Source organism: Ruditapes philippinarum, unplaced genomic scaffold, assembly GCF_026571515.1.
Source record: "Ruditapes philippinarum isolate M1 unplaced genomic scaffold, ASM2657151v2 ctg1505_1_1_1_1, whole genome shotgun sequence".
NCBI lineage: Eukaryota > Metazoa > Mollusca > Bivalvia > Venerida > Veneridae > Ruditapes > Ruditapes philippinarum.
The window spans coordinates 3,691-117,622 of record NW_026856412.1 but is presented as its reverse complement, the minus strand read 5'-3'; the positions used below and the strand labels follow the sequence as shown (position 1 = coordinate 117,622).

The following is a 113,932-nucleotide window of genomic DNA, read 5'->3' as shown; positions in this document are numbered from 1 at the left end:
CCCTTAAAACATAGTTTTCAAGTGCTATCAAGGTCGTAAAATGTATAAAGAAAAATGCAATATAAATCAATTCGCCCACATAAAACGGAAAAATTGAATAAAGATAACAAGAAAATAATATTTTCGGAATCAAATTGAAAATTTTCGCAATATTTAGCCGGATTTGAGGTGAAAGCATTCATGTTTTTTAGGATTATTTTGCAAAATAGAATTTTTTATTTTTTAAGAAAAATTGAGTCAGTGAATTATTGAAAAAAAATGGTAAAAACAGATATTGTCCTTACAAGTAATAAATAAAAAATATCGGAAATAAATTATCGTCCCGCCATGTTAAACAACAGTTGTGAAGCCCCTTTAAAATAAAAGCTCATTGTTTTGTCAATATCGTTTTGCAATCATAAAAAAGATACCTAAGCAATCAATAAGAATAGAATTATTAACAATATATTGTTATTATTGTCTTTTTAGACGTAACAGCTCTACTGTTCTAGTGTTTTACTGAAATGTTTCGTCAGTTAGGAAATAGAAAGTTTTTCTACACATCATAGATAACGTGCTTTTATCATGTAACAATTACTTAACTTATTTACTGATTAGATGTAAAACTCTCCACGCAAAATTCTGAAATAATTAATTTTATGTAACAGTATTGATTTGTTTATTTAAAAAAAAAATATAGGACAGAAACAAAAATCTGCCGAAAAATGGTTGTATATTTTGACAGCGTTCTAAGAAGTTAAAGAAATTTGTGGTAATTTCCCCATCTCTTTCCCTATAGTTCGGCTATTATTTTAATAAAGGTTGGAAATCATCAATTGTATATGTATAAGAATCCTTCAATCAGCAATGAGATACGAATGCTGCATTTTTTACCATTTGATTTGGATATTTTACTCAAGGCGTTTCATCTTTTATTCTATCTTTAGTATTTAATTTCTGTACAGTGGTGTATCAAATATTCTGTATGTGAATAGCTATCAATTGCTTGTATTTTCGATCATTACTTGTATACGTGAAATAATATCAAGCGTTATGATAAATAAGGACACACTTAAAAGTAATAAATAACAGAATAAAATATTAAGTGAATATTTGTTTAAACATTCACGTGTAATCAAACAATTTTAAAGTTTCCCTTTAAGATAACTGCGTAAAATAAATGTAATTTATTGTTTGAAACCAACACGTACCAGGTAAAGTATAATAAAAAGTTTTAAACTGTAAATCGTATAGTTTCACTTACGTATTCATTAAATCCACCTAAGGGTGGTTTAAGGCTGAATGTAAGGATAATACATAGCGGTAATCTCAATCGATTATACATATTTTAACACAAAACTTAACAACATGATTGACTTGGTAATAATTGGACAAAAGAAAGATCAAATATGATTCATTTCATCCTTCATCCCAGCACTTCCTGTGAGGGACAAGGAGTATTGAAAAAATAAATGGTACAATAAACATTTAATATCTTGACATTAAAGGAGTTCGAGCTACACTTACTGCGATATGCATTATTAAATGTACTGTTATGTCAAGCTACCTACATATAATTAACTGATAAAACACATATTGTCGAATTTCAAATAAAATCAGTGGTCAAAATTATATGGTGGTACTGTTCATAGCCGTTTTCCAGTCAGACGTCTTTTATGCTGACTTCTTTTCAAAAGTCGTTTATTAGATATGATTTAAACCTTTTGTCTTTTTCGTATTTCAGTTGATGAAACAAATGATATTAAGTGTAATGCAGTACGATATTCGAACATGTAAATATTGTTCATATATGTACTGTAACAATTGTTCTATGATATAAAATATGTATGTACACTGTATTGGATGCTTTTCAATCCGTACTTGTAGACATTTTCTTCATTTTAAAAGTTGCATTCTTATAATAGAATAAAATAGATAAATACAGAATCCCTAAAGAAAGCCCAACACGGCAAACTTGAAAATGTTGCAGGGTCAGTTTGATTGAGCCTGTTCATGGACGTAACTGGAAACTGCAAGTTGCCGTCCACGCCCCCTAGCACCGGCTTAAGCAGAATTCAATATTTAAACATGAAATAGTAAAATTTTGAATATAGAAACATCCGCAGATGTGTTCACACGGCGGTTATCATGGATCCTTCAATGTGGCACGTTAGTGCCATTCCATGGAAAGCGGCGTATGGTCCCCAAGTAATAAAAAGCGTGTGCCCTAAACGAGAAAACAATGGGCGGAACTAAATAAAATGGAATTTTGAAAGGGGATCTGAGGTTATGAAGCCTGCGTATCACAGATAATACGTCAAAAGACAAACTTAAAAAGCAGGCAACATATCTATCCTAAGGGTGAATCAACATTATTCAAGTAGGAATATTGGAACACCCAACTAGAAAATGCCGAAAAGTTGAAACTAAAAATACCACAAGCACAACAATATTGTCGTGCTGAACGATCTTCAAGGATCGAAAATATAACATCATTGATTAAATGTACGGGGAGACTTTTTACAGCCGCCACACGGCACAAATAACACAGATGTGATCATAAAATAGATAAATACAGAATCCCTAAAGAAAGCCTAACACGGCAAAATTGAAAATGTTGCAGGCTCGGTTTGATTGAGCCTGTTCATGGACGGTACTGGAAAGTGCACGTTACCGTCCACGCCCCCTAGCACCGGCTTAAGCAGAATTCAACACTTAAACATGAAATAGTAAAATTTTGAATTAAGAAACATCCGCAGATGTGTTCACACGGTGGTTCACAAGACTTACTTCTAGCAATATACTAATACCAAAGAACATCAATCTGATTTATGAAGACATACTCTTTTAATTGTACCTTCCATTCTGTTTCCGATTGTAAATATTTTTTGTAAATTTCGGACGGCAGGGCTTTTTAAGTTAGAGACGATTTATTCGTAAGATATTTTCTTTTCTAGATTTCTAAATAAGTAATACTCAAACTTTCAAAGGTTGTTTGTAATCATATTTCGCTGCATAAAGTCGAAATTATTGTTTGATCATTATGGTCCTTTATTCATGCATACATGCACGATAGTTTTGTGTAATTTCTTGAATTATTTTAGTATTTGTTCGTTTTCAACAAAAACACATAGTTTTATGATGTTTTCTCTCTATATATATGGATGAGTGCGTTTTTCTAATAAAACTTGAAAGCATGTCTTTTTCAGACATGATTTTCAATAGCAAATATTTAACTATTTCCCACTTATCTTTATGTTGACATTTTTACTGCTTTTACATATACAGAATACTAGACAAAAATATTAAACATGCGTGACAAAGTATTTCTTAAATTCATCTTCTTTAAAATGTGAAATTTCCAAGTGTGAACATACAATTTTCAGTTGCAATACCCAATAAATTTCATCGAATATGTTCAAGATATTTTTCCGAAAGACAGCTACGGTTATATAGATTATGTCAAAAATAGGCTTATTGTGTTAAACCCCGACTAATTGATCTTGTACTTTAAACATAAACTGGTTATTTTAGAGTTCAAAGGTTACAATACAGTCGAAATCAATTATAATTTCATGAATTTAGAGTATTTTACATTAATTCAAAGGCGAGAGTGATAATCCTTAACGTCATTTTACAAATGACGTCAAAAGACGTTAGCGTTGTCATTTATGTTAGAAATATAAAAAAGTGAATTACCCTTGAAATTGTTATACCAACATTAATTGAAAATAACAAAAAGAAAATAATTCCCTTTTTCTAGGCAGGACAAACAATATTCCCGGACATAATTATACTTATTGTGTGACAAGTTAGAATTATAGATGATATTGTAAATTTTCCTTAGTTTTAATCAAACAACGCATTCATATGTGGTTTAGTTCACCAGAACTAATTTATGTTAAGCAAATATATCATTATGGTTAACTTATGGGAAATGATATGTGAATCTCTGTTTCATATTTACTTTTCCTACTAAAGTTCGTTGTATTTCATTAAGCAGAAACTGAGAAACAGCGTGCAAACACATGTTACTCTTTAATTATACAGATTGTAAAACTAATCAGGGGCTATAATTTCTGAATGTTTTGAATGTTTTGATCATAATTTAAAGAGGATATGCGCATTTCTGTTTGGATGTGATGATTTTGATAAATCAATGATAAAACGAATTTTATACTCCCTATACATACAGCATACGTAATCGGGTCTTTTAGTCGAAAAATGTCAAGTCAGATCATGCAAATGATATGCGCATCTCCTGTTAGTATAAAATTTCAGTGCATCAGCAGCTGCTTGGGAAAACCGCTGGAAATGTCAACTTGCTGCAAAACTATTAACTATTAACTATGTGTTGAGCGATATGATAAAATGTATAATATAAGATGGCACATTCAATGTTATCAATTGAAAGGATATTCATTCATCATAACATGGCTCATATAATTATAACGTATTCTATCTGTCCGCTTTTGTCTTAATTATTAAATAAAAATTCATGACATACTAAATGTTAAGCTTGTGTCATGAAAAGCTACTGGTTTAAAATCGCTTAAGACATGTATATGTATCCCATAATGATTGCACTAAATTTCATAGAAAGTTATGGATAAGTTTACGTTTAGACTATTGTATATACCCGTAGACAACTGAATCTTCAGATGACGGAAATTGACTTGTTATGACAATAAACTTACTTAATTTGAAAAATTAAATAACGCAATGAAATGGAGTTCGGTACTCTATAAATAAGTTAATGTATGCATGGACAGTTTGCAATCTGGTTGATGTATAACAATTAATGATTTAATTCTCGTGTTTTCTTTGACCTATAGAAACATATAGAAAGGATACAATTTAACAGAAAATACGCATATAATGGCTTTTGAATGCAGCATTTTCATTGTTCCACGAATTCAAAAACTTTTAATACAGTTAAGAAAACTGTAAATAAAAAGAAATCATAAAACGTATTTTGTGTAAAATATTTTCAATTAAGATTTATGCCTAATGTTATTTGAAAAAAAAAAAGAATAATGCGTTTATCTTATTCCTTAATTCGGAGTAGATCATCGACAAATGAAACCAAAAGTAGATCATTTTGCTTAAATCAGAAAAATCAAAATGATTTAAAAAGGGAGGCAACATTTTCGTTTATTTCTTATGAACTTAAATACCATTACATTCCCTTCATACTAGAGGAATATTTTATAAATACATTGTGAAATGTACAATAAGCCCACAAGTATATTATTGCTCGACTACTTCTACTTCTACTTCTATGTTGATCTCGTCTGTAAATCCGCTGTGCAGACATCAGCGACGAGTGGTGATGTGAAATGTGCTCCATAAAAAACGTGGGCTAAAAACCTGTCCCCCATGTGCGGCACCAGGCGTTCGATTTAAAATAATGTGAAAACGTAGTGTGAAGTAAAATCCAACATGTTTGTACACTATACACGATTTTAATAATTTACACATATACGTATGACTGGACAGCAGTTTTAAAACTGTCCAGATTGTCCACAGTTGTGATGTTAGTTGGTAAGTTGTTCCAATAAGGTACAGTTCTTGGAAAGAATGAATGTTTGTACGCATTAAGTCTGCAGTGATAAGTGACGAACTTTACCGAGTTTGTGTATCTTGTAGATAGTTGTGGGTGGTATTCAACTGGTACAGCCACCAGGTTATTAAACACTTTATACATAAGAATTAAGTCCGCACACTGACGACGTTGTTCAAGTGTTGGCCATTTTAGGTCGTGTAGCATTGAAGTTACGCTAGATGGATTGTTACGATTGAATGGTTTATTCATGACGAATATTGCCGCGTTTCGTTGTATTTGTTCAAGTTTCTTTGATGTATTAAAGTGAGAATTAAAAATGAAAATGCAATATTTGTTTAGTTTAAATGTAAAACAAGCAACGCAGTCAAAAGAGATTAAGTTCATCAGAACTTAAGTATAGTAAAATACTGTATAGTGCAAAAATACAATATAATTCGAATTAAGGTAATTGTTATGTATATTTATTTCCCTTTCATGTTTATTGTTCCCATAAAGTTCGTTGAATTTTAGCAAGATGTAGCCGAGAAATAGCTATAGCGCGGGAACAAATTTTACTCTATATAAAAATTGAAAAAAATAATCAGGGACTATAACATCTGAATGTGTGGAATGGCAATACAAGGATATGAGGAGGATATGCGCATTTTTTTTTTGATTGAATGATTTCTATAGAGACATACCTGTGGTAAAATCAGTCAGTAGTTGCGAAGAAATAGTGCTGAAAATTTTTTTATGTTCTCTATACAACATACCTTATCGGGGGCTTTAACTCAATTAATATGCGCATCTTCTGTTAATAATATTTTTTTTTACAAAGTTTCAGTGCATTAGCAGCTGCTTAGGAAAACCGCGGGAACGGTCAACTTGCTGAAAAACTATTTAGGGTTCATAACTTTCTGTTGAACGATATGGTAAAATGTATAATTTAAGATTCATGTAATCAGTTAAAAGGATATACATTACATCATAACAGACTCAATTAAACCGAATCAGCAATTCTCTTGTTATTTTGTTCTGATTAATGCTTCCGAGGGATCATTTTGTTTCCAGATTTTTATACTTCACAACAGCAGGTGTCAAGTACTGTGCGGCAGCTGTAAAATGTTGCCCGTTCTTCACTTCTTTGTTGTTATATTTTTCTGATCCTTCGGGATCATTGATGCCAGCACTATTGAGTGTTGAGAATTTAGTACCGCTCAAGCCGGTGCTAGGGCTTGTGAGGGATGTTGCACGTATTCATTATCCCTCATGTATAGATTCAATCAAATCGAGTCTGCATTTTTCTTGTAGTTTTGTTGTGATTAATGCTTCCGAGGGATCTCTTTGTTTCCAGATTATCATAATTATAACATATTCTGTTTATCTGCCTTTGTCTTAATTATCAAATCGAAATATATGACAGACTAAATGTTAAGCTTGTTTCTTAAAAAGTACTGGATTTAAATCGTTAAAGAAATGTATATGTATATCCTACAATGATTTCACTTCATTTCATGGAAAAAGTTATGAATAACGATAAAGATAAGACTATGGTATATACCCGTAGACAACTGAAACTTTCGATGACTGAAATTGACTTTTTATGAAATAAACATACTTTTGAACATTATCAGACGCAATGAAACGATTAGAACGTTTACAGCGAAAGGAGATGTCCGTTAGTAAAGGAGTTCGGTATTCTATAAATATGTTTATGTATGTATGGACAGTTTGCTATCTGGTTGATGTATAACAATTGATGATTTTAATTCTCGTATCTTCTTCGATCTATAGAAACATTAAGGATACAATTGAACAGATGAACAGAAACTGCACATATATTAGATTTTGAATGCAGTATTTTTATTGTTCTACGAATTCAAAAACTTTTAATACAGGTTAGAAAACTGTAAATAAGTACAAATCATAAAACCTATATACGTATTTTGTGTAAAATATTTTCAATTAAGATTTATGCCTCATGATATTTGAAGAAAAATTAGAATAATGCGTTTATCTTACTCTTTTTTTCTAAGTACACCATTGACAAATAAAAAAGGAAAGTATGACAATTTGCTTAAATCAGGAAATCAAAATGATTTAAAAAGGAGGCAACGTCCTTATAAACTAAAATACCATTACATTCCATTTATCCTAGAGTGATTTTTTATAAATTTATTGTGAAATGTACAATAAGCCCATGTACACGGATAAATATCTATATAAGCATTTATTATATATAAATGTATCAATTAGAAAGTATGAATTATGTCGGTGTTTAAATACCCGTAGATAATTGATACTTTTCGATTATTTAAATTTATTTGTTATATAAACTAAAACAACTATTAAAGCATTTAATGACGCCACGAAACTGCGAAAAAATGTGCTTGTGAGGGAGAAAATGGAGATTAAATAAGTTAAATGTATTGACATTTACCAGCCTTGTTAAGCAACATTAATAAGCCATTGTATGTGACATTTTCATCGTTTCATAATTCTAGCAAATAATAGCAAAATACTTTAATACATTTTTATAGTCTGATGTTATTGACCTGTCAATAATGAATACATTATAAGGGGCGTCCGTGGCCCAGTGGTTAAGGTTGTTAACTTAAACCACTTGCCCCTCACCTCTGTGGGTTCGAATCTCGACAGGGACTTTGAATTCTTTCATGTGAGGAAGCTATCCAGCTAGCTTACGGAACGTCGGTGGTTCTACTCAGGTGCCCGTTCGTGCCTTAAATAATACACGGAAGGGCATTTGAGGTCTCCCTCAATCAGTTAAGCTGGAACGTCGCGATATGACCTATGCTGTGTCGATGTGACGTAACCCCCCCCCCCCTAAAAAAAAAACAAACAAACAAAAAAAACATTATAACACACATTCGATTCCTCTTCAGTTCTGTCAGTATAGTGTACGATTATTAATACATGTATGTAATATTAACTAACGTTTGAAAATGTCAAAATAGCTTAATGTATAGCTTTTTATAACATCTGCAATAGCACAGTCGGTTAAGCGATTACCTAATATACGAGAGGTCTGTGGTTCGATCTCATCTTTTGCCATTGTTTAAATTCATATTCTTTCTTTATTTTCATGGCCAAACACTTACAAAATTATCCACACGGATATGAAAAACTTCTAGCAGGGAATTGTCTCGTTTTGTATTGTGATTTACGGCACTAAAATGACATTTCTTGATTTTAATCAGAAAGTTAAATTTGAATCTTTGAATAGTAACTCTTAAACAATGTTATTAAAAAAGGATAATATTTACAAAATAAGTGCAAAACATATCAAAAACAAAAAGCACAACCATAGCTTCAAAAATGTTGAAAATAGTTATAAATAAGAGAAAAAATAACTTGACATACGCGGTCTCGATCTTACAACACATTAGGCATTGAGAAATTATATATTCATACACTATAACGGTCAGCGTAACTTTATCATAGAAACAAATTAAATTTAATCATTTCTTACTTCGTACATCTCACGGAATTTGCCGAACGTTTATCGAATATGAATATATTGTGTGCATTGATTGTGTAATCAGTACTGAATTGACAGGTTAATAGAATCAAACAATAGAAAACTGTTTATTTTAACAAATAAACAAAGAAAACGCATTTTTATAACCTATATCGTAAATTTTGTTTCGTTAATTATCGAATAAAATTAAATTCAAAAAATTAAAGTAATGTATCATAACATACGTTATAGACAATTAAGCAATATTGTGTAAAATATACTCTTAACATGATAATCTTAGATTGTATGATATAAAGATTATGTTTGGATTATCCGTTATTATAAATAAAAAGTGTTAAGTAAGGATTTTTGCTCTATTTTATTTTATTTTGTTTACGTCATAGGCGGACAGGACGTGCATTAAAAACTATAAGTAGGAATTTCTGCTAAAACTAGGAAAAAAAAACCAAAATCATTTCTTATTGGATTTGATGTTACAAAACGACTGATTCAAAGGGAGACAACATTTTAGTTAATTCTTTATGTACTTACATTCCATTACTTTCCCGCTATATTACAGATGAATTAAATAAATATATGTTGACAAATGTAAAATGAGCCTAAATACACACACGAAATATCTGTATATAATAATCACCACGGCGTTAATATACCAGTAGACAGCTGATAATTCCGATAACTACAATTTATGTGAAATAAAAAATAAACTTTTGAAAAAGTTAAAGACGCCATGAAACTGCCAAAACAGTTGTTTGTGGACAGGGGAGTGGAAATTCATTAAATGATTAATATGTATTGATATTTTCCAATCTTATTGATGTTTTATTGATTTCAATGCCTTGATTAAAAAAAATAGGATTTACCTTATTGAACTGAAAATAAAAATCATTAAGCAATTGTATGCGTATCTTTCATTTAAAGACGTCACGAAACTGCTAAAAAGTTGTTTGTGGACACGGAGTGGGAAATTTTGATATTTTTACATCTTGTTGATGTTTTAATGATTTCAATTTTTGTGAGACACATATACACATAGATATTACAAATGCCTTGATTCAAAAATGTAGGATATACTTTATTGAACTGAAAATAAAAACAATTAAGCAATTATATGCGTATCTTTCATCGACCAACATTTCAAGTACATTTTGTGTAAAAAATAACAAAATCCTTTGATACATTTGAGATAACTATTTTTAACACATTAAATAAATGCAAGTATTTTTGTACTGTTAAACATGTTTTTTCAAATAAATGATGGAATCAAATTAATTAATAGTGTCACAAATGATTTAAATATAAACATTGTTTTCATACCATTAATTTTGTTAAACAAGAAGAATGACGCTGATTGTTATAACTTTATTGCAAAAAACAACACAAAAAAAACAACACAAAAAAAACAAAACAACAAAAAACAACAACAACAACACATTTTAAACCATATGATAAAGTAGCGATATAACATCGTAATATTTATACAATACACATAATATATACACAACAGGGATATCAAGATATTTAATAATTATGTATGGGATTGTGTATAGTCACAATACGTTTTACTTAATACGTTTATATATGGTTTTGTGTAGTCAAAAATTATGCTCAATACGTTTTTGCTCAGTACATTTATATATGGTATTGTGTAGTAGTCACTCATTATGCTTAATACCGTATAGAGCAATATAATATAAAGTGTTGTATATATCACACTTTATACTCAATACCTTAAAAAACAAGGACATCAATGTATTTAATGCTTTTATGTATGGTATTGTGTAGTCACAATACTTTTATGCTCAAAACGTTATTATAAAGTATGGAAATAACACATTGCATTTTGCTCAACACATTTACTCTATGCACCAAACGTTCATATAATTATAGTATTTTATTATATGCTTTTCGATGGTAAATAGAAATATATGAGTGAAATAAAAACTGATAATTTCACTGTTTTAAACAGTGAAATGATCTATTTGATAATTTCACTGCTTTGAATATTTCAGCCAGTTACAATGTTTCAGTGAAATACAAGCGTTCACAGTACTGGAAACCAACTTAATGACGTGACTTCGTAAATGACGTCACGTTGTTTTATTATTCGGTGCCACTTTCATTTAGTACTTTATTAACATGTCTTTTTAAACGTTTCTATGCATATAATAAAAAAAAAGTTTAGTTTAATGTAAGACCGAAATATATTTCCCCACGTAAACACCAAAAATTCATATTTCACTCGTGGCTGCGCCACTCGTGAAATATACTTTTTGGTGCTCACTCGGTGAAATGTATTCCGATCTAACACTGAACTAACAAATATCCTCTATATGTTGTAACTAATTATGCTCAGTATGTTTATGCTCTATACATTCATTAAACGTATTGTGAAGTCACACATTATGCTTAATATATTTATGCTCAATACGTTTATATATAGTATTAGGTAGTCACTCGTTATGTTCAACCATCAGATGTAAAAATAAATAAACATGTATATTGCAAGCACATTGCAATGTTTCAAAAAAATCTTTAAAAGAATCATGATTTTTGTAAAATTCATGATTAATAAATATGTAATGAGAACTTGAAATTCAAATAAAAGATAAACATCAGAACAAAAACTTCAAACGTTGAGTGTTGTGTCTTTTGTATATATACTTATGATTTATTCGATAGAAATAGTTTATTTAGGATTTAAATAATTCCCTCATCAAATCACATATTATTAAGTTAAAATTAAAATTTTAATTGTGATGATAAGATCACAAATATGACTTTTTGCCAAATTATTCAGTCCTCGCATCTGCAGGGATAGCAAAACATTTTATATCGTTGTTTAAAAGTTACACTGTTTAATAATTTAAAGGGCTCTATCACTATTATGTTCGAAACTTGGTTCGCATTAATGAATCTGATCATTGAACAAGGTAACACTGGTGTATTTTTTTTCTTCAAGACGTCTTCGATTAGTGATGATGCAATTATACAGTTCTTGCAAAGTAAGTAAATACTAGTTATTGATCAATTTGTTTAAAAGCTTACAAATATGGAATTTTGCCGCATTACTTTGTCCTCTAATCTGAAGGGAACGTACATAACATTTGAAAGCATTGCCTAGATCATTCTCTTGTTCCATACACTGTCCTAGAAGATTGAGTGCTGTTTCACTATGTCCGAGATTTGGTTCAACATCAATGGTTCTTGCAATGTTAGAGAGAGCCCTCTGTTTATCATCTTGTCTTCCTAGACGGGAATATACCTTGTACTGCATGAAATAGAGGTAAGGGAGAGAATCTACAATAGCCATGTCCATCCATTTATCAAATCTACTTCTGTAAGCTAGATCTTCCAGTGTTGATCTAAACATTTCATGTTGAAGCTCAATCAGACAACTGTTTATTTCACATCGTATAAAACGGACACATGATGCAGTTATTTGATTAAGCAGTGTGTATTCTTCATTTGATTCATAACATAATCTGTTGAAACTTTCTCTTATTGGAGCCTTATCAAAATTGTAACACCCACACACTGGTTCAACAACACTTAGATCATAACACTCCTCAATATTTTTCAGGATAAGTTCAGTCCTCTCAATATCTCCAGTACAATAGAAAACAGATGCTAGTTTCAGTTTACCAGATGCTACATCGGAGCCAAGTCCTAATGACATGAATGAAAGAGCCTTTTTGTATGTTAAATGGTCTTGTTGGTAATTGTTTGAAGATGCTAGAATAGATCCTAGTGTACTATATAAATATCGTGCTATCAAACGGTAAGCTTTTCTATCTATGTTTGTGTAATTGTCATTAGGGTGATTTGAAATAATTGTTAAAAGTTTTTGCATTGCATGTCTTTGTGATAAATCATTAATGTGTCGTAACAGATATTTGACATTTATACTTATGTGAATGGCTGTAATTTTTAGTAAGATCCCGGCAATGTCCTTGGGAATAGAATGTGCATTTTGTAGTATAAAACCGTTTAAAGTTGACTGTAGATATAAACCATAGTTGTCACATTCAATTTCGAGTAATGCCCGTCCATTACTTTCGAATACATAACGAAGAGTTTCAAGTATTAACGGCTTTGTTTCTGGAGAAAAACGCCCGCTCAACAAGTTATTTTGAATAATGATGAAATGAGGACAGTATTCATTCTGAACACAGTTGTAAAGTGTTGATAAACAAAATGATAGACAGGTCAATAGGGTATTTTCCTTCCATGCATGAGATCTTGTAAATGAAATACAATGTAACAAAACTGTTTTACACATGAAACTTGAAATGCTGTCAGGAAATCTTTGAGTAATGAATGTTTTCAAAATCATTTTCATCAAAACATAACATCTAATTTGTGTTATGTTAAGATTAAACATTAAAAATCTCTCTGCAAATGATGTGGATATTCTCCATTCAAGTATTTCATTTACACTTCCTTTTTTTCCAACGCCTACAACAAAACATTGCGTGTTTCTACAGTACTGTATCATATCACGTGTAGGCCAATGCTCTTCTCTATGCTGATTAAACCAATGCCGTGCTTGAACTGGTCTTACGTAACATGGAAAGGCAGGAACGAAATCATTATCTTCGACGCCAGGACGACCTTTAACAGAATGAGCAGGGCCATTTATTACTGCATCAACGAAATCATTGAAACATGTATTTTTTAACAATATTCTCCCCATTCTGTCCATATATGAATTGTCATCAGTTTCAACTTCGAGCGGTAGTGGAGCATCATCTCTTAATATTTGTAACAAACAATATCCTGGTGAGACATTCTCATCTTGTATCATCAGCAAATTATATTTACCGTATTCCCATTCACCCGAGTCGTGAATCACATTATATTGGTTCATAGATATAAGGCAATCTAAGTCAGAATTTAATCTTAGAGTTGTTGTACCTTCTATTTGACTACCGAAGATGAACGTATTTACATCCTTATCGAGTAGCTGTGGAGATAACGCATGTAGTGATTCGGTCAGAAGCTTTAATCTTCTTCTTTTCATCACTATCTTTTCGTTTACACCAATCTTATCCATCACTTGAGACATTTTAAGTGATAAATTGTGAGCGAAATCTGGTAATTTCGACATGCTAAATTAAAACAGAAATTCATTTGTTTTATAAATTTTTCTGCATTTATAATACAAAAGATTAGATTTCACGATAAATAAACAACACTTTATATTTTGAAATAAATCCCAGAAAAACACGGAAGAGACACATTTAAACAATGTATTTATAAAGTGTAAATTTTATAAGTGCTTTAGCCATTGATAAAAACTTCTAATTTCAAATAGAACAGGGAAATAAAGTTATAACTATTTAACTTAAATTGAAAATTTTACAATATGGAATCGAAAGTTGAAATTTCCAATGCTTTACACCTTAATTGGACATGTTGAATGTTACTTAATAGTGAATGAGTTATGCTTCGGAAACTGTTTTCAGTTTAAAGATAATAGTCATCTTGACCTTTGACCTTGTGACATCAAAATCAATAGGTGTCTTCTACCCAATATGTACACTTATCCTATGAAGTTTGAATATTGTGTGCCAAATGGAACTTAAGTTATACTCCGGAAACTAAATTGCTAACGGACGGGCAGACGAACGTTCTAACGGGACAGTAATAATGTCGCTACTCGATTGTTCTCTCTATTGTTCTTTTTAGCCACTCAAAAGAAAATAGCCACATAAAAGCATTACGGAATGAATGACATCAAAGAGAAAGAACAGTTACCTATTGTCCCTCTAGACACATTATTTCTGTCCCGTGAGAGCGGACAGACGGACGGACGTCAGGGGGTATAACATAATATGCCCGAATTTTTTTCGAACATAAAAAATGATACCTACCCAAACTATTTAAACATATTTTTGACTTTTTTCCTGCTTAGAGTGCCGGTTTAGGGCTTGTTTCAAAGGTTAATCACAATTTTCTTAGATATACGGTTGATTAAAAAATGTATCATTATCTAGTAGTTTTGATCTTATTGACTTTGAAAATATCAATTTCTATGACGTTTAACAATTTTAGTGGTATTTAGGACATAAATACCTGTAATAAAGATTAAAAGTGAACATTTATTTATTATTTATTTAGAGGGTTATGAGTTACATGAATAATTGATAAGGAAAATAAAAGAAAAAATGTACACTACTGCGACCCTTAGTTTTAGTTTAGTTGACAGTACTAGTCTGTTTAAATACACGTCAAAGTGGTACTATTCCGTAAAGAGTGTGATACATTAAAATCTATAATCTGTCAATGTGTTAAATGGCTCTGAAGGATTTAACTTAGCTATTTTAAAGATTTGTTTTTGTTATATGCAGATGAAATAGTGAATATGTCTGAAACAGAGGAGTGCTTACAAAAAGGATTAAGATATGTAAGGAAATATTGAGATTGGTAGAAATTAAGTGTTAACTGTACAAAAACAACGGTTTGGATTTTGTTGCTTAGTGTGAAAAACATAATCTGATATTAAATTATATTACATTATATTATGATATTAAATTAATATATTCTATAACAAAATAGTAAAGTTCATGATAACAATACCATTACTAAATCTCCGAGAACTTGGTCATTTTTTATAATAATATCCAAATGACACATTTCCATTGTTTTGATTAGTATTTGTAATACTTGAAGACAAAACCATTTTCCATGAACATCCCATCCCCCCCCCCAAAAAAAAACAAACAAAAAAACGATTTACATCACATTCTTAATTTTAATTTGAATTGCGTTCCTCCACTTTTCCATTTATTAAAATTTAAAATTACTTACATAAAATAAACTAATTACCTCGCTCTTGTTTAACTCTTGATTCACCGCTGATGTCACGTATTACACATATAAATATATAAAAGATGTAATTTTATTACTGCCAAATTCCGTCATTTTCATTGTTATATTTGTTTACAATTGAAATGATGTTTTGTAGTCGCAACCTTTCACTGTTAAATACTCAATCGGATTAAAACCTATAAAACCTGTAAATCATAAACTATATTATTCAGTGTCTAATATTTTGCAATCCATGTTTTGTATATTGACTTGTGTCAGGCAAATTAATTAATTCAAATTGAAGAAAGCGGCCGTCTATAAGTGAAGTATTTACTTATACCGTTGTTAAATACATATTTGTTTGTTATTCACCAAGGAGACCAAAGTATTGAATCAAATCACTATGCTATTCATAACAGCTACATACAAAAGCCTTAATAAAAGCGGGACTTAAGTCTACATTAAAATACTTTATAGTTCCGTGCTAACATTTATAAATAAAATATCATTACATCTGACTAGTCACTATATTACTTGCAGTGATAGAAAGGGCTTAAAACTTGAAATTATAGATTTATCAATTATGATTGAATCGTTTCTTACAAATATCTGATTGTAATACACAGTTAATCCTTTGATTAAATAACAAAATAGATTTTTATTGCACACTGTTTTGTGCTTGACGATTAATATACTTTTTTATAGCATTTCATCTCCAAAAAAGAAGATAGTTTGTTTGCTGTTGACTACTTAATTAATTTAAGAAAGACAGCGTTATAATTTATTCCTAAATACTGAAATACAACTTATTTTTTCCCTTTACACTACAGTTAATATTCGGTGGCTCTTCGGTACCTCTCTTCACTCGAACTCATCGCCCAGTCTACCTCGGACCGCTTGAACACCGATAGCTCGAACTCTCGAACCTGATTTCTTGTCCCTTCAGTAGAAATATTATGAAAATCACACCTTTTCGGTCGAACAAAAAAGACAACAAAAGTTGCGAGTCAACATGTTCCCGGCGACACATGTTTTTAGCACCACCTCATGATCGTGATAAAGGCAATTAATTTTAATTCATATAAAATTAGAGGTGATTTTTATACTTCGCAACAGCAGGTGTCAAGTGCTGTGTGGTAGCTGTAAAAAGTTGCCCCGTACTTCACTAGTGTTGTTATGTTTTTCTGGTCCTTCGGGATCATTGATGCCAGCACTATTAAGTGTTGAGAATTGATTACCGCTCTTGAATACCGCTCAAACCCGTGCTAGGCGACGTGAGGGATGTTGCACGTATTCATTATTCCTCATATACAGACTCAATCAAACCGAGTCTGCAGTTCTCTTGTAATTTTGTTGTGATTATTGCTTCCTAGGGATCACTTTGTTTCCAGATTTTTATACTTCACAACAGCAGGTGTTGTGATATTTAATAGGTTTATGATATTAAAACAGTACATTCATTTTATATGCAGTCAAAAATAAAAAAAGTGGATTCGTATCACATATAGATGAAATCAGTCATTGATTCCTGCATTTGGTGCAACTTTAAGGTTTACATTAGATTTTTTGTGAAGCATTCAAGTTCAAAACTGAAAACAAAACCACACTAATATTTCATAAAATAAGACATTTGATAACAGTATTGAGACAATAACAATTTACAAAAATTCCATTCGATTATGACACTTTTCTGAACTTCAGGTATTTTTTCCAGAAATATTGATATCTAAATAATTTCGATCATTCTTCTAGAAAGAAAAATATTAACTTAAAATAAAAACTTATGAAGAAATAGATAATTGTATCATAGTTTGGGGACCTTTCTGTTGAAAAAATGTTACAGTTAAATCGTATACATATACATGCACAGTGCGGTAACTGGAGTGCAGGTATCAGTTACCCGCACGCCAGATCATGCCTGTTGATTGGCTCATTTTTGCTGGGGTTTACATATTGTGACGGCAGAGAAAGGGAAAGCGACAGAAATATCATATTCAGATGCTCGTTCATTGGTAACTTTTTCCCGGGGTTTAAAATTGTAACAACAGGGAACGTATATATATAAAGTAAATATGAAAGGGAGATTCACATATCATTTCCCATAAGTTAACCATAATCATTATGATATATTTGCTTAACATAAATTAGTTCTGGTGAACTAAACCACATATGAATACGTTGTTTGATTAAAACTAAAGAAAATTTACGATATCATCTATAATTCTAACTTGTCACACAATAAGTATAATTGTGTCCGGGAATATTGTTTGTCCTGTCTAGAAAAAGGGAATTATTTTCTTTTTGTTTTTTTTCAATTAATCTTGGTATAAAAATTTCAAGGGTAATTCCATTTTTTATATTTCTAACAAAAATGACAGCGTTATCGTCTTTTGACGTCATTTGTAAAATGACATTAAGGATTATCATTCTCGCCTTTGAATTAATGTAAAATATTCTAAATTCATGAAATTATAATTGATTTCGACTGTATTGTAACTTTTGAACTCTAAAATAACCAGTTTATGTTTAAAGTACAAGATCAATTAGTCGGGGTTTATCACAATAAGCCTATGTTTGACATCTATATAACCGTAGCTGTCTTTCGGAAAAAAATCTTGAACATATTCGATGAAATTTATTGGGTATTGCAACTGAAAATTGTATGCACACATTTGGAAATTTCACAAAATTTAAAGAAGATGAATTTATGAAATACTTTGTCACGCATGTTTAATAATTTTTGTCTAGTATTCTGTATATTTAAAAGCAGTAAAAATGTCAACATTAAGATAAGTGGGAAATAGTTCAATATTTGCTATTGAAAATCATGTCTGAAAAAGATATGCTTTCAAGTTTTATTAGAAAAACGCACTCATCCACCTAGGTCATATATAGAGAGAAAACATCATAAAACTATGTGTTTTTGTTGAAAACGAACAAATACTAAAATAATTCAAGAAATTACACAAACCTATCGTGCATGTATGCATGAATAAAGGATCATAATGATCAAACAATAATTTCGACTATATGCAGCGAAATATGATTACAAACAACCTTTGAAAGTTTGAGTATTACTTATTTAGAAATCTAGAAAAGAAAATATCTTACGAATAAATCGTCTCTAACTTAAAAAGCCCTGCCGTCCGAAATTTACAAAAAATATTTACAATCGGAAACAGAATGGAAGGTACAATTAAAAGAGTATGTCTTCATGATAAATCAGATTGATGTTCTTTGGTATTGGAGTATTGCTAGAAGTAAGTCTTGTAAACCACCGTGTGAACACATCTGCGGATGTTTCTAAATTCAAAATTTTACTATTTCATGTTTAAATGTTGAATTCTGCTTAAGCCGGTGCTAGTGGGCGTGGACGGTAACGTGCACTTTCCAGTACCGTCCATGAACAGGCTCAATCAAACCGAGTCTGCAACATTTTCAATTTTGCCGTGTTGGGCTTTCTTTAGGGATTCTGTATTTATCTATTTTATGATCACATCTGTGTTATTTGTGCCGTGTGGTGGCTGTAAAAAGTCTCCTCGTACATTTAATCAATGCTGTTATATTTTCGATCCTTAAAGATCGTTCAGCACGACATTATTGTTGTGCTTGTGGTATTTTTAGTTTCAACTTTTCGGCATTTTCTAGTTGGGTGGTTCCAATATTCCTACTTGAATAATGTTGATTCGCCCTTAGGATATGTTGCCTGCTTTTTAAGTTTGTCTTTTGACGTCTTATCTGTGATACGCAGGCTTCATAACCTCAGATCCCCTTTCAAAATTTCATTTTATTTAGTTCCGCCCATTGTTTTCTCGTTTAGGGCACACGCTTTTTATTACGCCGCTTTCGATGGAATGGCACTAACGTGTCACATTGAATGTTCCATGGTAACCGCCGTGTGAACACATCTGCGGATGTTTCTAAATTCAAAATTTTACTATTTCATGTTTAAATGTTGAATTCTGCTTAAGCCGGTGCTAGGGGGCGTGGACGGTAACTTGCACTTTCCAGTACCGTCCATGAACAGGCTCAATCAAACCGACCCTGCAACATTTTCAATTTTGCCGTGTTGGGCTTTCTTTAGGGATTCTGTATTTATCTATTTTATTCTCTTATAAGAATGCAACTTTTAAAATGAAGAAAATGTCTACGAGTACGGATTGAAAAGCACCCAATACAGTGTACATACATATTTTTTATCATAGAACAATTGATACAGTACATATATATGTTCGAATATCGTACTACATTACACTTAATATCATTTGTTTTATCAACTGAAATACGAAAAAGACAAATGGTTTAAATCATATCTAATAAACGACTTTTGAAAAGAAGTCAGCATAAAAGACGTCTGACTGGAAAAAGGGCTATGAACAGTAGCACCATATAGTTTCGACTACTGATTTTATTTGAAATTCGACAATATGTGTTTTATCAGTAACTTATATGTAGGGAGCTGTACATTACAGTTCAACTAATGTATATCACAATAAGTGTAGCTCAAACTCCTATAATGTCAAGTTATTAAATGTTTATTGTACCATTTTTTTTTCGATACTCCTTGTTCCTCCCATTCACGGGAAGTGCTGGGGATGAAGGATGGAATGAGCCATATTTGGCTTTTCTTTTGTCCAAGTATTACCAAGTCAGTGATATTGTGTCAGTTTTTGTGTCAAAATATATAGGTGCGATTGAGATTACCCCTCAGTATTATCCTTAAATTCAGCCATAAACCACCCTTAGTTGGGTTTAATAAATACGAAAGTAAAATTATGCGATTTACAATTTACAAACTATTTATTATACATTACCTGATACGTGTGGGTTTCAAACAATAAATTACATTTATTTTACGCAGTTATATTACAGGGAACCTTTTAAATCGTTTGATTACACATGTTTGTTTAAACAAATGTACAGTTTACAATTCATTCTGTTATTTATTACTTTTACGTTTGTCGTTATCTATCCTAACACTTGATATTATTTCACGTATACGAGTAGTGATCGAAAAAACAACCAACTGCTGGTTATTCATCACGAAAAATTGCATACAGAAAGTTAATATAACAATGTACAGAAAATGAAATATGAAATATGAAGAAAAGAATTAAAGATGAAATGCCTTTTGAAATCTAATGTGGACAATTTAAGATTTCTTACTGATATAAAATTCACGATTTACAACCTCTATTACAATTATAGTCGATCTACGGGGGAAAACGATAGGGGAAAGGTACTCATTATTAATTTGATCACTTAGAATTCTGTCAAAATGTAACATCACTTTCTGGCATATTTTTGATAAACAAAGAACTATTGTTACATGAAAATAAAATATTTCCAAATTTTACATCAACAAATAAGTTAAAAAATTGTTCCATGATAAAAGCACGTTTTCTATGATGTGCAGAAAGAATCTATTCCCTAACTTAGGAAACATTTCAGTAAAACACTAGAATTGTTACGTCTAAAAAGACAAAATATAACTAGTATATATTACTAATAATTCTATCCTAATTGATTGCTTAGGTATCCAGTTGTTTATGATTGCAAAAAAAAGATATATTCAAAACAATGCATACTTTTGTGTTAGTATTAGTTCTAACGGGACTTTACAACTGTTGTTTAACATGACAGGACGAGACTTTATTCCGATATATCTTTTTTATTTATTACTTGTAAGGGCCAATTGTTTTTCTAAATTTTTGAATAATTCACTGATTCAATTTTTCTTTGCTGATAAATAAATTCTATTGTTCAAAATGACCCTCATAAACGAATGCTTTCACCTCAAATCCCGCTTAATAGTGTGTAAAAAATCCTTTTCAATTTGTAATGCGTTTATCTTACTCTTTTTTTCTAAGTACACCATTGACAAATAAAAAAGGAAAGTATGACAATTTGCTTAAATCAGGAAATCAAAATGATTTAAAAAGGAGGCAACGTCCTTATAAACTAAAATACCATTACATTCCATTTACCCTAGAGGGATTTTTTATAAATTTATTGTGAAATGTACAATAAGCCCATGTACACGGATAAATATCTATATAAGCATTTATTATATATAAATGTATAAATTAGAAAGTATGAATTATGTCGGTGTTTAAATACCCGTAGATAATTGATACTTTCGATTATTAAAATTTATTTGTTATATAAACTAAAACAACTATTAAAACATTTAATGACGCCACGAAACTGCGAAAAAATGTACTTGTGAGGGAGAAAATGGAGATTAAATAAGTTAAATGTATTGACATTTACCAGCCTTGTTAAGCAACATTAATAAGCCATTGTATGTGACATTTTCATCGTTTCATAATTCTAGCAAATAATAGCAAAATACATTTTTATAGTCTGATGTTATTGACCTGTCAATAATGAATACATTATAAGGGGCGTCCGTGGCCCAGTGGTTAAGGTTGTTAACTTAAACCACTTGCCCCTCACCTCTGTGGGTTCGAATCTCGACAGGGACTTTGAATTCTTTCATGTGCGGAAGCTATCCAGCTAGCTTACGGAACGTCGGTGGTTCTACTCAGGTGCCCGTTCGTGCCTTAAATTATACACGGAAGGGCATTTGAGGTCTCCCTCAATCAGTTAAGCTGGAACGTCGCGATATGACCTATGCTGTGTCGATGTGACGTAACCCCCCCCTAAAAAAAAAACAAACAAAAAAAAAAAAAAACATTATAACACACATTCGATTCCTCTTCAGTTCTGTCAGTATAGTGTACGATTATTAATACATGTATGTAATATTAACTAACGTTTGGAAATGTCAAAATAGCTTAATGTATAGCTTTTTATAACATCTGCAATAGCACAGTCGGTTAAGCGATTACCTAATATACGAGAGGTCTGTGGTTCGATCTCATCTTTTGCCATTGTTTAAATTCATATTCTTTCTTTATTTTCATGCCAAACACTTACAAAAATCTATCACACGGATATGAAAAACTTCTAGCAGGGAATTGTCTCGTTTTGTATTGTGATTTACGGCACTAAAATAACATTTTCTTGATTTTAATCAGAAAGTTAAATTTGAATTTTTGAATAGTAACTCTTAAACAATGTTATTAAAAAAGGATAATATTTACAAAATAAGTGCAAAACATATCAAAAACAAAAAAGCACAACCATAGCTTCAAAAATGTTGAAAATAGTTATAAATAAGAAGAAAAAAATAACTTGACATACGCGGTCTCGATCTTACAACACATTAGGCATTGAGAAATTATATATTCATACACTATAACGGTCAGCGTAACTTTATCATAGAAACAAATTAAATTTAATCATTTCTTACTTTCGTACATCTCACGGAATTTGCCGAACGTTTATCGAATATGAATATATTGTGTGCATTGATTGTGTAATCAGTACTGAATTGACAGGTTAATAGAATCAAACAATAGAAAACTGTTTATTTTAACAAATAAACAAAGAAAACGCATTTTTATAACCTATATCGTAATTTTGTTTCGTTAATTATCGAATAAAATTAAATTCAAAAAAATTAAAGTAATGTATCATAACATACGTTTATAGACAATTAAGCAATATTGTGTAAAATATACTCTTAACATGATAATCTTAGATTGTATGATATAAAGATTATGTTTGGATTATCCGTTATTATAAATAAAAAGTGTTAAGTAAGGATTTTTGCTCTATTTTATTTTATTTTGTTTACGTCACAGGCGGACAGGACGTGCATTAAAAACTATAAGTAGGAATTTCTGCTAAAACTAGGAAAAAAAACCCGAAATCATTTCTTATTGGATTTGATGTTACAAAACGACTGATTCAAAGGGAGACAACATTTTAGTTAATTCTTTATGTACTTACATTCCATTACTTTCCCGCTATATTACAGATGAATTAAATAAATATATGTTGACAAATGTAAAATGAGCCTAAATACACACACGAAATATCTGTATATAATAATCACCACGGCGTTAATATACCAGTAGACAGCTGATAATTCCGATAACTACAATTTATGTGAAATAAAAAATAAACTTTTGAAAAAGTTAAAGACGCCATGAAACTGCCAAAACAGTTGTTTGTGGACAGGGGAGTGGAAATTCATTAAATGATTAATATGTATTGATATTTTCCAATCTTATTGATGTTTTATTGATTTCAATGCCTTGATTAAAAAAATTAGGATTTACCTGATTGAACTGAAAATAAAAATCATTAAATAATTGTATGCGTATCTTTCATTTAAAGACGTCACGAAACTGCTAAAAAGTTGTTTGAGGACACGGAGTGGGAAATTCGTTAAATGATTCATATTTTTTATGTTTTTACATCTTGTTGATGTTTTAATGATTTTTGTGAGACACATATACACATAGATATTACAAATGCCTTGATTCAAAAATGTAGGATATACTTTATTGAACTGAAAATAAAAACAATTAAGCAATTATATGCGTGTCTTTCATCGACCAACATTTCAAGTACATTTTGTGTAAATAATAACAAAATCCTTTGATACTTTTGAGATAACTATTTTTAACACATTAAATAAATTCAAGTATTTTTGTACTGTTAAACATGTTCTTTCAAATAAATGATGGGATCAAATTAATTAATAGTGTCACAAATGATTTAAATATAAACATTGTTTTCATACCATTTGTTAAACAAGAAGATTGACGCTGATTGTTATAGTTTCATTGCAAAAAACAACAACAAAAAAAAAACAACAACACATTTTACACCATATGATAAGTAGCGATACAACATCGTAATATTTATACAATACACATAATATATACACAACAGGGATACCAAGATATTTAATAATTATGTATGGAATTGTGTATAGTCACAATACGTTTTACTTAATACGTTTATATATGGTTTTGTTTAATCAAACATTATGCTCAATACGTTTTTGCTCATTACATTTATATATGGTATTGTGTAGTAGTCACTCATTATGCTTAATACCTTATAGAGCAATATAATATATTGTATATATCACACTTTATACTCAATACCTTAAAAAACAAGGACATCAATGTATTTAATGCTTTTATGTATGGTATTGTGTAGTCACAATACTTTTATGCTCAAAACGTCATTATAAAGTATGGAAATAACACATTTTGCTCAACACATTTATGCACCAAACGTTCATATATAGTATTTTATTATATGCTTTTCGGTGGTAAATAGAAATATATGAGTGAGATAAAAACTGATAATTTCACTGTTTTAAACAGTGAAATGATCTATTTGATAATTCAACTGCTTTGAATAGTTCAGTCAGTTACAATGTTTCAGTGAAATACAAGCGTTCACAGTACTAGAAACCAACTTAATGACGTGACTTCGTAAATGACGTCCCGTTTTTTATTATTCGGTGCCCTTTTCATTTAGTACTTTATTAAAATGTATTTTTAAACGTTTCTATGCATATAATAAAAAAAATGTTTAGTTTAATGTAAGATCGAAATATATTTCCCCACGTAAACACCAAAAATTCATATTTCACTCGTGGCTGCGCCACTCGTGAAATATCCATTTTGGTGCTCACTCGGTGAAATGTATTGCGATCTTACACTGAACTAACAAATATCCTCTATATGTTGTAACTAATTATGCCCAGTATGTTTATGCTCTATACATTCATTAAACGTATTGTGAAGTCACACATTATGCTTAATATATTTATGCTCAATACGTTTATATATAGTATTAGGTAGTCACTCGTTATGTTCAACCATCAGATGTAAAAATAAATAAACATGTATATTGCAAGCACATTGCAATGTTTCAAAAAAATCTTTAAAAGAATCATGATTTTTGTAAAATTCATGATTAATAAATACGTAATAAGAAATTCAAATGAAAGATAAACATAGAAAAAATAATTTAAAAAAATATACGTTACGTGTAGTGTCTTTTGTATATATACTTATGATTTATTCGATAGAAATAGTTTATTTAGGATTTAAATAATTCCCTCATCAAATCACATATTATTAAGTTAAAATTAAAATTTTAATTGTGATGATAAGATCACAAATATGACTTTTTGCCAAATTATTCAGTCCTCGCATCTGCAGGGATAGAAAAACATTTTTTATCATTGTTTAAAAGTTACACTGTTTAATAATTTAAAGGGCTCTATCACTTTTATGTGTGAAACTTGGTTCGCATTAATGATTCTGGCCATTGAACAAGGTAACACTGGTGTATTTTTATTCTTCAAGACGTCTTCGATTGGTGATGATGCAATAATGCAGTTCTTGCATATCACGTGAATACTAGTTATTGATCAATTTGTTTCACAGCTTACAGATATGGAATTTTGCCGAATTATTTCGTCGTCTAATCTGAAGGGAACGCGCATAACAGTTGAAAGCATTGCCTAGACTATTCTCTTGTTCCATACACTGGCCTAGAAGATTGAGTGCTGTTTCTCTATGTCCGAGATTTGGTTCAACATCAATGGTTCTGGCAATGTTAGAGAGAGCCCTCTGTTTATCATCGAGTCTTCCTAGACGGGAATATGTCTTGTACTGCAAGAAATAGAGGTAAGGGAGAGAATCCACAACATCCATGTTCATCCATTTATCAGATTTACTTCTGTAAGCAAGATCTTCCTGTGTTGATCTAAACATTTCATGTTGAAGTTCAAATAGACAACAGTTTATTTCACTTCGTTTAAAAGAGACACATGATGCTGTTATATGTTTAAACAGTCTGCATTCTTCATTTGATTCATAGCATAATCTTGTGAAACTTTCTTTTATTGGAGCCTTATTGAAATTGTAACACCCACACACTGGTTCAACAACACTAAGATCATAACACTCCTCAATATTTATCAGGATACGTTTAGTCCTCTCAATATCTCCCATACAATAGAAAACCGATGCTAGTTTCAGTTTACCAGATGCTACATCAGAGTCAAGTCCTAATGACATGAATAAAAGCGGCTTGTTTGATATATGGTCTTGTTGGTCAATGTTCAAAGATGCTAGAACAGATCCAAGTGTACTACATAAATATTGTGTAAACAAACCGTAAGCGTTTCTATCTATGTTTGTGAAATTCGCATTATGATGATGTGACATAAATGTTAAAAGTTTTCGAATTGTAAGTCGTGGTGATAAATCATACATGTCACGTAACATAATTTTGACGTGTAAGCTTATATATTGGGCCGTATCTTTAAGTAATTTTCCAGCAATGAGTGTTGGTACACAATGTGCATCTAGAAGGTAAATACCGTTACAACTTGACTGAAGAAATACACCAAGGTTGTCACATTCAATTTCGAGTAATGCCCTACCATTACTTTCGATTACATAACGAAGAGTTTCAAGTATTAACGGCTTTGTTTCTGGAGTAAATCGCCCGCTCATCAAGTTATTTTGTGTGATGAAGAAATGAGGACAGTATTCATTTTGAACACTTTTGTAAAGTGTTGATAAACAAAATGATAGACAGGTAAAGAGAGTATTTTCTTTCCATAGGCCAGATCTTGTATATGAAATACAATGTAACAAAACAGTTTTACACATGAAACTTGATATGCTGTCGGGAAATCTTTGTGTTATAAATGTTTTCAGTATCATTTTCATCAAAATGTAACATCTGATTCGTGTTATATTGAGATTAAACATTAAACATCTCTCTGCAAATGATGTGGATATTCTCCATTCAAGGATTTCATTTACACTTCCTGTTTTTCCAACGCCTACGACAAAACACAGCGTGTTGCTACAGTACTGTATCATATCATTGGTGGGCCAATGCTCCTCTCTATGCTGATTTGACCAATGCCGTGCTTGAACTGGTCTTAAATGACAGGGAAGTGCAAAAACATAATCATTATCACAGAACCAAGGTACATCTTGTTGTGAATGGGCTGGGCCGTGTCTTATTAATTCATTATTTCCAAAAACATCGAATAATGTATTTTTTAACAATATTCTCCCCATTCTGTATCTATACGAATAGTCATTAACTTCAACTACGTGTGGTAGTGGAGCATCATCTCTTAATATTTGTAACAAACAGTATCCTGGTGAGACATTTTCATCTTGTATCATCAAAATATTATGTTTACCATATTCCCATTGACACCAGTCTTCTATCACATTATAATTGTTCATAGATATAAGGCAATCTACGTCAGATTTTAATCCTACAGCTGTTGTACCTTCTATTTGACTACCGAAAATGAACACATTCCAATCTTTACCGACTAGCTGTTGAGTTAACGTCAATAGTGATTCGTCCAGTAGCTTTGTTCTCCTTCTTCTCATCACTATCTTCTCGTTTACACCAATCATATCCATCACTTGAGACATTTTAAGTGATAAATTGTGAGCGTAATCTGGTATCCTCGACATGCTAAAATCAAACAGAAATTCATTTAAATAAAACAGAAATTCATTTAATTCATTAAACGTTTTGTTTTTCTTAAAACAATACATTAGAACATATGTTTTCACGATAAACAAACATCAATTAGAATCTAATACTTTGAAGTAAATCCCTGTAAAACACGGAAGTGACACATTTAAATAATATATCTATAAAGTGTAAATTTCATTAATCATTTAACTATTTAAAGAAGCTTAAAATTTTAAATAAAACAGGGAAATGGAAAATTGTACAATACGAAAACGAAAGTTGGAATTCCCAATGCTCCACACCTTAATTGGACAGGTTGAATGGTGCTAAATAGTGAACTAAAATAAAATTCCTTCTTTTAAGTAAAATAAAACCTTTCTTGTAAATTGAATCTTACACTGACAATTTAAAAGTATTAATCGCTCTATGGTGGCTATTAATAGAGGATGAAATTATAATTGTCAGACGCTATCATATAAACAAATTTTAAATTATCTCTTACACATATAGTCATGTATTTCATTTCTTATTTATACATGTATTTTATTACAATCGATCAAAGAAACCAGATTGTTAAATTTAAAAATGATTTTTATAATTTTGATAAGGAAGCCAAATCTATAAAGGTTTTCCTAAAAATAATTACTGTACGCTTTATTGGTAGTTTTATATTTTGTCCTATTTGGCAGTGCTCATTCTTGGATTACTTATATTTATGATATTTATGACGAGACCAACGAAGCTTGAAAAAATGGTCTAATAAATCGTTTTGTGGGTCTACCGGAAGTTGCTAGGGGACGTGTACGTTAACTTTTATTTAACAGTAATATCCATGGACAGGCTCAATCAAACCCAGCCTACAACATTTTCAATTTTGCCGAATTAGGCTTTCTTTAGAGATTCTGATTCCGAGGGATCATTTTTCTCTAGATATTGATACATTACAACAGCAGGTGTCAAGTGTTGTGTGGTAGCCGTAACAAGTTGCCCCGTACTTCACTTCTGTGTTGTTGTATTTTTCTTTTCTGGTTCTTAGGGATCAATGAGTCAAAACCTTTTAAGTGTAAAGAATTGAGTACCGCTCAAGCCGGTGCCAGAGGACGTGAGTTCCATTATCCCTCATCTCTAAAGGGTCTGAGATGTTGATGTAAGTTTGTTGTTTTAATGCTCCCGAGTCATCATGACAAGCCTGAACCATATATATTTGACACGTGATACTTACTAGTAAATTACTTCAGTGCGTAGTTATCATTATGTCACCTAACCGCTTTATGCTCATAGGTGAGATATTTTGATGGCAGTCTATCCGCTGTTGTCTACAATTTCTTAATACAACCTAAAAAAACACTCGATGGATTTTGACACAGGAGTGTTACTTTGGTCCTATACAAAAGTTTTATAAATTGTTCTTTATAAAGACTTGTAAATGTCTTCCTCTGTGAAACTGTAATGCAAAGAACTTAGATATTTGTCATGAATCTAAAAGATATAGCAGGCAACTACAGATTTTTAAAACAAAATATTGCCTAAAAAGTGATCTATTGGTCTTGACACGTATGACGACAGATGCAGCACGAGGACTCCGCAAACGTCAAAAACAAGATTGACAAAATGCAGACAAGACAGAGGGTACATGTTTGAATTACCGTGCTTTTGTTTGATATTTTTCTTTCATCGTTTATGAAAGCATTCAATACAATGCATCAAAAACTTAAAAAGCAGTAACGTGTTTGTAACATTCTTACCCCTATTTATCTCGTCAGGCATAGAATGCCTTCTAGGATTTTGAATCATTATATTGAATGCTTTCAGAAAACATAAATTATGCTATATTGAGTCATTTTTTGTTTTTGATAATCTGCTGATCATATTCACAATGATCTTTAGTCAAATATTTAAATCTGGAAACAAAGTTGTCTATCGGAAGCATTAACAAAATTACATGAAAAGTGCAGTCTCGGTTTGATCGAGTCTGTACATGAGGGATAATGAATAATTGCAACATCCCTTAAGTCATTTTAACAAAGCCTCTCGTTTTTAAAGTTTCTCTTAAGATAAAACATTTACACGATAAGAAACGTCAGAAGTCAACGTTTGATTCAGAAACAAACTCTACTACGTTATTTTAAGGTATTAATACGGGGGAGTCAAAGCCAGGGCTTCGGCTTGCCCGGATACAGGCTACACGTGTATATATAAAAGGGGAAAAATATATATAGAATTCAATACCTATCAGCAAAATTTTCAGTGTCATTTCTAGTTGGACGCCCTAACGCAATAATAAACGGAGGTGTATTCCGATCAAAGTCAATCGCAACTTTTCGACTTACAAGATAACGATAAAAACAGAGGAACTCTGATTAAAACGAATGTGTTAAATGGTCTCTGCGCTCTTCTTTTGGGACTATAATAGGACAGGGAACCAAAATAAACGGAAGCAGTGTATAAAATACCGAATGGCACTTTTAAAACAATTTAAAAACTGAAAAATGAACAGCGATCGATTTTTATTCATACAGGCTTTGCCTTCATATTAAATAAAAGTGGAGTAGATTGTTCAAATTTGTAGTGAACTCGAACACACGACATGATAGAAAACATTAGTTTGCAGCGTATTTTTTCTTATTTTAACGTTACTCCTAATGCACAAAGTTAACAAATTTTATACCCGAATGACAGTAAACATTTTTAGCACATTTGTTTTGACAGCCATTATCAAGTGCCGCGTTTTAACTGTAACTTATCGCCACGGCAAGCCGGTATTAAGTTAGGATTTTACTGAGGAAGCAATAGAAAACAACCTAAAACTCCAAACATATCCGAATGTTAACCATGGCTTAGCTTTAAGCTTTTTTATGATTCGCCTGTCTAAACTTGACTCAAAAATTTATTTGACCAATCAAATTAAATCTTACAAAGTGGCTAAAAACCTTCAATTTTAATGTGATTTTTAAAAAGCAGCAAGAATTGGTTTCAGCGCAAAGATATGTTGATATAAAAATGATCATAGTTTTCATGATTACTTTTCATCAATCATATTTACGCTGACATTTAATTTACTCAATTGTACCTGTCTTATCTGTTTTCGTTCGGTTAACATATTATTATTTAAGTTTTTTTTTTAAATACTGTTACCATAGAAATAAGATTTAATATGTGCCAATTGTGTATAATTGTAAATCTGGTAATTTGTTATTGAAACAATTATTCTAAAATTGTTGAACGAGACAATTAATTTATAGAAATTAGTTTGGGGTTATCATTGTTGTTTACGGGTATCTTAGCGTTGAATTTGAAACTTTTCATGCAATGTTTTCTATTATTTCTTTTGTTTATTGTTCAAATTATAGGTATGTTCTGTTTTAAACGCAATCATTAGTCGGTTCAATGCACTTGTATAATTGTAGATTATGAAAAACATGTTAGCGAACAATTATTTTGTCTCAGATCGTTTTACGCAAAGTAACTATCAATTACATTTCAACTATTTAAATAATATAAATAAAGACAAAATATTTAGTTCATTGCTTTCATATTGTTGGCGTCCGCGCCGAAGCGCGGCGCTCTTATGTAATGAAATCAGATTTTGTGAAAGGGCGACAGCAACTTCTCGAGCCTTGTAGTCGGTCATAATAAAAGCCGATCATTCCGATTGGTATGAGGGTGCTTGATTATTAATTAAGATTGAAATGTCGCGATATGTTACAATGAATAGCGAACTGGAGAATTTCGCAATGCAAACATTTTCAAATGAAATAACCTTTTCCGTCAATAAATCGCGTCTTGGTTTTTTTTATTTATCATTTTGTAGTACACAGTGGGTTATCATGGTATGTTATTGTTGTACATGTATCCTAGAAAGATCAGTTGATGACCTAAATATTCCAAAAATCTATTTATAGATATATCTATTTATCATTCGGAACTGCCTCGGCTATTATCTACAATATTAACGTCCTTATCCGAAGACTGACGGAAAGGGCCGAGTAGTTGCGATTGTCTATTTATCACTCCTATCGGTAATTACCGGTCTCGTCCGGTCCATTTTGACCGGGATTTACTAGTGACCGGCGAATAGTACCACACTTTTATTGTCCGATCTCTCCCGGTTTTGGAGTAGATGTTTGATATCGTTACAATTAGAAAAAAAAAAACAATAGCATGTTTCATTTTATCTACATGTGATAAAAACAATAAATATGTACACGGATTTATATGTAATATAAATCCGTGATATGTACAATAATTGAGAAAAAGGTACATTTTTATGGTATTAAAATGACATTATCAACTTTGAAACATTTTATTTAATTTGTTATCCGTGTTTAGTAAAGATGCCGAGGAATTATTCAAAGTTACAAATTAGATTTTATGAATTATTCAATTGATTGATAATTTAAAAAATGATAAAGAAAAATACAAATGTACATGTACATGGATTAAAAATAAACAATATTATATATTAAAAGATAAACCATAATTTACTGACTTTTTCCAGTTAAGCTTTGACTTATAATCGTCGGTCAATATTACAATTGAATTCTTAAAATTTATTTTACAATTTTAATAAAAAAGAGTAGTAAAAACTCAGTATTAAAATAGCACATAAAACACAAAAAAGAAAAGAAAACAATATTCATAAAATTTGTATTTTTTTTATATTAAAATTAATAGATATTACAATTATTGTATAATAAACAATTATGCTCAACATGATCAACATGGTAATATAACCAGTGTCATATTTTTACTAACTAAAAGTGTGAACAAATACCTTAAGAGGGGGTCTTCGCTAATAGCGATAACATAATAAGGGACAATTACAAAGGTGTGGTACGTGTTGATCATGCGTTACACATATGGATTATAAATGGATTATAAATGATTGCATACATGTATATCCGTTGCTATTAATAACCACGATCATAAAAATTAAAGAAATAACAAGTAATATTCTAATATCTAGCATGCCAATCAAAGTCATAATGAACAATGTCTTTCGTCCGCTCATTCATAAGTGATATACATTTCTGGTAGTTTATAAGAATATCTTGTCATCATATGTGTACTAGTTCATCTTCACTTGCTGCTTGGACGCCCTTTGATGCTTTGCATCAATGCTTTTCTTGTATCATATTGAAAAATGAATATAAACCGTTCACTAGTCACATTGTGAGTGTAAATAATTGCGGCGTTATTTGTTATTGAGTACACACAATGGAGAATCTCTATTTTTATGTTTTAAAAGGTTTATAAAAGTAAATCCCACAGAGCCAAGCATATTTAAAAAGTTCAATAATGACGCATAAATGTGTGATATTATCCGCTCTGCATGTACTTTTAATAAATAATTGTGTGCGTAGTTTTTATGTTTTATATAGTTTCGACTTTTTATAAGCACATCACAGTCATATCTTATATAATTGTACTTGGTAAAATAGTTTTGAAAATTTCTTATAATGGTTTGACAAAATGTTACGCAAATTTCTATTGTTTCAAACTTTAAAAGAAGCATTTCGCTTTAAGGTTAGAAGGCTTTTCTGTTTTTGTACTTTCCATGTAGCTGAATTGGTAATGAGAAATCATTTTTTTTTCTTCTAAAGAATTTTCAGTATCTGCTCTTGAACTTAATGACGGGAACACAATATTTAAAGTTGGAAATTCAAGCTTTTTGTATTTCCACCCAACATCAAACGATAGACATAATCAAATAAAAGAATTAAGGTTTGTCAATCTTTTGTATAAGATAAATGTATAAGAATCGAATTCGCGGATAGGCAATTATAAAAGTGTTTCTGTTGACACGTTTATGTTAAGATCAATTCTAAGTTTAAATAAATTCTAATATTCCTAATATTTAGTTTTCAATCTGCAGCATATACCTCGTTAATTAAGAAGTTGAATTTCTAAATACCCTTCATATTATAAATGTATGATTTCATAAGCGAATTTAAATACGACGTCACTTCAGTACTGAACTATTTGCTTGCTAATTTATTCGCGATTGAAAAAAAAGTAAGCTTGATTAAAAACTAGAAAATTGCAAGATTATGAGATTAAATTGCCGAATTTAAAGGTCAACCTTGAATGACTATGATACATTGAAAAAAAAAACAGTTATAAAAGGATGACTGCATTTTTCTTCACATCAGATTATAAGCTTGATATTAATATAGAAAAGTGTAACAGACAGTTGTTATTACTGTTGCATAATTACAATAACTTTGTTAACGTCATAAAAAACATTTTTCTTTCAAATTTCTTTCTATTTGATGCATTTAAATATATTAAACCAACAATTCTCATATTTTTTTTTGTTTTCATGAAATTTTACATGCATATAGAAATTTTAAGTACGAAAATATTATATTATTTGTTCCATATCAAATACTTTCTTTTGTATTGATAATTAAAACCCATAACGCTACCTTTAAAAAATATGAGTAAAATAAAACTCACCTTTTCTTCCTTTAGATGAACATGCACAAAGGTATTACCGTATTTATGATGTCTGTCTGTTTTTTTTTTATATATAAATAATATTATTGTCTTAACATTGGAGAATAATGAAATATTTTTATTTTATGTTTTTTTTTTTTTTTTAATTTTTGGCCAGATCACCAATGAACTATTATGACAAGACAATTTAGTTTTCTATTTCAAAATACAGAGTTCCGATTGGCTGAGCTCTAATGAATAAAGTGTATTTGTATGGCGTATAAATACTTGTAAGCAATCCCTACCCACATTGTTTTGAATTTACTATGTTTTCTGGACAAGGACATTTCATTTATATTGTGAAAACATACCTTAAACATAATTAAAACAGGATATTATCTGAAGTTCTATTAAATAAAGCGTATTGTTAAATTATCTGTTGCAATTAGCAAATGTTTGACAAGTTTTTATTTTATTTATTATAGGCTAACTTGATTTTTAAGGCATGATTTAATAGTGTTTCCGTCAATTGTTTACTAATATTGGAATCGATTGTCACTGTTACAAATCGTTTTTAAAAATCTTTTTAAATTAGGCACAATTTAGATTACCTGTAATGATAAATCATTTTCATTATGAACCACATCGGCGATATAAATTGTCTTGTCATTTAAGAATTATACCACATGTTATTTTGAGAACAATGCGTATCTATCGACCAATAGAATAGGAAACCGAAAGTAGGAAAGTTTGCTTAATCATGAAAAAAACATCCTTTTCAAAGAAAACGAGATTGAATCAAATTATTTAAAGGGAGACAACAGTATCGTTTATTCCTTACGAACGAAAATACCATTACTTTCCCTTTTGCTGCAGGAATTTTAGATAAATTCATTGTGAAATAAACAATAAACCAAAGTTCACAATGAAATATATATATTTGAATAAAATGTATAATAATAGAGATTATGAATAACATCAGCTGAGAGTTAAATGTATGTTTAACATAAATAAATCAAATTTTGAAACATTTAAAAACACCATGATGCTGCGAAAATTGTTGTTTGTGTGGGTAGAAATGGAGAATTCATTAAATAAGTTAAATGCATTAGATGTAATAGCATTTTCCAGTCAGTATGGGTTTTCAATGGTTATAATTCTCTCGCGTGATAAATCGCAGAAATGATGTAACCAAGAATTAAGGATTAATAATTAAAATTGAAAATAAAAAATAAGCCATTGTTTGCGATAATTTCATCATTCTTAAAATGCAAGTAAACAAAAGCAAAACCCTTTATTATATCTAAGAAACCTGTTTATTTTTAACACATAAACAATAACTCATTTTTATGATAAATAAAGTATTCTTTGCATTTTGTTTTGTAAATGATGGAACAAAATGTAATAATTTGTCACAAATGATTTAAGTGTAATTCCTGGAATAAAAGCATTGTTAAACAAAAAGAATGACGCAGTTTTATTCGTTACTTTATTTCTGCAAGAAAGTACACATTTAATATTATTTAACATTAACTTTATTAATCTAATCAAAACTATAGAGAATTACATTTTCAATTATTTACTAGTGACATAAAAATGGTTTGAAATTCTGTCTTTCTTTCAGGCTTAAGTCAATAATATATGAAACCGTAATATTTACACAGTACACAGATAAACACATAAATACATTTATAATATAAAGTAAAACAAAAACAAAAGGAAATTTATACAGGTAAAGTCTAATGTGATACATAGAGACTACAAAAATTATTCCATTAAAATACAAAATATCCAAGTTAAAAGAAGTTATTTATCTCACTTCTAGTTCCGGTGGGTGGAGGAGAGGTAAGGGAAGAAAAAAGAATAAAATATAAGTATTGCCGTATTCAACTACAAACGTTATTCCATTTCAAAGAAAATGGTACTGTATAGAAGTTGTCAATACCGCGCATTTCAAAGAATGAAAGGGTTTTGCGTGATTCATTACAACTTAATCTCCCTTCCCATGTGAAAGTGTACAATTTGCGCACCTCCTGCTGTTATTGTGCAGTCATAAGATCAAAGAAATATACAGTTGTAAATTCCAGACATATGGAACAGATAAATTAACGTTACTGTATAGGCTTGAAATACATATCTTAAAGAAATCGGTGATGGTTACTAATAAAACATAAACGAATTTATATGCGATATAAATTACGATTTTATATTTAATGCGTTTATATATGGAAGTATGAAGTTACTTTCTATGCTCAATACGTTTATGCTCAATACGTTTGTATCTGATATTGTGGGCTACAAAAACATGTATACAGCGTAGAGTTGCAATATTCACAAATCTTTAAAATGCCTGATTTAATATAATGATCAATGAATGCGTTTACATTTTGAAAATAAAACTTTGAAATTGAAATAAAGGATAAATATCAATGAAAACCATATTCAAACTGAGATTTGTAGAGTGCAGTGTCTTTTGTATTGATAAGTATTATTAAGCGATAGAAGTTCGAAAATATTGCCCATTCAATATAAATAATATTAAAAAAATACAATTCATATAGTCCTTTATATATGACAGTCTTGATACTTAACAAAGGTCAAAATAATAAGTGACTTAAAAAATCACAAAAATGGAATTTTGCATAATTATTCCTTTCTCGTAACTGAAGTGATAGCGAACCATTTTTTTTATTCTATTGTTGAAATACATTGATTGAGAATATGTTCTTCGGTTGATAATATTTTATTACCCTTATTGTGTTCAAAACTTGGGTTAAGTTAATGGTTCTTTCCATTGAACTAAGAAAGAATGGTGTAAAAATGTTTAATCTTGAAGACTTCTTTGAATGATGGTGAAACAATAGCACCATTGTTTCGAAATAAGTAACACAATCGTTTTTTCAAAACAAGTAAAATCTAGTTATTAATCAATTTGTTTATCAGCTTACAAATATGGATGTTTGCCGAATTATTTTGTCTTCTAATCTGAAGGGAAAGAGCATAACATTTGAAAGCATTTTCTACATTGTTTTCTTCTTCCATACACTGTCCGAGAAGATTGAGTGCTGTGTCTCTATGTCCGAGATTTGGTTCAACATCAATGGTTCTGGCAATGTTAGAGAGAGCCCTCTGTTTATCATCTTGTCTTCCTAGACGGGAATATGTCTTGTACTGCAAGAAGTAGAGGTATGGGAGAGAATCTACAACAGACATGTCCATCCATTTATCATTGTAACTTCTGTAAGCAAAGTCTTCCTGTGTATATCTAAACATTTCATGTTGAAGTTCTAATGGACAACAGTTTATTTCACATCGTATGAAACAGACACATGATGCTGTTATATGTTTAAGCAGTGTGCTTTCTTCATTTGATTCATAACATAATCTGTTGAATCTTTCTCTTATTGCATATATCCTGAAATTGTTACAGCTGCAAATTGGTTCAACAGCACTAAGATCATAACACTCCTCAATATTTTTCAGGATAAGTTCAGTCCTCTCATTATCTCCAGTACAATAGAAAACAGATGCTAGTTTCAGTTTACAAGATGCTACATCGGTGTCAAGTCCTAATGACATGAATGAAAGTGCCTTCTTGTATGTTAAATGATCTTGTTGGTTAATGTTTAAAGATGCTAGAATAGATCCAAGTGCACTCCATAAATATCGTGTTATCAAATGGTAAGCTCTTCTATCTATGTTTGTGAAACTCTCATTATGGTGATGTGACATAAATGTTAAAAGTTTTTGGATCGCAAGACTTGGTGACAAATCATATATTTCACTTAACAGAAATTTGGAGTGTGAACTTATACCATGGGCATTATTTCTTTGTAATTGCCCAGCAATGAGTGTTGGTATAAAATGTGGATGTATAGGTACAAAACCATTTAAACATGACTGTAGATATTTATCAATGTTGTCATATTTAATTTCCAGCAATGCCCTTCCATCACTTTCGATTACGTATCGAAGAGTTTCAAGTATTAACGGCTTCGATTCCGGAGAAAATCGCCCGCTCATCAAGTTATTTTGTGTGATGATGAAATGAGGACAGTATTCATTTTGAACACAGTTATAAAGTGTTGATAAACAAAATGATAGACAAGTAAAGAGGGTATTTTCCTTCCATGCGTCAGATCTTGTATATGAAATACAATGTATCAAAACGGTTTTACACATGAAACTTGAAATGCTGTTGGGGAACATCTGAGTAATAAAAGTTTTCAGTATCATTTTCATCAAAACATAACATCTGATTTGTGTTATGTTAAGATTAAACATTAAAAATCGCTCTGCAAATGATGTTGATATTCTCCATTCAAGTATTTCATTTACACTTCCTGTTTTTCCAACGCCTACAACAAAGCATCTCGTGTTTCTACAGTACTGTATCATATCATTTGTAGGCCAATGCCCTTCTCTATGTTGACATAACCAATGACTTGCTTGAACTGGGTATAACCGAGAGGGTAAGGCAAGAACAAAATCATTATCATTGACCCCAGGATCGCCTTGTGTAGAATGAGCTGGGCCGTGTCTCAATAATTCATTATTTCCAACAGAATTGAATATTGTATTTTTTAACAATATTCTCCCCATTCTGTCCCTGTATGTATTGTCATCAGTTTCAACTACGAGCGGTAGTGGAGCATCATCTCTTAGAATTTGTAACAAACAATATCCTGGTGAGACATACTCATCTTGTATCATTAACAAATTACGCTTACCATATTCCCATTCACTCCAGTCTTGTATCACATTAAATTTGTTTATAGATATAACACAATCTGCGTCAGATTTTAATCCGAGAGTTGTTGTACCTTCTATTTGACTACCGAAGATGAATATATTCCCATCATTACCGCGTAGCTGTTGAGATAACGAAAGTATTGATTCATTAAGTAGCCATAATCGTCTTCTTTTCATCACTATCTTCTCGTTTACACCAATCCCATCCATCACTCGAGACATTCTAAGTGATAAATTGTGAGCGTAATCTGGTATTCTCGACATTCTGAAGTAAACCAGATATTCATTTTATTCATAAAAAAGTTTTATATTTCTTAAAACAATATATTAGAAATTATGTTTTCACAATAAACAATTGATACTTTGATATGAATCCTTGTAAAATATGAAGTGACATATTCAAATAATTTATTCATTAAGTGTAAATTTTATTAGTTATTTAACTGTTAAGAAAGGCTCATAATTTCAAATATAAAGGGAAATAAAGTTATATATATTTACCTTAAATTGTATACAATACAAAAACGAAAGTTTGAATTTCCAATGTTTCTCACCTTATTTTGAAGGTTGAATGGTACTACATAGTGAAACAACAAAGTCCTAAATGTACATCATTCTTTAAGGTGAAATTAAACTTTACTTGTTACACTTTTAAAGTAATTATTACTCCATGTTGGTTATTTTTAGAGGATGAAATTATAATTGTTGGACGCTTATCATACACATGCAAATAGACTTCAAACTATTTGTTAAACATATAGAGATGTATTTTACTTCGAATTTTGATTAAAGAAACCAGATTATGAAATTTAAGAATGGTTATTATTATTATTTTGACATCTGTAAGTTTTTTATTATAAATAATGTTACAAAAAGCACACTTTATTGGTAAAATAATAAATATGTTGTCCAATTTTTTAATTACTCAAATAAGTTTGATGTTTGATGTGACCAACGAAGCTTAAAAAAATTCAAATAAATCGTTCTGTGGTTTTACAGGTAAAAATGTTATGAGATGTCTAGAAAATATTTAAAAATAAAATGTCTTGTCTATGAACAATGTTTCTTTCATGATGATATTTTTTTGTTTTACAAATTAGCTTACCGTATAAATACTTTTTTCTGCGGGAAATTCTGCTAGAATTTCTACTATTTCTTCGTTTCATAAAGACACCGCAGATTTAAAACCCGCAGAAAATTTAGCCTTTTTCATGTAAATGTCCGAATATTTCAGCTACCGGTTTTGGTATGTTTGGTATTGTAGTTTGACGGTTGTATTGCATTGGCTGTTGTTGAAAGTAACGTTTATATTGTTAATCATTACAATTAGATACTAAAATTGTGTCTGTTTTTTACGCTATTGAAGTTTTTTATTTTAGAATGATTATTTTTAATGATATTAAAAATCAAAGACATGATAAAAACGACCCATGTTTGTGATTTTTATTAAAACCTACAATAAGCATACTGTTTAATTTGTATTTGTACAAAATCTTTTCTATGTGCGATTTTGCCATTGTTTTTTTTTTTCTTCTTTTTTCACTTCATATTTATACACATACAGTAGTAAAATTGATATCAAGTTCTGTTTTTTTTTCTTCTTTTTTAACGTGTATATATCAATATAAATACGATGAAACATATCATCAGTCGTCTGCAACTTTAATTGAAAGTAATGTAGCATCAACAAATCTTGAAATGATGTCTGTTTTTATTGGTAAATTTTGAATGATGACACGGCAGAAAGAAGATACTCAGAAATTTAAACAACCTTATTTTAACAAAAATTGCAGGATATTAAGCCCTCAGAAATAAGTACTTATACGGTATTTCGTCTCTTATTTGTCTGGACGTCAAGAATTCATACCAGCATCATGCATATATTCGACAGTTTTATAAGAATGACATCAACCATTTAATTGATTAAGGTTGCGCCGTTCTTGACCAGTTTTTTGGGCTTGTCCTTCTTTACAAAGGCATCATATTTTTGAAAATATTCATAGATGTTTGCTACTATCAATGATTCATGATAAATATCTAAGATGTAGCATAGCAATTTCACAGAGAAAATAAATGTTCTTTTCTGTACAAGATAATATAAACTAAACGATCCTCGGGATCCTTGGGATCGATCAATTTTGATCTCATACACGTATGACATTCGTTGACATCCTCAAGGTTATGTCTCATGCAAAATATCTTTAAGTGTTGTACTTTCAACGAAAAAATTGTAAATTCGTTTCTTGTTTTACAAAAGAGACTTTAATATATTTTGATATAGAAGTAAGTGACCCCGGGGTGGGGTCATATGAGATTGTTCATGTTTGGACCTTTTCTAGAAAATATTGACGTAATTTAGCATAGCAAGTGCGATGGATTATGAATGTTTCTTTTTAAATAGATAACTGTGTAAAATAAAAGGAATGTACTGCTTTTAACCCACATTAAGTGCATTGGGTTTCTCTGACTTCCTTTATAAATGTTCGAAATAAATCTTAAGCAAACATTCTGTATAATCAAATTCTTTTATCACCAGTCCAGTTTGTAAACTTGTTTTTGGCATGTTTTTCACCGATATCAGTGAAGTTTAAAGTAAACAGACACTTGGCATTTAGCCATAGATAAATTGATTTATTTCGGTATAAATGGCATGGACCTTTAAACAACATGTACGGTACAAATACATGTATTTAACATAATTTGAGAATGAATAACGACATGCACACAAGCAGCAAATATAGCACAAAAAAGACTAAAGAAAATAAGTTAATTTTTTAGATGAGTTAATTAAGAAACATAAAGATAAGCTGTGTAAAGTGTGACAGGTAAGTTTGTAAGTAGGTTAGTACAAAAAAAGAAAGAAAGATAAGTTAAAGAAAATAATATAAAATGGATACCTGTGGTGTATGTTATTTTAGATATATGTTTATATTTAACACTATCCACAAAATCCTTAAACCCTCTAAATAATACATGTTTTTTAAATCCATTTAATTTTAGATACAAATATAATGAAAACGTTTCAGACGTTTCTCAAAATTCATTAATAAACATGGTTATCGTTTTATGATTAATGTTATGAAACTGCTTGACCGTTACAAACGCTTTATAGAATAATAAACGAAAATTGAAAAGTTCGAACATTTTGTACGTGACACAAACAACGTATTCATGAAACGGAACTAAACATTAGGTGTCAAAGGTTGATATTCTAATTCAATTTATTTCACATGTCTATACCATGTTCATGTAAAGACATTATGGACCACTTTTTATCTTAATTGCTGTCACCCAAATAATTTGTGGCATTTACAGATTTATTTACTTTGATAAATAAAGGACCCCCTTTCGATATATTTGATCAGGAATATAGATGAACCTAAACTGCCAGAACATTGTAAACGTTTTATCCTTTCTGATACATTTATCATAAAAAGGAAGAACGGCAAATCAAAATATCTTGCATTATTAAATAATTCAGGTCCCGTGTCAATTTCTTATAGTAACATACATTGAATTACGTTTTTGTCCAAAAAAGAGTTACAATTTATTATTTGATAATGGCCTTACTTTGTACCTCTTATATGTAATATTCTCGAAAGAGCTACTTTTTGTGCAAGTTTCTGACATTCTTTGTCGACATGACTTTCAATAAGCAAACATTTTACCATATCCCTCTTGACTGTAAACTAGAGAAAATAATAATCCCTAAAGAAAGCCCAATACAGTTGTAAGTTGACATTTTAACCGTTTTTTTTAGATATGCAGTATAGACTAATGTATCTATAAAGATAGCAGTTATTCAAAACAATCTACAAACTTTATCTTCTTGAAAGACTATGGTGTATCGAAGTGTGTACATGCACATTTAAGTTGCTATACACCTTTTTGAGTTAATACATAACTTGTGTATGGTTTCGTACCTTATTTTTTAAAATGTATAATCAATGTTTTCAATAATTTGCTTGTGTTGAATGAATAAACTCTATGTTTTACATCACATGAAGTAATCTTTTAATCGTTCACCTTGGTAAAGTCAACAACAAAGCCAGTGCCGACTTAACAAACCTGACGTCCTTTGGAATATAGCGACATACCTGGCATCATTTACAAGGATTCATTGTTTCCACATAATACGGCAGTTACTAAACTTTGATCATACGTCATTCATAGTAAAACACAATTGTTTCCAGGAATCAATCGATGTTGTAATTATGTCAGTTAAAGATGAAGCAAAGCGCAATTATAACGATTGTCTAATAAACACGTGGCTGTTTAAATAGTTTTCGTCAGCGTGTTGATCAGCGCCAATTAGTCTAGCATCGAAAAATAGATGTGAATTTCTTTAAAATGTATAATCGTGACCGATATTTTGCTTCGAAATATAGTAGGTATTTGGATAATGCCTTTCGAATAATACATTCGTTAATATATATAGAGATAAAAATGGGACCGCCAATAACGAGTATACGAAAAAAGGGTCGTCGCATAACTGGGTCGGACTGTATAAAATCTCAACGGGTTCAAGGAGTTGTCATAAAGATATTTTTAGGTTGATTGGGTATGATTTGATAATACGCTTATCAGTGTAAAGATGCGTAATACAACCCGACATGCTTGATGTTGTGCACTGTACTTTAAACCTGCGCTTGTTATTTTTTGAATTCAAAAGTATAAAATGCAGTCAAAATAAATTGTAATTTAATAAACATAACAGAACAGGGCATAATTTTATTTTTGATTTGTAATCAGTATATCATAAGTACATTCAAGATCCATAATAAGTTCGTGAATTTATAATCTTCGACATTGATTTAAAGGCATGACTGACATTTTCATCAAATCTAAAGGCAAGTTTGAGTACACTGTTTTTTTCTTTTATATAGAACTTTCGTTATGAATCCTCATCAAACGTTATGAATCTTAACACTTTTAGGTTATTCTTATCACATGTTAAATGAAATGTTTTATAACATGTTTTTTTCCGTACTTAATTTAGGGTGACAATCAGGCCGTTCAGAAACGTGAACCCGGTCCCATTTTTAACAAGGCATGTTGTATACCAAAATGTTCCCAAACATTTGTAGTGTCCAAAACTGCATGAATTTTGACGTTCAGACAAAATCAAAGATGGTGTCCAAATTGGCCGCCATAAATTTACTTGTGTAAAATTAATTTGGATGGACTGTTGTCTGGCTCAGTCAGGCGGATTTTAACAGTTGAACGATAACAAATAAAAGAGTTTCAAAAATGGGTTTTAATGCAGTTCAATTATGTATGAAATATGGAGCCTTAAGCAGTGACCTAAAAGCAGATTTAATTGTACACACATAGATTTGACTTTGAATACATTGTATTTTCTCTGACTTTCTTCATAAAGTCTCGTTTAATCTTATGAATTCAAAGAATCGCCTCATAAAGGTTTTTATCAAGTAAAGCCAAGCTGCATTAAGTTATGTAGGTTAGTGAGTTGATTAAAGAAAAGTAACTAACTTAAAAGTAAAAATAAGTAAAGGAAATGGCACAAGTAAGTTATTTTTTAAGTCATACATGAATATCTATATCTATCTTAATTACTCTAAAGTCCTTACATTTTAAGTTTATTTAATTTTGCATGCAAAAATGTAAAAAGTCGTTTTCACCATTTTATAAAAATCATGTTCATTGTTTTATGATTACTGATATGAAACTTATTGTTACATACGCATTGTAGGATTTGTAAAATTATATCTTAATGGTATCTATCGCGTTAGAACACTATGTATCAATGCAAATTACAAAATTTGCAAAATTACAAAATTGCTATTTTATTTACGCATTTCATAAAATAAATAAATTTTAGAAAAATGTATGAATGAATGAATGAATGAATAAGCAAAAAATGAGAATTAAAGAACGAAAAAATAAACAAAAAAAGGATAAAATATTGGTAATCAAAATCACGACAGTATTTAAAAGGCAATGAAATTATTTATAAGAAATTAGAAGCAGCATATTGAATACGGATACGCTAGTTTGAAGAACTTTTTCGACTCTGACTACATAATTGTCTCAACAAAGCTTTTGATAATACCTTGAAATTCATGCAAAGTTTAAATGAAAGCAGAAAATAAAGATTTTTTACCTTATGTGCCTTTGTCCTGGCAGATTATGACAAGGTAAAATTGTATTTATTGTATAACTTTTGAAAATATTAAACGACAATTGGAAACTTCGATCATATGTAATACCACACAAAGTATTGATACGTGGTCTAGCTTATTATAACTTATATATCTAAAATTACAGGACAAACACTCAATAATTTAACTTTACAAGAAGCAATAAACTTGATATTTATGACATAAGAAGAGCATTCAGAAGTAAAGTACTCTTTCTACTGTATAATCAATAAAATCATAAATAACATTGCTCAAGTATCTCATTGAAACATAGTTTTAAAGTGCTTTCAATTCTCTGTTATCTTCCAAGGAGGTTGTTAAATGTAAAAGTAAAAATGTTATAAAAATCAATTCGGCCACAAAGAATGGAAAAAAAAAAAATATTACAAAAAAAAATAATATTTTCGGAATCAAATTGAAAATGATTTTTTAAACAATATTTTGCCGGCTTTGAGGTGAAGCATTCATTAAGGTCATTTTGCACAATTCAATCTATTATTTAAAATAAAAATTGAGTCAGTGAATAACTGAAAAATTTAGAAAAAAAAAGAAGATTTTGGTCCTTACAAGTAATAAATATTTAGAATATCGTAAATAAATTATCGTCCCGTCATATTAAACAACAGTTGTGAAGCCCCTTTAAAATAAAAGCTCATTGTTTTGACAATATCGTTTTGCAAAAATAAAAACTGGATACCTAAGCAATCAATAAGAATAGATTAACAATATATGGTTATTTTTGTCTTTTTAGACGTAACAGCTCTACTGTTCTAGTGTTTTACTGGAATATTTCGTCAGTTAAGGAATCGAAAAATTTTCTGCACATCATAGATAACGTGCTTTTATTATGTAACAATTAGTTAACTTATTTACTGATGTAAAACTCTTCACGCAAAAGTCTGAAATAATTTAATTTTATGTAACAGTATTGTTTTGTTTATTTAAAAAAAATAATAAAGGATAGAAACAAAAATCTGCCGGAAAATGGTTGTATATTTTGACAGCATTCTAAGAAGTTAAAGAAATTTGTGTAATTTCCCCATCTCTTTCCCTATAGTTCGGCTATTATTGTAATAAAGGTTGGAAATCATCAATTGTATATGCATAAGAATCCTTCAATCATCAATGAGAAAGGAATGCTGCATTTTTTACTATTTGATTTCAATATTTTACTCAAGGCGTTTCAACTTTTATTCTATCCTTAGTTTTCATTTTCTGTACAGTGTTGTATCAAATATTCTGTATGTCAATTGGTTGTATTTTCGATCATTACTTGTATACGTGAAATATTATCAAGTGTTATGATGAATAAGGACACACTTAAAGTAATAAATAACAGAATAAAATCTTAAGTGAATATTTGTTTAAACAGTCATACATGTCTAATCAAACAATTTTAAAGTTTCCCTTCGGTTTAGGATAACTGCGTAAAATAATTGTAACTTATTGTTTGAAACCCACACGTACCAGGTAAATTATAATAACATGTTTTAAACTGTAAATCGTATAGTTTCACTTTTGTATTTATTAAATCCAACTAAGGGTGGTTTAAGGCTGTATTTAAGGATAATACATGGGGTAATCTCAATCGATTATACATATTTTAACACAAAAACTTAACAACATGATTGACTTGGTAATAATTGGACAAAAGAAAGACCAAATATGGTTCATTTCATCCTTCAGCACTTCCTGTGAGTAGGAGGGACAAGGAGTATCGAAAAAAAAATGGTACAATAAACATTTAATAACTTGACATTATAGGAGTTTGAGCTACACTTATTGTGATATACATTAGTTGTGCTGTAATGTACAGCTCCCTACATATTAGTTACTGATAAAACACATATTGTCGGGTTTCGAATAAAATCAGTGGTTGAAACTATATGGCCTTTTTCAGTCAGACGTCTTTTATGCTGACTTCTTTTCAAAAATCGTTTATTAGATATGATTTAAACCTTTTGTCTTTTTCGTATTTCAGTTGATGAAACAAATGATATTGAGTGTAATGTAGTACGATATTCGAACATGTAAATAATGTTAATACATGTACTGTAAAAATTGTTTTATGATATAAAATATGTATGTACACTGTATTGGGTGCTTTTCAATCCGTACTCGTAGACATTTTCTTCATTTTAAAAGATGCATTCTTATAACAGAATAAGACTTACTTCTAGCAATATACCAATACCAAAGAATATCAATTTGGTTTATAAAAACATACTATTTTAATTGTACATTCCATTCTGTTTCCGACTGTAAATGGTTTTGTAAATTTCGGACGGCAGGGCTTTTTAAGTTAGAGACGATTTATTCGTAAGATATTTTCTTTTCTAGATTTCTAAATAAGTAATACTCAAACCTTCAAAGGTTGTTTGTAATCATATTATGCTACATATATAGCCAAAATTATTGTTTGATCATTATGGCCCTTTACTGATGCACACATGCACGACAGTTTTCTGAAATTTCTTGAATAATTTAAGTATTTTTTCAGAGTGTTCGTTTTCAACAACAGAAAAAAACAAATAGTTTTATGATGTTTTCTCTCTCTAAATATATATGACCTAGGTGGATGAGTGGGTTGATCTAATTAAACTTGAAAGCTTTTCTTTTTCAATAAGCAAATATTTAACCATTTCCCACTTATTTATAATTGACATTTTACTGCTTTGAAATATACAGACTACTAGACAAAAATTATAAAACATGCGTGACAAAGTATTTCATAAATTCATCATATATGATATCATACATACGCTTATTGCGATAAAACCCGATTAATTGATCTTGTACTTTAAACATAAACTTGTTATCTTAGAGTTCAAAGTTTACTATACATTCGAAATCAATTATAATTCATGAATTTAGAGTATTTTACATTAATTAAAAGGCGAGAGTGATCTTTAACATCCGTTTGCAAATGACATCAAAGGAAGTTAACGTTGTCATTGATGTTAGAAATATAAAAACATTAATTAACCTTGAAATGTTAATACACAGATTAAATGAAAATAACAAAAAGGAAATTGTTGCCTTTGTCTAGGCCGGGCAAACAATATTTCGGGACTTATACTTGTTAATTATAATTATATATAATTATTATAATTATACTTGTGTGACAAGTGAGAATTATGGATGATATTATAAATTTTCTCTATTTATAATAGAACAGAACAGATACTTTATTCTTGACTTGTACAATCATACATAGCCATACATATATAAACAATTTTACAATACATACTAACATAAATCACAAGATCGGATCTAAACATGTCTCTTTCATATCAATATAGAGGATGAATTATTAATATATTAAGTTGTATCTACTATATCTAAATTATTTCTATGAGACATCGCATCTCGTACATACAAGGATAAATTTAAAAGTATACTTCCATTGTTTGATTTTAACATATCAGTGAACTTAAGCATACTAGGTGTTATATAATAGTATCTTTTTTATATTTTTTTTCTTATATCAATATAACAAGGACAAATTAAAATGAAATGGTATTAATCTTCGACGTCATGTAGATTACAATATAAACAATATCTTTCATTTCTAACAATTATAATCAAACAACGCATTCATTAGTGGTTTAGTTCACCAGATGTAATTTATTTTAGCAAATATATCATTATGTTCAAAATTATGATAAATGGTATGTGAATCTCTCTTTCATATTTACTTTTCCTACAAAAGTTTTTTGTATTTCATTAAGCAGAAACTTAGAAACAGCGCGCAGTCACATGTTACTCTTTAATTATACAGATGGTAAAACTAATCAGGGGCTATAATTTCTGAATGTTTTGATTGTTTTGATCATGATTTAAAGAGGATATGCGCATTTCTGTTTGGATTTAATGATTTTGATAAATCAATGATAAAACAAATTTTATACTCCCTTTACATACAGCATACGTAATCGGTGCTTTTAATCGAACAATGTCAAGTCAGATCATGCAAATAATACGCGCATCTCCTGTTAGTATAATGTTTCAGTGAATCAGCAGCTGCTTGGGAAACCCGCTGGAAATGTCAACTTGCTGCAAAACTATTAACTATTAACTATATGTTGAGCGATATGATAAAATGTATAATATAAGATGGCACATTCAATGTTATCAGTTGAAAGGATATTCATTCATCATAACATGGCTCATAATTATAACGTATTCTATTTGTCCGCTTTTGTCTTAATCATTAAATGAAAACTTATGACATACTAAATGTTTAGCTTGTGTCATGAAAAGCTACTGGTTTTAAATCGCTTAAGACATGTATATGTATCCCATAATAATTGCACTACATTTCATAGAAAAAAGTTATGGATAAGTTTAAGTTTAGACTAGTGTATATACCCGTAGACAAATGAATGTTCAGACGACTGAAATTGACTTGTTATGAAAATAAACTTACTTAATTTGAAAAATTAAATAACGCAATGAAACGATTTGAACTTTTAAAGCTAAAGAAGATGTCCTTCAGTAAAGGAGCTCGGTATTCAATAAATAAGTTAATGTATGTGTGGACAGTTTGCAATCTGGTTGATGTATAGAAATTTATGATTTTAATTCTCGTATTTTCTTTGACCCTATAAAAACACCATAAACGAAAAATTAAGGATACAATTTAACAGAAAATACGCATATTTTAAAGAAATATTTTTTTCGTTAAGGTTTACTTATTTTTATTTCAAAAAAATAAAAATAGTCGTGATATACATTAATATTACCACAGTGAATAGAATAAACACATAACAAGGACATCAAGATATTGAATTAGTTTAAATATGGTATTGTGCCGTCACATATGCTCAATACTCTTATGTCCAATAGTTTAATGTATTGTATTGTGTAGCAAAACATTAAGCTCAATACATGTATCAATTGTATTGTGTAGTCACGCATTACGCTCAATAATGGTATATATAGTATTGTATAGTCACTCACTATGCTCAATATTCTACTACCAATTGCATAAACAATTTAATTGAATGCCACATAAAAGAATGACAATTCATAAAAAAGGAGCACTATTCAACAAAACATACAGTCACACAAAGTCTGACGTTTGTCCGCGAAAATTACGTCACGTTGCTATGCATCATGTGTAAAATTACCACTGTTAAACTTCCAATTTTGCACGGTTAGCTAACCGTGTGGTTAATTTGTTTATACACATGGAATAATCGAGCGATAAAACTGACCACGATATATGCGCGGTAATGAACTTACTGTGGTATATTTTAACCATCGTTCATACAATAAGCGTTGATGTATAAATAAACAAACATGTGTATGTTAGCAATGTTTCAATTATCATTTAAGGATAAACATCATTAAAATACACATAAAGGAGAGTGACTTGTATTTGTTCTAATGATAAAAGCGAAGTTCGAGGATTTTCCTCACACACAAAGCAATTTAAATAAAATAATAAAATCAAAATTTATAGAGTCCTTCATTTAGGACAATTGTGATCATACACAAAGTTCAAAATAAGCACCCGTGTTAAAAAAGCACGAAACGAAGCGTTGCCAAATCATTCCGTCCCTTAGTTAAAGTGATACCGTCACTGTAAACATGCAGTGGTTGGGCCAACAACGGAAAATTGTCAAAGGAAAATTGTTGTTGGGCCATGGTTGGCCCAACACTAATTAACATGTACTATAAATGCAGTTGTTGGCCCAACGTCGAACCAACCATAAGTTAACGCCAGCGACATTTCTGCATTGGCCCAATATCGATAAATATGTACTTTAAAACAGATGTTGGGCCAACGTTTGACCAACGATACATTTTCGTCAAATATATTACTGCACTTGACCCAAAATTTATTTTTTAAACACATATATGCATGTAGATATTTTACTGTTTATAAACAGTACACTACAATGAGTTAAGACTAAAGTTGAAAAAGTTTTTTTGAAGCCATGTTTCAATATTGTCACATTCAAGAAATACTCATATAAATTAAATCAGAAATGTACGTAAGAAATAATTACTTTGTGAGTCTAGAAATGACCAAAGCCCAGGCTATGCAGTAGTAGGGGATGTATCTATATAGATCTATAGAAATCTTGAAGATCTGATGTATAATCTAAGGCAATTATACATGTGCTGAAATAGATTAACCATCCTAAATGTTTACAATAAACCTCCGGAATCTTTAACTCTAAACTCTAATTAACCTCTGGTTATGTAATCAATGAATGGAAATAGGATCATTTTGGCACTACCCATCCGTTCCCTCCCTTGATTTCGAGCTGCGTGGACGTATTTTCAGATATATTTAAACAAATTTGAATTAGCCTGCACTTTCTCAACACTGAAAAATGTAAGTAGATCTAGAGTTTAGAGGTTTTTTTTTACTTTAATCTTTAAAATAAACCCTTCTTATATATTAATGTATTTAAACCTGCACGTAATTAGTGTTTTAAAACCTGTTATACTATCCACATGACCAGGTCATGTGATTAATACAAAATTGCGGATTGGTAATGGAAAATACTTTGATGTTTTCAGGTAAACAAGCCAGAATGAATTCGATTTTCGTAATGAAATTAAAACCATTTAATTATATCAGTGTTTATCAGTTTAAAATATGATATGTGCATAATTTTACATCTAAATTAATTGTGATAACTGCAAAAAATCTTTGAAAAGTTGCAAGTTAGTACAAACTGACAAACTACAATTAGCACTGTTAAGCTCATACAATTTTGCTCTGAGTAATAAATAGGTAATTTATATTAATATGTTTGGTAGTGGTATACGAAACTTTGTGTAAATTTGATTTAAAGTGTAACTTCGCATTAAACACAAATTACTTTACCCGACTGCAAAATTGTTTATTTATTTCATTTCAGACAGCAAATTTATGTGTAATTTGAGGAGATAGTGTGGAGAGCAATGTTCGCCGTGTTATGTCTCACATTTTGTCTCAGGAAGTTGCCCTAGAATACAAGTGGGTTGGAAAAGGCTCGAAAACAACATTCGAAAAACTTAGACTTAAAACAGTCAAATAAGGTTAGTATTTTTACTTTTCAAAGTTAGTTTCACCGGTGCTAAAAATTTATTTTACACCGTGGGTGTAAGATATGACTCTTGTGTTGTAAATGATCATCATGATTCTGTTTGCATTTTGACAGAATTATGCCTCTTTTTAACTTGAAAATTTTAGGTTAAAATTTTTAATTATGTCAAATATCTCTGTTACTATTTAATCTATTGACTTGTAATTTAAAATATTTCTTTACTATCAAAGTCTTAATCCTTAGCTCTGTTTGCAGTTTTTCAATTTTATTTGCCTTTAAAACTAGTAAATTCTAATTAGTAGTGTATATTTAAATAAAATCAGTAAAATGTATAAATTTCAGATGCTGTAAGAGGAAGTAGACAGGGGTCTACTCATTCATTGTCATTATGAAATCGAGAAGACAATGAAGGAGTGGCTAAGATATGCCAATGATAGGGGAGGCGGGCGGAGGAAGAGACTGACTAAAATGTTGCAACAACAAAGAGAAGAAAATGAAAATGATATGTGAACAACATCTAGAAATAAATTGTAGTAATTAGAATATTTTATGTTCTTTTATTTCACGGTCTCTCTGAATTCTAGAAGACATGCTGTTTTTGGTCTTGTCACCTGAGGGCCAGCGTTAGTAGTAAGAAACAAGTAATTGGGCCAATGGAGGGCCAACAATAAGAGTAGGAAACAAAGTTATAGGCCAACTGAGAGCCAACTTAGATAGTAGAAAATAAGGCATTGGGCCAACGAAGGGCAAATGTTTATTATAGGAAACCAGTCAGTGGGCCAACGGGGGGCCAACAATAAGAAGTGAAATCAGTTGTTGGGCCAACAGTTGGGCCAACTACTGTCTGCTATCTGGGGTAGTCTTCTTTTTTACATTGTATTCCATTCACAGAGCTTTACTTTGTTGGACTGCGTTTGATTAATGATGATACAATTATACAGTTCTTGCACAGTAAGTGAATACTAGTTATTGATCAATTTGTTTAACAGCCTACAAATATGGAGTTTTGCCGAATTATTTCGTCCTCTAATCTGAAGGGAAAGCGCATAACATTTGAAAGCATTTTCTGGATTATTCTCTTCTTCCATACATTGGCCTAGAAGATTGAGTGCTGTTTCCCTATGTCCAAGATTTGGTTCGACGTCGATGGTTCTTGCAATGTTAGAGAGAGCCCTCTGTTTATCATCTTGTCTTCCAAGACGGGAATATGTCTTGAACTGCAAGAAATAAAGGTAAGGGAGAGAATCTACAACAGCCATGTCCATAAATTTATCACTTTCAAGTCGTCTGTCAGCAATTTCTTTCTGCGTTGATCTAAACATTTCATGTTGTAGTTCGGATGGACAACAGTTTATTTCACATCGTATAAAACAGACACATGATGCTGTTATTTGTTTAAGCAGTGTGCATTCTTCGTTTGATTCATAACATAATCTGTTGAATCTATTTCTTCGTGGAGACCTTTCAAAATTGTAACATTTACACACTGGTTCAACAACACTAAGATCATAACACTCCTCGATGTTTTTCAGGATAAGTTCAGTCCTCTCAATATCTCCGGTACAATAGAAGAAAGATGCTAGTTTCAGTTTACCAGATGCTATATCGGAGTCAAGTCCTAATGACATGAATTCAAGTGCCTTCTTGTATGTTAAATAGTGCTGTTGGTTAATGTTTAAAGATGCTAGAATAGATCCAAGTGAACTCCATAATAATCGTGCTATCAAAAGGTAAGCTTCATTTGTGTAATTCTCAATATAGTGATATGACATAAATGTTAGAAGTTTTTGCATCGCAAGTCTTGGTGACAAATCATTCATTTTACTTAACAGAAATTTGGAGGATGGGCTTATTTCTTTTAGTAATCTCCCTGCAATGAGAGTTGGTATAAAATGGGGATGTATTGGTACAAAACCATTTAAACTTGATTGTACAAATAAACCAAATCCGTCGCATTTAATTTCGAGCAATGCCATTCCATTACTTTCGATTACATAGCGGAGAGTTTCAAGCATTAACGGCTTAGTTTCTTGAGAAAATCGCCGTCTCATCAAGTTATTTTGTGTGATGAAGAAATGAGGACAGTATTCATTTTGAACACAGTTGTAAAGTGTCGATATACAAAATGATAGACAAGTTAACAGGGTACTTTCCTTCCATGCGTCAGATCTTGTATATGAAATACAATGTAACAAAACTGTTTTACACATGAAACTTGAAATCCTGTCAGGAAATCTTTGAGTAATGAATGTTTTCAAGATCATTTTCATCAAAACATAACATCGAATTTGTGTTATATTGAGATTAAACATTAAACATCTCTCTGCAATTGATGTGGATATTCTCCATTCAATTTCTTCTTTTGAACTTCCTGTTTCTCCAACGCCTACAACAAAACACCGAGTGTTACTACAGTACTGCATCATATCATTTGTAGGCCAATGCTTTTCTCTATGTTGATTTAACCAATGCCCTGCTTGAACTGGTCTTAAATCACAGGGAAAAGCAAAAACTAAATCACTATCACAGGCTCCAGGAACATCTTGTTTAGAAAATGCCGGACCATGTCTCAAGGCGTTATATCTAGCAGCATTAAAAAATGTATTTTTAAACAGCATTCTCCCCATTCTGTCTCTATATGAATGGTCATTAACCTCAACTTCGAGCGGTAGTGGAACATCATCTCTTAGAATTCGTAACAAACAATATCCTGGTGAGATATTCTCATCTTGTATCACCAAAAAATTATGTTTACCATATTCCCATTCATTCCAGTCTTGAATCACATTATAATTGTTATGAGATAATAGCAAATCTCTGTCAGACCGTAATCCATCAGTTGTTGTACCTTCTATTTGACTACCGAAGATGAACGCATCCGCATCCCTACCGATCATCTGATACTTTAACGTAAATACTGATTCATGCAATAGCATTGCTCTTCTTCTTTTCATCACTATCTTCTCACTAACACCAATCCCATCCAATACTTGAGACATTTTAAGTGATAAATTTTGAGCGTAATCTGGTATCCTCGACATTCTAAAATAAGACATAAAAATGTATTTCTTTATAAAATACATAAGAAAATATGTTTTCACGATAAATACACATCAATTAATACTTTGAATTAAATCCCTGTCAAAACACGGATGTGACACATTTAAACAATGTACATGTAGATCTATTTATTATGTATACATTTTTTAAGTGATTTGACTTTTTATAAAAGCTCATAATTTCAAATAAAAAAAGGAAATAAAGTTATATATTTACCTTAAATTGAAATTGTACAAAACGAAAACGAAAGTTGGAATTTCCAATGCATCACACCTGAATTGGACAGGTTGAATGGTACTAAATAGTAAATCAACAAAGAGCTAAATATAAATCCTTGTTTCCTTATTTGTAAATTGAATCTTACACAGACAATCGAAAAGAAATAATCGCTTTATGGTGGGTTTTTTATAGGATGAAATTATAATTGTTTGACGCTAAAATATATAGAGGCTTCAAAAATATTTCTTATACATATACACAGGTGCTTGAAACAAACTTTTTTAAGTTTTATATGGGCTATATATACTATAATAAGATCTTAATATACATATATAAGCCGATAATGTAAAATATTTGATTATGTGACTAGCGCCTGCCTGTGTACATAGAGACATGTATAGACATTTGATTTCTTACTTATACATAATTATATTTTATTTTGAACTTTTATTAGAGAAATCAGAATAAATTTAAGAATGTTTCTTATCATTTTGACAAGTCTTTAAAGCTTTTATTATAAATAACTTTACTACATGTACACTTAATTGGTAACATAATATTATATTTTGTTCAATTTGGCAGTGATCATTCTTGTATTAAATTACTCAGATAAGTATGATGAGACCAACAAAACTAGAATTTTTTTAAATCATTCTGTGGTTCTACAAGCAAAATGTTATGAGATGCCTGAAAAATATGTAAAAATAAAATATCACGTCCATTTCTTTTATGATGACATTTTTAATGTTACAAAAAATAAGAATTCGTTTTTAATTTGTCAGGACATCATACCAGCATCATAATATTCCTTATTATACATTGATGTGCTTGTTGTTTAGTATTATTGTTTTCGTAGTTATATTGTTTTCTGCAAGCTCGTTTGTAATGATGTAGCTTCCCGGAAACAATATCACTGGACTGAATCGACAATATATCGGTATTATGCAAGAGGTGTACACATAGAACGACAATCACTGAGTGTGCATGTATCTGCTACATTTCTTTTAATTTTGAAACTCCTATTTAGTAAACAGTAGAAAACATTCAAGGGTGCTGACAACCTGCCTATGAGACATGCCTGTCTGAAATAAATTACCCCCTATTTATCTGGTCAGGCATAAGCCGCCTTCTATGATGTTGATTAATTATATTGAATGTAAACGTTGAATTGCAAATTCAAACAAATTTAAACAAAAACACAAAATGCATACGGCCAAAATCTTGATTTTAGAGGCTCACGAAGTCCTTAGGCTTAATCTGTCGCCATACGTGTTCAAATACCCCCTTTCTCTATAATAGCCCTTGTCTGTTTGGTTCGCTACCTCATGTCCACTTCCGGCTTCTGGGTGCCCTGTTGTGGTGGCTTTGGTGTGTCAGGGGCTGCATTTTGTTATCGTAATCCAAAGTGTTAAAAAATAGTGTAAAACACTTATAATAATTGTATAGTTTTGCGCCGGTCTTGACCAATTTAATTTTTTTAAATGCTTACTTACTAAGCAATATCACTAACCTTTACTTAAAAAAAACACTCGTTTTGAATGATTTTCACAATACAATGACAACTCTGGAAAACAGAGGCAGCGAATTATCTGAAATTTTGTAATAAAATGTTTTGCACTAGCCTAAACACATATTACAATATTTTATTTATTTCATAGCAAAAACCACATCAGATGTCATTTAAGCATCTGTAATTCCTGATGATTCTATGTAACAACAAGAGGACCATGATGGCCCTGGATCGCTTACCTTAGCTGCATCTCTAGAAAAAGCCATAATTTGAGTAATGTCACACTGGGTTTGTCATATTTCTACTAAAGCAATATAATTTTTAAAATTTTGTAGATGTTTGCCACCACAAATATCTTATCTAGGCATTGAAAACATAAATGTTCTGTCCTATAATAGTTACATGAGCTTTATCTCTTCGAGTTGTACTTTGAACAAAAAATTTGTTAATTCATTTTTGTTTTACAAAGAGAGTCTTGAATGTATTTTACTATACAAGTCTTTATGAAATAAGTGATCGCCAGGGCGTGGTCAATTTAGACAATAACTTTTGTAAAATATAACAATATCATGCTACATTCCAAATATTTGACCTTAAGACAATTCATTTTTCTGAGGAATCTTTAGAGTTATTTTACAATACTAGTCTTGTATACTATAGTACTCAGTGACCCCGAAGGTATGACTAGTTTTAACTCCAGAGGCATGATATAATTTTTTTGTACAGATTTTGTACACTTTACAATGCAACATGCCAAATATCTAAGCACTGGGCATTGCAGTCTTTAACGCGTTATCCTTTATAATCTTATGTAGACTGAATGACCCCTAGTGTTGCCAAGTTACATGATTTATTTAATTCTTTTAGAGAACCACAGTTATGTTTCATGTCAAATATCTAAGCTCTGACCTGTGCAGTTTCTGAGATTTTCATTTAAAGTTATTTTCATTTACCTGGGACCCACTTATGTATCAGACTGGAAACATTAAATATATAACATATGTAGAGGACCCAAGTATCACTCCTGTGAATTTGGTCAATATCAATCAAGTTGTTTAGGAGATTTAGTTTAAAGAAATTGTTGACAACGGACTACAAACGGCGGACAAACTGCCATCACAAAAGCTCACATTTGAGCACAAAGTGCTCTTGTCAACAAATGAAAACCAAGCACAGTAGTCATTATGATTAAAAAATACTGGTTAGTGCCGGAAGCTAAATATCCACAGTGTAAACTGTTAATTTTTTTTTTTATATTATTGTCCATATAGTTTACGCCAAACTGTATGCCCTTTTGGCCGTTTCAGTGGCCTTAAATTGACATCAGGCCGTTTTTGATACAATAGGTTTGGTTCAAATAAAGTAAAATCAGCTTTATGAATGCCGGAGAAAGTGCGTTGGTTGCTGTACCTTCATTGACCAAAATGTAGGTCATGACTAAAATAGCCAATTTAAAATATACTTCTGATCGTAAGTTCTAAGCAGTATTGTTCAACTTAATTTAAACTCAGGGTGCTATCACACGGACATCAAATTATAGACACACTACACATCACGAACACACAAAAGCCTCTAATTGAAGACAAAAAAATGAGTGTTTATTTTCAAAAAAATATTTGAAATTTTGTTCGAGAGATCGGTAGTTCGAGCCAACCCAGGTTGAAAAATAAGATCGTACATAGAGGCATATACCTGATTGAATGTTACCTTTGTTTTTATCCATCTATATTGTTGTTACATTGTAACAATGATCGATGAATTCAATAAAAATTATACAGTCTTCTTTATCTTATTTGTTATACACAATATAATACAGAGTTTACATTTATCGTGAATCACAATCTAAAAATAGCACAGGCAAGTATCAATCTATTAATAGAGCAAGATTTTATAGCACATGTCAATACACAATTATCGGGAAAAGTCATTTAAAAGTTCTTAATATTTCACAAGCTTTCATATCTTCCCCAGTTCATCATCTTCTTCCGTTTCTGTTGGATTACTTTCGGTTGAGTTCCGTGCCGAAACTAAGTCCTCAATAATGTCTCTATCACATGTTTCACCACATCTCACTCATTTCTTTTAATATCATTAATTACCATTAATATGCGTTTTGTTTGCATCTTAAATAAAAACGGTCGGTAAACAAAACAAACAAATCGATGAGCGAATATCACCTGTCTTTTTGTATAATTCAACCTTAATTGCCTTTATCACAAGGTGTTAAAAACACGAGACGCCGACTGTCACTAATTAGCGGATCGTTCACAGCTTTGAAATTTTTTTGTGTTCGACCGAAAACGTGTGATTTTCACTATATTTCTATTGGAGGGACCGAACAACCTGTTCGAGAGTTCGAGCGATCAGTGTTCGAGCGATCCGAGGTAGAACAATATATGTTATATAGGGAATTCGCCGGGACCGGACGATGAGTTCGAGCGAAGGGAGATGTTCGAGCGATCCGAGTTCGAGCGAACGAAGTTTAACTGTAATACATTATCCAGTATTGTTCTTTATCTCGGCTTTCTGTAACTTATTGGGCGTGTATTTTCTCTTCGGTTTTTCATTCTGCAAATAAACATTATGTATATGTTTCATTTAACAAATTTCTTACAGTCAGTACTATGTCAATTAGTCAATTCTAAAATGGTCTTTCCCTGGAGATAAGTGTTTTGAGCAGGTAAGTGTTGGAAGATTGGATACCCCTTTAACAGATGCTAGTGAGTGTGAGAGATGTTGCATTTTTACATAACTTTTCATGAAGAGAACAATTAAACCAGGTCTGTATATGTGGGTATAAGAGTCTGTAATTTGCATATGTGGATATAAGTGTCTGTAATTTGCATATGTGGGTATAATGTCATTGTTAGAGTTTTTCATGATCGTTTTCCGAGATCAAATAAAGAAATTGTTAATTAACCTTTAACCTGCTGAAGGCGAAAGTGATAAGCCTTTGCCACCAGTATAGAGCCAAGCCAGTATGCACATCCGTTCAGTCTGACCAGGCTCTATACCGTTGGCTGGCCAACTTCAAATTCTTACCTTGATCTACCTTAAATTGATAATGGACTGTTCCAAAATTGAAATTGGAAAAGTCCATTTAGGAAATTCAGCAGGTTTAGGGTTAGCTGATACTGCAGGTACATAAGGCCTGGAATTTGGTATCTACTAGTATTTTGCCGAAAAATGAAGAAAGTACCAATGATTTTATGCACAAGCAGGCACCTCAGTAGATAAACAACCTTTCAGTTACTTACATTATCATGTATATCATTATTAATTATCCTAAAGATATAATAAACATAATTATATTCCTGTACATATGACTGTTTGAGCCTTTAACAACATTCATCTGTCTTAAAGATTAAAGTAATTAATAACATATTGATTTTCAATTAAAAATTGAATTTTTTTGTTTACCTATGCATCCATGCCACATTATTACTTAAATTAGTATTTGTTAAAAAAAACCTTATAAATATTTAAATGCCCATAATGCCTCAGAAATTGTCTCTTTTTAGTTTTTCTTACTGACTAAAGTTACTTACTGACTTATGTTGCTCTGGCATTTAGTGCAGTTATAGTGATGTAGTATTTTTTTATTTTGTATTAAAGTTAAAACATTACTTCATTTAAATAATTACACATTCAGTGCTTTCTTTAGGTCACGTGCATCTAACATGTTTGAAAAAAATATTTAAATGTTATATAAAAAATATATTATAGGCACAAGAAACAAAAACCTTTATAGTATCACTAAACTGTTGTAATGTTTCTTCATATTTCGGTAGTAATGGTTTAACATCTTCTTATGAAATTAGCTTCTCTTACCATATTCTTAAAGTGGAAAAACTGAAAATCGAACAAAATGAAAGTCTTATGAAGTGTATACTATATTGCTTAGTCCTTTTTAGGAATTTGAAAATTGCAGTTTAAGCATTTGTGAAATATAATTATAAATGACTTTTAAAAACTAGAAGTTTGCAAACATTTTAGAGCAACAGATTATATAGCAGCATATTAAATTAGTGTATTACTCCGCTAAAAACGACAACAACACCACCAGCCACAACAACAACAAACAATATTACTATACTGTGTTCAGGCGCGGTGTCATAAATGTTGCCTTAATACACTTCAAGCTCATTTTTCACATAGGTACATATACATAATATTACCAAAACAACTGTACGATTTCTAAATAGTGTTATATGTTCTTGCCGAGGGCCGAGGGAAGTGGGCACCTAGTAGATCTTAGTCTGTACGTGTTAGAGGACAAAACTTTCCATAATTTCTGTGTACTTACTGGCCCTTGAAAGTAAAGTGAACATCATGAAATTATGGAACCAGCCTATATTTTCTTTACAGAACATTGCTTTTTGAAAAGTCGTTTTCGAAAAATTTCATATGAACATATAGGCAAAATTAAAACTGTTCAATAAAATTTCTTAAAATATGATGAACAAGATCAACAAGGAAAGGCGGCATGTTGTAAGAACCTGCCTTAAAACTTGGCATTTTGTTATAATATGATAATAGAAACATTTTAAGCGAAACAAAATAAGGGTTCTCGTCATTGAGTGTTCTGCCTATGAATTTAAGCTTTTTGCGTCATTCAAGGGAAGATAATTCACAATAAAGGTAAACAATATCTTTGTTTTTACTTATTTTCATGTTGTTCACTCCAGAGTAAATGTGCAAAATTTCAAGAACGATAAAAGAGCGGATTGGATTCCTTCCTCTCAAAACCTTTGGCCCTTTTCCATTAAACATGACCTATTTGTATAGAATTCAGACATTCTCAATCCTGAGATCATGGGTTGGAGCGTAACTGGGGTCTCGCTTATATATTTCGTGATATGGTACAGGTAGAACATAGTTCCAGGAAATCGCCTTGAGAGTGGTATAAATAAACTTCAAGTTGTTTTAATAAATGTGTTTCAACTAAGTCAGCTTTCTTCATAAGAAAGCGATACATTTGTATATGTTTATTTCGGAGTAAATATTACACCAGTTTTAGAGAAGGTGGAGACGTATTATGGGAATTAACTCAGATATTGTTGTAATTTATGGATGGGGAGCGTGTGCTATATTCGTTGTTGACTACCCTAAACGGTTAATACATTTTAAAAAATTTCAAAGAGTATTGTATATATAAAATTCAAAAAGAGTATGCATATGAAAACTTTACGGATCATTTGAATAGTGAATACCATTGAATAAGATGACAGAAATAAAATATGTCAGGTGTAAAATGAGGTCACATTCGTCATTTCTATGTTGTTATATTTTCTTGTTCTTCGGAATCATTGATTCTGACACTGCACAAATAGACATGCTATTTAACCTATAACCTACCTAAGCCAAAAGTGATCCCCCTTTGCCATCAGTATAGAGCCAGCCCCGGTTGCTGAAACCGAAAGTAATCAGCCTTTGCCACCAGTTTAGAACCAGGCCAGTTTGCTTAAACTGAAAGTAATCAGCCCTTGCCAAGAACATAGAGCAAACCAGCCTGCTGAAACCGAAAGTGGTCAGCCCTTGCCACCATGTACAGCCAGGCAAGTCAGCTAAAACCAAAAGTGATCAGCCTGTACCGCCAGTGTCTAGCCAGATCAGCCTGCTGAAATCGAAACTGATCAGCCTTTAGTTTATACAGAATATATTGTAGTTCGATTGTGTAGGAAGCTATAAGCTTATAGACACACTTTTGAATCCGTTCCTGGAACCAACCAGTACTGAGCAATGAATGTAAAGTTTCTTGCTCAAGGAAACAACGACTAGCCCTTGGCGGGGTTTGAACCCATGCGGTTAGCGATCATTAGATTACTATTTCGACGCGTTAACCACTCGGCCATGCCGTAACTTGATCAGTCTTTGCCACCAGTAAAGAGAGAATTCTAGCCTTCCAAAACCGAAAATGATCAGTAATTACCGCACATATAAAACCAAGCCAGCCTGCTGGAACCGAAAGTAATCAGCCTTTGCCACGAATATAGAGCCAGACCTGCCTGCACATCCGTAGGGTATGACCAAGCTCTATTCAGTTGGTATTTCATTAAGTTTCAAATGAATTGTTCAATATTTAAAGCAAGGTCAATGCATTAAACAAACACAAATTCAGCAGTTTAAGTGTTATATTTATTGGAGAACCAGAAAAATACATATACAATATTGAAATGAAAAAACGGACAACTTTTGACCGAAGCAAAAGTAACTTTCAAAACATATCTGAAATATCAACACTGTTAAATGTTTACTTTTACCGACAAGTATTGAAATTAATGATTAAATTCTGAAAATCCAAAACATGTTCGGATTATATACTTATTCACAGAGCCACTCATATAATCTTAAACAGATACCTCTGGAGTGTATGAATACATTATACAACAATACGAGTTGTATTCCTTATATTTAAAATACATGATATTTTAAGTGCTGATATACCATCAAACAGAAAATAACTTGACAAAAAGTATGTACAATTTTATTTATAAATTTTAATATAATGTTAAATACTGAAAACATACTGGCTTTACAATGTCAGTACTGGAAATATTGGATTGAGCTGTTCGTAAAACACAGATAATATATAAAAATATATATGCAATTTTATATGATGTCATACTCGACATCTGACCAAAATACATATAACAGACAGACAATAAATTGGTTACTAACATTCATTATTCATATTTCACATGTTTTCCAGTGCCTGACACTTCTTACAGCTTATTATTTCAAATTGGTTTGTCTTAAATACTTCGTTGGTCAGAATATTAGTAAATATATATTATGTGTAAAATTTTGCTATTTTCTTTTAAGAAATCCGTAACATTTTTTTAATGCCAGTGCGTTTCTTGATTAAGTGAATATATTCATTTGATATTATTTATTTACTCATAATGATTCAAAATGCAACAATGATACTATTTGTTATTCGTCTAAATGGACTCGTATTTTGTAAGATGTTACTTTCACATAGATAAACATGTTACCGTACCTAATATGACACCGATTACATATTTCAAATTACATTGTGTTTGAGATATCAGTAAATTGGCAAAATACCCCGCCATTAATAAAGCATTCTGGTATTGTAATGATAAAACACTGATGGCCAATTTCTATATAAACTAATAACGTTCAAAACTATAGAATAAGTGACTTATACATGAATTAGATACTTATTTTCCAAACATTGCGAGGATTAAAATGGCACTGTATAATATACACTATACACGAATGTTCAGTGTTTTTTTCCATATACACCCCATATATATTTAAAGGATTATTGTTTCTCTGTTCATTGTTTCCTAGTATCTTCCACGATATCTTGTTTTGCAGAAAACAAAATAAATGATCTTATTCACAATGACCATGACTTTTTTCCTTCTGTACAGGTTTTTTGGTTTCAATCAAATCATTTTGACGTCCCAAACAAATAAAAATTAGATTGATCTGTTCGTAAAACACATACAACATAAAAGTATATAAGCATATTTTTTATGATTTCATAATCAACATCTGACACAAATACAAATACTGACAATAATTGGTAAATAACATGCATTATTACAGCACGGACAGGCTTATCACTAAAATGATACATAAGAAGAAACAGTTTGAAACTGATAAGGAATTCAAAAAACACAAATAAATTATTAAAATAATAGGCCCACAAAGTATAAGGGCACAGGGAAATGGGAAAGGAGATTCGGGGAAGGGTAGAGGGGGCGGTAAACTAAGCAAATAGAACTAAGGGCAAAGGGGATGATACTTACCATAGACAAGTAACTAACAAGGGATACACACAAAGTCGTCGCCGAAACAGAATGAAACAATAAAGACATACATCTGAGGAACAAAGAGTGGCGCCGCCTTGGAACGGTCAGCAGCATTAGTACTGCTGGGGAGTTTATACCTACTAATGGTACACCAAACCTCACTCGTAGCCCCACCATATTCCTTTAAACGAGACAATGTACATAAAATGAATTCCCGCCAAGTGAAATTCTAACAGTCGTTATGGTTACAAAAGGTGAAATAAGTAAAACACCGAAATGCTTATATAGAAACATATAAAAGATAACCCAATGAACATAACAAAAGTACTCATTGTTTTAAAGGAAGACAGAGCAACAAGAATATCACCTACAACGTCCTGACGAAGCAATGCAGAAGACGCTATCAGTCTAAATATGTGAACCTTTGCGGCATTATTTCTACTTCGTATCTTTAAGGACTTCAGAAAGCATTTCAAAGCATCGTCCTTGCGGTATTCTTGTTCCATACACTGCCCGAGAAGGTTAAGTGCTGTTTCTCTGTGTCCGAGATTTGGTTCATTATCAATGGTTCTGGAAATGTTAGAGAGAGCCCTCTGTTTATCATCTAGTCTTCCTAGACGGGAATATGTCTTGTACTGCAAAAAATAGAGGTAAGGGAGAGAGTCTACAACGGCCATGTCCATCCATTCATTATCTTCACTTCTGTAAGTAAAGTCTTCCTGTGTTGATCTAAACATTTCACGTTGAAGTTCCAATGGACAACAATTTATTTCACATCGTATAAAGCAGACACATAATGCGGTTATATGTTTAAGCAGTGTGAATTCCACATTTGATTCGTAGCATGATCTGTTGAATTCTTTTTTTCTTAGGGCTTTTTTGAAATCGTAACACGTACACATTGGTTCAACAACACTTAGATCATAACGCTCCTCGATATTTTTTAGTATTAATTCTGTCTTCTCAATATCTTCGGCACAATAGAACATTGATGCTAGTTTCAGCCTACGAGATGCTACATCGGTGTCAATTCCTAATGACATAAATGAAATTGCCTTTTTGTATGTTAAATGGTCTAGTTGTTTAATGTTGGAAGATGCAATAATAGTTCCAAGTGTACCACATAACTGTTGTGTTATCAAACGGTAAGCTATTCTATCTATGTTTGTGAAATTGTCATTATGGTGATTTGGCATTAATGTTAAAAGGTTCTGCATCGTTTGTCTTGGTGAATTATCAGACCTTTCACGTAAGAAAATAAAGGCACATTTATTTACAGCCTGAACAGTATCTGTTAGTAAAAACCCAGCAATGTGAGTCGATATAAAATGTGCATCTCTTGGTAGAAACCCGTTTAAACTTGACTGAAGGGATAAACCAAAGTTGTCGCATTCAATTTCGAGCAATGCCCTCCCATTACTTTCGATTACATATCGAAGAGTTTCAAGTATTAACGGCTTTGTTCCAGGAGTAAATCGCTCGCTCATCAAATTGTTTTGTGTGATGAAGAAATGAGGACAGTATTCATTTTGAACACAGTTGTAAAGTGTTGATAAATAAAATGATAGACAAATAAAGATATTATTTTCCTTCCATTCGTCAAATCTTGTATATGAAATACAATGTAACAAAACGGTTTTACATATAAAACTTGAAATAATATCGGAAAACCTTTTAGGAATAAATGTTTTCAAAATCATTTTCATCAAAACATAACATCTGATTTGTGTTAAATTAAGATTTAACATTAAATACCTCTCTGCTAATGATGTGGATATTCTCCATTCAAACACTTCATTGAAACTTCCCTTTTTTCCAACACCAACAACAAAACAGCCTGTGTTCCTACAGAACTGTATCATATCATTTGTAGGCCAATGTCCTTCCATATGCTGATTCAACCAGTGTTGTGGTTGCACTGATCTTGTCTGACAGGGAAAAGCATTAACAATATCCATATAAAAGACTCCAGGAACACGCTGTAAAGAATGAGCAGGGCCGTTTCTTTCCGCTTCAACATGTCTAACAACATTAACGAATGTATTTTTCAACAATATTCTCCCCATTCCGTCTGTATATGAATGATCATTAACTTCAACTTCTTGTGGAAGTGGAGCATCATCTCTTAATATTTGTAAGAAACAATATCCTAAGGAGACATTCTCATCCTGTATCATTAACAGATTTTGTTTACCATATTCCCATTCACTCAAGTCTTGTATAACATTATAAATGTTTATAGAACCAAGCCAATCTGTGTCAGATTGTAATTCTGGTGTTGTTGTACCTTCTATTTGACTACCGATGACGAACCATTTCAAAGCATTACCGTGTAGCTGTTGTGTTAACGAAAATATTGATTCATTCAGAAGCCACATTCTCCTTCTTTTCTTCACCATCTTCTCATTAACGCCCATCACATCCCCACCAACCACTTGAGACAATCTAATTGATAAATTGTGAGCGTAATCTGGTATTCTCGTCATTCTGAAGTAAAACAGAGATTTTTTTTTAGTTCATAAAAATTCTGTATGTCTTAAAATAATACATTAGAAAAATGTTTTTTACGATCAATAAAAAAATAGAGAAAATAAGAATCGCTAAAGAAAGCCCAACAAAGCAAAATTGAAAATGTTGCAGGCTCGGTTTGATTGAGCATGTTTATGGACGGCAAGGTACTGTCAAGTGCAAACTACAGTCTATGTCCGGCTTAAGTAGAATTCAACCTTTTACATAAACTGGTACAATTTTGAATTTTGATACATCCGCACATGTTCATATAGCGGTTATCAGGGTAACTTCAATGTGACACGTAAGTGCGATTTCATGGAAACAGCATGTGGTCTCCAAGTAAAAACAAGGCGTTTGCCGTAGACGAGAAAACAATGGGTGGAACTGAATAACATGGACTTTTGTAAGGGGATCAGAAGTTATGAAACCTGCATATAACAATTATGTATATCAATGCCTAACAATTAATACTTTGATATAAATCCCTGTAAAACTCGGAAGTGATACATTCAAACAATATAATTATAAAGTGTAAACTTTATTAGTGATTTAAATAAAAGCTTATGATTTCAAATAAAAAAGGGAAAAAAGGTTATACGAGGGATGATCAAAAATTAACCGGACTTTGTAAATGATTCTTAACCTGCTAAATGAATTTACATAACAATTCACGGAAAATAAATCGGAATCTATCCCCTAAATGATACAAAAAATACCAACAAGAAATATTAACAAAGAAAAAAGTTATGCTGTTATTGGCATGCACATGTAAAGCAATGCGGCGCACGGTATAACTTTAAAATTGACGTTAACGACGTCGCAAGCGTATTGTCCTTAACGGAGCAGATTTTTACTCATTCACGGAGTAGGCCAATATGTGGTACAGTCATGTTATTGATGCGGCGGATCCCCTGCCTATATATATTTCTGTACAAGTGGGTATCATATTGTATTGTAATAGAATGAATGGTGATAAAGAGCTCCTGTAATGACGCAAACTTCCGTTATTTCCTTCTGTAACTTGATTGTTGAAAAAATCGCCCATGAAATTAACTATATTATGTATTACAAATAATGTAAAATAATGAGCTGAATGATAATGTATCATTCATACGAAAAAATAACAGAATAATACAACTATGAGCAAAATTGTCATTATTTTAAAATAAATAAAACGCATAGCCAATTGGAACAGTGGCTGTTAAATTGTTGACACAATTTCTCCATAAGACTTTTGCGTAAAATAAGAAAATAATTGATACAATTGTAAACCAAGAATACAATACATGTAATTAATGCATTAACTATTATCATTTTTAGATCCTCAGAGTTGACTGCACCGTCCCGTAGTTACTGTCGAACATCGTTGACAATGTCCGCAGTCAATCGACTGTCATTTTTCATCATCTTGGCGATTGACGTCACCAACGTCCTTGAAAATGTCTTTTTTTTTGTCTCTCCCTTTATTGTTTCTATTTCTCTATTATCCTTTCTTAATCTTTTAAGCTAATCAAAAAATATGCTGTGGCTTTCTGGAACTTTTTCCTTGATAGCCATAATCTTTTTCTACGTTTTAAACAGTTTCTCATCTTACATTTGACAAATTTTTCCTATTAATGATTTTCGAGACATTCCAACGACATAGTTTTACCGCGAGTATTTCATTAACATGTGACGTTTGAATTGTTATTGTAAATATAAATATGGTTTAAATGAAGTCATTTTTATTGACAACGTCAAAGATATGGTACATGACGTTTTGGCGTATTTTGAAATCTAAATGTGCCATATTGTAAAATACACGCAGCATAAAGCGCCTCATGTCAAGGCGAATTTACGCACTGCGCCGGGTGTGCGTTACCATGGTTTTTGAATTCGCTGTTACGGACAAGCTTTTTGTGTTATCAGATTAGATATAGTATCAGTTTATAGGTATTGTTTTCCGATTAAGTGTGATATATAACAATAAGTGATAGGATGAAAATTCTTCAATTGCCAGTCACAGTCCGGTTTATTTTTGATCATCCCTCGTATATATGAACCTAAAATTGAAAATTGCTATTGAAATCGAAAGTTGGAATTTCCAATGTTTCACACCTTAATAAGACAGTTTGAATGGTATCAACAAAGTACTAGATATTAAAGGGAGACACAGGCAAAATGTTCGTTTCATCGTTTTAAATTTTTCATTCATTATTATGTAAATTTGCTCAATTTGAAGACAACAGGCAGTCACAGAAACAAAACTTTTCTCCTTCAAAAGAATAAAATGGTGGTTTCCTAACCTGACCTGCGTGGGTCAGGTTAGAGTGTTAAGATTTCACACTTGTTGTCACAGTAAATTCTGGAAACCTTAAAGAACATGTCAAATGAATGGCTTAGACCTGTTTCAATCAAACAATATTCACAATATCTGTTATTGTAATTGTCACATTAATTTTTTCTAAAATACTATTCGATGTTTATGTCAGCGTCTAAAATTCGTTTAACTATATTTACGCATCAACCCCAAAATAAAAAGAATTTATACAGAAATTTATGTTGGGGTTTCAAAAATGTCATTTAAGCATGATTTGAGTACATAAGATCATTCTAATCCTTTTTTGTCATTAATTTGCCTGAGTATTCCTTTAAAACTTCTTTGAGGCGAAATAAACCTTACTTGTAAATTGAATCTTTCGCAAACAATTTAAAAGTTAAAATAGCTCTTTGATGGCTATTTTTAGGAAGTAAAATGTAATGAGATGCCTGAAAATATGTGAAAATAAAATATCGTGTCTATGAACAAATCATAAGCTTTTATTTAAATCACTAATAAAGTTTACACTTTATAATTATATTGTTTGAATGTATCACTTCCGAGTTTTACAGGGATTTATATCAAAGTATTAATTGTTAGGCATTGATATACATAATTGTTATATGCAGGTTTCATAACTTCTGATCCCCTTACAATTGGGTTCAAATGTCCCGGGTCATCTTTAATTTGGTAAATCGGCTAGATTTAATCAATGTAGTTAATCGACAGTTTAATAAAGATCAATATCAAACACTTAATTTATAAATGTTGCGCCGTTCTTGACCAATTTAATTATGAAAATGCTTTCTAATAAACACTAACCTTGACTCAAAAGTGTTCATTTATTTTAAAGAAAGTGTTTAACTACAATAAACATTCAATTATTAAAATATAAAAAATCACTGTAGTGCCGTAATACGTGAGAATTCATTGTAAAAACAAGAGGGCAAAGATGGCTCTGGATTGCTTGTCAGAGAACATACCACTTGAAATGGTTACAATTTCAATAATGTCAGACTGGTTTTGTCAGTTTTTACTAAAGCATCATATTTTTTCAAATATTTATAGATGTTTTTTACTATCAATGATTCATGACCAATATCTAAGCTGTAGGCATAGCAGTTTCACAGAAGACATAAATGTACTTTCCTGTACAAGTTATTTTATGCTGACCAAGCGATCCTCGGGATGGGTCAATTTTGATCACAGGGTCATCACTTAAATAATTTTGTAGACGTCCACAAGGTTTTGTTACATTCAAAATATATTTTAGGATTGTACTTTAACGAAAAATGTGCATTCATTTTTTTACTAAAGAGACTTAAATATATTAAATATATACAAGTCTATGTAAAATTAATGACCACAAGATCGTTTATATTTGCGCACTTTTAAGATGCATAACACTTTATCTTATCTCATTCAACAGGTTCAAGGAGTTGTCATAAAGACATTTTTAGGTTGATGGGGTATGATTTGATAAATGAATAGTCATTAATCTCAACTACGTGCGGTTGTGGAGCATCATCTCTTAATATTTGTAACAAACAATATCATGGTGAGTCATTCTCATCTTGTATCGCTTATCATGTTCCAATTCACTCCAGTCTTGTATCACATTAAATTTGTTCATAGATATAAGACAATCTGCGTCAGAACTTAATCCTTTCATTTGACTACCGAAGAAGAACTCAGGTATGTAGCTGATGAGTAAACATTGTACTTGATTCAATCAGTAGCATTAATCTCATTTTTTTCATCATTATCCTCTCATTTACACAAATCCCATCAATCATATGAGACATTTTAAGTGATAAATTATTAGCGTTATCTGGTAAAACATAAGCCTGCCCGTACATCAAAAAAAAAATAAAATAACTACGTGACTGACCAAAAACAAGACATCAAGACACCCGAAAAGCTGTTATTATTTTCGTCTATTTAGATATTTTGCAACGAAATTGTATAAACATTTACTTGCAAATAATAAAAATAATTATAATGAAAAATAAAGTTATAATAATTTTATACTTCTAAACTTTTGGACCAGTCTATGCGCTCAATAGACTTCATTTCTAGGTGGTCTTTGACCATCCTGGCCCTATAGGGGCGAGAAATATCGTCCATTAGAATGAAATGATCGCCAACTGCTCCAGCATACAACCTAAGCTGGTTGTCTTAGAGGTCGTCCATGCCGTTAATTATACATCATATCATGTTTTATTATATTAATATATTAAATATTCCTTGTGTCAACAGGATGAGCCAGATATATATATATACATATGTATCAAATGCATTTATCTCAAAAATAACTTCGTTTAAAGAAAGTATAAATTAATTCATTTCAAATGAAGTATCCAAACCATATTTAAAGAAACAGTAAACAAACAAACAAAAAAACATTGCATTAGATAATCTTGGTGACCTTAAATAATTCAAACGTTACATGACAACAGAAAAAATAAATAATGTTTAGATAATAAATATTAAGATAGAGATCTGAAAATTCAGAGCTTTATTCCTTGCATGTCTCATTATGAAGACATAGGAAATCGAGCAAAATCCTATTCTAATTATTACTCTATTATAAAATGTGACTTGTATACGTTTTCCTACATTACTTTCATCCATCTTGTTTGCATTGTAATAACATCAATCATATCTTATCAAATATTGAATGTACATTCTAAGAATTGGTGAGAATATAAACCCCTTAGAACTACATTATCAACTAAATTTAACAAACAATAAATAAAAATGTGTCTACGGCACATCCAAAACAAAATTTAAGAATATAGAAATTAATCTGCATTACTACTGTTGTGATTTCTTATAATGTCTTGTGACATCCTGATATTGTATTGAGTCGTGCATTTCACACTTTTATATAAATGTTAACTAATGTTCTTCATCAGGATTCATGCTTTATGAAACTTAATGCTACCTTCCTTTTTAAATAAAAATGTTTATTATATACTTATAAATGAAATATTGAGAAATATTGATGAAATAAAATGCGTATTTTCATTTTCCGTATTTTCACTGTAAAAATTTATTTTTCACTGCAGTGAAACATATTTTCCGTATTTTCACTGGTGTCTTGCCGGACTACTTTCTTTTAAATTCTGCCAGTACACAAAATTTAAGGGAAAGTCTTTAAAATTTTATCGCAACAAAGTGAAAATGTATATAATAAACAGAAAATTCAAGTTTTTTCTATAATTACATGATTTATTTTCATCTTCTGGCATGAAAATTACCATATTTCACTCGTGGCTACCGCCACTCATGAAATATTTATTTTCATACCACTCGATGAAAATAAATCATGTATTTATAGAAAAACTTGAATATCCTCTATATCGTGTCGGGAATAAAAAGGCATAAATAAGCACTTTTCGACAATATCTAATTTTTTAATCCCAAATTATTTTCAAATTCAATATCTCAATACTGACAAGATAAGAAAAATAAACCTCTCTTTATTGTCTTGTCTTCCTCGTTGGTTTGTCTTGTACTGTGAACGAAAAGGAAATGAGGAGACTCCGCCACAGCAAATTGCACTAAAAAGTCCTGACACCTGTAAGCAAATGTCCCTGTATCGATCTTAACAGTTCATGACGAACAATTGTTTTGTTGGTTTGTGTGTTTGTTTCTCTCTGTATTTATACTGGTATTGGTCATATCTCAGTGGTACGTGCACATAACGTAACCGGCTTGTTTTACATAACTACCTAGTAATTGACATTACGCTGCCTGTCAATCAAGCTGGCAGGGTTCACAGAGATAAGTCAATCAACGATCGTTATCAGTTTCATGCTAAGATGCCTGCGAGGTCCACCATTTTCCTGAGACAAGCCACCTGTCAAAGACAATAGTGCAAAAGTAATTTAGATTTATTTTTTAAATTTTCTGTCAATTAGAGCTGTTTAAACGGTATATTAATTAAGTTACCAAGCATTGAGAGATCGTGTAAGATATTTCATTACACAAAAACTCAATAAATTTATACATATGGAAATATCAAATTTTGTAGTAGTTACGATACAATTATTCTGCATTTGAAAATTTTTTTCATTGTCATTATATCTTTTCAAAAACACATATGTAATAAGTTCTAAGAATATCCAAAGGATATATGACATTTTTTCGTTTATAACGTAATGTGTCAATAAAAACGCAGTGGTAAACAAATGCAAATGTAATGAGTAAATACAATAAAAAAATGTATGAAACCATCTAACCTGAATATTTCTATAAAAAGTCAATAGATAAAGATTAAATATTCAAAAAGATCTAAAACTAACACCATCATGTCTGACGCATGTGAAGTTTTTTTTTTAAAGAGAATAACGTTGTATGGGTCGTGAATATTAAATGCATGCAAACAATACGTAATCAAATCGCAAAGACATGCTTTTTTTGTTTTTGTTTTTGTTTGTTTTGAGGTTTACGTCACACCGACACAGTATAGGTCATTTGGCGACGTTCCAGCTTTACTGTTGGAGGAAGACCTCTGTGCATTTTTTCAGGCACGAATGGGCACCTGAGTAGAACCGCCGACGTTCCGTAAGCTAGCTGGATAGCTTCCTCACATGAGAGAATCCAAAGTCCCTGTCGGGATTCGAACCAACAGCGGTGAGGGGCAACAAGGGCATGCAATTTTCTCAAATAATTTAAACAAATCATAAACAAATAAAAAGAGGATATTGAATGAGTGAAGTTTAATACAAAATTTATTGAACGAGTTGAATAAAATCATATTATGCGAGCCTCTGGCGAGCATAATATTGTTTTATTCAACGAGTTCAATAAATTTAGTATTGAATCTACACGAATATAATATTCTATTTATCACATAATATAAAATAAGAACAATAAACTGTAAAAATGAGTAATTTTTCAACGACGCGCCTATAGTGTAACGCTAACATTAGCGCGCTTTAACGCTATGTTTCTATATAGCGCAAATGACGTCACGTCAAAGTGTTATTACACTAGTGTAATATCGTTTTTATTAAATGGCTTTATTACACTCCTGCGCCGCGGTTTATGTGATAAATGTATTATCTAGACTGAATTTCGCACATAAAACCAGGAAAATGATTTTAATTTTCATTGTGTCTCTTAAATGATTTTACTGTTTTTGTTTTGCTACTTCAATTTTAAAATTACACGATCAAAACATAAGAATATTCTTTTCTAAATATAATCTCTCTTTGAATTTGTAAGATATAATGATATTTTGTTCTTTAAGATTTTCATTGAAGTCAACAAGAACTAACACGATCTTTGTAAAACGTTTCATGCGTCATTAATACATGAATGCAGATATTTTCTACTTTTTTGAAATACGGTAATACATCTATACATTGAATAATACTATTCAATAAAACCATTTCAAGCATCAAAATTTTATCCATACAAAAATCATAAAAGGTAAATTCATTGGTAACAAAACTGGCACAAAACAGGTTTGCGAAAATATCGGTACCGTACGTATTTTGTCTTAGGTTCTTACTGGCCGGATCACGTGAATCAGTGGGCGAAGCGATCTCTTCTCTGGCGAAATGTCAGTTACCAATTTCTTCACAAGCGTAGAATCTACAGTGAGTGACAAATGACCGTTTGATCATTATTGTCCGGGATCAATTGTCACGGAGGATCTAACCAGCAACTCATGGCATATTTATCCGATGTTCTCCCAACTGAGCTTAGCAGGTGGACTGCTACCAAACAAGAATGTCACATTTATTTAAGTTAACTTCAGACTTACAATGCTCTATAATCATGACATTTTTATACATTTTTCAAAATCGATTCTGTCCTGGAAGACCGTTTTGTAGTATATGATTTAGATTAAATATAATGAGGACAGAATCCATTTAATGTACAACTGTAAATTATTGAACAAAAAAATGATCGGGAAGTAGGCAAAGGAATTTCTTTCTATGTATTTATTTATTTTAGAATTTAAAATAAATACACATTAAATAACTTCTTCATCTTCAAAAAATGATTATTTACAAGACCTAGAGAAGAAATAAGGACAATGCGTTTATCTTATTTCATAATTTACATTTTATTTGGCAAAAGAAGAGCACATCTCATATCGTTTAGCACTAAGTTTCACAATTCTAATCACAAATATTGAAAAAAAAAACATTTTAAATTCTTTACAAAGAGCATTATTTAAAAATAAATCATGTTTTTAGGTTCATTTAGGTTTACTTCAAATATGTTAAAAGTGTTATACCTTAATATCACTTAGTACATAGAATATACACATAACAAGGACATCAATATATTTAATGCATTTGAATGTGATATTATGCCGTCTCATATGCTAAATACACTTATGTCCTATAAATTCAAAAATGGCATTGTGTAGTCAAACAAAAAGCTCAATACGTTTACATATTGTATGGCGTACTCATACATGAAGCTCAATACATGTATATATATATATATATATATTGGGTAGTCACGCATTACGCTCAATACTTGTATATATGGTATTGCGTAGTCACTCACTATGCTCAATATTCTGCAACCAATTGTATAAACAATTTAATCGCATGGCACATAAAAGGAGCACTTTTCAACAAGACATGGAGTCACACAAAATCTGACGTTTGTCCGCTAAAATTACGTCACGTCGCGATGCATCATGGGTAAAATTACTCCGGTTAAACTTCCAATTTTGCACGGTTATGTTACGGTGGTTAATTAAATTTGTTTATAGAAATGGAATAACCGAGCAGAAAAACTAACCTCGATATATGGCACGGTAACTAACTTACTATGGTATCTTTTAACCATCGTTTATACAATTAGCGTTGATGTTAAAAATACAGCGTATGTAAGCAATGTTTCAATTATCTTTAAAATGTTTGATTTTAGAATAAACATCATTAAACTATGTCCGAGATTTGGTTCAACATCAATGATTCTTGCAATGTTAGACAGAGTCCTCTGTTGTTCATCTTGTCTTCCAAGACCTGAGTATGTCTGCAAGAAATAGAGGTAAGGGAGAATTCTACAACAGCCATGTCCATCAATTTATCACTTCCACGTCGTCTGTCAGCAACTTTTTTCTGTGTTGATCTAAACATTTCATGCTGTAGTTCGGATGGACAACAGTTTATTTCACATCGTATAAAATAGACACACGATGCTGTAATATGTTTAAGCAGTGTGCATTCTTCATTTGATTTGTAGCATACTCTGTTGAATATTTCTCTTCTTGCATATTTTTGAACTCGTTACATCCGCACACTGGTTCAACAACACTCGGATCATAACACTCCTCGAAGTTTTTCAGGATAAGTTCAGTCCTCTCAATATTTCCGCTACAATAAAACACTGATGCTAGTTTCAGTTTACCATATGCTACATCGGAGTCAAGTCCTATTGACATCAATGATAGCGCCTTCTTGTATGAAAAAAGGTCTTGTTGGTTAATGTTAAAACATGCTAGAATAGATCCAAGTGTACTACATAAATATCGTGATATCAAACGGTAAGCTTTTCTATCTATGTTTGTAAAATTCTCTTTATGGTGATTTGACATAAATGCCTTTAGTTTTGGAATCGTAAGTCTTGGTGATAAATCAATCATTTCTATTAAGAGAAGTATGACACTTTGACTTACAGAATTGAATTGGCAGTATTTCTTAATAATTGTCCAACAGTAAGAGTTGGTATAATATGTGAATGTATCGGTACAAAATCGTTTAAACTTGATTGTACATATGGACCAAAGTTGGCGCATTCAATTTTGAGCAATGCCCTTCCATTACTTTCAATTACATATCGAAGAGTTTCAAGAAGAAATGTCACATTGGGCTAGTCATTCTTTACAAAAGCATCATAATTTTGAAAATATTTGTAGATGTTTGCTACTTACAATGATTCATGACAAATATCTAAGCTGTAGCATAACAGTTCCACAGAAGACATAAATGTTCTTTCCTGTACCGGTTAATATAAGGTAAGCGATCCTCGGGATGGGTTAATTTTGATCTAAGATTCACCACTTTCATGAAAATTGTAAATTTAAGAGACTTAAATATATTTTCATATACAAGTGAGTGAACCCGGGGTGAGTTCATATGAGATCGTTCATATTTGCACACTTATGAGATGCAAAACACTGTATCTTAAATGTTAATTGTCCAAGCACAATTCAAATCCACAAATAAGACCATGGTCAGTTCATCAAAATTCACTTTTGACCTAAAATGTCAAGGTCAAGTAAAGATTAAAATCAACATCAATTCGTTTTTTTTCTTTTGTCTATACATTTATTGTTTCCAAGTACAAAGAAAACCATTTATAAATAAGAAAGCTTAAGCCTGTTATAGAGAATAATTTCAAGCAAAATGAAAAATTTGACACTGAAGGTCATTGTCATTTATGAATCAAAGGTTAAGTTTAGTCTGATATACTTGAAGGTCTTGTCAAAAGTACTTAATTTTGGTAACGAATCTGTGATATATTCCCATTTGGAACAAGATAAGCTTATAAATATTTTGATGGACAACACATATAAAATAAACATTTACATTGTGGTTAGCTCAACAGTTTATGGACCTTTTCTAGAAAATAATGACGTAATTTAGCATAGCAAGTGCAATGGATTACGAATGTTTTTCAAATAGATAACTGCGTAAAATAAAAGGAATGTATTGCTTTAAACCCACATTAAGTGCATTAGGTTTCTCTGACTTCCTTTATAAATGTTCGTAATGAATCTTAAGCAAACATTCTATATAATCAAAATCATTTATCACAAGTTTGTGAAATTGTTTTTGACATGTTTTTTTCACCGATATCAGTGAAGTTTAAAGTAAACATACACTTGGCATTTATCTATAGATAAATAGATTTATTTCGGTATAAATTACATGGATATCTAAACAACATGTACGGTACAATACTTTTGACATGTACGGTACAAGTACATGTATTGAACAAAAATGAGAATAGATAATGATATGCACACAAGCACCAGTGATAGCACAAAAAAAACTATAGTAAATTAGTTAGTTATTTAGATTAGTTAATAAAGTAAGTTAAAGGTAAGCTGTGTAAAGTGTGACAGGTAAGTTGGTAGGATGGTAAGTATAGCAAAAAGAAAGTAGGATTAGTTAAAAAAAATGATATAAAACGGAAAATCTTGGTGTAGATACATGTATACAATTATATATAACACATACATTTTTTACAAAATACTGCTTTTTATAAAAAAGTGAAGAAATAATTTTTTTTTTAAAAAATATTCACGAATGAATGAATGATGAATAAATGAATGCATTAATGAATCACATATAGGAATAAATAAACGTAATCATGGATAGAATATTGATAATAAAAATGTAGGCAATATATCATCAGTATTCAATTATTATAAAATGAAATCACGACTATATTTAAAAGATAATAGAATTATTTTTAAGAAATCAGAAACAGCAAATTAAATGAGGATAAGCTAGTTTAAAAGAACTTAATCGACGCTGACTACATTATTTTGTCTTCTTTGATAATATTCTAAACGTTCATGCAAAGTTCTTATTAAACAAAAAGATATTTACCTTTTGTGTTTTTGTCCTTGCAGGGTAAATGTACATGAATTGATGAAATTGTCCTTGCAGAGTAAAAATACATAGATTGATGAAAACTGCACTTGTGTAAATTTTGAAGATTTAAAACGAAAATTGGGAAGTTCGATCATTTTGTACGTGACACACACCACGTATTCATGAAACGGAACTAAACATTAGGTGTCAAAGGTTGATACTCTAATTCCATTTATTTCACATGTCTATACCATGTTTATGTGAATACATTACGGACCGCGTCTTTATTGCTGTCACCCAAGGAATTTGTGGCATTAACAGATTTATTTACTTTACTAAATAAACGACCCCCTTTCGAGACATTTTATCAGGAATACAGATGAACATATACTGTCAGAATATGTAAACTTTTTATCGATTCTGACACTTTATTATAAAACAAGGGTGCCATAGTCACAAAATACGCCCGTTTACGAAAGCTTTAGATGGAGATGGGGGCATTATGGATAAGTGTTATCTAGCAAGCAAGTTTTTATTCTTGGCACTGTGTTGTTAAATGAACCTTAAAACAAATCAGTAGGGAAGATATGCACAGGATGTGTGACCTTGACCTTGGTCGCAGGGACCTGAATTTTATGCACGGCACTCAGCCTCACAATGATGAACATTTGTGCCAAATTATATTGAAATCCCTCTATGCATGTAGAAGTTTTGCTTAGGAGATATGCTCCAGACATTATCTGGATATTTCACCATCTTTAGTGACCTTGACCTTGCATATATTGACCTAAAGTAAATGTGTCACAGCCGTAGTCATGATAATGACCATTTGTGTTACAATCCCTCAATAAATGATGATTAAATCGTCCCTATACACATCTTCATATTTTTATCTTAACTTTGACCTCTATGTGTGACCTTGACCTTCGCTGCAGGGACCTGAATTTTGTGTGCAAAACTCCGCCTCACAATGGTGAACATTTGTGCCAAGTTATATTGAAATCCCTCTATGCATGTGGAAGTTTTGCTCCGGATAAGCGTTTTTCAATGAGCTGTAAGTGTGACCTTGATCTTTGACCTAGAGACCTAGTTCATGTGCGTGACATGGCTTCTCATAATGGTGAATATTTATATGAAATTTCGTTAAAATCCCTCCATGCGTGTAGGAGATATGCTCCGGACAAAATCTGGATATTTCATCATCTTTAGTAACCTTGATCTTGTATATATTGACCTAAATTATATGTATCACAGCCATAGTCTTGATAATGACCATTTGTGTTACAATCCCTCAATAAATGATGACAAAATGGTCCATATACACATCTTCATATTTTTATCTGAACTTTGACCTCTATTTGTGACCTTAACCTTGGCCGCAAGGACCTGAATCTTGTGCGCGACACTCCGCCCCGCAATGGTGAACATTTGTGCCAAGTAATATTGAAATCCCCTCTATACATGTGAAAGTTTTGCTCCGGACAAGCATTTTTCAATGTGCTCTAAGTGTGACCTTGACCTTTGACCTAGAGACCTGATTCATGTGCGCGACACTGCTCCTGATAGTGGTGAACATTTCTATGAAATTTCATTAAAATCCCTCCATACATGTAGGAGATATGCTCCGGACAAAATTGGACGCCGCCCGGATATTTCATCATCTTTAGTGACCTTGACCTTGTATATATTGACCTCAATTATATGTATCACAGCCATACTCTTGATAATGACCATTTGTGTTACAATGCCTCAATAAATGATGCATATCTTGTGTGGTCTTTCGTACTTCATTTTTAAAATGTGTAATCAATGTTTTAAATTATTTGCTTGTGTTGAATAAACTCAATGTTTAATATGACATGAAATATTTTTTTAATAGTTCGCCTGAGTAAAGTCTAAAGTTAACTAACCTGACGTCCTTTAGAATATATATAGCGACATACCTGGCATCATTTACAAGGATTCATTGTTTCCATAAATTACACATACGGCAATTACTTAACTTTGATCATATGTCATTCATAGCAAAACATACGGGTTTCCAGGAATCAATCGATGACGGTAATTAAGTTAATTAAAGAAGACTCAAAGCGCAATTATAACTATTGTCTAAATTCTATTCTGTTTGAATAGTTTTCGTCAGCGCGTTGATCAGCTCCAATTATTCCGGCATCGATTAATATATATGTGTGAATATATTTTATAATGTACAATCGTGACGGATATTTTTCTTCGAAATATAGTAGGTATTTTGATAATGCGTTTCGAATAATACATTCGTATTCATGTTACTAGTAATTTGTAAAGAGATACAAATGGGATCGCCGATCTACTTCAGATAATAACAAATATTCGAATAAATGGTCGTCGCATAACCGGGGTCGGACTGTATAAAATCTCAACGGGTTAAAGGAGTTGTCATAAGGACATCTTTAGGTTGATTGGGTATGATTTGATAAATGATGTCATACATACGCTTATCAGTAAATAAATGCGTAATACAACCCTACATGCTTGATCTTGTGCATTGTACTTCAAACCTGAGCTTGTTATTTTAGAATTCAAAAGTGTACAATGCAGTCAAAATCAATTATAATTTAATTACAATAACAGAACATGGCATAATTTTATTTTGGATTTGTACTCAGTATATCATTACTTCATTCAAGATCCATAATAATTTCGTGAGTTTATAATCTTCGACATTGATTAAAGGCATTCCTTACATTTACATCAAATCTAAAGACAAGTTTAAGTACAGTGTATTTTCTCTATAAAAACTTCCGTTATGAATCCTCGTCAAACGTTATGAATCTATAACTTTTAGGCTATTCTTATTGCATGTTAAATGTAATGTTTTGTAACAATCGTTCGAAATGGAAACCTTGTTTTGATAAGAAAATAGTTATTGGACTATATAAAACAAATTCTGCACTTATAAGCGATAAAAGCGATAAAAACAGATGGCTCTAATTGTTGCAGAATTTGGAACACATTTGATTATCAAAAAGAAAGAAAAAAATATCAACACTACACAGAAAAATAAAACGAACATCCCCTCCCCCCGAAATAAGGAAAAAATATACTAAAAAAATTTGAGGCAAATTTAAAGCTGTCTGACAGTTATTTAAGTTAAGACTGTTTGAATATCATAATATTTTTCCTTTCCAATACTTTTTCTTTTCCTTATACCTATATTTAGATTACTTCTAACAAAAAACATTGCATTAGATAATCTTGTTGAGCTTTAATTATTCAAAAGAAATCAGATGTTTGGAAAATCTAAAATGATAAACTTACATTGCATTTGTACAGTTTGAAACCAAAAGTTGAAAGATCATATGATCCAAATGTTATCATGATATCAGTTAGTGGCATGTTTCAATGACATGGTTGATTAGATAAATGTTAGGCTAGTAACACAAAATTAACATATGAATGTTAAAATAAGTTTTCGTTTTGTATTTATACATTAATTTTACATTAAAATATTACAATTGATAACTATAAAATTATAAATGATGAAATATTGTTTGCATACAAACTCTCATAATGTGTTATAGAATTAATGCTTGTAACCTTATTCCCTGTCATGGTGTAAACTTTGCTGAATTATATATGACAGATTTTAATCTTTTTAATCTTAAATATGCGAAATTATAGATTTTTCCCCGGTTATTTCCTTTATTGAAGCATAAGATAATGATTGGTGTAAAGACTGTTTAAAACTTCGCGAAATGATTGAACGTGAAAGAAATAACAATACAAAATATATAATATAATTATTTGGTATCGAAAAGCTTGATTTTGAGTAATGTGCTCTAAAAATGACTCAAACAAGCTAAAGCTCTTTTCAGAATCAGAAAGCTCAGAAAGTATAGAAACAACTATCGTCTCATTTATTTGTTTCAAATCATCATTTTCTTAAATCAATGAAAATTCTATCCAATAGTATTTTTTTTTCTTTGCCCGTGTAAAATATTGTTGTACTGCGGGTTATGTGAATTTTTATTTAGAGAGTGGCGGGCTTTGATGTTACGCTTAAAGTTAAAATTTTCATCCTATCTACAAAATTAATTGATAAAAGTGATCTACTTTTTTATAATTTACTTAATTTACTTGATTCATTGTTGAGAACAAACAATAAAAGATATAGGCGAATAATTAGACATTTTTATAGTGTAATGCATGTCCTGCCATTGCTTAAAGATTAACGCGTTACTCGCGCTTTTCATTATCAAACCATCGCACAATCATAAGTGATCAAATTACTCATTGTTACTAAAAATACCATGCATTCCATAAACTAAACTAGAGTCTGTATAGAAAATAAGTTTTGACAAAAACCTACTGTCATCTTAAATAACGGTTTTCCGATAATCATAATGTCCACTGAAAACAAGCATCTGACATGTACGAAAGATAGGTTAGGACATTTCAACTTTATGAATTCCCGATTTCATCTTTATGAATTCCCGATTTCAACTTCATGAATTCCCGATTTCATCTTTATGAATTCCTAATTTCAACTTCATGAATTCACGATTTCAACTTCATGACTTCACGATTTACATCTGACAGGATGAAAATACGTGCAATAAAACATGAAACCGAAAGTAGGAATTTCTGCTAAAATCAAGAACACAAGACATATAACATTGGATTTGACGATTTAAAGGGAGACAACGTTTTAGTTCATTTTTTATGTTCTTAAATTACATTACCTTCCCGCTATACTACATATGTATTTAATGAATATATTGAGATATGTATAACAAGCCTAAGAACACACATTATTTGTATAAGCATAAATGTACAATAATACGAGTTATGAATTACGTCGGCGTTAAGATATCAGTAGACAAATAATAATTCCGATAACTAAAACTAATGTGTAATAAAAATAAACTTATTAAACATTTAAAGATGCCATGTAACTGGAACTGGAAAAAATGTTGTTTTTGGGGACGGGAGTGGGAAATTCATTAGATGATTCATATGTATTGACATTTTCCAATCTTGTTGATGTTTTAATGATTTTAATTATCTCGGACACATAGACTCATAGATATAACAAATGCATTGATTTAAAAATTTAGGATATACTTTACTGAACAGTAAAAAAAAAAATTAAGCAATCTTTCATCGATCAATACTTACAAGTAAATAAAAAAAATCCTTTAATACATTTGAGATAACTTTATTTTTAACACAATAACACAAATCATGTATTTTTGTACTGTTCTTTTTGTTCTTTTGTAACAGGTACTTTCAAATAAATGATGGGATCAAATTAAATGATATTGTCACAAACGATTTAAGTATAAACACTTATTCATACCATTTGTTAAACAAGAAGAATGACACTGTTTGTTTTAATTTTATTGCAAAAAATCGAACACATTTTATATCATATGATAAAGCAGCGATATAATACCGTAAAATCTATACAGTACACATAATATACACACAACAAGGATTTCAAGATATTAATGCGTTTATGTATGGTATTGTGTAGTCACAATACGTTTATATTATTAGTTATAAAGATTGTTGAAAGGTTACATTGCCCTATATTAACGGCTGTTTGTAAATATAACCGGAGCCCCTAGGCGAGGGTTATATTGCAAACAGTTGTTTATATACGGCCATATAACATATCAACAATCTTTGTAACGAATTTATAATACAACAAACATCATTTTTTAGAGAAAGGAAGTAAGATTTCTTCATGAATCGACAACAGCCGTGTATATAAAACTATATAAACGTCACGATTACCCAATGAAAAGCGACGTAACAAACGTGCAGTATTATAAATGGTTTTGTGTAGTCACACATCATGCTCAATAAGTTCAGTACGTTTATAAATGGTATTGTGTAGTCACTCAGTATGCTTTATATCTTATAGATCAATACGTTTATATTAAGTAATTAATATTAATTAAGTATTGTATAGTTACACATTATGTTCAATACCTTTATGCAGAAAACAAGGACATCAATGTATTTAATGCTTTTATGTATTTGGTATTGTGTAGTCACAATACGTTTATGCTCAATGCGTTATCATAAAGTATTAGTAATACATTTTGCTTAAACCATTTATGCTTCAAACGTTCATATATAACATTATGTTGTCACTAATTTTGCTCAGTACATTTATGCACCATACGTTTTAAAAATGTATTGTATAGTCACACATTATGCTCAATATGTTTATGCACCGTACGTTTATATATGGTATTTGGTAGTCACTCATTATGCTCAATTATCCGATGTAAAAATGAATAAACATGTATTCTGTTAACACATTGCAATGTTATACAAAATCTTAAAAATTCATATTTTTTTGTAAAATTCATGATTAATAAATACGTAATGAGAATTTGAAATTCAAATAGAAGATAAACATCAGGAAAGAAAACTTCAAACAAAGATACGTTGAGTGTAGTTTCTTTTGTATATACATGTATGATTTATTCAATAGAAATACGTTTATTTAGGACTCTTTAAATAATTTCCTCATCAAATCATATGTTATTAACTTAAAGTTAAAATCAATAACTGTGATGATAAGATCACAAATATGACTTTTGCCAAATTATTTCGTCCTCGTAACTACAGGGATAGCAAAACATTTTTTATTTCATTGTTTAAAATTTTCACTGTTTAATAATGCATAGGGCTGTACAACTTTTATGTTCGAAACTTTGTCCATTCAACAAGGTAAAACTGGTGTATTTTTGTTCGTCAAGACATATTTGATTGATGGTAATACAAAAATACAGTTCTTTCAAAACATGTAAATACTAGTTATTAATCAATTTGTTTAACAGCTTACAAATATTGATTTTTGCCGAATTATTTCGTCCTCTTATCTGAAGGGAACGTGCATAACATTTGAAAGCATTGTCTAAATTATTCTCTTGTTCCATACACTGGCCGAGAAGATTGAGTGCTGTTTCCTTATGTCCGAGATTTGGTTCAACATCAATTGTTCTGGCAATGTTAGAGAGAGCCCTCTGTTTATCATCGAGTCTTCCTAGACGGGAATATGTCTTGTACTGCAAGAAATAGAGGTAAGGGAGAGAATCAACAGCAGCGAAATCCATCCAATCATCATCTTCACTTCTGTGAACAAAGTCTTCCTGCGTTGATCTAAACATTTCATGTTGAAGTTCGAATGGGCAACAGTTTATTTCACATCGTATGTAACAGACACATGATGCTGTTATGTGTTTTAGGAGTGCCCATTCTTCATTTGATTCATAACATAATCTGTTGAATATTTCTCTTCTTGCATATTGTTTGGAATCGTAACACCCACACACTGGTTCAACAACACTTAGATCATAACACTCCTCAATATTTTTCAGGATAAGTTCAGTCCTCTCCATATCTCCGGTACAATAGAAGACCGATGCAAGTTTCAGTTTACCAGACGCTACATCGGAGTCAAGTCCTAATGACATGAATGAAAGTGCCTTCCTGTATATAAATTGGTCTTGTTGGTAAATGTTTAAAGATGCTAGAACAGATCCAATTGTACAACATAAATATCGTGTTAACAAACAGTAAGCTTTTCTATCTATGTTTGAGAAATTCTCATTGTGGTGATTTGACATTAATGTTAAAAGTTTTTTAATCGTAAGTATTGGTGATAAATTGTAATTATCACGTAACAGACATTGGAAGTGCACGCCTTGAGCAAGGGCTGTATCTATTAGTAACCGTCCGGCAATATGTGTTGGTACACAATGTGCATCTATTAGGTTAATACCGTTTAAACTTGACTGAAGAAATAAACCAAAGTCGTCGCATTCAATTTCGAACAATGCCCTTCCATTACTTTCGATTACATAACGAAGAGTTTCAAGTATTAACGGCTTTGTTTCTGGAGTAAATCGCCCGGTCATCAAGTTATTTTGTGTGATGAAGAAATGAGGACAGTATTCATTTTGAACACAGTTGTAGAGTGTTGATAAACAAAATGATAGACAAGTAAAGAGGGTATTTTCCTTCCATGCGTCAGATCTTGTATATGAAATACAATGTAACAAAACGGTTTTACACATGAAACTTGTAATGCTGTTGGGGAACATTTGAGTAATAAAAGCTTTCAAAATCATTTTCATCAAAACATAACATTTGATTTGTGTTATGTTAAGATTGAACATTAAAAATCTCTCTGCAACTGATGTTGATATTCTCCATTCAAATGTTTCATTTACACTTCCTGTTTTTCCAACGCCTACAACAAAACATTTCGTGTTTCTACAGTACTGTATCATATCATATGTAGGCCAATGCTCCTCTCTATGCTGATTAAACCAATGCCGTGCTTGAACTGGTCTTAATTGACAAGGTAAGGCAATAACAAAATCACCAGCTTTGACTCCAGGAACAGCTGGTGTAGTATGAGCAGGGCCGTGTCTTACTGCATAAGCATTAGGGACAACATTAAAGAATGTATTTTTTAACAATATTCTCCCCATTCTGTCTCTATATAAATAGTCATGACATTTAACTACTTGTGGTAGAGGCGCATCATCTCTTAACGCTTGTAACAAGCAATATCCTGGTGAGACATTCTCGTCTTGTATCATTAACAAATTACACTTACCATATTCCCATTCACTCCAGTCTTGTATGACATTAAATTTGTTCAGAGACGTAAGACAATCTGTGTCAGAATTTAATCCCAGAGTTGTTGTTCCTTCTGTTTGACTACCGAAGAGGAACATATTTAAATCATTACCGATTAGCTGAAGACTTAACTTAAATAGTGATTCATTCAGTAGCATTAATTTTCTTCTTTTCATCACAATCTTCTCGTTTACACCAATCAAATCCATCACTTGAGACATTTTAAGTGATAAATTTTGAGCAAAATCTGGTATCCTTGACATTCTGAAATAAAACATACATTCATTTGTTTTTTTAGAATTTTCTGTATTTCTTAATACAATACATTAGATTTCACGATAAATAAACAACAATTTATACTTTGAAATGGATCCCTGTAAAACACGGATGTGACACATTTAAACAAAATATTTATAAATTGTAACTTTTATAGATGATTTAACTATTTATATATAAAAGCTCACCATTTCAAATAAAAAAGGGAAATAAAGTTATATATTTACCTTAAATTGAAATTGTACAATACGAAAACGAAAGTTGGAATTTCCAATGCTTCACACATTAATTACACAGGTTGAATGGTACTAAAAAGTAAATCAACAAAGTACTAAATATAAATCCTTATTTCCTTATTTGTAAATTTCAAATCTTACACAGACAATTGAAAAGAAATAATCGCTTTATGGTGGGTATTTTATAGGATAAAATCATAATTGTTTGACGCTTAAATATATAGAGGCTTCAAAAATATTTCTTATACATATAGACATGTAGACATTTTATTTCTTACTTATACATATATTTTATTTTGAACTTTTATTAGAGAAACCGGATTAAATTTAAGAATGTTTCTCATCATTTTGACAAGTCTTCAAAACTTTTATTATAAATAACTTTACTAGATGTACACTTAATTGGTTACGTAATATCATATAAATAACACATGGGTTTGTGGGTAACAGTAAAAATATCATCCCGAGGAAAATACTATTGACATAGCTAGATAACAGAGATAAGCAGCTCCTTTTTACTTCATTGAAATGTCACTCATGCCTATCAAAAAGTGAAAAAATAGACATTTTATAGCAAATAAAACTTAATGGATGTACATTTGATCCTTTAATACTTTATACCATTCGAAAGGTAAATTTTTTATCTATTGCTGCATGTTAAAATATTGGTAACTTTCCATGCCTTTCAGTTAGAAAAACATAGCAGAACATACCCACTGAGCCAGTTTTTTTGTCAAATAAATAGTTTTGTAACAAAAATTAATAGGTAGTGCTCTTTAAATTGATGTATCATTTATTTAAATGGGAACTTTAAATATTTTTACCTGCAGCCATAGACAAATGCATAAGCTTTCAGAAAATGTATTACTTCATGATTTTGATATCTGGTTAATAAGTTTTACTTGCTACAAGTTTTAAGTTTAGCAGGAACGCGTGATATTTTAACTGGTTAGGAAGTTGCCTATCTCTGTTATCTATGTCTCTGCCGAGGCGTGGCCGAGGGTAACAGTTTTTTTTTACGAGGGATGATATTTTTACTGTTACTCACAAACCCATGTGTTATTTATTTTATTACCCCGAACAATAATTGTGTGATGATCTGAAATTGTAAACTAAATCAAACTGTAACAAAAATAAACCAATAATAACAATACAGTAACTTAACTGTCCTTACCATTTAAGTTTTAAGAGTAGACTGTATACTTTAGGCCTACTTGAGAAGTTTTCTTTAATTCTTAAAGCAAGTGATGTCTAGATATCTAGTCATAAACATGCAATAAGCTGTGTTGTATATAGAAAAACAAAAAAAACTATACCATTTATACGGTTATGATCTGTGAAATCAGATCCTTCTGTTTCCAGAATATTCTTCGCATGGGTTTCGACAAAAGAACGATGATATCCTATGTCTGTCCTCTATATTTGTAACGTTTCACTGATTAATTTTTTTAAAATAATCCTTTGTTGCAAGCTTAAATCGTCTGCATGTTCCAAATTGACACATAATTATTTACAATGCAATTACTTCCGTTGGAAACGGATGTTTACTTTTTGACTATTCAACTAAAGGTCAGGGTATCGCATTGTAACATGGCCAGCGATTGGCTGAAAAAAGTGCAGGGAAAACCGTATGGTTCAATTTGTAAATACATGAGGTATGTGAAAGTGGGGTATGTTTAAGTATAAAAACTAATTTAAAAAGTAACACTAGATTGTTTTCTGAAGAAAATGAAATATTTCATGAGTCTCTGTGATAATTTTGACTCGGATATTTGCATTTATAAAAAGTGTATTTCAGTCCTGTGATCAGCAGAAAATTTCAATGAAATGGGGGTACTGATTACAGTAATCCTCTTTGAAGTCATTTTGCAAAAAAAAAAATGGCTGGCTACCCCTATATAATAGGAACATTTTTAATGTGTCAGGCATTTCATTCTGCTAGAAAAATTACCTCTTTAGCATGAAGGTAGGATTAGGGACCATTTCTTATAATGTAAGTATATGGAAATATAAATGTGAGTGTCTGACCTAAAAGTTATTTTATACCAGTGTGCAAGAGAAGATATGTTGTTGTCCTATGAATCAAGAAAAAATGGCGGCTATGTTATTTCATTTTATTTAGTAAATAGAGCACGTGAGACCAGATTTTATACTGTTAAAAATATTGTTACCCATGTAACAGTACAAAATACTTTGTAAAGTGGTACACTTGCATTAAAAGTAATAATAACTCCCAGAGGCCTTTGGGAAATTAAGATTACAAAAAAAGTGAGGGATAATAATAAATTTTGTTCAATTTGACTGTGATCATTCTTGGATAAGTACGATGTGACCAGCGAAAATAGAAAAAGTTAAAATCATTCTGTGGTGCTACAAGCAAAATGTTATGAGATGCCTGGAAAATATGTAAAAATATAATATCACATCCATTATGAACATTTTATTTATTATGATACAAAAAAAAACGAATTTGTTTTTTTTTATTTGTCAGGACATCTTGCATTCATACCAGCATCATAATATTCCTTATTGTATTATTGTTCTCGTAGTTGTATTGTTTTTTGCAAGCTCTTTCGTAATGAAGTAGCTTCCCGGAAACAATATCACTGGACTGAATCGACAATATATCGGTATTATGCAAGAGTTGTACACATAGAACGACAATCACTGAGTGTGCATGTATCTGCTACATTTCTTTTAATTTTGAAACTCCTATTTAGTTAACAGTAGAAAACATTCAAGGGTGCTGACAACCTGCCTCTGAGACATGCCTGTCTGAAATAAATTACATGTTATCCCCTATTCATCTGGCCAGACAAAATGCGCCTCTATGATCTTGATTTATTATATTGAATGCCTATTCAAACATTGAATTGCAAATTTTAACAAAAGTACATTCTGACATGTACATGCAGTACGCATACGGCCAAAAATCTTGATTTTGGAGGCACACGAAGTCCTCAACAAGTATATAACAAGGCCAGCCTGTTGAAACCGAAAATGGTCAGCCTTTGCCACTAGTATGGAGCCATGCCAGTTTGCTGAAACCGAAAGTGGTCACTCTTTGCAAAAAGTATAAAGCCTGGCCAGCCTGCTGAAACCGAAAGTGGTCAGCCTTTACCACCAGTAAAGAGCCAAGTCAGCCTGTTGAAATAAGAAATAGTCATCCTTTGGAACCAGAAAAGAACCAGGCCAGTGTGCTGAAACCGAATGTGGTCAGCCTTTGCCACAAGTAAAGAGCCTGGTCAGCCTGCTGATACTGAAAGTGCTCAACCTCTGCCAAAAGTATAGAACAAAGCCAGCATACTGAAATCGAAAGTGGTCAGCCTCTTTTACAACAATAGATCCTGAACCAGCGTGCTTATACTGAAAGTGCTCAGCCTCTGCCAAAAGTATAGAACAAAACCAGCATGCTGAAATCGAAAGTGCTCAGCCTCTGCTACAAGTATAGAGCCTGAACCAGCCTGCTGAAACCGAAAGTGGTCAGCCTCTGCTACAAATAAAGAGCCTGACCAGCCTGCTGAAATCGAAAATGGTCACCCTCTGCTACAATTATAGAAGCAGGCCAGCCTGCTGAAACCGAAAGTGGTCAGCCTTTACAACTAGTATAGAGGCAAGCCAGCCTACTGAAACCGAAAGTGGTCAGCTTTTACCACAATTAAAAAACCTGACCAGGTTGCTGGAAACGAAAGTGGTGAGCCTCTGCTACAAGTATAAAGCCTGGCCAGCCTTTACCACTAAAATAGAGGCAAGCCAGCCTGCTACAAGTATAAAGCCTGGCCAGCCTTTATCACTAGAATAGAGGCAAGCCAGCCTGCTGAAACCGAAAGTGGTCAGCCTTTACCAGAAGTATAGAGCCTGGCCAGTCTGCTGAAACCAAAATTGGGCAGCCTTTACCACAATTATAGAGGCAGGCCAGCCTGCTGAAACCGAAAATGGTCAGCCCCTGCTTTAAGTATAAAGCCTGGCCAGCCTGCTGAAACCGAAACTAGTCAGCTTTTAACAGAAGTATAGAGGCAGGCCAGCCTGCTGATCCCGAAAGTGGTCAGCCCCTGCTTTAAGTATAAAACCTGGCCAGCCTGCTGAAACCGAAACTAGTCAGCTTTTAACAGAAGTATAGAGGCAAGCAAGCCTGCTGAAATCGAAAGTGATCAGCCTATACCACAGTTATAGAGGCAGTCCAGCCTGCTAAAACCGAAAATGGTCAGCCCCTGCTTTAAGTATAAAGCCTGGCCAGCCTGCTGAAACCGAAACTAGTCAGCTTTTAACAGAAGTATAGAGGCAGGCCAGCCTGCTGAACCCGAAAGTGCTCAGCCCCTGCTTTAAGTATAAAACCTGGCCAGCCTGCTGAAACCGAAAGTAGTCAGCCTTTAACAGAAGTGTAGAGGCAAGCTAGCCTGCTGAAACCAAAAGTGGTCAGCCTGTACCACAATTATAAGGCCTGAACCAGCCTGCTGAAACCGAAAGTGGTCAGCCTTTACGACAACTATAGAGGCAGGCCAGCCTGCTAAAATCGAAAGTGGTCAGCCTTTACCACTAGTATAGAGGCAAGCAAGCCTGCTGAAACCATAAGTGGTCAGCCTTTACCAGAAGTATAGAGCCTGGCCAGCCAGCTGAAACCGAAAGTGGGCAGCCTTTACCACAAGTATAGAGCCTGGTCAGCCTGCTGAAACCGAAAGTGATCAGCCTTTACCACAAGTATAAAAGCAGGCCAGCCTGCTGAAATCGAAAGTGATCAGTCTTTACCACAAGTATAGAGGCAAGCCAGCCTGCTGAAAACAAAAGTTGTCAGCCTGTACCACAATTAATAGGCCTGAACCAGCCTGCTGAAACCGAAGGTGGTCAGCCTCTGCTACAAGTATAGGGCCTGGCCAACCTGTTGAAACCGAAAGTGGTTATCCATAAACACATGTATAGAGCCTTGCCAGCCTGCTGAAACCGAAAGTGGTCTACCTCTGCTACATGTATAGAGCCTGGCCTGCTTACTGAAATCGAAAGTGGCCTTCCTATGCCACAAGTATAGAACCAGGCCAGCCTGATGAAACCGAAAGTAGTCACCCTTTGCCACTAGAAGGGAGCCAGGCCAACCTGTTGAAACCGAAGGTAGTCAGCCTTTGCCAATAGTATGACGCCAGGCCAGCCTGATGAAACCGAAAGAAGTCACCTTTTGCCACTAGAAGGGAGCCAGACCAGCCTGCTGAAACCGAAGGTAGTCAGCCTTTGCCGCTAATATCGAGCCAGGCCAGCCTACTGAAACCGAAAGTAGTCAACCTTTGCCACTAGTATGGAGCCAGGCCAGCCTGTTGAAACAAAAAATAGTCTGCCTTTGCAACTAGTATGGAGCCTGGCCAGCCTGCTAAAGACATAATTGGTCACCCTCTGCAACAAGTATAAAGCCTGACCAGTTTGCTGACAACGAAAGTGATCAGCCTTTACAACCAGTAAAGAGCCAAGTCTGCCTGTTGAAATAAGAAATGGTCATCGTTTGTAACCATTAAAGAACAAAGCCAGCCTGCTGAAACCGAAAGTGGTCAGCCTTAACCACAAGTGTAGAGCCTGGTCAGCCTGCTTATACCGACAGTGCTCAGCCTCTGCTACAAGTATAAAACCTGGCCAGCCTGCTGAAATCGAAAAAGGTCAGTATTTATCACAATTAAAAATCGTGACCAACCTGCTGAAACTGAAAGTGGTCAGCCTCTGCCACAAGTGAAGATCCTTGCCAGCCTGCTGAAATCGAAAGTAGTTAGCCTTTACCACAATTAAAAAGCCCGACCAGCCTGCTGAAAGCGAAAGTGGTCAGTCTCTGCCACCAGTAAAGAGCCTGGCCAGCCTGCTGAAACCGAAATTGGACAGCCTTTACCACAATTAAAAAGCCTGACCAGCCTGCTGAAACCGAAATTGGTCAGCCTCTGCCACAAGTAAAGAGCCTGGCCAGCCTGCTGAGACCGAAAGTGGTCAGCCTCTGCTACAAGTATAGAGCCTGGTTAGCCTGCTGAAACCGAAATTATTCAGCTTTTGCCACTAGTATGGAGTCAGGCCAGCCTGCTGAAACCAAAAATACTCAGCCTCTGCTACAAGTATAGAGACAGCTAGCCCACTGAAAACGAAAGTGATCAGCCGTTACCACCAGTATGGAGCCTGGCCAGACTGCTGAAACCGAAAGTGGTCAGTCTTTACTACAAGTATAGAGCCGAGCCAGCCTACTGAAATCGAAAGTGATCAGCCTTTGCCACAAGTATAGAACCATGCCAGCCTTGTGTAACCGAAAGTAGTCACCCTTTGACAATGGAATGGAGCCAGGCCAGCCTGCTGAAACCAAAGTATCCAGCCTTTGCCACTAGTATCGAGCCAGGCCGCCTGCTGAAACCGAAATAAGCCATCCTCTGTCACAAGTATGAAGCCAGGCCAGCCTGATGAAACCGAGAGTAGTCAGATTTTGCCACTAGTATGGAGCTAGGCCAGCCTGCTGAGACCAAAAGTAGTCAGCCTTTGCCACAAGTATGGAGCCAGGCCAGCCTGCTGAAACCGAAAGTAGCGAGCCTTTCCCACAAGTATAGAACCAGGCCAGCCTGCTGAATTCGAAATTTGTCAGCATTTACCACAAATAAAGAGCCTGACAAGCCTGCTGAAACCGAAAGTGGTCACCCTCTGCCACAAGAATAGAGTCAGTTCAGCCTGCTGAAACCGAAAGTGATCAGCCTGTGCCACAATTATAAAACCAGGCCAGCCAACAGTAACCGAAAGTAGTCAGCCTTTACCACAAGTATAGAGCCTGGCCAGTATGCTGAAACCGAAAGTGGTCAGCCTCTACCACAAGTATAGAGCCTAGCCAGTCTGCTGAAATCAAAAGTGGTCAGCTTTTGCCATGAATGTAAAGCCAGGCCAGTCTGCACATCCTAGGTGTATGACCAACCTCTATTTTGTTTGCATTTCATCTACTTTCAAATAAATTGTTCAATATTTAAAGCAAGGCAAATCCTTTAAACAAACACAAATTCAGCAGTTTAAGTATTATATTTATTAGAGATCCAGAAAAATATACATACATAATATTAAATTAATAAAATGGACCACTTTTGACTGGAGCAAAAGTAACTTTCAGTTTTATGATGTATCTGAAATACAAACACTGTAATCAATCATCAACAAGTAATGAATTGATAAAATTTTGAAAATCTATAGCATGTTCGTACAAAATACTGTAGAGTCGCACAGATAATCTTAACCAGATATCTCTTAAGTACATAAAAACATTATACAACAGTACAAGTTGTGTTCCTTACATTTAAAATACATAATAATTTAAGTGCTAATATACATGTACTATCAAAAATAAAATAAATTGAAAAAAGTATGTACAATTATATTATAACAAAAAGTAAAAATACTGTCAACATACTGGCTAAATAATGTCACTACTGAAAAAATTAGATTGAACTGTTCGTAAAACACAGACAATATAAAAGTATATTAGCAATTTTATATGATATCATACTTAACGTTTGATACAAATATAGTAACAGATTGACAAGAAATTGGTTACTAACATTCATTATTTGAATTTTATGTTTCCCACGGCGGCTTGACACTTCTTACAGCAAATTATTTCAAATTGGATTGTTCTTAATCGTTAGTCAGAATATTAGTAATCATCTATTATGTGTAAAGTTTTGCACTCATTTTTGTAAGAAATCCGTTACAATGCCAGTTTCTTGATAAAGTGAAAATATTCATCTAACATTATTCAAAATGCAACAATGTAACGTTTTGTTATTCATCTAAAAGGACACGTTTTTGTAAGATTTCTCTTTCACACAGATAAACATGTTACTGTATCTGATATGACAAAGATGGCATACTTGAAATTACATTTTGTTTGAAATGGCAGTAAATTGGCAAAAATACCCCACCATCAATAAAACACTCTGGTGTTGCAAGATTAAACACTGATAGATAATTTCAATTTGAACTGATAATGTCCAAAACTATAGAATAAGTAACTCATACTAGATAGTTCCTAGGAAAACATTGCGAAAATTAAAATGACAATGCATAATATATACTGTACACGTTCAGTGCTTTTTTCATCTGTCCCCCATGTCTATTTAAAGGTTTATTGTTTCTCTGTGTATTGTTATATATTCCTATTATCTTCCAAGATATCTTGTTTGCAAAACATGAAAATAAATGAACTTATTTACAATGGCCAAGTTTTCCCAAGGGTTTCTTTCCTGTTGTATGTAAAATCTTTTTAGACAATCAAAGCATTTTGCTTGGTTATGAATAGTTTATCATAACCATACCTACGATGTGGTTATGTAGGTAAGCTGTGTATGCCCTTAAACATATAACGTTTGATTCTAATTATAAACTGATGCGAACAGTCTAAATATATGACATTTTTCGGAATTCTGTCTACTTGTATCTTTAAGGACACCAAAAAGCATTCCAAAGTATCTTCCGTGCGGTGTTCTTGTTCCAAAACAAGTGAAATCTAGTTATTGATCAATTTGTTTAACAGCTTACAAATATGGACTTTTGCCGAATTATTTCGTCTTCTTATCTGAAGGGAACGCGCATAATATTTAAAAGCATTTTCTACATTATACTCTTCTTCCATACACTGTCCTAGAAGATTGAGTGCTGTTTCCCTGTGTCCGAGATTTGGTTCAACATCAATGGTTCTAGCAATGTTAGAGAGAGCCCTCTGTTTATCATCTTGTCTTCCTAGACGGGAATATGTCTTGTACTGCAAGAAATAGAGATAAGGGAGAGAGTCAACCACAGCCATGTCCATCCAATTGTCTAATTCACCTCTGTAAGCAAGGTCTTCCTGTGTTGATCTAAACATTTCATGTTGAAGTTCCAATGGACAACAGTTTATTTCACATCGTATAAAACGGACACATGATGCTGTTATATGTTTAAACAGTCTACATTCTTCGTTTGATTCATAACATAATCCGGTGAATTTGTCTCTTCTTGAATAGTTGTTGAAACTGTAACACCCACATATCGGTTCAACAACACTTAAATCATAACACTCCTCAATATGTTTCAGGATAAATTCAGTCCTCTGAATATCTCCGGCACAATATAACACAGAAGCTAGCTTCAATTTACCAGATGCTACATCAGTGTCAAGTCCTAATGACATGAATGAAAGAGCCTTTTTGTATGTTAAATGGTCTTGTTGGTAAATGTTAAAAGATGCTAGAATAGACCCAAGTGTATTACACAAATATCGTGTTATCAAACGGTAAGTTTTTCTATCTATGTTTGTGTAATTCTCATTATGGTGATATGACATAAATGTTAAAAGTTTTTGCATCGCAAGTCTTGGTGACAAATCATTCATTTCACTTAACAGAAATTTGAAAATAGAGCTTATATCACGGACAGTATCTTTTAGTAATGGCCCAGCAATGAGAGTTGGTATAAAATGTGGATGTATTGGTACAACACCATTTAAACTTGACTGAAGATATTTATCAATGTTGTCGCATTTAATTTCGAGCAATGCCCTTCCATCACTTTCGATTACATATCGAAGAGTATCAAGTATTAACGGCTTCGATTCCGGTGAAAATCGCCCGCTCATCAAATTATTTTGTGTGATGAAGAAATGAGGACAGTATTCATTTTGTACACAACTGTAAAGTGTTGATAAACAAAAAGATAGACAAGTCAAGAGGGTATTTTCCTTCCATGTGTCAGATCTTGTATATGAAATACAATGAAACAAAACAGTTTTACACATAAAACTTGAAATGCTGTCAGGAAATCTTTGAGTTATAAATGTTTTCAAAATCATTTTCATGAAAACATAACATCTGATTTGTGTTATATTAAGATTAAACATTAAACATCTCTCTGGAAGTGATGTGGATATTCTCCATTCAAGTATTTCATTTACACTTCCTGTTTTTCCAACGCCTACGACAAAACACTCCTTGTTCTTACAGTACTGTATCATATCCTTTGTAGGCCAATGCTCTTCTCTTTGCTGATTTAACCAATGACGTGCTTGAACTGGTCTTAATTGACATGGAAAGGCAGGAACAAAATCAGCATCTCTGACTCCAGAAACAGCGTGATTAGTATGAGCAGGGCCGTGTCTTACTACATAAACATTAGGGCCAACATTAAAGAATGTATTTTTTAACAATATTCTCCCCATTCTGTCCCTGTATGTATTGTCATCAGTTTCAACTACGAGCGGTAGTGGAGCATCATCTCTTAGAATTTGTAACAAACAATATCCTGGTGAGACATTCTCATCTTGTATCATTAAAAAATTATGTTTACCGTATTCCCATTCACTCCAGTCTTGTATCACATTATATTTGTTCAAAGATATAAGACAATCTTCGTCAGACTGTAATCCTAGAGTTGTTGTAACTTCTATTTGACTACCGAAGATGAACACATTCCTATCTTTACCGAGAAGCTGATCAGTTAACGTATATAGTGATTCTTTCAGTAGCATTGATCTTCTTTTTTTCATCACTATCTTCTCATTTACACCAATCCCATCCATCACTTGAGACATTTTAAGTGATAAATTGTGAGCGTAATCTGGTATCCTCGACATTCTGAAATAATTCAGAAATTCATTTGTTTTTTATAACATTTTCTGTATTTCTTAATACAATAGATTAGATCACGATTTATACTTTGAAATAAAGCCCTGTCAAACACGGAAGTGACACATTTAAATCAAATATGAATAAAGTGTAAATTTTATAAGTGATTTAACTATTTATAACAGCTCATCATTTCAAATGAAAAAGGGAAATAAAGTTATATATTTACCTGAATTTAAATTGTACAAAACGAAAACAAAAGTTGGAATTTCCAATGCTTCACACATTTAATTACACAGGTTGAATAGTACTAAAAAAAGTAAATTGATCAACAAAGTACTACTAGTAAATATAAATCCTTATTTCCTTATTTGTAAATTTCAAATCTTACACAGACAATTGAAAAGAAATAATCGCTCTATGGTGGGTATTTTATAGGATAAAATCATAATTGTTTGACGCTTAAATATATAGAGGCTTCAAAAATATTTCTTATACATATAGACATGTAGACATTTCTTACTTATACCACGGATTTATATTACATATATTAATGCTTATACATATATTTTATTTTGATCTTTTATCATAGAAAACGGATTAAATTTAAGAATGTTTCTCATCATTTTGACAAGTCTTTAAAGCTTTTATTATAAATAACTTTACTAGATGTACACTTCATTGGTTATGTGATATTATATAAATAACACATGGGTTTGTGGGTAGCAGTTAAAATATCATCTCGAAGAAAATACTATTACCCGAGGCGTAGCCGAGTGTAACAGTATTTTTTACGAGGGACGATATTTTTACTGTTACTCACAAACCCATGTGTTATTTATTTTATTACCCCGAACAAAAATATTGTGATGATCTAAAATTATCAACTAAATCTAACTGTAACAAAAATAAACCAAGAGTAACAATACAGTTACTAAACTGTCCTTACCTTTTAAGTTTTAAGTGTAGCCTGTATACTTTAGGCCTACTTGAGAAGTTTTCTTTTATTCTTAAAGCAAGTGAAAATATCTAGTCATAAACATACAATAAGCTGTGTTTTATATAGAAAACAAAACACTAACCCATTTATACGGTTATGATCTGTGAAATCGGATCCTACAGTTTCCAGAATATTCTTCGCATGAGTTTCGACAAAAGAACGATGATATCCTATGTCTGTCCACTATATATGTAACGTTTCACTGATTCAAATTGTTAAATAATCCTTTGTTGCAAGCTTAAATCGTCTGCATGTTCCAGTTTGACACATAATTATTTACATTGCAATTACTTCCGTTGAAAACGGATGTTTACTGTTTGACTATTCAACTAAAAATTATTTTATACGCGAAAAGCACACCAGTGTGCAAACAACTAAATTTTATGTGTGTCATAGTTACTCAAGAGCAGATGTTGTTGTCCTATGAATACTAAAAAAATGGCGGCTATTTTATTTCATTTTATTTAGTAAATAGAGCACGTGACCAGATTTTATACTGTTAAAAATACTGTTACCCATGTAACAGTACAAAATTCTTAGTCCAGTGGTACACTTGCATTAACAGTAATAATAAATCCCAGAGGCCTATGGGAAATTAACATTAAAAAAAAGGTGAGGGGTAATAATAAATTTTGTTCAATTTGACTGTGATCATTCTTGGATAAGTACGATGTGACCAGCGAAAATAGAAAAAGTTAAAATCATTCAGTGGTTCTACAAGCAAAATGTTATGAGATGCTTGGAAAATATGTAAAAATGTACTATCACGTCCATGATGAACATTTTATTTATGATGACATTTTCTTTTTATGTTACAAAAAAAAAAGATTTTTTTTTATTTGTCAGGACATCTAGAATTCATACCAGCATCATAATATTTCTTATTGTAGTATTGTTCTAGTAGTTGTATTTTTTCTGAAGCTCTTTCGTAATGAAATAGCTTCCCAGAAACAATACCACTGGACTGAATCGACAACATATTGGTATTATGCTAGAGTTGTACACATAGAACGACAATCACTGAGTGTACATGTATCTGCTACATTTCTTTTAATTTTGAAACGGTTTCAATTTATTCCTATTTAGTTAACAGTGGAATAAAGAAAATAAGAATCTATAAAGAAAGCCCAACACGGCAAAATTAAAAATGTTGCAGGCTCGGTTTTAGAAAACATTCAAGGGTGCTGACAGCCTGCCTCTGAGACATGCCTGTCTGAAATAAATTACATGTATCCCCTATTCATCTGGCCAGGCATAAGCTACCTTCTATGCCTATTCAAACGTTGAATTGCAAATTTAAACAAAAGCACAAAAATTCTGACATGTACAAAAGCAATCATTATTTGGTTCAATGCATTTATATAACTATAGAATATGAGACGCATGTTAACGAACCATTGTTTTGTTTTTGATCGTCTTACGCAAAGTAACTTTAATTTACCCTGTTCAAATCATTTAAATATGGACAAATTTGGTTCATTGCGTTTATATTGTAGAATATTGAAAACATTTCAATAAACCATTCACTAGTCCTATTTTGAGTGTAACTAATTGTGCCGTAACTTTTTATTGGGTACATGAACATTTTATGTTTTAAAAGGTGAAATATCCTATATGTTATAATTGAGTGAAATTTTATATATCTATATACTTATGCCTCTAAAACAAATGTCAAACATCGAAGAACATGTAAAATATGTGCTGCAAATATTTGTCTTCGTTATGTGTTATCATTAAAATATATGCATTCATTTCTTATTGAAAAATTTTAATTAAACTGATAGAAAATAAATTTAAAATTATCACAATTTATTAAATGAAATGTAATTTCGGTAATATTTGTATAAATAATGCCTTTTGGAACTAACATTATTGATAAATCTTCATTTGAGCATTAAATTTATGATATAAAACCTTAAAAAATTGAGTCACAACAATCTGTATAATAATAATGATAATAATGATAATGCCTCTTATAACGTGCATTAACATCAAACCGCATAAAAGTAAATCCCACAGTGCCACGCATATTTTAAAAGTTCAACAATCATGCATCAATGTATATAATCATCAGCTATACATGTCTTGTGCATTGTTGATTCATATCTGTGTGTGTAATTTGTATTTAGATTTGACTTTAATAAGCACAACACAGTCATATCCTGAATAAACGTACATTAATTAGACAGTCCTTTAGAAGTTACTAATATTTTATTTTAAAACATGTTTTGAATTATAAAAAGCAAATTTGCTTGATTTAGGTTATACGATAAAATTTTATTTGTTTGATGTTTTTGAGTCAGTTGTCTTTGATTATGAAAATCTTGGATATTGCAAGGGCAGATAATTCACAATCAAGGTTACCAAGATATTATTGTTTTGCTACTTTTCGCTCAATTTGTAATGAGAAGACTGTTTAATTTTCTTCTAAAGAATTTTCAGTATCTGTACTTGAACTGAATGACGGGAAAACATTGTGCATGTTCTTTTGTAATTTCACCCAGGATAAAACGATAAACATAATCAAATTATCAAAAAATGTTTGTCAGTCTTATGTGTATGGAATAACAATAAAATCAGATTTAAGGGCAGATACCTAAAATCGAGTTTATGTTATCATGTTTATGCTAGTTTCAATAAATTTTCTAATATGTCTTATATTTAGTATTCAATCTGCAGTATAAACGTCTTGAGGACGTTGAATTCATCAAAAAATCGTTTAGATACCATATTAATTATAAATTTATGAAGTCGTTCGCGAATCAAATTATGACACTTCAGTTCTATACTATTCGCTAGCTAATTTATGTTTAATTGAAAAAAGTAAGTTTGATTTGAAAACTAGACAATTGCAAGATTATCTGCAGAATATAACGTTTAACCTTAAATGAGAATGAGACATTGGAAAATGCATTATAATTGGCGGGACTTATTTTTCTGAATATCATATCATAACCCTTATATTTATAAATAAAAATGTATCAGACAAGGGTAATATTGTATCAGGCAAGTTTCTTTTCAGGCAGTTGTAAATGTAGGTGTATTGATTTAAACAAAAACAATCACTTTGATAACATTATAGAAAATGTTTTTGATATTTTTTATCATTTTGATACATTTTGAAATATTAAACCAATTTCTCTATTTTTATTTTCTGTTTTCATGAAGAAAAGTACGATAACATGATATAATTTGTTATATTTAAAATATTTTCTTTTGTATTCAATATATTGATACTTAGTTAAACACTTATAACGGTACCTAAAAATATTAGTCACAATACTCACCTTTTTTTTCTTTTAGATGTATTTCAGTTCACATTAACAAACCTGTATTAACGATATCCTAAGGTTTCTTTAATTATCAACTATGTCATTATATTATATTTATTGAAATAAAATGAAATATTTCCATTATAATGCTGTTTTATTTTGCGCAAGATCACCACCAATATACTATTATGACAAGACAATTAAGTTTTCTATTTTCAAAAAAAAACAACAAAAGTTCCAACTGGTTTAACATTATGAATGAAGTGTATTGTATGACGTATAATCACAAGTAGTGCTTTTTAAAGTATTGTACAATATTTTCGACACTCATTTTACTTTTACACGAACCGCTTTTTTTATTTCATGCAGTGGTTTCAGACTATACCCGACTTAAGAATATAAGGCTTTGTGCACAAATATTTTCCTCCCCCCGTTTTAACTGTTTAACAATCTGCCTAAAATTATACTGTATGTATTTCGAATTTAACAGGAATTGTATGGTACTTTGATACTGTTAACAACATTTAAAAGTAAATGTCTCGAAAAGCTGACCTCCCCATTACCCAACTTGCAATCGCTAATATATTATAGGATGACGATGAAAGTAAGTCGCAATTAACGACCCCACAAACACTTTGTTGAAAATGAAGTTTACCCCTTGGCTGACTATTGCATTTATTATTCCCACTGCCATTGGTAACTGAATTTTTATCTATTTCATCTCATACTATTTGAATGTCCCGGAGAGCCGAATCGAAAAAAAACCCTCGAAAACCCAAGTAGAATTAAAAATTAGGGGAATGAGATGACGATCCATTATGACCTTTACACCTTGACTGCGTTAGCAATTAAACAATCCCCACCCACATTATATATCATTTACGGGACGAGGACATTTCATCAATATTGTGCAAAACATACCTTTAACATGATTTAAAACAGGATAGTACTTGAAGTTGTATGAAAAGTGTTATTCTCCAATTGTTTGCTAATGTTGGAATTCATTGCCATTTTTACAAAGACATTTAAAAGTTTTTTGAATTGAACACATAATATAAATTACCTGTCATGATACGTCAATTTAATTGTGGAACAAATCGGCCATTTTTGTCATTTAATAATTATACCACTAAGGACGATGCGTATATCTTATACCATATTTAAAGAGAGATCATCGATCGTTCAAATAGAAAACTGGAAGCAGGAAATTTTGCTTAATCAGGGAAACGAGTTTCTATTCAAAGAAATCTTGATTGTTTCCTTTTTAATTCAAATGATTCAAAGGACGACACCATTATCGTTCATTCCTTATGAACGAAAATACCACTACTGTCCCTTTATGCTGCAGGAATATTCAATAAATTTATTGTGAAATAAACAATAAAACAAAGTCCACAATGAAATATATATATATATTTTCATAAAATGTATAATAATAGAGGTTATGAATTACATCACTGTTAAATGTATGTTAAATATAAATAATTCAACTTTTGAAACATTTAAAAACACAATTATGCTTGTTGTGGCAGAAATGGAGAATTCATTAAATAAGTTATATGTATTAGCAATTCCCAGTCAGTATGGTGTTTCAAGAGTTTTAATTCCGTCGCGTTGATAAATGTCAGAAATGATTTAACCAAGAATTTAGGATTAATATTTTAAATTGAAAATAAAAAATAAGCCATTAATTACGATAATTACCTCGTTCTTAAACTGCAAGTGAACAAAAGCAAAACCCTTTATTAGATTTAAGAAGCCTGTTTATTTTTAACACATACACAATAACCCATTTTTATAATTAATAAAGTATTCTTTGCACTTTGTTTTGTATATGATTGAACAAAATGTAATGATTTGTCAAAAACGATTTCAGTGTAATTTTTGGGATAAAAGTATTGTTTAATAAAAATAATGACGCAGTTTTATTCGTTAGTTTATTATTGCAAGAAAGTACACATTTAATATTATTTCACATTAACTTACATAGTTCTAAACAAAACTATGGAGAATTGCATTTTCAGTTATTAACTCGTGGCATTATATAGCAAAATGGTTTGGAATTCTGTTAGGCTTAAGTCAATGATATTATAACTGCGTTATATTTACACAAAACACAGATATCTTTATCTATACATTGATATTTAATGCGTTTTATACGGAAATATAATAAGTTTATGCTCAATACGTTTGAATTTGATATTGTGGGCTCAATCATGTTATAAAGAAACATGTATACATCGTACAATTAGAATGATTCACAAATCCTTAAAATGTCTGATTTAACATAACATCATGATCATTTAATGCATTTATATTTTGAAAATAAAAATTTGAAATTCAAATAAGGATAAACATGAGTTGAAACCATAACTTCAAATTGAGGAGTGTTGTTTCTTTTGTATGAATACTGGTGATTGAATCGATAAAAGTTCGAACAAGTTTAATAATATTCTAAAAAATACAATCCAAACAGTTCGTTATTTGTGACAATTTTGATCATAAAGAAAGTTAAGAAAATCATTGTCTTTAAATGATCACAAATATGGAAAGATATTCCGTCCTCGTAACTGAAGTGAAACAATGTTTACTCTATCATTTAAATACATTAATTAAGAATAATAAAATTGTCAAACCTTGTTAGCGCCCAATGGGCGGGTCCCCTTGGGACGGACATTCCAATCCGAAACGAAAACATGTGTCAGATATTTGTTCTTGCATATTCTATAATAACCCATCATATTCTTAAACTCCTTACCTTCATCAAACAAATGTCCATGAAAATTTATGTAAATTCACCCGTAACTATTATCTTACAACAGTGTATGAAATTACAACTTCATTCATAACAGTGCAATTACGTCATCCTATGCCTGTCATTGTACAGCACGCGACTCATCTGGCATAGCCCGTGCCAGACGAAATTTTCGGCCTGGGTAATACTAACTGAAACGCCAGTCTAATATGCAAGAAACGTGCTATAATTACTAAAGTGCTATATCCCTATTACGTTCAAAGTTTGGTTCAAAGTAAATAGTTTTGTCCATTGAACAAGGAGAATGTTCAATGGTGTAATAGTGTATTATTTTGAAGTCGTCTTTAAATGATGATACCGTAACACTATTTTTTCAAAATAAGTTTAAACTAGTTATTGATCACTTTGTTTAACAGCTTACAAATATGGACCTTTGCTGAATTATTTTGTCCTCTTATCTGAAGGGAACGCACATAACATTTAAAAGCATCTTCTACATGACTTTCTTCTTCCATGCACTGTCCTAGAAGATTGAGTGCTGTTTCACTATGTCCGAGATTTGGTTCAACATCAATGGTTCTGGCAATATAAGTAAGAGCCTTCTGCTTATCATCTTGTCTTCCTAGACGGGAATATGTCTTGTACTGCAAGAAATAGAAGTAAGGGAGAGAATCTACAACGGACATGTCCATCCATTTATCAACTCTTCTTCTGTAAGCAAGATCTTCCTGTGTTGATCTGAACATTTCATGTTGAAGTTCTAATGGGCAACAGTTTATTTCACATCGAATGAAACAGACACATGGTGCTGTTATATATTTAAGCAGTGTGCATTCTTCATTTGATTCATAACATAATCTGTTGAAACTATCTCTTCTTGGAGACTTTTCGAAACTGTAACACCCACACATTGGTTCAACAACACTTAGATCATAACACTCCTCAATATTTTTCAGGATAAGTTCAGTCCTCACATTATCTCCGGTACAATAGAACATTGATGCTAGTTTCAGTTTACCAGATGCTACATCGGTGTCAAGTCCTAATAACATGCATGAAAGCGCCTTCTTGAATGCTAATTTGTCTTGTTTGTTGATGTTTGAAGATGCTAGAATAGATCCAAGTGTACTAAATAAATATCTTGATAACAAACGGTAAGCTTTTCTATTTTTGAAAATGAAATTCTCGATATGGTGATTTGAAATAAATGTTAAAAGTTTTTGCATCGCAAGTCTTGGTGATAAATTATTCACGTCACGTAACATAATTTTGACGTGTATGCTTATAGCAAGGGCTGTATTTTCTAGCATCTTCCAAGCAATGAATGTTGGTATATAATGTGCTGGTATATAAATTTCAATACCGTTTAAACTTGACTGAAGAAATGAACCAAAGCAGTCGCATTCAATTTCGAGTAATGCCCTCTCACTTCTTTCGGTTACATATCGGAGAGTTTCAAGTATTAACGGCTTTGTTTCTGGAGTAAATCGCCCGCTCATCAAGTTATTTTGTGTGATGAAGAAATGAGGACAGTATTCATTTTGAACACAGTTGTAAAGTCTTGATAAACAAAGTGATAGACAAGTAAAAAGGGTATTTTCCTTCCACGCGTCAGATCTTGTATATGAAATACAATGTAACAAAACTGTTTTACACATGAAACTTGAAATGCTGTGAGGAAATCTTTGTTTTATGAATGTTTTCAAAATCATTTTCATCAAAACGTAACATCTAATTTGTGTTATGTTTAGATTAAACATTAAAAATCTCTCTGCAAATGATGTAGATATTCTCCATTCAAATATTTCATTTGCACTTCCTGTTTTTCCAACGCCTACAACAAAACATCGTGTGTAACTGCAGTACTGTATCATATCACTTGTAGGCCAATGCTCTTCTCTATGTTGATTTAACCAATGTCGTGCTTGAACTGGTCTTAAATGACAGGGTAAGGCAGCAACGAAATCACTATCTTCGATTCCAGGAACACCTTGAAAAGAATGAGCAGGGCCGTTTCTTACTGTATCATGTAAACCATCAAACATTGTATTTTTTAACAATTTTCTTCCCATTCTGTCCCTATTTGAATCGTCATTAGTTTCAACTACGCGCGATTGTGGAGCATCATCTCTTAACACTTGTAACAAACAATATCCTGGTGAGACATTCTCATTCTGTATCATCAACAAATTAAATTTACCATATTCCCATTCACTCCAGTCTTGTATCACATTATAATTGTTTATAGATATAACACTATCTGCGTCAGACTGTAATCCTGGAGTTGTTGTTCCTTCTATTAAACTACCGAAGAAGAATACATTCATATCTCTACCGCGTAGCTCTTCATCAAACGCCAATAGTCATTCACGCAGTAGCTCTGATCTTCTTCTTTTCATCACTATCTTCTCACTAACACCAATCCCATCCATCACTTCAGACATTTTAAGTGATAAATTGTGAGCGTAATCTGGTACCCTCGACATTCTATAATCAAACAGAAAATTAGTTAGTTCATAAAAAGTTTTTTTTTATTTTTCATACAATACTTTAGAACATAAGTTTTTACGATAAATAACGACAATTTTTTTTTTGAAATAAAGTCCTGTCAAACACGGAAGTGACACATTTAATCAATATATTTCTAAAGTGTAAACTTTATAAATTATTTAACTATTTATTAAAGCTTAAAATTTCAAGAAACAGGGAAAATAAAGTAATTTATATTTACCTTAAATAAAAAATTGTACAATACGAAATCGAAAGTTGGAATTTCCAATGGTCCACACCTTAATTGGACAGGTTGAATGGTACTAAATAGTAAATCAATAAAGTACTAAATTTAAGTGCTTCTTTTAGATTTAAACTTTACTCGTAAATTTAATCTTTCATAGACAATTTAAAAGTAATTATCGCTCTCTTTGGGCTATTTTCAGAGGATGAAATTATTGTTGGACGCTATCATATACGTGTATAGACTTTGAAACTATCTCTTTAACAGATAGACATGTACTTTATTTCGAACTTTGATTAAAGCAACCAGATTAGTAAATTTAAGAATGTTTCTTATCATTTTGACAAGAAAGTCAAATCTTTAAGGCTTTTATTATAAATAACTTAACTACATGTTTACTTTATTGGTAATTTTTTTTTTCAATTTGGCAGTGATTATTCTTGGGTTACTCAGATAAGAATGATGTGAACAACGAAGCTTGAAAAAATCAAATAAATCATTTTCGTGGTTCTACAAGTAATATGTTATGAGATACCTGGAAAATATGTTAAACTAAAATACCATGTCTATAAACAATGTTTCCTTAATCATGATACTTTTCATTTATTTCACAAAATAACTTATTTCGGCTCTTATTTGCCAGGACGTCTAGCATTCATATCAGCATCACGCAATCTATTCCTTATTGTGTTATTGTTCCCGTACACTTTTGCTTTCTGTCAGCTGTTTGTTAATGAAGAAGCTTCACGGAAACTATATCGCCGGACTGAATCGACAATATATCGGTCTTGTGCAAGAGTTGTACACTTAGACCGACAATCACTGTGTGTATCTGCTACATTTCTTTCAATTTTGAAACAGTTCCATTTTATTCTGTGGGAAACATTCATGGGTACTGACAATCTGCTTCTGAGACATGCCTGTCTGCAACTTTCATACCTCCTATTTATCTTGTCAGGCATAAAATGCCTCCTATGATTTTGATTTATTAAACTGAATGCCTTTTCAAACGTTGAATTGCAAATTTAAATAAAATTAAATAAATGAGATTCATACATAAACATATAGTTTGTATGGATTTCGCCAACATCTTGATTTTCGAGGTTCACGAAGTCCTCGTTCTTAGATATGTCGACATACATTTCCATATAAAAAAAATCGTTGCATGATTTCAATTTATTTGGATGCACATACCAATGCTGATTTAAGTATAGGTTAAAGTTTATTACGTATTTACAAAATTAAATTGGTCAAGCGCGACACAGTCGGGCGACAAATTTAATTTTGTAAATACGTACTGATCAATTTTAACCAGCTTAGTGCTTTAAATTATATTTATTAATATATGATTTACTAGACTGATTAACAGTTTTCAGATTTACCAAAGCAAATGTGTTACGATGCATTTGAAATACTGCAATTCTATTGGACAAAAAATAAATTCAAACACTTAGTGTTTGACAATCATTTTTCCAATAGAATTGTAGCATTTAAAATGACATTTACTTCGGTTAATCGGCTTAATTTAATCAATCATGTAAATCGACAATTTAAAAAAAAATATATCAAATACTTAAGTGGTAAGTGATGCGCTGTTCTTGACAAATTTAATTTCGTAAATGTTTACCAATCTTCACATCAAAACGCTTTCTTTTTTGGATTGTTGTCACAATACAAAAGAATATTCTTGAAATCAGAGTGAGCGAATTATCTGAAATATCGCAACAAAGTGTTTTGCCAAAGCCTACACACAAATTACAATATTTATATTCATTCATTTTCATGGCAAAAAATCACAGCGGAGTCCATTTAAACTGCTATGACCACGATGACCCTAAATCGCTTACTTGAGCTGCATTACTAGAAAAAAACACAATTTTAGTAATGTCACATTGGGTCTGTCATTTTTTTCTAAAGCATCATCAATTTTAAAATTTTGTAGATGTTTGTCATTACAAATGATTCATGACAAATATCTAATCTGTAGGCATTGAAAGTTTACAGAGGTAAACATAAATGTTCTGTCCGAAAATAGTAACATGAGCTGTATGTCTTCGAGTTGTACTTTAAACGAAAAATTTGTAAATTCATTTTTGTTTTACCGAAAGAGTCTTGAATGTATTTTACTAAATATCAAAACTGAAAACATAATGATTTCCTCATTTGACAATCCTATTGTCAAAAGTAAATAGATAACTGTTTAAGTACAATGTTTTAAGACCCATGCATGTTTTAGAAATGTAATGGTTGTTGTGATTCAATTTGTTTTATTTGTAAACATGAATTATCATTTTAAATCATTGTCCGATATAACGTCAATTCGTAATATATTGTTATCCATGTATTACCATTTTACTTGGTTCCTAACATGTAATTCATATAATAATAATAATAATAATAATAATAATAATAATAATAATAATAATAATAATAATAATAATAATAATTAATGTTATAACCATTTCGTTTTCAAATTGGTTCTGTTTAGCGATTTATAAACTTGAAATAAAGTCTCTCTTATTGTATCATTATTGTATGATACAAATGAAGAATTACCAATATCTTAAGATATAAAGCGCAATTTAACAGTTCATGTACATTAGAAATATATTTCTGATAATGTTTGTTTTAATGTTTCAATGATATATTATGTGTATTATTTTAAAAGTTATTTATGATTTATATAAAATTAATTGTTTGAGGCTAGAAATCCTTTTTTTTTCAATATAAAGATTTCCTTTTTGTAAAAACAATAGTCTTTTCTATTTGTTTATACTTTTCCTCACTTTTGTCTAAGATAAAAGAAGTTTACATTTAGTTATGTGTGTACTTTTACATGAAATAAGAAGATGTTTTGTGTATTTGTGATTGAATGCTTTAAGAAATTTACAGTGCTTCATAGAACTCTTTAGAGTACATGGGTGCGATGGACCTTAAACAAACTGATTTACCATTTCTTACATAACAAAATGGCTCGGATTGTATGCAGATATCTGTTTAGTCTTATCTTAGTCTGCACTGTTTATCAGTAAGCAGTAATATCTATGTCTATTCATTTATTGATGATCAATGGTACTATTGAAAATGACAGTGCATTTGATTTGGTTGTTTATTCAATTCAAGATAAAGTAAACACTGTTAAAACCTTTCATTTAAATTAGATATATATTTTGGCGTCGCCTTTGGTTCAATGCTTTTCTTGTTTCTATTAGGGAGATTATTTTTCATTACTTTAATTAGTGTATCTAATAAGGAAATGAGCTACTATGATGGTTTTTGTTCGGTCATTTTCAGTCTAAGTATTAATTAAGAAATAAGGCTGGACCGAGTTTCATGGAGAGTCCTAAGTCTTAAGTCGGTCCTAAGATAAAAATAAGACAATTTTGCGTTTCAAAGAAAGTCTTAAAAAAGGTCCAAACTTATGACTCCTATATTTATAAGCAAAAACAGTCCTAAGTCTAGGAGTAATTTTAAATGTATCCTAAGATTATCTTACGTCAAAACCATTCCAAAATAAAACACGGCAGCATTCATGGTAGTATTATAAAGACGGAGGGCCCTGTGCCGGGGGACAGTTCACAGGTGCTAGACGTTTATACTGACGAGGAGTTAATTAGTCGATACTGTACACATTTGCAAGGGAATCGATCATGCAAATCACCGAATTTGTGAAAGCAGATATTGAGAATTATTTAATTTCACTCCTGAAATATGGTGCTGTATCAGTCAAATATATAATTGCTGTCGTGTAGCAAGCAAGGAGATTCGTCACAATTTTTCTTTGATAATAAAAATAAATAAAAAGGTTATTTCTTTTCGTTTTGCGTGAAATATGGTATATATTTTCACTCAACATGATAAAATCTTTATGTATTTTACGTCAAGACGGCAATACATTACTAACTTGCTATAATCAATTGCATAGTAAACCCAATCCGGGATTATGCGCGTGCCATTGTATTTTGTAACTTTTTTCAGGAAAGCTAAGAGGTCATAAGTCTTAAGTTTACGACAATAGATAGGACAGTTACTTGAAACGGTCTTAAGTGCAAAAATTTTTCTCCTCAAGTTGATCATAAGTCCTAGGATTTAGGATTAACTTAGGACTCTCCATAAAACACAGCCCTTTGATTAGGATCAAATTTGAAAACTCAAATATTCTCTTTTATTTATCCTTATAGATTATTTTATTTAGTAATAACTTGATAAAACTGTACTTGACACAACAAGTTTATGAAATTTTAGAATGAATTTATTGTTATTTTTATAAGATATAGGTATTTTACAGTTGATCAAAATTTTGATCTTGATCCTAAAATGCATCCTCATTTTGATCCGATTATTTTTGTATTTGTTTTGTTATTTGTTGATTTTATCCCAAAATAGGTTTTGTTTCAAATAAGCAATTATTTATAATTCGAATATGTACCATTTAAATCTAGCATAATACGATCAGTTTTAGTTTTTTTAAAACAATGAAAATAAAATCAGGATCAACTGATCCTGATACTGATCTTTTCTTTGTGAACACGGGGTCAGAGTTCTTTACAAGTTAATATTAATAATAAAACCTTAATAACGGTGAGAAAAATGGTGTTTGTATATAAATACCTTGAAAATGATTATGTGTTTAAGTATTACTTTTTAGTTAACATGTGTGTATACATATCACAATTGCACAAAATTCACTTGGCATAAAGAAAAATGCATGATGTATAAGAAATAATTAATCATAAACGGCGATTTTATTCACTAAATAAAATTACTTTTTGGAGTTTGGATGCGACGAATTATATCACGAGGGCGTATCCGGACA

The 113,932-nt window shown here is 31.5% G+C and overlaps 3 protein-coding genes across 7 annotated transcripts; all 3 read right to left on the bottom strand.

Annotated features, from left to right (window-relative positions):
• Positions 1-24,257: 24,257 nt before the first annotated feature.
• Positions 24,258-80,326, bottom strand: LOC132746425 (uncharacterized). Of its 4 annotated transcripts, XM_060735549.1 has the most exons (3): positions 79,624-79,761; positions 73,504-73,889; positions 63,544-67,701 (listed from the first exon to the last, which is right to left on the bottom strand). In XM_060735549.1, the coding sequence occupies exon 3, from the start codon at positions 67,698-67,700 to the stop codon at positions 65,460-65,462; it is 2,241 nt and encodes a 746-aa protein (XP_060591532.1). In that variant the 5' UTR covers position 67,701; positions 73,504-73,889; positions 79,624-79,761; the 3' UTR covers positions 63,544-65,459. The 4 variants fall into 4 exon arrangements, with proteins under 4 accessions (XP_060591536.1, XP_060591534.1, XP_060591533.1 ...); XM_060735553.1 differs by lacking the exons at positions 63,544-67,701; positions 73,504-73,889; positions 79,624-79,761 and adding exons at positions 24,258-28,235; positions 55,915-56,568; XM_060735551.1 differs by lacking the exons at positions 63,544-67,701; positions 73,504-73,889 and adding an exon at positions 24,261-28,235 and having other exon boundaries at positions 79,624-80,326.
• A 6,094-nt stretch (positions 80,327-86,420) lies between these two features.
• LOC132746422 (uncharacterized) lies at positions 86,421-88,478 on the bottom strand. Its single transcript, XM_060735546.1, has one exon. The coding sequence runs from the start codon at positions 88,476-88,478 to the stop codon at positions 86,421-86,423; it is 2,058 nt and encodes a 685-aa protein (XP_060591529.1).
• A 7,286-nt stretch (positions 88,479-95,764) lies between these two features.
• LOC132746423 (uncharacterized) lies at positions 95,765-109,197 on the bottom strand. Of its 2 annotated transcripts, none has more exons than XM_060735547.1 (2): positions 109,114-109,197; positions 95,765-99,364 (listed from the first exon to the last, which is right to left on the bottom strand). In XM_060735547.1, exon 2 carries the CDS (start codon positions 99,361-99,363, stop codon positions 97,264-97,266), a length of 2,100 nt encoding a protein of 699 aa, XP_060591530.1. In that variant the 5' UTR covers position 99,364; positions 109,114-109,197; the 3' UTR covers positions 95,765-97,263. The 2 variants fall into 2 exon arrangements, with proteins under 2 accessions (XP_060591530.1, XP_060591531.1); XM_060735548.1 differs by lacking the exon at positions 95,765-99,364 and adding an exon at positions 105,054-108,869 and having other exon boundaries at positions 109,114-109,182.
• Between the last annotated feature and the right edge of the window lie 4,735 nt (positions 109,198-113,932).

Excerpts from the sequence above, each read along its gene's own strand:
- LOC132746425 (XM_060735550.1), bottom strand. The coding sequence starts at position 79,763 with ATGATCGAACTTCCCAATTTTCGTTTTAAATCTTCAAAATTTACACAA. Across the intron at positions 39,694-79,623 it reads CAAGGACAAAAACACAAAAG|AATGTCGAGAATACCAGATT; the intron begins GTAAATATCTTT and ends GGTTTACTTCAG.
- LOC132746422 (XM_060735546.1), bottom strand. The coding sequence starts at position 88,478 with ATGTCTCAAGTGATGGATTTGATTGGTGTAAACGAGAAGATTGTGATG.
- LOC132746423 (XM_060735547.1), bottom strand. The coding sequence starts at position 99,363 with ATGTCGAGGATACCAGATTACGCTCACAATTTATCACTTAAAATGTCT.